The sequence below is a fragment of the Zonotrichia leucophrys genome, chromosome 13, assembly GCF_028769735.1.
Source record: "Zonotrichia leucophrys gambelii isolate GWCS_2022_RI chromosome 13, RI_Zleu_2.0, whole genome shotgun sequence".
NCBI classification, from domain to species: Eukaryota; Metazoa; Chordata; class Aves; order Passeriformes; family Passerellidae; genus Zonotrichia; species Zonotrichia leucophrys.
The window spans coordinates 9,554,271-9,697,844 of record NC_088183.1 but is presented as its reverse complement, the minus strand read 5'-3'; the positions used below and the strand labels follow the sequence as shown (position 1 = coordinate 9,697,844).

General features: G+C 45.2%; 3 protein-coding genes and 1 long non-coding RNA gene across 9 annotated transcripts in view; 1 reads left to right on the top strand and 3 right to left on the bottom strand.

Annotated features, from left to right (window-relative positions):
* Positions 1–42,671: 42,671 nt before the first annotated feature.
* Positions 42,672–113,404, top strand: TCF7 (transcription factor 7). 6 transcript variants are annotated; one of them, XM_064725004.1, is made up of 12 exons: positions 42,674–43,166; positions 43,272–43,338; positions 43,721–43,830; positions 92,961–93,093; positions 96,128–96,218; positions 100,617–100,703; positions 102,568–102,678; positions 102,896–103,058; positions 103,374–103,481; positions 105,593–105,641; positions 107,168–107,240; positions 109,840–113,404. In XM_064725004.1, the coding sequence occupies exons 1-12, from the start codon at positions 42,975–42,977 to the stop codon at positions 110,129–110,131; spliced, it is 1,476 nt and encodes a 491-aa protein (XP_064581074.1). In that variant the 5' UTR covers positions 42,674–42,974; the 3' UTR covers positions 110,132–113,404. The 6 variants fall into 6 exon arrangements, with proteins under 6 accessions (XP_064581078.1, XP_064581079.1, XP_064581074.1 ...); XM_064725005.1 differs by having other exon boundaries at positions 42,675–43,166; positions 43,724–43,830; XM_064725008.1 differs by lacking the exon at positions 107,168–107,240 and having other exon boundaries at positions 42,672–43,166; positions 109,840–110,068.
* A 1,581-nt stretch (positions 113,405–114,985) lies between these two features.
* Positions 114,986–124,145, bottom strand: SKP1 (S-phase kinase associated protein 1). The gene is made up of 6 exons (XM_064725012.1): positions 124,010–124,145; positions 121,351–121,447; positions 119,078–119,151; positions 117,813–117,956; positions 117,012–117,152; positions 114,986–116,245 (listed from the first exon to the last, which is right to left on the bottom strand). Exons 2-6 carry the CDS (start codon positions 121,445–121,447, stop codon positions 116,210–116,212), a joined length of 492 nt encoding a protein of 163 aa, XP_064581082.1. The 5' UTR covers positions 124,010–124,145; the 3' UTR covers positions 114,986–116,209.
* Positions 124,146–126,633: 2,488 nt separating this feature from the next.
* On the bottom strand, positions 126,634–129,664 carry LOC135453709 (uncharacterized). Its single transcript, XR_010441927.1, has 3 exons — positions 129,481–129,664; positions 129,007–129,172; positions 126,634–128,857 (listed from the first exon to the last, which is right to left on the bottom strand). It is a non-coding gene; the product is annotated as an uncharacterized LOC135453709 (long non-coding RNA).
* A 3,804-nt stretch (positions 129,665–133,468) lies between these two features.
* PPP2CA (protein phosphatase 2 catalytic subunit alpha) overlaps positions 133,469–143,574 on the bottom strand; it is a 16,017-nt gene continuing 5,911 nt past the window's right edge. Inside the window, exons 2-7 of the mRNA XM_064725011.1 lie at positions 138,237–138,446; positions 137,586–137,759; positions 137,316–137,405; positions 136,850–137,011; positions 136,022–136,140; positions 133,469–135,331 (exon numbers count right to left, since the gene is read on the bottom strand). Coding sequence (XP_064581081.1) covers positions 135,259–135,331; positions 136,022–136,140; positions 136,850–137,011; positions 137,316–137,405; positions 137,586–137,759; positions 138,237–138,446 — 828 coding nt within the window. The 3' untranslated portion in view covers positions 133,469–135,258. The remainder of the gene's footprint in view (positions 135,332–136,021; positions 136,141–136,849; positions 137,012–137,315; positions 137,406–137,585; positions 137,760–138,236; positions 138,447–143,574) is intronic.

Genomic DNA, 143,574 nt, shown 5'->3' with positions numbered 1-143,574 from the left:
GAGACCAAAAGACCACTCATGTATGGAGCCACCTGGAAACAAAGGCAGCAGAGAACTTGAGACAGAAAAGGAAATTGCTCTCCCCGTGTTCCCGTCATGGGACATTGGCAGGGAAGGCAGGGGGTTCCCTGCTATGATACAGCCTTTGTGTTCCCCCTTTGTGCCAGCTGTGGCTGAGAGCCAACATGCATCCCAAACCATGGGATTCTCTGGATCCACCCCCTTTTCTCACTGCTCTGCTTCTGCGCAGCAGAAAGATGACCTTGACACATCTTTGATTGCTGGAGGTGGCACCCAACCTTGTCCACTGTCACAGACAGCACCAGTGGCTTTAAAACCTGATGGGAAAGTATCATTAGTACTAATTTACTGGTGGTTAATTGAGGTCAAGGCTGCACCATCCCTCTCGGGGTGGGAAAGAGCTGCTGTCCCCCCTTTGGCAGCCAAGCTCAGGGCCAAACAAACACCTCATGGAGGCAACCAGAGATCTGGGGAAAATACCTCCAGTGTCTGAAGATTAAAGGCAGGGTGTCAGCAAGAGCAAGCAGGTGCTCTCAGCATGTGCAGCTCCTGTCCTGGTTCCCCAGCCAGAGCTGAGCTCTCAGCCCCAGAGCCCCACGTGCCTCAGGTGTCAGGTGGGGACAGCAATGGGAGGGACACACAGCCCATTCCTGCCACAGTGCAGTAACAGAACTGCATAAAAACAAACTGCCTGTGGTTAGTGCAATGGAAAATATGCAAGAACGTTCTTTTCCCCAGTGCACACTTGCCCTGAGCTCAGCTGGTGCAGAGCTCCTTCTGTGCCCCACGCCTTTGGGTGCCAGCACTCCCCATCATCCATTTGTGTGCATCTCCATCAACAATGAGATTTCATTACTTTTATTCCAACCATTAATCCACATTGCCTACATCATGGTACACTCCAACACTCCCTTCAGGACCACCTTGATGCTGAGCAGATGTGAGAGAATCCTTGTCCCCATATCAGTGAGGGCAGACATCTCTGTTTGGAGAATACTGTTTTCCATCGTGGCCCAAGGTCACCCACAACAACAAGAGGGGTTCAATGTTAGAACCAGCACCACCAAAATGACAATTACTTTTCCAGACTTATGAAAAACAAAAATCATTTAAATATTGCATCATATAAGCAACCTGATTCTCGAGCACAGGCTCTTTTATTCCTTCCCAAACCAGATGTGCAGTGGAAGATGACAAAGCAAAGAGACCACCAAATAAATGTTTTCTACAGACACAGTTTATCTAGCCTTCATTGAAATAATCTGCTGCATCCCAACAGTGAATGCTGCAAATTGACAATGATTTCCATGTTTCCCCGACTTTCTGGCATGCATATGGAAGTGTGTTGCTATAAAACATAGGCAAGAATTTCAGACTAATTAAAGGGATTTTATCTGGTTAAAATCATATCTTTCTTTTTTCTTTTTTAACAGACATCTCCTAGCCTGTGTGTTCTAAATAGCATCTTAGATTATTAAAGTTTTACAAAGCTAATTTACATCATGCTGTTTATTTTTGCATGTCTCCCTGTATAGTCTAGTCAGCCCTACCTTTCTTCCCCAGAACTAAAAAGTGCAAATCAATGGCATTTTCAGACTCTCTCGCCCGAAAGCAGGAGACAGGATGGATCAGTGGTTAGGGCACTAGACAGAAATACAACTCCCTGCTGCCAGCATCCCGTGGGATCCCGGGCAAGGCGCTCACCCGTTCTTTGTCTCTCTTCCCCATCTGTAAAACACCATTTTCCTAACTCACAGGGCTGTCCCAAAGCGCACAGCATTTCTTTTGAGTGAGGTAATGAGGTGCAGACATAGCTCGTAGCCACCTCTGTGCCTGCCACCACTGTTTATCAAAAAAAAAAAAAAAAAAAAGCTACAAAAGGACTGAAGGGAGCTGCCTGGTGTAATTGTAGGCAGGAATGAAGCTGTAGGTGAAACATCTGGCTTTGAAGAAAGGAGATACATGAAAGTGTGCAAGGGCGCTTCAGTCCCCGGGGTGGAATGTAAATACAGCTTTCCCAGCAAACACTCTGCTCCGAAATTGGAGTAACTTCATTCAGGTATAAATACTGTGCTTTAAATAGCACGGCACTGCCTTATCTGCTTATCTCGGCTATTAAGGAACCCTTTGTTTTCAGCAGTTTGCCACTGGCCTGAGTGATGAGCGTGTGACTCCTGTGGTGGTATTACCCAGAACAGGATTCTGCAGAGCAGCAGGGATGCTTGTTTTTCCCTGCTGAAATCCTCACACATTGCAGACTGCCTGCAATGTGTGCCAGGTGACTGGAGTAGAGGAAGGGAGGACCTTCTTGTTCCCCACTACATGCCAGCCTGACATCTTAGAGGTTATTTACGGCCTTGAAGACATGAAGCACCTTCCCAAAAGTCCCAAGTCATCCCTTAAAAAGGGTATCCTAAGGCAGCTGACCCAGCACAGGGCAGGCTGTGGTTTCTCACAGGGGTCTCTCCCTGCCCTGTTGCCTAGTGTAAAGCAGGCAGGTACCAGAGCATCACAGGCAAGTCCCGATCCCTCTCTCTGAGCTCTATTGGAGACTTAGGTGTCCCCAGGAAATCAATATTGTTACCTAATATAATCTAAGAAATCAAGCAAAAGTTCTGGAGCAGAATCTGTAAAACACTTTAGTTCAACCCATTGTTCCCTCTGTCTTATGTACTGTAAAATACAATAGGAAGAGACATAAAAGGATATTGATGCAGAGTTTCCCATTTCAAACAGATAAAAAAATCCAACCCAGAGTCCAAAAGAATTTCCATCTAACAGCTGATATAAACACGTCTGTGGCACCAGGTTAGCTCCTTCTCTGACAAAGGCAGCATCAGGCCGGGCTGGCCCTGCTGCAATTCAGGCCAGACTAAAGGGGAAGGGAGCAGAACTAACATTCACATCAGACCCCACAGGACTCATCTGGGAGAGAACCACCCAGGTAGGCAGGCAGGCTGGGCCCAGGCAACTCCAGCACGCAATGGCCCTGCTGAAAACATGAAATATAGTAACAGATTTTACAATGACTGAATTCCCAGAACTCGGCTGTGCTGGTAGGAGCCTAGTTTACTGGCACATTGCAGGGAGTCAGAAGCTGCTCTTTGGGGCATGATGTTGCATTCTCCACAGGCCCATTCAATCAGTTTCAAACCCTACATAAATACCAATGAACATGTTCACCAGAACTGCAGTGGATGCTGAGTTACACAAGCTCCTAATGCATGTGCTAATTTCTAGCAATGTGAACCATTTGTTTTCTAACTTTACAAAGTGATCAGATCTCCTGTTTGTAACAGAACTCTTCAAAAAGAACCAATTTTATCTGCTTTCTCCTGTATACATAGATTAGTAGCAATGATCTATCGGTCAATTGCCGGTAAAATAAAAATGTGCACCACTGTACGCACACTGGTAACAGCAATACCTACAATTACTGGGTAAAGCCCACTTTGCCCTGGAAGATTAGTTGGTTGTAATTACATATATTTACCCAATTTCAGCTCATCATACCCCTGCCTGTGCAGGGATCAGCAGCACTTTCATGGAGAGCCCTCTGGCCATGGTGATGCACATGGAGCATTGAGCTGCCTTTGGGGAATGTGAGCAGCAAGAGCTGATCCATTCCATCAGTCACTCTGGTGACACTGGATGGCTCTCAGGATCAGCCCCTCTCTGGCCACCCTGGGCAGGGGAAGCCCAGCCAGGCACATCTGCAGATCCACATTCATCACCAGCACCCCCTGAGCCAGGATCAGCCGCAGGGACCACGGGCAGTGAGTGCAGATCCCATGGACAATGCAGGGCCCAACCAAGTGGGCACGTCACGATATTTTTCAAAGCAGAAGGCAAATAATTAAAAGCTGGTAAATGTTCTAATACTCATTTCTGATAAGAGCTGCTAATTTGAACTGTGAGTAGTCATTTATTCAGCAGGATGTTTGCTACAGTATGACCTCAGCCATGTAACATATGCCCATGTTTCTTCTCTGAATCAGCTTCCAAGCAGCCCATGCCTGGAATATTATTATTTCTCACTGAGGCTTCATGAAATATTAAGAATTAGAAAGAAAATTAGGAAGCAAATATTTCTTTTACTGAGCACAAATGATTAATTTCTTCTTGCCACTGGTTTACAAGTATTTAAGGCAGAGATGGATGGACAGAGCAGGGGGTGACAGCTTTTCCAGGCCTGCAGCTGCTCAGTGGGAACACACAGACAACCAATGCAGAGCTGTACAAATATCAAAACAGTGCCATTTTTGATTGCAGATTTTATATAAAGTGCTTTGGCTCCTGTAACAGCTACTGGAAAAATACATGGAATCAAATTCAATCGCCTGGGCAGAAATCCTACTGGAATTATAGAAATAAAAAGATAAAGATAAAACATTGCAAATTACTGAAATGGTCTGTATGATTTCAAGGGTGGCATGTGCTTCCCAAAGGCTGTTTTGCCTTTTAACCTGGTATTCCTCAGGGCAGCTCAGGGGTAGCCACTGCCACACATGCCTCTGCCATGGCTCAGCACTGAGAAATTCTATGACACCTCTTTGCCTTTTCCTTTGGGATTCTATACCCATCATTCCAGCATGTGTCACTCACAGTGAGTATTACTACTAGTCATAGTGTTACCCAGCTGTTTGCTTTGGGAGTTTTATAAAAAGGGGAAAAAAAATAAGAGAACAATCATATTTATTTTTATGGACACTTTTCATTTATAAGACTTTTCCAGATGTTCAGCTCCTTGATGATGCAAGCCACAAAATCATGTTTTATCGTGACATAAATACAAAGCAAGATGAAAGTCATGGAAATGCCTGTGTGCTCTTTCCTTAACACAGCTGTATTTGAATTGGGGTTTTTTTGCATCTGTCAAGCATAAATCAAATGTGGGTAAACGATCCTCAGAAGTCATCCATTCCTTCACAGAATCAGTGTTTTCTGTCACAAATATTAGTTTTTGTCAAGAATTGTTCTCCACTATGGACTTCCACTTCCCACATTCACAGAGAGGTTAAGTTAAATGTTATTAAAGCATTTCCAAGCCTGGACTGGAAAGTTCTGAAAGTTGGTGAAAGTTGCTACATTTATTGATCTGCATTATGAAGCATTAAGTAATAAGTACTGTGTAAGGGGGAATACATCACATCTGTATTTCCTAATTTCTATTCCCAGCAGTCCCAAAATATTAATGAGTTGCTGTGGCCAAATCCCTGATTTGGGCATGAGGTTTAATCATTAGTTTAGATAATTAATCATTAGAAACTTCCTAATCAGCGAATACAAAAAATTATTCCGTTTAAACTTTTCTTTAGAGCCCTGGCGAGCAGGATATCATATAAATGACAAACAGGCTGAAGTGATAAAAAGTGTTACTGTGTAAGCACAAAATGCAGCGGTCCCAGGAGAAAGAGCAGCCAGTTTTTCTGACGTTTCCCAAGCAGAGCAGTGCTCGCAGCGAGCCCTGGGCTGTGCAGTACCTATATCCTGTATGAATGAATCCCTTTTTTGTGTGGTTGCTCAAAGCCAATGTGTCCGTTTCTACAGAAGCACCCACAGGATCACCGAAAACCACATATTCAGTTCTTGTTAATGTCAGCAATGACGTACCAGAGCACATACTTGTTTGTCCTGTAGAAATTGAGGACTTCCACCGCTCGAGCGTGAGCCTGCTGCCGAACGCCTGTTCAAATAGAAAGAAAAAAAAAGAAGAAAAAAAAGTTGTTGACATGAGAGGAAAAACCAGGTTTCCTGTTTGAACTCTGACAGGTACTGGAAGATATGAGTAACATCAAATCTTGGTCTGCTCTAAAGGCAGTCTGTGGTCAGGGGGTTCTCACATTTGTTTGTGTGGAACAGCTTTGAATTGTTTGCAGATACCGCGCAGAAGAAACTCAGAGATCCTTATCAGGGTACAGGGCCTGTTATGAAATGTGTGCGTTTGTGAGTAGGTTACAGGAGATCAAAACGGCTCCAGATGAGATGCCTCACATGCTGTAAATGTGGTAGATGCTCCCGAGATACCTCCAAAAATACCACGTCGCAGTGTTGTCGAGTACAGGCAGTGGCCACCCTTCTTTCCATTTGTCACTGTGAGGCAGGCAAATGGAGTTTGGGGGATTTTTTTTCCAGATCATTCTTTAGTTTTTTGTGTGTGCATGTCTGTCTGACTGTTGAAATTAAAAACTTTCCCTGGTTATGATTTTCACTAACAGAACTACTCAAATGGTTTCTGAAGGGGAAACGTGCAGCAAGGACAGACAGGGGAGATTGTGTGTGAGTGGTACAGAATATTTTCCAGCAGAAAGGAAGGTGAATAGACGTGGATGGGGATGGAGGCAGAGCTCTTGGTGAGCCAACAGGACAGGACTGGACCACAGCACACAGCCCAGCTCTGAGAGAAGCTGGTGAGAATTGTACCATTTGCAAGAGATTTCCCAAACAGCCTTGTCAAAACAATAAGTCAAAACTGCAGCCAAAGCCCCATCTCCTTCACAGCACAGCCAAAGCTTCATCACATGACAAAACTCAACCCCTAAACATTCCTATTTCTTCACACTTTTGGGCAAAGTCTAACCAGCTGACCAGACTCTTTGCCAGCAGCTCAGCCATCCCTGGAGCTTGTCCTCCATCCCAGGACTGGAGGGCAATGAAACATTGAATCAAGGAACAGAACAATTCTGCAGAACAGCTCCAGGTGTGAAGAGCTCAAAGGGCCCTGCTTGGTCCCATCCTTGTGACAAGCAGCTCTCCAAGTCAGCATTCATATCTGTGCTCAAACACCTGCAATGCCTTCTCCTTTTGACCCCCCAACACCACAGTACGGTGCCTTTATATACAAAAAACTAAGCCTCAATTTCCCCCCGCACTCTAAAGTAAAACACCTCTTTCAAAACCTCTAATTAAAGGCCTCCCAGAGCCCTGCTAAGCCCAGGTCTATTAGAGAACACATCTCATTCACAGCTCCATGTCAGCTTAAGGAGTATTTTAGAGCTGCTTCAGCTCATTCTGTTGAGGCAAAGCTCTCCTCAAAACTGTGAATCACAAATTGATGGCACCAGAGCTCTTGTAGCCCGAACTGAGCCCACACAGGAGCTCCCAACAAAACCAGAGGTGGTTCTGCATACACCCCTGAGGAGGGGAACAGGGTTCTCCAGGAGGAACACCCTCCTGGGAGAACATGAACACCTTCATCCCTCACCAGGAAACCACCGCATCCCTTCCAACCCAAACCATTCAGCAATTCTAGGATTTATTCCCATTTCATTTTTTCCAGCTCACTTGTGTGAGATGCTTCTACTGCAGTCAATGCCCACAGAGAGCAGGCTTTCACTTTGCAGGCTGTAATACACATGGCAGTGAATTGAAAATTAAAACATTGAATCAAGGAACAGAACAATTCTGCAGAACAACTCCAGCCAGTTGTGGCTCAATAATGGGATTTATCTGGGCTAGCCACAAATCCACTTAGCTAGCAAAAGCCTTTCTTGAGCTAGTTGCACTAACTTCTAATAAGCTTGAAGCAGAAAAAAAGCTACAAATTCCTTACAAGCCTGATGCAGGGCTCAAACCCTCAGAGTACATAAGTGGAGGATCAGAAACTCAGTAAATAATTATCCACTTAAAATACTGATACTGTGTTTGTCTCCATTTCCCAGCTAGAACCCTGTCAGATAAACTGATGATTTTCTACACTAATTTTTGTAAACTTAGCAGAGTAGGAGTTTTTCCCCATGATCCTGAATGGATTTTGCCAGCTGGGTTTTGAGTGCTGGTTCTGGCACAGAGGATACAAATGCAATATTAGCAGAATGTTCCCAATGGTCTCACACTGAAATTCCCCTGGTTAACTTAATACCTGCATTTACAGCTTTCATGAACCACAGCTGTAAATCCTCCTGACAACAAATCATTGACCATTTACTACTTATTTGATGATATCAGGATTTAGCCATTAATTATTTTGTAGTAATTCATACCAGTGTCATTACAAATGGACTTATATAATTAAAAGTACATAAGATGAAACCTAACTCTATCAAGAATAGGAAAAAGCCTGTAGAGTCCTTACTAGAAATAACTTGAATTAATTCAGTATTACATGGTGGCAGTGAAAAATATTAAAAAATGGAAACCCTGGTAGTTTATCTACAGCACTTCAGCATTATTAAATTACAGGAGTGAAGAGTTTGTCTTAAATACTAATCCATGGCAATTTTTTAATAACTTTTGAAGTAAAACTCTTTGAAATAACACATTACAGGTCTTTGTTCCTTTGAGGCTCCAAGTACTGATGTGAATTATTACTTTCAAAGCGCTGTTCCCATCTACTCAGTCTTGTTTTATCAAATAATAAGGCCCAGTGTGCTCATAATCTTTGTATCTTTTGAATATTAATAGTAAATCAGGAAGATAATCAAATTTACCCAATAGGTAATCTTAATTCAGTTGTTAAACATAATTTCTGTTCATTACATTCTTTTAGTATCATTTTGATAAAGAATTTTCCCTTTTTAACTCGTCATGTTTAAATGCTACTATCAGGCATTTTCTTATTTGAATAAAATAATTACAAAATTCCTCTTCATCTTACTTCAATTTCTTCTTTTCAACATTTCCTTTTATTTTGGATTTTGAGAGAGCCAATAAGGTGCAAAAAGAACTCTGTATACTCTGAGTTTTATTTCTTAAATCCAGACTTTCCTGGTAACAAACACACAATAGTCCTGCTCTGAAAATCCCCCTGTATCACTGAAATTCCAGCTCTCAACTGCCACGTGTACCTCCAGCCCTGAATTAATTAATTCATCACCAATATTATCTGATTTTATGTTATCAAATACAACATGCAGAGGCTGAGAAATGAAATCATTTGTTGGTTTATTAAAAATGAAAGAAAAATTTAAAAACGTATTTTTAACAAAGGAGCTCATTTTCAAAGTGCCAAAATCTTTTTGTCTTTTTCATTTTTTTTTAAATTCTATACTTTCAGAATATCTAACCACAAGCATTTGAGCAAACTAGAGAAAAGAAACTGTTGGTAATGTTCTGCACGTTTCAAAAGGCAGCAGGATATACACACAGTTTATGTTTCTATCTATAGAGAGCTGCAGGCAAACATACAGTGGAACAAAGATAGACATCAAGATACATTTGTACCTGCTGCTTGTGTGCCTGCATGGAGATAGATTCTTAATGAGATAAGTAAACAATGGAAACTTTTAAAATTCATAGTTTGAGTGTGCTCAGCTCTGTATTTCTCTCTTACCTCTTCAGTAATATTTTTTTTAATGTGCTTTCCATGAATTACAGCCAATCCCAAAGAATCCAGCAAGGATTCTGCTGGGAGTGCAGCTGTGGGCTCTGGGCCTGGCTTTGACCTGCACCAAACATATAAAAGTGAAATAATTGTCTTTAATTCAAAGATTTCTTTGTGTTCAAGCAGAAAAACGACCTCAGAACCCCTGAATGAAGCAGTTGCAACGTGGAAGATCCTGAGCAGAATTCAGTGGTACAATTCCCATCTCACTGCTTGTCCCCATGGCTTTGCCTGCCCAGAGCACAGGTGGGGTTTGTGCAGCACCCAGAGCCTGGCTGGACCTGCAGGGATGCCCCTCTGACCCAGCCAATGCTTTATTTCTAGATTAGAAGACACTGAGCACATGTATGGGGGGAAAAAGAGACTCCATCATCAGCTAGTGGGAATGAGTGAAGCCCTGGGGGTTCAGCAGGACTGTGATAACTCACAAACTCACACAGGATTCAGCTCAGCCACAGGAACTGATCCAGAAGCTGATGAGATCCACGTGCTCGTTCCCCAGCACTGCTGGAAGAGCCATTCAAGTGTCCACAGAAATCAACTGCTGCTAGCAAACAGAAAAGCAATTTGCTCCTTTTTTTATTAAGCTTTCTTTTCCCTTTTACTGGCAAGAAAGCAAAGGATATTAAAAAAATATATATTTAAGAGACCATGCATTATTTTCTAATAGCTATGACGTGTTTCAAAGCCCCGTCCCTGGCAATCCTGTGTTAAATATTCATCCCAATACTTAAACAGTTCCAAAGAGGATATACATTTCTTTGCAATCAAACTTCAAAAATTAAGTGAAATAACCAAACCCAGATGATGACTGACTAACTTTGCTTTCTTACAGAAATCCAGTGCCCTCAAGAATATTCTCCTCATGGTTAATAGAGTTCAGTTGTAAACTGATGGTTTCTTTCTTGGTCTTGGTAAAAAACAATTTAAAAATACAACTTTGATAGTAAAAATTGTCTGTAAAACCAAAATGTGAAACAGAAATTAAATAGTAGGCTGAAAGCTTTCCTAAATTTATCATTTCATTCTCCAGTAAACCTCCCTCCAGTGCCCAAAAACAAGACGAGCTGTGTAGCAGTAGGTTTGGGCAAGAAAAATAAAAGGGTGTTCTTGGAGAACACCAAAAAAGAGCATATGAACTGAAATACTGCAAAATCATTAATGTAGCATAAGTTAAAAAAAAGAAATTACCCTTCCTGGAGCCTTCCTGGGGGTTTAAAGCAGTACACTGGAACACCAGTATTTGTTGGATATCTAAAATAGCCTCTGAGTGTAGGAGAAAATCTAACACAAGTAGAAAGGTCAGATCCTTCAATATAACACATAGTTCTGTTTCATCTTGCACAAAATCCAAATTTTGAGTGTTTGTTAAGAATGAAAGTTGGCACTCAGACGAGGCCAAGGTACCAGCGTGGTACCTTCCATTTCATATTATTCTTCAAACTTCACAGCAGCTATAAAAGCTACACAGATTTTGTGGCAATCCCTCACTTTATTTTATTCCAAGGTACAGGGACAATAGAAAGGAAGAAAGAGAAAAATAAAGCCACAATTAATTTGAAAAAACTTTGCTCTTAAAAGAAAAAGGTTACTCTCAGGTTATAAATGCCATTTTTCAGTTGATGAATTTCTCATTCCTAGTAAATGTTTCTGTGATTTTTTTTTTCACTTTCAAGGTCTGGGTTGTGTAAATGTTTTATTTTTGGCCACAACAGAGGCTGCAAATAACACCTTGGTGTGTTCCTGGGGCTCCTTTTGATGCCATTTCAGGATTCTCTATAGTAACACGTTTTGTGAATTTTACCAGCAACACTGGGAAATCACCATGGGATTTATTACCAGATTTCCACACTAACTCTTCAGTAGCTGGAAATCCAGGCTAAGAGCAGTAATTTTGTCCCTTCCATAAAATACAAGCCTGTAAGTGCCAGGACAAAGCTTCCACTTCCCCAAACAAAACAAAAGGCATAAATTAACAAGAGCCATCCGCAAAATGGGATACTGCAATCCTCCCCTAAGTCCTTTGTGAGTGTCAGGATGATTCCAGCTTTCTGGACCACCCTCATGCTCCAGGGTCCTACAACTTCACTTTTTTTCCTTTCTGATCACAATCCCTCTCCCAGACACATTTCTTTCTTGGGATATCTGGAGTTATTTGACTTTCTGCTCTCAATCCCAGTTCTCACCTGGCCACAGCCACTGAGCCGAGCACCCAAACCCAGATCATGCCTTACCCAAAAATTGCAATGTACAGCACAAGATTTCCCAGACAGAAATGTGCACATGTATATGTGCATTAGCAAAAAAACTACTCTGAATGCAAACTTTCCTGAACCCTTTGATGACAGCAATAGAAAGTGGGGCTGCAAGTGCTGGAGCGACGCTGCTCGCTTGCATTTCTCATTATTGTAACGAGCAGTCTACAGGCTCTGCAAACCCAGCAGCAGACACAGACACTTATTCTCCTGCAATTGCTACCTGCTGCTGATAAAACCTTACTGCACAGACAAATTCTGCCCTCAGACTTTATGTAAACACACGAACACTTGCAGGCTCACAAAAGGCACCAACAGCACCACTTTCAGTAGTGATTAGAAGGACAAGGCAAAAGGCAGAGCAATTATCTGTCTGGGGAAAATGCTGCATTCAACCATCCTCATCACACAGCACCTTTAATTGAATGGCAGCGAAATGTGCAAGTAAAGAGGACAATGGGAAGGAATCTGCATGGCACTGGGTCCCACGGACACCCTGAGCCTGCAACTCCATCATCCCCACTGCCCACGGAGCTGCTGCACTGAAAACAATGATCAGATTTCACTGTGGAAACCATGATGTGCTCTGTACACAGACAGGAGAAAGTAAATTCTCAAAACAGAAACCCAAAGAGGGTACAGGATAGCACACACCACCCGGAGTTTCAGAAAGCCAGAAGTTTGGTTTAGTTTTTGTAAATTTGTTGTATTTCTGTTTTTGTTTTATTCTGTTCCACCTCCTCTTTCTCTCTTTCAAGTCCTGTGTTACCATAATTATTCAACTCAAAAGGGCTTTCTCTAAACATTTCCAAGCAACCCGTGGAAGGCTGTACTTCCAGAGCTCTAGAAGTTGCTACAGAAATGTATTTTCCTCTCCTATCATAACAACCTTTCTTCTTCAACAGTACAGCTTTTCCTTCTGTGCCCCTCTTTCACAGCCCTCCACATGGCCACGTGCTCCCAGTCAGAGAGTTTCCATTGACTTCACCAAGCTTTGGTTCACACTTTCTGTTTGAAAGGTTTCTGCCCCTTCTTATCTTCAGATCCCTTCACCGCAGTGTTTCCTACCCACACAGAAACTGCTTGGTACAAGCTGGAAATCTTGTGGGGCTGTGGCTCTCAGGCTGCTCCCAGGCCCCAAAGAAGGTAAAGTTTTAGCCCTCAGGGGGAGTCAGTGACTCCTGATCTGGACTGTCTATAAAAAAAATCAGTTATAAAATAAGCCTCAGATTTGGGCATATTTAGACAAAACTGTTGGAGGTACTTGGCTGTGATGGTGTTCACAGGGGTTTTCAGACTGGGGAAGAGAAGAGGATCTGACTCCATGTTTCAGAAGGCTTGATTTATTATTTTATGATATATATTACATTAAAACTATACTAAAAGAATAGAAGAAAAGGTTTCATCAGAAGGCTGGCTAAGAATAGAATGGCAAAGAATGATAACAAAGGTTTGTGGCTTGGCTCTCTGTCCGAGCCAGCTGGGCTGTGATTGGCCATTAATTACAAACATCTAAGATGGGCTAATAAAAATCCACCTGTTGCATTCCACAGCAGCAGATAATCAATGTTTACATTTTGTTCCTGAGGCCTCTCAGCTTCTCAGGAGGAAAAATCCTAAAGAAAGGATTTTCCATAAAAGATGTCTGCGACACTCAGCCACTTTTGCCCTATAAAATCTGAGTAATTCTTCAGCATGGGTGTCAAAGTGGCTCCCCCCGCTGCCCAGAACCTGGGTATCCAGCATGGCTAGAGAGCCAATCAACACCTCATTATCATATTGGTTCATCAAAGATCTTCAGGAAACTCAATTTCCAGATAATGTGGATGTGGAAGCCTTTGCAAACACACCAGAGAACAAAAGGAAGAGCAAGATGATCTTTAGAACAGAAGTACAAATCAATGAAGTCCAATATGGACAGATATAAATGAAATGAATAAGCACAAATACACCTCTGCAGATATACCCTGTGAAAGGGTAACACCTAAAAGGAGTCAATAATTGTGATGTTAAAAAAAAAAATGAATATACAGCATTTCCTATGGGATACACAACAAAATGCAACAGCTGTGTTCTGTGTCATTGTGGTCCCAGCTGTGCCACCACCAAGGTATTTTGGGGATTCAGCTTCAAGAAAGATTTGGAACAGTTGGAGAGAGTCCAAGAATACAAAAGCCAAAGAGAAAAATTATCAGACAACCCAAATATATGGCCCATGAGAGAGGACTAAGGAAATTGAGGTTGCTCAATGAATGGGGCTCCAGCAAGGGAATGACATGAACACAGTCTCTAAAAGACTTCCAAGCAAGAAAATATTTTACTGGGCGTGTCCACAGAAAATTCAGTGAGGAGGATGGACTTAGACTCTGGCAAGAAAGATTCAGGTTAGACATCAAGAAAACCCTTTGAATGAGAGGAAAGCACTGGAATCAGCTGACTGGAGAGGCTGTGGAGCTCCCACATGGGAAGTAATTTAGAGCAGATTAAAGAGTTTTTCACCTGAATGATGAAGGCAGTTTTTCCTGTAGTGGTTCAGGGGATTGGCCAAAAGACGTGAGGAGTCCTTCCCCTGCTTATTAAACAGCTAACCATGGTTAGATTCTCCAGGCACATCAAAGTGAACACCAAACCAAGCACAAAGCAACTTCAGATCCATGGATGTTGCAATGATACAATTTTCTAGACTTTTTTAAACCCTCAACAACAGTCAGTGGCAAACCTTGCCCAGAAAGTCCACAGAGGTGATGCAATCTCACTCTGCTGAGAGAGATCTGTGGTGGGAACAGGGAAGAATTCACCTTGATTGCTTTTCACTTCCAGTTCATGAGTTCTCTAGGAACAGGCTTGGCTTGTGAGGAGGATGGAGCAGTTTTCCACAGCAGGATCTGCATGGCACACTTGGGCTCATATTTTCTTTTGCGGTCTTTGTCTAACAACAACAACAACAAAGGCATTGGCACAGCTCTCAGGTCTTAAATCATCCTGCTCCCATTCCCACTTCTGGCTGTCCCTTACAACCTTCTGAGCTCCTCAACCAATATAATATCTGAGTATTGACAGGGACATTAAGTGTTTTTCCCTAGTAGAGGTCATTTCTGAGATCAGCCTTTCCAAGCACTAGGAGACAGGAAGAAATTAAGTAGCAGAAAAATCAGTAACAATAATTGTCAACCAAACTGCAGAACTGGACATTCCCTGAGCAAAACAACTGCTGTCCCAGTAGCTCCTATCCTTCCTTCCCTTATTCTCAGAACTGGCCAAGGCCAAGCTAAACATCCAACAGAACATCATGCACTTCAAGCAGAGGCAGGACATTGTAATCATAAACCCTGAGCCAAATCCACACGTTATGCTGATGATTTATCCCAAAGGAAGGTGTGGCCACCCATTCCAGCCACGGTCTGAGTTATTGTTCTCACACACTATGTGCATGAGGCTCACTGGGGTTATCCTCCCTAAACTGGGAGGGTACTTGCTTACACAATTATTTCATGTAGTCTTATTGTTCAAGCTTTTTCTGTTGTTCTTGTAAAGATTAACTTCTTTAAAAGATGATCAGTCAACAAAACACTCAAATATAGTTCTCTTGGGGTCTATTTCAAGCAATTAAATACTTGGTGGTCATTATATTTCATTACTAGTACTTAGTGTTTTAGAAGTTGGGGTTTGTTCTATGTATACACATAATTTATCATAAAAAAACTCCTAAACATATATTTCTCCAAACTTAGTCGCCCGTTGCAGAATGAAATCTGAATGTTGTATCAAAGAGGTTAAGGTAAAGTCAAGTCTTAAAATATCCTTACCCAAAACTAACTCCACTTGCAGACTGTAACTGCTTATTTTCTAGATAGATATAAAAGTCTTTAGAACAGCAACACAGGCTCATATGTCACACCCAGTCAGAAATCACAAAGTCACAGAATGGTTTGCATTGGAAGGGACCTCAAAGCCCATCTCATGGCAAACCCCTGCCACAGGCAGGGACACCTTCCGCTGTCCCAGGCTGGTCCAAGCCCCATCCAGCCTGGCCTTGGACACTTCCAGGGATGGGGCAGCCACAGCTTCTCTGGGGAACCTGTGCCAGGGCCTCACCCCTCTCACAGGGAAGAATTTCTTCCTAAGATCCAATCTACATTTACTGCATTTCATTTGAAGCCATCCTCCCTTTTGCTGTCACCACGTGTCACTGTAAGAAGTCCCTCCCCAGCACTGAATTCCATCCCGTTACTGTCACAAGAAATTCCATGGCAGCAGGAATCCCAGAGCACAGGAGATGGACACTGCGAGCACAGATTCTGGTCTTCTGCACTCAGCAGATAATATTGACAGAGAATAAATAGTTTATAATAGATTTAAAAAACAAGTTAGATAACTTACAACTGTGTCTCAGTGACCATTCCTGCTTTTAAAAAAAGCCAGGCAGGGAAAGATCTCAGACATTAGAGAAGTCCTCAGAAAAGGATTTTCAAGTCATCAGAAACAACTGTCCTCTTCCCCCATCAGTCATGCTTCCCATCAATTCTTTATTCTGAGCAGATATTTCACTGCAAGAAGCATTTGATGTGCCATACTCCTGCTCCTAAGACAAGGAACTCTGGTAGTGAAGCTTCCCTTGGCTAAGAGAGTGGGATCAGCCAAGTCTGTGCACCCAAAACACGAGCTCCATTGTGTGGATTTGGGAAGGGGAGAGAGTGATGGCAGAATGAGCCATTCAGAACCCATCATAAAATAATATTTATAAATGGGAAGCTGTTCAGAGCAGGGCTAGGAAAGTAATGAAGAGCCTGAGGGAACAGGTGGTAGAGGGAAGATTAGAGGAATTGCATATGTATGTCTTTGACCAAAGAAATGGTCCAGAAGCATCTGACAGGTACCTGCTTCACATGGAGGGGGGAAGCAGGTGGGGTGGGATAGGATGGATATCTGGGAGCAATTACAGGAAACTTAATAAAGAGAAATTTAGACTCAACATGAGGAAAGAAAATCAAAGGAGAAAATTAGAATATTAAGTACTTTGAGGGTAAAGGGGTAATTTGCAGAAACTTCTTCACTAGAGAATTCAAAAGCCAGCACAATAAAGCAAATATTCAGCAAGCAGAATCATTCTTTGTGAAGAAGGGAAATTGTCTTGGTGACCCACTAATGCTTTGCCAGCTGCGAGATCCAGTGCTCTACTTATCCCTGACCACATCATGGGATGCAATGAGGTAAAAATCAACACCCTCATTTTTAGGAGAGTTTTTTCTTGGTATCTCTGTTTGATGCAGCTCCACAGACCTGGGATTTTGTCGTGCTCCACACCATGGCCACCAGGGCCAGCAGGAGCCAAGCACAAAGGTGTCAGCCTGAATGGCAATCAGAGCAGGGAGAGCTGCCAGGAGCTGCCCTTGCCCTGGAAGGGTGAAACTCCAGAGCAGGGCTTGCCATGGGGTTGTTCTCCTTGTTCCAGAGTTTACATCTATGACACAAACACCATGGTCTCACCCCAACATTTATTTCAATAAACACCGGGAGAGCTTCCAAAGGCTGTTGGAGGCAGTTATGAAAACTAACCATTGAGCCATTATATAAATGATCTTCCAGGCATTCATTATTATGGTTAGTGCTGGAAAATAACAAGACTTTGAGGGGCTTCCACAATAGTAGAGTCTTGTTTGTGATCCCAGAGGCTCTATTCAAGCACATCAGAACTAGTCTAAGCTCTGACTGAACTGTGAGACACTGTGGGGTTAAAACCATTATTGCATCAAGATTAAATACATCTGTTATGAAAAACTCCTCTGCTTTGCATACATGATTCAATAAAGACTCTTAGAAGGATAATTGTTTTGCCCAGGTTATTAACTGGAGTTTTCTTACTCTTTTTTTATTACTCCTCAGAATAATTCTTAAGGTAAGCAGCTCCTAATTGTGCAAGTATTGCGTTAAGTGGAATGCTCTATCCTGAGCGTCCATGCCCGGATATTATGTTCTATTACCAAAAGTCATCCTTGCATTAGGAAATTAATTTTATATTTCAATAAACTAAAGCTGACAGTCCATCTATGAAAAACATTTTAAAAAAAACCCTAGAAATTGTGTTCTGAGTATCAGAGATTATGGTAAAGTGTGAATTAGGTTTGTACAAGACCTGAACTCGTTGAAAGCAGCATCAGAATAAACAGGAATAAGAGTTTTATCCCAGGCTAGTGGTGACTCTGAGCAGCCGCTGGAGCCCGTGCTGGGGGCAGGACAATCCCCAGGTGCTGGGGGAAGGACAATCCCCCCGCACAACCCGCGGGGCCCGGCCGGGAGCGGCGCCGGGAGCGCACCGAGCAGCGCCCGCCCGCGGCCGCCAGGGGGCGCTGCCGGGAGCGGCCCGGAACCGCGGGAGCGAACGCGAGAGGGAGGGAGGGAGAGGGATGGGAACACCGGGAATGATGGAAATAAACACCGGGAATGATGGAAATGAACACCGGGAATGAAGGATGGAAATAGCGGGAATTATGGGAATACCGAGAACTGGGACTATCGGGAATGATGGAAACACCGGGAATTGGGAATACCGGGAATGATGGAAACAACGGGAATGATGGAAACAGCAGGAACGATGGAAACAAACACTGGGAACTGGGAACACTGGGAATGATAGAAACACTGGGAGCGTTGAGAACACCGGGAATTATGGAAGCACCGGGAATCGGGAACAAACACCGGGAATAAGGGAAACACTGGGAATGATGGAAACACAAGGAATTGGGAACAAACACTGGGAATGATGGAATCACCTGGAATTGGGAACAACAGGAATGATGGAAACAAACAACAAGAAGGATGGCAACACCGGGAATGATGGGAACACCGGGGATGATAGGAACACCAGGATCAGCACCCTGTCCAGAGAAACTGCGGCTGCCCCATCCCTGGAGGTGCTCAAGCACAGTCTGGACGGGGTTTAGACCAGCCTGGTGTGCTGGAAGGTGTTCCTGCCTGCAGGGGCCTGGGATGAGATGGGCTTTAAGATCCCTTCCAATAAAAATCATTCCATGATTTTAACCGAGCTTGGACCAGAGCCCTTGAAAGCCACAAGTTGTTTTTCCTTAAAGGCTTGATCCAGGAGAATTATTGGAATATATTTACCAGAACAGGTAGTGGCAGTGTTCCTCTCCTGTCCAAAGAAGAATTCAGAGTTAGGACATGGTTTGGGGCTCCAGGAGCATAGGGCCATACCTCTCCCCAGGTTCAGGATTCCAGGAGCATAGGGCCACATAAAGCCCCCTCCGTAAGCAGCATCCTGGCTCCCAAGCAGCAGGCTGTGGGCAACAAAAGGCTGTGCCTAAATCCTGCTCCTGATGCTTTTACCTTGTATGGAACATTTCCAAACAGATTGGACTGGAAAAGAGGAACAAGTGTAGGATAAGACTCTTTCTTATTCCTGTTTATTCATCTTGGAGCTTTAGAGAAAGAACATCTCTCCCAAGGGACAATAGTTGAAAAGTGATTTAACCTCTGAACTATTCCAGCACCCTTCCCTGTGCTCAGGGAAAACTGCCATTTTGCAAAAAGCCTGATCTGTCACAAGTGCTGTTGGAGGAGTCCTACAAGTCTCAGCCCTTCCACAGAGGCAGAACTTTGCCTACTCTGCAAATCCAGCCGGGGCAGAGGAGTTAAAGAGCAGCCCCAGTGTCGCAACACTCCCGTCCTTGCTCAACTGCCACCCAACCTTAGAGACTCCTGAGCCTGCTGATGCTTCTCTTGTCAAACTTAGCCTGTCCCAGAACCTGAACTGCACAAATGTCCTGCAGGGCTCTCGAGAGTCCCATTTCTAACTAACTCTCCAGGGTCACTGGTTGAGCAGCCATAAGGTATAGGAGAGATAACTGGAGAAGCCACGCTGGAAGCTCAGAGTGGCCACTAGTCAGCATTGCAGCCTCTGACAGAAAACACATTGTTTCTGCTATGTGGACAAACGGGTTGGACTAATTACCACACATAATCATTATTATTTATGCTCTACAGACATCAGAGTTTTGTCTTTAAATGAATTTATAGAGGGGGGAAAAAAGATCATGAAGCTGAATAATCCCTATAATTATATGCTTAAAAATCCTGAATGGAAGAAATTAAGGGACACAAAGGAAGACATAAACTAATTATTCCTTGTTTTGCAGCTAACGTATTTCTATGGTAACCACTATGGTCTTCGAAGAAATGAAATTATTTTAAGTCACTCCATTGGAAAAGTCACCCAGTAAAACCGCAAAACAAAAATCTCTCAAATAAATCTAAAGATGAAGGAAGAAAGCATGTATTTTCCTAGCTGTGGATTATTAGAGCTATGAAACTGTAGTTTTATTAAAACCCCTAAATAGGCTCTCTCTCACATGCTATGTGGGAGCTTGGTGGGTATGAACATGGGCTCACAGGCACATATGAATGTGTGGGTACAGAAGAGAGAATTTCACCTCTTCTATACCCCATGTGTCAGTGTGGCCAAGTGAACAGAGCACAAGAATGTATGGGTTTTAATAGTTGCATTTTGTGCTTCTTTTTCTTATTACACTGAAAGCTTTGCCCTAATCCTTATAGAACCTCAGTTTCCTCTACATCCTCTTGCTAAGTATTTAAATAAATGTGGAGCATCCCAATTCTGCCTCTCCCATATGTGAAAATGTACATTAGGTAAGCAAAAAAGGCATATGATTTTTGTAGACCCACAACACGTGAAAAGCAGTGTAGTATTTAATAAAGACCAAGTTTACACATCTTTTTTCTCTTGAAATACAGCAAATTAATCAAAAACATGCACTTAAAACCTAAACCAGCCTGTCACCAGCTTAATATTATTTAAGTTTAGCTCAGGGGGTGCATTGCCAGAGGAATAATTCAATCAGAATGGCCCACAAAGCAGGCAGCTCTGGCTCTGTGGGAGGTTCAGTTCTTCAGGCTGTGCAAAGCTTGTAGCCAAGAAAGTTCATGCACACATGCCTCACTCTTCTTTTGACCACACCACCAAAACCAGTGGCTTCCCCTATCACATCTGTGGCCATGCTGGCAGCTGCAGATAAAGGAGTTAAGTGAGCAGGCTCATGTGAAGGGATCCTCAGGGTTCAGTTGGGAGGAAAGTCCCTGCAGTTGTAGCTGAGGAGCAGGGCTCAGAGCTTTTTCACAGAAGTCAGAATTCTCTTCCTCCCTTTCAGCTCTGCTTGGCACTTTTACTGTCACCTTCTCAGATGTCTGCCTGCCTGCAGTGCTGTGACCAAAACAGGAACTTTACTGCAGAAAACCCAGCTGAGTGCTCTGCATGGTCTGCCTCTCTCTGCTTGGATGAACTGCCACAAATGGAAGAAACACCAGGAAACTTCAGTGTCTCAGGCACTAAAAGGCTGCACAGTTCCCCTTTGTGTTACCTGTTACAGAACAGCCACCATCAGCTTTACCATTTCTCTGGGATAGTTCTTTGCCACGGCTTTGCAAGGATATAAAGACGTGGCACACATCCAGGCACAGTCCAACAAGATTCATCCCTGCCTTTGGTTAACATGAGATTATTACTGTTCTTAATAATAGCAATAACAGTTCCTATTAAAACATCCTGCTGGCTCTGGAGAACAGGTTTCTGTTTTCCTCAGGTTCTAATTTTAGAAGCTTCTGGGGACTATGTAAACATGTGAGCTGGAAACAAGCAAAGGAACCATATAGATTATTTGCTGAAAGTTTGGGGTGGGTGGTCAGATCCGAGTACCCTGCTGTACTGAAGTCACTGCCCTGGGCTGCCACAGAAGAGTGCAGCACAGGGGTGTTGTGGGTCTGGCTGAAAAGAGCAGATTTCCCTTCTGCTTCATTGGGAAAGGCAAATCTGGGACAGATAAAGATGTACTGAAAGCCACCAGCACTGGGCAAACACTGTCAGGCAAGGAAAGGCAACGAGGGTGAGCAGAGAACCTCTGTCTAGAACCTCATCTGCTCCCGTTTGATGCAAAGCTCCTCAGCTCTCTCTGCCAAGCTGGTTGTGGCCCTGCTCTGCATCTGCTCTGCCAAATCTTTGTGCCCACTGCTATGTTTAGGAAAAAAAAAATTGTAGTGGTAAAATGTTCGTTTTGCATTTGTAGTAACAGCTTTCTTCAAAAGATAAAACAGCTTTTCACATGCTAAAGTGGATCTCTAAAGTCAAGCTTGTTCACACCTCATTCTTCTTTTTCATTAATCCAGAGGAAAGAAAAAACCTACATGATAATTTGCATCACACTTCTAACAGACAGAAGATCTGAAATATCTTCACAAGTTAGGTTTTTGGATTTTGATTCTACAAAGCACTTAAGCAGGAGCTTAATTCACTGCAGGTAAGTAGTATGTGGCTCCAGAGGGACTATGTATCTGATTAAAGAATAAATGTAATTGTCTCTCCAGATCAATGCCATCATTTACTCCTCAATGAGTATCAGATAGATCTTTATTGTCTCTTCAACAAATTCATGCAGTGCAAAGCACTAAGGGATGCAACTTAGGAAACTAAACACACATTGCTGGAAATCTATACCCAGATATACATTAACATTGCTGTGTAAGTATTTAATTTCTATTAAATTTCCTAGTCAAATAAAATCCTTGCCCTTTTTTTTCTCAGAACTGTATACAAAGAGCTCATAAAAGCAAGCCTCAGCTTGTCCAACAACGTCTTGACAAATTTCAGACACACAAAAAAATCCTATACCAAAAAACTGAAACCTAAACAAACAAACAAAACCAAGCAAAGAAAACCCACTCACTTATCAGGTCAGACCCTACAACAGGGACAAATTTTCAAGACCAAGGAGAATTACTTAAGGCATTTAAAAGAATACAAGAGTTTTGTAAGCCAGCTATAGCACACAAAAATAGATATTGGGGTTGCTTTTGTTGATAGTTGTAGCTTTGAACACGTGTTCCTTTATCTGCACTTCAGGGACCCTTATTCACTCAGCTCTGAAAGTTAACACATCCATCAGAGGAGTGATTTAATGGCCTTCACAGCCAACAGTGACCCTGCAGGAAGAATAAATGAGTATGTGTTGTTAGCTGAAGGCGAAGGCATGTTTTGCACACATGATGTCACTCTTGCAACTCAGGAAGAACTAATTGCTTGGCTTGTTGTAAAGTCTCCTACTCGTTGGGTTCCCTTGCAAATTATAGTCGTCTGGAGAGCTGCAGCATGTCATCAGCACACAACAATGTTGTCTGAAGCGTAATTAATATCTGTCTTTCTTTTCAAGTTCCTTATTTACCCTCTTTCCCCCATGACAAATATGTTAATGACCTCTCCAAAACCCACAAGTTGTCATTTTCAAAGAGCCCCCGTCTTTCTGCCTTGAGCTGAGCACTTTAGATTAAATCACGGTGAGCCTGTTCTTGCCCCCATTAAAGCTATTGAGGGTTTTGTCAGTGACTTCAGTGTAAGCAAACTCTCACAGTCTGTAATGGCAGTGGGACCACAGACCTATTTTGCTTTGCACCTTCAGCTAGAGGAAAAAAAACAACCCACATACCAAACAAACAATAGGCAGGGATTGCCTTGGCATTTCACAGGATTTGGGGTTTGAATCAAGAGTCCAGAGCAACATAAGGAGCATCAGACCATCCAGCCTCATGGTCTGAGAAGTTTTTGTTGGGTTACAGGGTCTTAGAAGGCCACTGGTTTTGCCTTTGGCTTAGATTTTGGGAATGGATTTTACATTTTTGAGGTTATTTTCAGCAATATTGACTGCTTACCTGGTTCTCTGTACTTGTCTGCAAAGGGCAAAATACTGCCCAGAGCTTAATACAGTTGCATGTGAAAATAAGCATATAGAAGATTTATTCAGTGACAGCAATAAACGTTTTGGTAGCCGAGACCATTATTGGGGAACATTTTGACACCAGCTCATGAAGTGCTGGTCACACTCATAAGGAGCTTGGATAATTCTGAATGTGTGTCCACTTTTTGGTGAGTGGCTTTACAAATGAGTCAGGTTTACAAATAATAAATGCATTTACACTAAAACCAGAAACAGGATCTTCTATATTCAATTGCCCACATCTGTATTCTACTTTCCTTTTCATTAAAAAAAAATCCCCTGATTAAATCATCTACCATACAGCAGAAAACTCCATACAACACAAAAAAAGTCCTATTTCCGCTACTACTTAGCTGTTAATTTCAGATGTGAATAAAGCATTTCCCTTTCCAAGAGTTAAGCACATGGCAAATCCCCATGCTGCATTTATCAAGTTTTTGCATGTTTCTATCCCACCCAAGTTAGCAAGGTAGAACTTCTGGAATTCTTACTGTATTACTGATATGAATGTACTTGCAGGTAGGAACTGCAAGATACATGATAAATTTAATCTTCTTTTGCACATAGAGCTGAAAGATAGAGCCTCAGACCCCCTTTTTCTATTGCAAAACACATGCTATAATCAGGTTTAAGCTGAAGTGCCCCTCTTCTATTGATCCAGAGCTTTGCAGATCTCTGAGGACCATGACTGGAAGCAGATTTTAATCTCTGATTCCAGCTCTGCCCCAGTGGTGAAGCATTTGAGGATGAGCACTGTCCCCAAGGGACACTGCAAGGTCTGTGCACTGCTGTGGTCTCAGCTAAGGAGGGGCAAGTTTTACCTTGACTGGAGCACCTTTGCCCAGTCAGGAGCATTATTCCATGCTATGAGGTTGCCAGTGAGAACACCAAGGTCACTATTTCAGGAGGGATTTGAAACCCCAGACTATCCTGTAAGCATAAAATACAGAGAGCCCACATCTCCCCCAGTGCTGCAGGCTGTGGTACAGAGCCTCAGCCCTGCTAAGCAGGGAAGGAAGCCCAAGGTCTGTGAGCACTGAAGTACAATATTCTAAAAGTCACCTATCATTTACACCTGAAAAAAGTATTTTCTGTTGCATTAAACATTGCTGAATGACAGGCAAAATCCGTTTCAGCAGAATGCTTCTTTTTAATGACCTATATTGATTCTCATTCCATCATGGTTTAATGTGTTTCTTCAGCATTATGTAAAAACCCTCCTACATTCATCATTTAATAACGATAACCCCCACTGCATTTAAAAGCATGCATAAGTTTATAAAGTCTGCCAGACAAGCCCAGTGGATTTTAATGATCTTCTCTCCTAGCAATAAATGGAGAGCTCATAGAATAGGGGCTGTGATTCAGGATTCTTGGGTTCTGGTCTTCATTTTGCAATACTCTTGCTGCCAAACTATGCTTGACACCTCTGTGCCTCAGCTTGCCTGGTTCATAAATGGCCCAGCAACACCTGTCACACGCTGTTAAAAGGTTGAGTTAATTGCTGCTCATAAATCATATTGAGAGCCCTGGAAAAGAGAAATATATATATATGCAAAGCAGGAGTGATGTTGTAATAGAATTGCATTGCTTTCAGATACACTGTTTAAAATTAAATTCTTGGAGATTCATACCTCTAGTATCGCTTCACTACCCATTAGCATTAAAGGTTGCTTCCAGAACATTCAAAACCTGCCTACAATGTTTGTGCAATTCAAGACAACATTACTGTGACACTCACGGAGGAAGACACTGAAATAGGAACAATTTTCCCTATCCATCTCCTACTGGAGTGGAGTGAGTTTTGCATTCGTTCCAAGGGCCATGGGAACCAAATCTATTCACCATTTCTAATCAGCCTGCAAAAGCAACACTGCCACTTTACAAGACACAAATCCTGCATTTAATAGCTCTGTCACAAACAAATGCTTCCACTCCCTCCTCTTAACAAGCACACTGGGTGGCTGAAGGACTTAAAATTAGGCACCTTCACTTTGGGAAGTGTTTTGAGATCTGCCAAGTACAAAGCAGACTGTTAACATTACCACTCTCACTTTGATTTGTTTTTTCCCCCTCTCCATTCATTACTTGCTATCAGCTCCAGCTGCTCTGTGGACAAGAAGCAGATCAGGGGGTTAGGAAGGAGTGCTGTGGCTTTCAGGGTGTCATCCACAGAAATGGAGTTTGCAACAGCAGAAACAGGATAAAGCTATGAAATTTGGATTAGATGAGAAAATTGCTATTTAGACTTCAATGATTTTCAAGGCATCAGTTTTACTTCTCCCCACTAGAAAGACAAGGGAACATTACAAACTTTCAATCCATGCCCAGAATACTGCAGAACCCAGCAAAGCTGTCTTTTCTTGGGCTTTTGGCTCAATTTCAGCTCTGAGATAGAGCCAAAGCAGATAATTTCTGTGCCTTTTCCACGTTGCAGTGAAGTGGCACAAAAAGCAATAAAGATTCAGGGATGGAGGTGCCTGCAGCAATATGACTCCATTCCTACACATCTCTCCCACTGCTCCCGTGGGTTGGACACTCCCTGTGCTCCAGGCCATGTACCTGACCACAAGTGGACCTTTGGAGGAGAGAGCCCTTGAATCCCTGCTGAGCTGTTCCATCCTGCTATGATTTCCAACCACAGCACCACGACAAAATCCCAGACAATGAGACTCATCCTTCAGCCCTGCCCGGGGTATCTCCAGCTCCATTCCCAGAGCAGCCGTCCCACAGCTCGTGTCCAACAGGCACATGACAGATTAGTCTGCTCTTTAACCCTTTCAAACTGAACTATTTCTGGTTCTCTCACTGGGTGTGTGATCAGGGAAACCTGAGGTTTGCTGTGGTGCCCCTGCCCATAGCTGGGGTTTGGATCAAATCAATCTTTAATGGTCCCTTCCCACCCAAACCATTCTGTGATTCAATGGGGTTTTTTCCCTTGTGTCACCCTGGTTTTTTAAGATTTTCTAAACCTTCTGATGTTGAAATTCTTGTAGTGAACTTTCTCACACACTTTCTGTAAATAACTCATTGTTTTGCATTCCTTTATGGAAGAAGAGAAAGTTGATAGACTGTTGGTTTGACCAGTGTCATTGGAGAAATGTCACTGGCACCCTTCAGTCCACTATCATTTTGAAAAACTGTAAATGTTAGAGTCAGAAAATAAACTTCCCTTTGTTCCTTCACCTTGAGAACAGTAGTGTGTGTTTGTGTTTTTTCGTGTCCCATAGTGACACCCTTGTAACACCTTACATTTCAGAAAATTATGTGAAGGCTTCTTAACATTGAATATCTTAACATCTTAGTAGCCACTTAGCACCAAATGAACAAATCCAGCTACAAGAATTCGTTATAATTATTTCATGCTTGAAATCAAAAGGAGAAGCAGTTACCTGGATTACTCAAATCTGAAGCAACCAGATTTTACAAGAAGGGGCCTGGATGCTGAATAGAGCCATCAGTGGGCTGGAGAATGTAAACAGGGAGACAGGTAACATAAATAATCCATGGCTGGAGGATTCAGCCCCCATTTGGGGGCAGAACACCGAAACTATAATTGCTCTTGCCACTGATGAATGAAAACAATTACTCATTTTATTTAAGCAGTTGTTAGTTCTGCCAACACAAGTTTATGAAAGTCATTAGTCAGACTGCTCATAAAAGGAAATAATAGAGAGGTTTGATTTTTAAGAAATCATGAGATTATAAAAGAGCCCCAAAATGGATAAAGATGTTCAGGCATTCTCTCTCTATCTCCTTCAGACAACAAAGACCTTTTATCCCAGCTTTTCCGTGGAGTAATGAAAAACAGAGTTTTTACTATGATTTTTTTAGTGAGATAGAGAGCAAGCCAGGTCTTGGGGCTGGAGGAACAAGGACTCTACAGCTTCTCACGTGGATGGGGATAAAACTTGGGATGCTGGAGCAGTGCAGGGGTGAGCAGAGGCTGCTGGGAGCCAAGCTCAGCCCCTGCCAGGGCATGGTCACACAGAGATCCAATGGCTGGATGTAGGAGGGGGCCAACCTGAGCACAGCAGGGGCAGGAAGAGGGAAAGGCTGGCTCAGCTCATCCTGCAGCAGGATGGAGGGGCAGAGATGTCCTCTGCCAGCACTGCAGGCACAGGTGGCTCCTTGGCCAGGGCCAGGTGCTTGGGGAGCACCCACAGTCCTGCCAACCCCAAAGCATCAAAACCTGACAGAAACATTTGATTCTGTGCATTTAACATGTTCAGGCCCTGGCAGGAGGCTCCTCAGCCACCAAGACAAACGCTGCCTGCAAAGAGCAAACAGATATTTTATGTCCCAAACACTCAGTGCCTCAGGGGAAGAGGGGCAGGAGTGCAGGAGAATGGGATAGGACTTTGCATTCCCACTGCCTCCCCACTGAGAGAGGTTTGTGGCATCAGGAGTGAAGCTGGGTGGAAATTCTGTGCTTTCCAGTAGCTTAAAACAAATGGATTTGTAAGATTTTCTCCTTTTCTGGGGATCTGCAAGGAGATCCCAGGTTTGCCTCACATCAGAAGCACATTCAGGAGATCAGACAGAGCTACAGCAGGAACAGCAGTTGGAGAAGAGCACTTGCTCCTGGCTCTTACTTCTACTTGTCTTACTTCTACTTGTCTTACTTCTAGAGAAAGCCATAAATGTACCAATATTTTAGAATGCTGAAATACCACTGACAGAAAGATGAGAAACAAAGCACATAACCAGGTTCTGGTGAAAGCTGGAAGGGGCCCCATCCCAAACCTTTTCTGGATTCAGATATGCACTGTTTAGCCATAAGAAAAGAAAACTTTTATAGCAGATATTTCCATTGTAATGAGTTGCTCTTGATGTGGTCTCTAGAAGGTCCAGTGTATGTGACCTATCATCAATATTGTCTGGATGCTACAGCCGCTGTTCTTTTCACCTCTGTATTTAATATTAGATAGTTATCATGCTCATATTTTCTTAAAGAATATGGCACATTGCTAAAAAATGCACCAAGACAGAACAGTGCTGACATCCACAGCAAGACCTTCTCAGAACACAGAAATCTTTTTGCTCCTTGTAAGCAGGGGAGCAGCACACCAAGAGCTGAGGCACACGGTGCTCACAGCTCCTTTGGCTACCTGGGACGTGCACACCCCAAGCGAAAACAGCCAAAGCTCCTACAAACCTCTGTCTTGCCTTACAACACTTCTTTCTATGAAAATTGCCACAGTGCACAGTCACTCTCTAGACAAGAAAGCACCAAATTCCTGCTGCTTTACAGCCATAAGGAGAGTCACCAGCCCAGACTGAGTCCAGAGGAGCAGCTAAACAGAGGCAGAGCAAAATGACACAGCACTAACAGCTGTGAGCATATGAGCTCACTATAGCAGATACAAGTTCCAGTGTGGCAGATGCCAGGCACAAAGTGGACTGGTTTGTTTTGAAGATCACAAATTTTACTGGTAAACCTATATATGTCAATAATCTGGAAAAAAATGGCCTCTGGAAGGGGAGAATTTAGCTCAAGTTAAATTCTTGCTCAAGTTCACAGTTTGAATTTTATTGTACTTCAAATTCTACTTCATATGAACAAAAATACCTTGTACAGAACCCAGGAAGGTTCACACTGAGCTCAGGAAATCCTGTGGCATTAGAAATGGATAAGTTAAACTTTTCCTTGCTTTACAGTGGTGTGATCCAATATCAGTATTGAAAGAGAGGCTAAGAAATTTTTATTTTCTCTCTAACTTTGTACAAGCAATATCTAAGCTTCATTTTTCTAATATGTGAAATGAAAACCCTTCACTGTACAGTAGCTAAAGAGCAGCGGGTATGAAGAACTTCGTGGATGTGCAATCAAGGAAAAAACCCCCGACTTAGGTTGAAGCCTCATGCACCACCTAGGTACATGGAGAAATTTGTGTAGTTCATTTGTAAAAGTGGCAAAAAGTGGGATCCAGTTGTTCATTCTGCAATTAAAATTGCTGCTGAGGAAGAGGCATTTCTCCAAAGCCAAACATGCATAGAGTTTGCAGTCAGCATAATATGAGGTGTTCCAGATCTCCTTGACCCCCATTCTGTTTGTGCTTCAAACCCTCATAGCCTAGATATTTTTAATGCTTTCTAAGCAAAAGTTCCAGTTAAACAGAGATTAATAGCATGAAAAGTTTAATATTTTTAATGATCATATAGAGAAGCCTTTTACAAAGTCTAAACAAGGCTAATTAACGAGTAAATGCAACTCAAGATTCTTTGCTTCAGCTAGGCCATCTCAGATATCACAAAAAATGCCTTTAAGAAAGATGCTTCATATCATTTCACCATTTCTAAGTGGTGGGTACTGCTCAAAGTCACTCCATAAGTTATTTCCCCAGCTGGATTTCCATATGTCATATGCTCAGAAACAGAAAGGAGCGTTTCTGCCATCCTTCTGTTTGAGTAAATCCCTGTGAATCTCTTTTGTCTGCTTGGATTGCCAGGAAGAAGTACTGAATCTCCTCAGCAGTGTTTTAATTGGCTCTGTGAGAACATGCTCTCATCACTCCCCTTCACTCTCTGATGTATCTTTCCAAAATCATAATGCCTATTTCTCTAATTACTTTATTTGGCAGCCTGAAAATAAGGGTAATTACAGTGTTCTCTATTAGCTTGTAAGGAGGACAGAAGACTAGATGATGTGGAGGAAGGAAAAATCAAACCAGTAGGTCCTGGTTATACTCAAACAGGAATTTCCAGAGGAAATGTGTGGTTGTCCATGAAGAACTTTGAGAGCAATTTGCCTTTAAACCAATACCCAACCAATACAAGAAGACAGAGGCTCAGTGACAATGCCACATTCCCAAATGAGATGCTGAACAAATGTCTTTACCACATGTGGTCATTAGAGATTTGATGTCAAGATGAAAGGTGTTAACCTTGGAAGCCTGGCCAGTCTCCAGCACAGATAATTACATTCTGCCTCCCTGAGCAGCTCTCTGCAGAGCTCCAGCTGGACACTTCAGCCCTTGGACCGTTACAGCCTTGCTGTGAGTGCCTCCAGAAAAGGGCTGTGCAACCCAACAATATTCTGTGTCAGCAGCTTGTGTTCTGGAGATGCAAACCTTAGGGTGGCAGCAAATCATGGCATTGGGTTACTGTGCATCCCTGCAGCCCTTTTACACCCTAGCAGCCCCAGGAATGCCATGAAACCTACAATGCACACATGGCTTTTGTGGGACAGACCTCCTGGAAAGGAAAAAATATTGTACCTTCACTCACAGTGCCCTGCTTTGGAAGAAGCTCATAGAGACAGGTGAGGGCTGCTGTTCTGCTGGGATTGTTCAGGTTTGCACGGTGTCACTATTTCACATGGAATCAGAGGCTGGCTGTGGATGCTGCCAGCACGTGAAGAGCTGTGGCACCGAGGCTGCTCTGCCAGCAGAGCATTTTCAGCTCCAGACACAGGTACACGGGAGGATTCCCCAGAGGCAGAGCTGCATGGCTGGAGAGAGGCTCCCACCCTGTCCCTGGGCACACTCCCAGCCCTGTGCTGCTGCTCTTCCAGGCAGGATGGGCATGGACAGCCACCCCCACATTTTATAATAAATTTCCTTTGCCAGGCCATGCCTGGGGATGGGAGCTGTGCTGCACCCCAGTGGGTTTGTGGTGGAAGCAGGGCAGTACTGAACTGCAGCCCCTGATACCATTATCTGCTTTCAGAGGGCAAGGAGAAAGCAGCTCTGAGGGTATTTTGCATGAGCTTCCCAAGTGTTGATGAGATTGTTATTACCATATGCATCTTTTCCTTACAAAAGGGAATTATATTTTAGCTCAAGCAGAAAGGATTCCTGAGAGTCCCATACTGAAAAATATAGGCTATATGCAAAAACACCAGTGCAGAGACTCACTGAAATCTGTCACAGGCTGATTTAAATGCAAGTGACTTCAAGGACTGCACTCAAATGTATCACAGGAAATTGTTGTAAAAGGAAAATTATTGACCATCCTACAAATGCAGGAGTAGATAGAAATAAATCCTTATTTATGCAAAAACCCCTAAGCCTATCTGATCTCATATTGATGGCCATTCTATCTTAGATTCATTTTGTAAGACCTTTAATAAAACTGCGCAATAACCAGAGCTAGGGATGACAGCCCATGTTAAGTTTCTGACACTGCAAAGAACAACGTGGATCATATTCAGAAATTTTCCCAGTGCTCAACATGCCACTTATCAAATTCCCTTCAAGCATTCATCACACCCATGCAAATAATTTATTCTTCCCCACAGAAGCTTTGTGTTTGATCACAATGACAACTTACTGCTTCTGCTCTGCATCACATACATTATGGAGCTTCACAGCCCAGAGCAGGAGCTAAATCACATCGAGCAAACCTATAGAGGTGACCATCCATTCCTGCAGTCCTTGCACACAACTGCATCTCATGAACTCACAAAGACTCAGTTGTGTCAACAAGGTCTGCAGAGCCAAGACCAGGCTTTTGAAAAATGAGTTGTTAATCCTGAAAAGGATTAACACATTAGGAGATAAGCAAATGCCTAGCTCAAGATTATTGTTACAGTCGAGGCACTTTGATTATAAACTACATTTTTATCATTTAGGAGTCACCTGTCCTGCAAATAAACATGCACTAATAATTTGTCTATGAAATCCCTGGGAAACCAGAAACAGGTTTTAGAATCTGCTGATCAGGGTAAGTAGTCTGTCAGAATAGCTTTAGCAAATAAAAGAAATGCAAAATACCGAAACATACCTAGAGGACAGAGTCTCCTGGCTGAGTGGGGCTGTAGGCTGAGACCCAAAGAGCTGGTAATTTGGGATAGAATAGCTTTTACAAATCAATCCGTGCAGAAAGCCAACATCACACGAGTTATGCATTTACCAGGCAGTGTTTGACAGCAAGAAAAAAGCTACAGCACAGAAAATTTCTGTGTATTTTAAGCCTCCATCCCAAACTGACTCCTCATACAATTCATCTGCAGGCTGTAATTTACTAAATCCATCTGTTGTTCCTACAGCTTGCTTTCTGGAAATTCTGCATTTCAAGGGTCTGCTTGTTAGAGAAGGTCAAAGAGTAAAGCAGGCCCTTTCATTTTAAGTGACTTGAAAGAAAAGGAAAGGAAATTTATATTTAGAAATAGTAATGATTAACTAGGGGAAATATATTAGAGTATTAAAATAAACGACATAGAATGGCTCTTACTTCCAATTAGGCTGACTTTACTTCAAGAAAAAATATTTATATACAAATATAAAAAGCTGGGGAATGCTAACCTATACTAAGATGAAAGCATCTCATAACATAATTCATGTTTAGCCATTAAAATGGGGGATCACATTTTTACATACTTTTTCTTCTTGTCCTTCTAAAGTCTCTGCTTCTGTGCTTTCTTCTCTAATCATCAAAACTTTTCACAGCTTCTCTTTGTTAGCAAACTGCCTATGGCAACTGCACACCTTCCACATCTCCATAGCCTTCAGAAAGGCACCATCTGATGCTGCTGCAGCATTCTGGATCAGGACAGATTCACCACTGAATTAACAAAATAAAATCACATACAGATTAAAACTGAAGGTCTCAAGAGCTAAAGTCTGGACCAGGGTCCACCAAAATATACTCTGTATTCCTGACTGTATTCAGACCCACTTATTGGACTATATAAAGAGCAGCAAAGGCATTTAAATAAACCAGAGCAGAGCTGTGGGTATCTCCTGAGCACACCCCACAGACAGTGCAGTGCTGGTGGTGCAGTTCAGAGCCATGCACGACAGCTCCAGTCACCCCAAGAGCCCCAGGGAGTGTCCAGCCCCTGTGGACAGCACTCAAGCTTTGTTAAACCACTGAGCTAACTCACCACTGGTGCTCAGCCATCGTCAGAGGGAAGGGAGGGAGCCCTGAGACCCCTCCTAAAATACTGTGCAGCTGATGCTGTAGGTGCCATCAGGTGTAACCTGATGAGTTCAAAGTGCAGCTCCACCTGCCCTTATGGGCTGTGGTGAGCACCATGGTCACAGCCTTAGATGGGGCAATGACTAACACCATACAAAGTGGATTCTGGGAAAAACACAATTCATACAGCTGGATTTCAACCAGGGGGCTAAAATCACCCTCTGTATGAGCACAAAAGTCTCCCAGAACCCTTACAGGCATGAGTAGCAGGCTGTCAGTCCAAAACACATCCCAAGCTTGGGTGCACTAACGTCACGAGAGAACACTGGTTCAATCCTGACTCAGAAAAACCCATGTCACCTACTGAGTCACCTAAACCACCCCTTGCAGCATGGATTTCCTTGGAGTCCTCTTTGTCAGCCCTGCGTAGAACCTGACCCTGTTTTGCGTATAAGGGTTTAACAAGATGGGAGTCAAAAGCCATCTGATGCAATGAGCTGCAGTTTGTTTTCTCAGGGGCTCTCCCTCCTTCCAACAGCAGCCCTACCAAAAGGCCTTTGTCTAAGGAGTAGAATAAGGAGCATAACACACAGTGTTTGCATTTACTCATGGAAGAGCTACACCAGCAGTTCCTCTCAAGCCTCTGAAGTCAGCTCCAGTACAGTTACTTGGCCTGAGTTCATCTAAACTAAATGGGCTGACTTGGTTCAAATGTGTTGCACAACCAAATGATAAAATTTGGGGGGAGGGAGGGAATGGCTGGTGATGACACATGTATTTAACACTGCATGTCTCCTCTTTCCAGATTAGGAGGAGCTGGCAAGCTCCAGTCTGTACACATGCCAGCAGCGGATGTCGGCACATATACAACACTTTTCAGAACAACATACTGTTGAAACATGCAGTTCAACTCCAAGGTACCCCTTCTGTTCAGTTAGCCCAAAAAACAGCTATTAGAATTGTATTGCTTAATATGGTAGGATTTGTAGCACAGCTTTTAATGCTGCTTTAATCTGGTCTCTTTATAGCCACTTTGGAAGCGCTCACAAGTTGGTAGGAGCAGCCCTGCTGTGCTTTGCTCAAGCTCCTCCACATCCATTGGAGCTGGGGGAAGTGACAAACCTGTTGGCAGGAGGGAAATATCAAGGATAGAGGGGGTGTCATAAGTGATACAGGAATATAATCCTCTCTTCTGCTTTCACATGTCCTCACCTTCCTTTCATTTTTCAGTCTGAAGTACAGAAAAGCACAATGATGACAAGCTCACCCTGGTTCACAGTCAGTGTGCCTTGAGAAAGTCACCAAATAAAGATCTGAAAGAAATGTCTGCAAAATAAACAAAAATATATTCCAAGTTAGAAATGTAGTGTTCTGCCTACAGTAACAGAAAACTCTGCCTTGATGATTTCAGATTTTAAAATAAAGGATTCTGTTCTTTCCTACTTTTTCTTTCAATAATTTTGGTGTGAACATTTAAAAATTCAGCATCCCCCTAATCCCCTATTCTTTTTCCTGCTTCATTTGCCCCTTCATCTCTCCAATAATTTTAATTTTTGTCACAAACAATCATAAAAAAAACCAGGGCAGTAAAACCTCATCTTTTGGTGTGGGTCTGCAGTGATGCTGGGTGTATCAGAAGCGACCAATACACCCCAAGTCACATGGGTCAATTTCAGACTTTGGAATAATTTTCCTTCAGTTTCTGATCTGGCCACTATATCCCACCACCATTATCCTGACAATTTCCCTTTATTCTCACTTCCTAGCAGCTGCTTCCATTTCACTCTCCCTTTCTTTCTGCATGGCTCTGGCCCTGGGGAGGAGTTGATCAGGCTGCAAAGGCTCAGGGAGGGTTTCCTGCCTGGGACTCAAATGGGTGCAAGGCAGGAGCTGCCAGAGCCCCCAGCCCTGCTCTGCAGAGGTTTGATGTGCTAATGTGGGGTCACAGAGAGAGCTGCAGCCAAACCTTTCCCCTCTTCCTCAGGAGCACCAGCCCCTGCAGGGACCTCATCCTGAAGCAGCCTCTGGTTTGGGTCTTGTTCCTTTTACTGCTCTCTCAAGCAACCAGAGAGAGAGTTTTCCATTCAGATGTCCCAGGTCACCACAACTAAACCAGGTTACCAAATAAAACTAAAACCAGTTTCACTGTCTGCCACTCACCTCAGCAGTTCACTGCTGCCATCCAGCCCTATTGTCACCTTCTGATCTACCTAACCTAGATTTTACCAAATAATTCCTAAAATTTCAAAATGAATCACAGAATCATTAAGGTTGGAAAATGCTTCCAAGATCATCGAGAACAACTTTCAGCTGAATGCTGCCATGCACACTCAATCATATTCCAAAGTGTCACATTAACTTGGTTTTTAAACAGGAGGTGCCAGGAATGGTGGCTCCACCACTTCCCTCCACTGACTCTTTAAACACCAGAGTTTCCTTTAGAAATGAGCTCATTCAGACAAAAGCAAGCTGGGGAGAGCCTGTGTGGGAAATTACGCTGCCCTCTCTGATGGAACACCTTTGGTGGGAGATCCACAAGGGAAGGAGCAGTTGGAAGATGGGTCTGGATCATCACCTCTTAACCAGGCTCAGCTGCAGCCTGGACAGCACGTCTGAGCAGAGCCTGAGCTAAAAGGACAATATTTGGATTTCCCCTGTACTTTGTCCCAGCCAGTGTTCAAACAGGAATCCCAGGACAAAGTGTACTTTATGTGAATTGTAGCAAATGCACAGGAAGAGGCTACTTCCAATGGATTGTAAGGTTTGCTTAAAATGTAAAGAACACTTTAAGAGAAAAAAGCAGCCCTGTACCTTGGTTTGGTAAAAAATCAAGTTTTATGGACCCAAAAAATTAACATACTTTTCCCTATAGTTTACGTAAAAATTGTTGTGGAAGAAATTAGTGTGATTCTGCAAATCCATCCTCATGGATCCTTTTAATTTAGAGGCATGAGTCATTGGAGCAGGGACTCCTTGGATGAATGTGTGACCACAGGATGCAGCCCTGGAAAAGTGTTTTTGTAAACAAATAAACATGTTCCTTCCTGTTTGAAACTCAGATCTTTCAGCATTGGGCAAGTGCCTGAGAACCTGACAGTGAGAGTAACAAGAAATATTAAATGCAATGCCAGTTGCTTGGTCCAGTTCCAACAGCAAGAGGTGAACAAAACACGCTGAGTGAAAAATAGATTAGTCTTTTAAAATCCTTTAATAATCTGAAGTGTTATGGGTGTCAGGAGCAAAGAAAAGACTTGTTAAGTGAAAATTGCCTGAAGAGATGGTCTTATAACTTGACAAAATCAGAACAGGGGGTAAAAAACCAAAAATTGGTAAAGTTGATGGTTACTTGTGCCATGTTGTGCCATACAAAGATCACAGGCTCCAAAATGGATTTCACACTATGGCTTTTGACATCTGCTGAAGTCTTTTGAGAGATTATCCTCTTTTCCTGGAGAAAGCAGGATGCTGGCCCCAGTCAGAGTCTGCACTACCTTTGCTGCTTGATCCCAAAGGGGAAAAATGGAGTCTTCAGTCCTAGCAGCTAGAAGCATTTCCAGAAAAGCTTGTAGATATTCAAAAGCAACCTAAATATTGCAGTGTCAGGGAGTCAATTTTCTGTTGGTAGTTTAAAAGCAAACTTCTGTCAGGGAATCCTTTAAGTACATTTAGATCAATGCATGAAGTCAAATAAACACTTAAAATCCCTCAAGATTAAGAGTGAATCCAGTCAGGAAATGGCTGAGCCACTGCATGACCCTTTTTTCTGTCACAGACCAACCAACCTGGAGGATGCTGCAGCCCAAATCCTGTGGTACCTGGGCACAGAGCAGCCAAGGAGAGGAGAGCAGAGCCCTGTCCCTGCCCCGGCCAGGTCGGGATGTTTCAGCTGCAAACGATAGATCTATTTTATGTATTAGAGCTTGTCTAGACTAAGGAAATGTTCCTGCTATGACTATGCTGAGGTAATTACACCAGTGTAAACCCCTTTGGGCAAAACAGAGCTTTCAGTGGCCTGATTTAGGCTGGTCACTTGCCAGGATTAGTTCAGCTGGTACCAGCCTGTCCTCCAGGAGCTCCTGCTCCCAGCTGGAATCCTGCACACAAGTTTTCATCCGCCTCATCTGAAACCTTGGCGCTGCCAATCTATCAGGCAAGCCATCCTTGTGGGATGGTTGTGCTCATGTTTTTCTCCAAAAGGATGGTAAATATTTAGAAGGGTCTTCTGCTAGTGGAGAACTGATTAATACAAAAATTAATACCAAAAAAAAAAAAAACCCAAAAAAACAAAAAATCCCAAGCAAACAAAAAAAAAACCCTGAAATAAATCTGGGTTTAAATTAAAGCATATTTGGATTGGTATATGCATTTCAGGGAAGCATGTTTGCTGCAAATAGAATGAAATAGGAAAGCTGATGTAGGAAAAAATATCCCCTAAATAAAATAAAGCCAGGGATGGCCCTTTTAAAGCACAGAAGGTGGAACCCTGGTCTAGGAGAAGTCAGAGACAACATTTACATTGACTTTAAAGGAGAGGCTTCACTTACTCCACGGTGTAAAACCACACAGCGCTGCTGTGCAAAGCATGGTACAAAATACATGTGCTGAGTTTCACACACAGCATTCAGGGAACATGTTGATAAATGCAAGATGAGGAACAGGCAGACCAACAGACAGACTTGGTTATATTTTAATCTGGTTTACTGTTACCTGCAGGTGTTACAGTTAAAATGTTCTAAAAAGTTACTATATACCCTTAATTCTAAACAGTTACTGGAAGGACAGCTAGAAACTCTCATAGTAAAGCAAACATGCTCCTTTAAAAGTTTCCTTATTAAAAAAAAAATTAAAAAGGAGGGGGGAAAGCATGTCTGAAGCACAAAGATGACATCAGAAAAGTTCCTCAATTCACAGATGGCTGCACCTTTCAAAAAAAATTAAAACAGGAACCCTAGATTGATTTAATCACCCATACAAGCGAAAAAACGTAATGAAGATATTTAGTGCCAAATTGGTTTCTTGGGACCTTTTCCATGTAAATAATACAAATCAAACCTTGAAGTTCAGTGCAGATATGATCTGACAAGTAAGCCAGGCTTTTTGTTTTCCTTTGATCCAGCTCCAGAAATATTTTATCCAAGGTAAAGTTGGTTTTAAGTGTTTTCCATTTCAGTTTTTAATTTTGGATATTCATCATATAGGAAACTTGCTAATAATGCTTCAAACACCAGTCAGGCTGCACTGACTCAAAGCACCAAACCTAAAGATTTTCTTGTATTTGCTCATAAGAGGGGGAATATCAAGAACTCCCAATGTGCCATGGGATCAATTTCCATTGCTTGGTTACTTTTAAGGGTACAGGAAACATGGACAACCCCTGCTGAATATTTCCAAATGTCAAGACAAGCCAACTACAGTATTTTTTGTACTGTTCCACTTCCCCTAGGTGTGTTGGGGAATAATACTTATGAAGATAATAAGATGGACAGGCTTTTGCTTTCTAATGATTCCCCCGATTCCCCACATATTGCCATTCCCTCAAGATGCCATCTGGGAGCAACACTGCCTTCTCTTGGAAGAAAATTTTCATGTGTTAGAGTTTTTTGTTTGGTTTTTTGTTTGGTTTCTTTGGGGAGGGGGGAAGGTTGGTTGGGCTTTTTTGTTTTTTTTTTTTTTCATTTGTTTGGTTGTTAGGGTTTTTTGAGGTTTTGGTTTTTTGGGTGTTTTTTGTTTGGTTGGTTGTTGTTGTTGTTGCTTTGGGATTTTTGTATTTTACTTCTCCGATTCTGTTAAAAATAAAAATTTAAAATAATCTTTTTTCTATTCCGTTTCAAACCAAGACGTAGATTCTGCAGCCCAGAAATATATATATAAACCTGAACTTGTTCACAGTTTTCAGTGCTGTGTGCCTAAATACAGATTTAGGCACCTTGCTGTAGGCATGCAGTTTTCAAAAATTCAGCTCTTGTCAATAATGTAAAATCCTGTGGATTCTCTTCCTTCCACAAATTGGTATGTAGTATATTTAGAATTAACAGGGCCCGTTTTCTCTTTTGACTCAAGTATGTGGTGTAAGGTTAATGAAAATAAGATGGATATTTTATTTTGGGTCTTACATATAATATTATTAAATGTGCCCACCAGAAATGTAGGATAAAATATTTGCTCTGCTTGAAGATTATGTGATATTTGTATTCTAAGCCTCACCACAGTGGGTTTCTTTAAATAGAAGCTATACTTTACTCCTAAATTGCTTAAGGCAAAGGAAGCAGAGATGATGTTTTTATGAATGTTTAAATGCAAATGGAACTGAGAGTGAATGCTATGCTAGCTAACATCAAAGGCTCACCAAAGTCTCTGCATTAATGAGGCTCTTTGTTTCCTGGATCACAGATTACAACAGGTTTCCAACTCATTGCCAAGGCTTTATCTCCATTTGGGAGGGCTGTAAATCTCAGACGATTTTTTTCACATGCAAAACAAGAGGATCATCTGAAAGAAGAAGGAAAAAAAATCTTAAAGTAGCAAATATTTCATTCAAATGATTATTCCTCAAAGTGGCTGCATCTTATTTTATTTTTGGGATGTTTAAAAGAATGGAAATTTGCCAACGGAGTTTCCTATGGGGCAGTTTATTCATTTGGAGGAGAAAACTAAGCAGGAAAAAAGCAAACGGCATCCTTCCCATTTTCTTCAGCCCGGCATCAACTGTGCCCCAAAATCAGAACAATAATTCTATGTCATGCAAAATCAGCAATTAGCAGAAAGACAGATTTTGCTCCATTTAAATATATTCAAGTACTTTTCAAAGTGGCTCCAACTAGTTCTTCTCCTCCCCAAAAAATAATGAGATTATATCCCTAGTAATAATACCCTAATTAACAAGAGAAATAGGGACCAAGATTTTTAGCTTCCTATTCAAGGGCTGAATGTGACAATATGTTGTATATTGGGTCATAAAAAACAATTTACATGGCGTCATTACAGTCTGTAGCAAAGTCTCCAGGACCCAGGGCTATCTTGTGCAATCTTAATTAAGGAAAATAAATATCGGTGTGTTGTTTTAAGCTACTGGAGACATGCACAGGACCTGTCGTGTGTGATCAGAAGAGATGGGGAGTTTCCTTTTCCATGGGAACTGCTTAAAAATCCCTCCGACGCCGACACACAAGTGTCTAGTGCCTTCGAAATGGGCTGCGAAGATGGTAATTTCTTGTTTCCTGACCCTCGGGGCCAGGCAGGAAAACTAATAATTTTCTGCCACCCCACGTCACGTCTGTGCCGCGAAGGGGCCGAGGGCGCGGTGGCGGCAGCGCCGCCCGTGCGGGGCGTGCACGGAGGGTGGCCAGGGACACGCGTGTGGCACGGGTGTGTCAGCACACAGCTGGCAAGGGGCAGTGTGTGTGTGTGTGTGTGTGTGGGTGGGTACACTCATGTGCTGTGTGTGCCTGAGCCCAGGTATCCGTGCCCTGTTGTGTCAGTGTGTGTGTGAGTACACACGTGTGTGTGTGTGTGAGGGTACACACATGTGCTGTGTGTAACTGTGCTCAGGTATCCGTGCCCTGATGTGTGTCTGTATGTGTGTGTGTGTGTGTACACACATGTGCTGTGTGTGCCTGAGCTCAGATATCCGTGTCTGATGTGTCTGTGTCTGTCTGTGAGTACACACACACACGTGTCTGTGTGTGTCTGTGTGTGTCTGTGTGTGTCTGTGTGTGTCTGTGTGTGTCTGTGTGTGTGTGTGTGAGGGTACACACATGTGCTGTGTGTAACTGTGCTCAGGTATCCGTGCCCTGATGTGTGTCTGTATGTGTGTGTGTGTGTGTGTGTGTGTGTGTGTGTGTGTACACACGTGTGCTGTGTGTAACTGTGCTCAGGCATCCATGCCCTGATGTGTCTGTGTGTGTGTGTTCACATCTGTCTGTGCACAGACACAAGTGCTGGTGTTGCAGTGTGTGTTTGTACACACATCCCAACAAGTTTCAGTGCACACTTACACGTTCTGAGGCGTGTCTGTGTACACACATACATGTCCTGATGCCCTGCTGTGTACATGTGTGTCTGTTCATGCATGTCTGTGCACATATACACACCCTGATATCCTGCTGTGTACACATATGTGTCTGTTCATGCATGTCCCTCTGTGCACACACACAGGTGTTGATGTGTTCTCATGCGAGCTGTGTGCACACACGTGCACTGATGTGTCAGCAGTACCATGTCTGGCCTTCAGACCTCTACGTTTATCATGTGCTGCTGATCAGTGCTTGTAGATTCATAAATGCATGTGAGTGTGCAGATGTGTTTGTGTGTACAGATGCCTGTGTGTGCCAGATGTGTAGCTGTGTGTGCTGATGTGTGCAGTTACATGTTCTTTTTCATGTTACATGTTCTTTAGTGCTGGTGTATCTGGGGCTGTGTGTGGATCCCTCTGCCATGTGCTGCTGTGTGAGTGCTCGTGTGTGCCAGATGCGCAGCTGAGCGTGCTGTGTGTGTGCACAGGTGTGTGTGCAGCTGTACACACACCCCTGTAGGGACCTGTGTGGGCCGTGCAGACCCCAACACGTGCTGATGTGTGCACAAACGTAAGTGTGGATGTGTATGAGGTGTGTGCCTGCAGCTCTGTGTGTGAGGTAGCACTGACTGGTGCAGGTGCGTGTTCAGCCGTGGGCATGCAGGAGTGGCTGAACCACTGTGAGTGTGCCACGGTGAGTGTGCAGATGTGCGTGTGCAGGGATGTGGATGGGCACAGACGTGCACGGGCCGTGTGTGTGTGTGTTCAGATGTGCATTGTGCACACAGGTAGGCACAGGTGCGTGTGCAGATGTGCGGGCAGAGGTGCGTGTGTGTTACAGACGTGCACACACACACACCCGGGGCTGCACCAAGTCCCCGGTGCTGCCCACCCCGCACCCCCACAGCCCCCTCCGGGCCGGGAGGGGATCACCCCACCTCAGCGCAGTGCCGGGCTGGCTGCGCCTTTAACGCAGAGACTTGGCATGGCAGCGTGTTGTGTGCCAGCGAGCGTGCCCGTGTGTGTCCCCGTGTGCCCGCCCGCGTGTGCGCGCCTCTCTCTGTGTGTCTGTGTGTCTGTGTGTCCGTGTGTCCCTGTGTGCGCCCGCCCCCGGCCCCGCCCAGCGCTGCCAATCACCCGGCGGCCGCTTTGATGTCGCAGCGCTCGCCCGCCGCGCCGCCGCGCTCGCAGTCGGACCGGGCGCTCCGTGCTCCGCCAGCCGCCGGCGCCCGCTGCTCCAGCCAAACTTGCCGGGGCTCGGAGGGCGGGGGGGCGGCGGCGGCTCGGGGGGGCCCGTGGAGCCCGGCATCCCGCGACGCCTGCCCGCCCGCAGCCTGCCGAGCCCCCCGCGGGCCGCCCGAGCGGGGAGGGAACAGGGGGGAGGAAAGAAAAGAGTGACGAGGGAAAAGCAATTCTAGTTTTGTTTTGTTTTGTTTTTTTAAGGAGAGGTTTAAAGGGAATTTGGAAAGGGGGACCAAAATTAAAGGGGAAAAAAAACTTTAAAAGTTAAAGGAAAGGAGGAGAAAACTTTAAAGAGAAAAATTGAAGAGGGAGCTAGTTTTTATTTTTAATTTTTTTTTTAAGAGGAGGAAAAAAAATAATTGAGGGAGAGAAAAAAAAAATACTAATTGCGAAGGGCTTGATCCGGGAGAACAATACTCGCCGGGAAAGTTGCTGCGCGGCGGGGAGGGAGCGGCGGGAGGAAAATGCCGCAGCTGGGCAGCGGCGGCGGGGACGACCTGGGCGCCACGGACGAGATGCTGGCCTTCAAGGACGAGGGCGAGCAGGAGGAGAAGATCCCCGAGAACGCCTTCACCGAGCGCGACCTGGCCGACCTCAAGTCCTCGCTGGTGAACGAGTCGGAAGGCAGCGGCAGCCCGGCCGCGGCCGATGCCGAGGTGAGCCGGGCCGGAGCGGCCCCGCACGGCGGCCCCGCGCCCCCCGCCCCGCGCGGCCCCCGCCCCACGCCCCCGCGCTGCCCCCTCTCTCTCCTCCCCGTGCAGGCCCTCCGGCGAGTGCAGGATCCGCAGAGGGTGTACCAGGAGAAGCTCCCGGACCACATGGATGATGGTTAGTCACGGCAACCTCCGCGTGTTTCTCTGTGTCCCCCTCTCCCCATTCCCGGTTCCTGCTGGTTTTCCCCAGTGTGCCCCGTTTGGTGCTTGGTCCCCGGTTCCTCAGCCCATCGCCCTGACACCCCTGGGAGTGAGGGATGCTAGCCTGGTCAGCCCAGCCCCCAGGGGGAAAGGTACTCCTGACAGCACTGAGGCTCCCCAGTGTCCCCACTGTGGGAGTCTGCATCCATGGGGAACCCTGGCACTCCCCATCACCTTCTCTCAGGAATATAGGACAAAAAGATGCCCACAACATGCTGTAACCTCCTTGGGGACCCCTGACAGGTGGAGGAGTCACCTGTCATAAGACAAATTTTAACAGGGAACGTTGATTTCAGCAGGTATGAAACATCAGGACCCAGGGATGTATAAAGGATCTGCCTATTCTGGTTACCCTTTCCTGATGCTCTCAGATCCGTATCTGCCCAATGGATCTATGTCACCTCTGGTGAGTTCCTCCTCTCTGTATGGAGAAGTCTTGTGGCCTCTTTCACTGCTGAAGTATGTTGCAGGTATTGTGCAGGCGCCTACACATGCTTTTTGCCTGACAGATTGGAGCCCAGTTTCTGAACTGGCTGGACACTGTTCTGTCCAGGCCAAAAGGAAAAGCAGTGGGAATGGGGAGAGATGCTCGGCAGGAAGCGCCTGCTTCGCTCTGAGTTTGCTGGAGGAGCTGCTTTTCCAGTCTCCTCATCCTCTAGATTTGGCTTTACTCTTCCAGCAGTCAACTCCTAATATCTCATGGAAGAGTGTCCATTCCTTTTTCTGGGTCGTGGGCTTTGGAGGGAGCAGCTCCTGGTCTTTGTGGTTGTGTTCAGGGATATGTCCCGCAGTGAGCTTGTGTGTTAGGGCTCTGTTGTGGATGATGGCCCAGAAAATGGATCTTGTGCTTCTAAAATGGCAATAGAGGTTTGCAGGAAAAGGCTTTGTGCTGCTGGAGGACTATTCCCATCTTTCTCCTGGAAAGTTTTTCCTTCTCAGTTTAAATCAGCTTTAGTAATTCTGTATGTTCTCATGTTTCTAAGTTCTGCCATCTGAATGATTAAACTAAAGTCTTCTTTACAAAGGCTGTCTTTTTCTGCCACCATCTCGATCAGAACTTGAGAAAATAATGTCCTGACATTGCAGCTGACAGTCAGTGCTGGTGTCACTCCTGGGAGCCAGCACTGCTGTGTTTCTTTCAGACATTGTTCCCCATTAGCCGTCAGAAAGTGAGGACAGAACGTAATCTGGTTTATTTCAGTTTGAGGTTTTAACCTTTAAAGGGATAAAGTTTAAAAGAGTATGTAAACATGTCCTTAATTCTGGTCATTTGCTCACAAGAGGGGTAAGATGTCAAACTGGTGTTGTGGAAAATGGATGGATTGTGGAGTATCAAACTTAGAATTATTTGTGGAAATTGGTGCCGTACCCTCACGCCTGACCCAGCTGGCCTGGGTAGCAGGAGACAGGTCCCTGCATGAGCCTGCCTGGACCCCACACAGCTTTTCCTAGGAGATTCACTTTTCCTGGCTGCAGACTGCTGGAACTTTGCTGAATTTTGCACAGCTCAAGGATCTATCCCTAAATTTTTAAGTCTTCCTTCAGTTTACAGCAAGAAAAGATGTGTTTGCAGGGCAGGGCACGCTTATGTTGTTGTAACCCAAATAAGCATTTCTTCTGGTGCTTCCCACTTTATCCAGGTACCAGGTGTCCCCCTCATTCCCCAAAATATTAAGCTCTTCTCTTCCTGATAAACTTTAAATGTTTTTAAATTTGTCTTATGTAAACACACTTAATTTGCTCTCTGAGATAGAATTTGGGTAAGTCCAGAGTTCCATCAGTCCAGCATCTTTTTGCTATGGTGGGATATTTCTTTTAATCTTAAACTCTTCCTAGATGGGTAGCAAAGTGCAATAGCCTATTTATCAGCAGCTAGGCTATAGAGTAGCTTGTGGTTTAGGAATCACCTTTTCCCTTGATAACAGAATAAAATCCGAGCGGTTGCTGTCAGAGCCGCCGACAGGAGCAAATGAACTGGAAGGGGAGAAGATACAAGTAGCAGAGAAGGAATGATCCCATCCCCTTGAGGGCCATCAAAATCATCCAGTGCCTCAAACACCTTCCTTTAGGCCAGTTTGGATCCTGCCATGGTTTATGAAGAGCTGATTTGATGTTTTCAGTTAAGAACCTGGCAGATGGGAAGATTTCTTCTTCATGAAGAAGGCTGGTCTTGCGTTTTTTCAACTTACTTCAATAACTATTTCAATATATTACTCTGGGCAATTTTGTCTTACATTTCTATTGACTGGGCAAAGATTATCATGGTAAATTATGGATTGCTCTCATATAGATTTATTGCTGCTGTGTACATTATATAAAGTGTGGGCTATAATCTGGTGGCTGCTTCCAATAATCGAGGAGGTCAGATCTGTGACCGAAGATTGCAGATACTTAACCATCCATAAAAGTGTGTTTAATTAACACTTTAGCACGAGTCAGGGAGGAGGGTTGTATGAGTGAATAGGATTAGGTATCACAATCATGCATGCACTTGATAGTGGAGATTGTATTTTGGTTAATGAGGCTTCCTGGAAACAGTTGTTTGCAAGTAGGATTAATTTTAGAATCTTAAAAAAAAAATCAATTAAAAAATTAAACCAGGAGTACTTTGGCAAACTGTCAGGGCTTTACACTGAAAACAGTAATTTACCTGATTGAAAACAGAGTCTAACTCCCTGAAATATACAGAGCAGCTGGCTCTGAGGCTGGGCTGAACCCCTGCCCTGCAACGCTCTGTAAAACCACATTTTTCTCGGTGGGCTCCCCACGAGCCCTGTGGGGGAGCTGTGAGTGGCTCTGGACTGGCTCCAGCGCCTGCCTGGCTGGGTGTGTTGCTACCAGCACTAGCGGGGTGCTGCTCTCCTCTCTCCTGTTTTCTCTCTGATTTTGTCAGCAGCACCACTTTTGCTTTGTTTCCCTCTAGGTGTTTGTTGCCACTAACTGTTACGCTGCTCACCCGAGCATCCTGCCCAGGTCCCCACATCTCCCAGCCAAAATTGCCTCTTTTTACCAAAACACACTCAGCCACGTTATTGACATGCTCTGAAGATGCTGGGGAGCTGCCCTCAGCTCGGCTGATGGAGGGCCAGCAGCACAGGGGTGGCAGGAGCTGCCCGCAGCAGGGTGGCCCTCCTGAGCTGAAGGTGGCACATGCCAGTGTGGGATGATTCAGCTGGAGAGCTGCTGGTTTGGGCAGGCACAGCTTTCCTGGACCGGCAGTGGAGCTGTTGCTGGGGGCGTGGGCAGGGTGAAGGTGCTTTGGAGCTGAGGACAAGGCAGAGGGCTGAGCGCAGGGTCCCTTGTTCGGGGAGCTGCCGGGCTGGGGAGGGCACACACAGTCCAGGGTGTTTAAGAGCATCTTGGCACAGCCTGTGTGTGCATCTGAAATCCTCTGCAAGGCCCCAGGAGAGCCATCTCTCACCTGGCTCTCAGGTGTTGTGTGTGTGGTCGTTCAAGGCTCCACTTCATCCCATCTTGTGCAAGGTCCTGCTTTTCCAGAGTGAAATATAGAATACTTACGGGTTAAAAAATCTACAAAAAACTTCCAAAGAATATGAACAAGCTGAGGAACTGTTTTTCTAAATTAAATATAAAATCATAAAACTATATCCTTTTTTAAATAGTACAAATGACTTTAAATCAAATTAAGGTACATCCTTAGTAAGAACAGCAGCCTTTTAGGTGGTTACAAACATTAGAGGTCAGACATGGTCAAACATGTTAACACTTTGATCAGATTAAAATATTTTTCTTGCTACAGTTGTATAATTGAGTTTAGACCTGAGGGGGTTTTCTGAACATTGTTATATCTTGTACTATGTGGTAGTTAAATGGTAAAAGGAGCTCTTGTAAGTTCCTTTAAGTTCTTTTCGTAAATAGGTTTATAAAATAGGGGAATGAGCCATGCTGCCCTGTATATAGGGCACGAGGTCTCCCTGCTCCCATTGATGGGAGAGATTTCAGGGGAGCTCCTCACATTTTCTGTGTACTTCAGATGTGTGTGGTGAGTGTGTGAGGAGTGTAAAGGCAGGATGAATATATTCTGTATGTAAAGCTGAGGCACTGGACTTTCTGTCTGTGTGAGAAACAGAAGGTCAAGAGCATATTTTTCTTTGGAAAACAGACACTACCTCATTTTCTTAATTACTAAGTTGTCAAACCAGAGCTTACAAGGGAGTAGAAGAGTGGGGGTACCTCCTCAAGCCCTGCACAGCTGAAGTCCCCAAATAAGACAGCAGAGCTCACAATAATGTGGCTTTTCAGAGCCTGGTCCCTGTGGTCTGCTGGGCTCCTTGGGCTTGTTCAGAGGGTATGAAATGTCCCCTTGGGCAGGGCAAGATCAAAGTGCAGTTACTGCTGGCCTGGGGCCACAGGGCCCAAATGTCTAACACGAGGTCAGAAAAGCATGGAGCTGCAGTCTGGGGCTGCTCTTCACTGGACAGAAGCTGAGCAGCAGCAGCTGAGGCTCAGGACACGGCTGCTTCTGCTGCATCCCCTCCCCAGGGCTGCTCCATCCCTCTGCAGGGGGACACTGTGGCCCCCACAGCAGCTGGCGGAAGGAAATCTGCAGCTCAGCTGTTCCTCTGCCTCTCTGTCCTGACTTGCACTGTCAGGGCAATAGTTTAGTGTTGCTTTTTCCTGTGTTGGGTTCTGATCTTGATGAAACCAGTGGGAAAGCTCCCCGGAGTCTCCGTGCGATGGGGGTTTGTCGCTGGGAGAGGGCGGCTGCATCCCCCTCCAGATGTGGTGTGTGGAGGGAGGGAGGCAGGCAGCTGGGAGCCAACAGGAGCTCTGTGTGTTCCCAGCAGTGCCTGCTGCTCTAGGAGAGCAGCATCCCAGCCAGGCTCCCTGGCAGCAGGGCTCACACCTCTCCAGGAGGGTTCCCTGTCCCCGGGAATTGTTACATTCCCGGCACACAGAGTTAGGAGTGCAGTGCTGCTGATGGACCTCCTGGCAGACAGACAGATGAATGATTTGTTCCCTCCTGACCAAAGCAAATCCACTTCTTTCAGCTCTTCTACCTAGCTTGAAATAAGACAATATTGAAAATAATGTTTTGTGTTAAAGCACAGTTTTGGATACGTGGATGTACCAAGGCACAGGGCTTACGAGGTCATTTATTGCATGTCTGATTCAGTCTTGGTTTCCCCCAAGGAAAATTCTTGTGTTAATTTCTGAGTTCATATCACACCCTCAATTTTGAAGCAGAACTTCCCTTTGAAATAAATTAGAGAGTTCTGCTTAAGAAGCAGCGACATGATACAGCACTGGATGTGTGTGGTCTAATAAACCTTATTTTTAAAATTGTTTGGAATGAAAAAAAGAGAAAGCAAAATGTCACAGGGAAACAAAAGCAAGTTTTATGTAAATCTGTGCATGTGAATAAGTGTGCACGTGATCCAGACAGTTCAACAATATCTGGTCTCCCACTGGGATTCCTTCACAGGCTACCCTGGAACTGACTTCCCAGGCATGGGATGCTTTGTTGGCAGGGAGTTGCTATGAGATATGTATGGTAAATTCCTGCAAATTTCTAACCATTGCTGTGTGTGAAATTTTATGGGCTTGCCTGGTTGAGAATCTGAGGAGAAAAGCAAAAACTTAACATCAACTCAAGTTCCCGAAGCTCATCCATGTTAATGATTAGTGGTTTTGAAATTTTAGCTGTGAAGAACAAAGTGATTTGGGTTTGAGTGGCACATGGCATGTCCGAGATGAAAAGTGCAGAGCTGGTCTGGTACCCAAAGCTGTAACTGGGAGAAGGGGGAGCAGGAGGAGCTCTGCAATGTGCTCACCCATGTGTTGCCTCACAGCTTGTGGTCCCTCTCATGCCATGACTCCATTGGCACCATTAAATTCCTGCACTGGGGTAAAACCCTGGCTGATCCATGCAGTGGGGTGTGCTGGCATTGGCTCTGCCAGGTCCCCAGGCCAGTAGCACAGCGTGTGTTCCTGTGACTAAACAGCCCTTGCTGGCTCGAGGGGTGACTCCCCTGCCCATTGTCAGAGATCTTCTGCACAGGGCCAGATCCTAATCACAGGCTGAACCCTCCCTATCTGCAGCTGATCTGCAAGGGAAGCAGGATTTTGGGATATGGGCTGGTGTGAGCTGCACACCTAAGATGGCAATCTGGTGTGGACTGTGTCTGTGTCTGTGTGTACATGGTGTGGTGGCTACGGGCAGAGCAGAGCCTCCTGCTGAGAAACATCAACACTCCTGAGGAAGCATTTACAGCGTGCCATTAACTTCACATCTGCAGTTCTTTATCTGCCTTTTGGCCATGATTCATCAAGACCAAATTTAGTCTTTGTTTCCTATGGCTTGGCCTTTGAGCCCCCTTGCCAGTTCACCACAGAGCAGGTGAGGAAGGACCTGAGCACTTGTGAACATCGTTCCTCTCTCAGGGAGGCTGTGCTGGGCAGAGAGGGTTTGGGTGAGCCATAGTCAGACACGTGCTGCTCTTCACTTACTGAAATCTCCTGCACCATGTGTAAGCCACAATTTCCTCAACAAATCCTCAAGGATTGTCTTCCCCTGTCTGTTCCATTGATTTGAACTGAGACTAGGTGCCAAAACTCTTTTTGAAGGCATGGCCACTGTGGAAGCTTCTCTTTATCCCACCCCTCTGATGCTTTGGCCACAGCTGCTGCAGCTGCCTTTCCTGTTTGCCACTCATTTCATACAAACATGAAATGGTTTGAGTTGGAATGGACTTTAGGGATGATCACATTCCAAGCCCCCGCCATGGGCAGGGATACCAGCCACTGTTCCAGGTTGCTCAGGGTCCTTGGTTTTCCATGCCTTTGCCATTCCACGTCACTGCTCAGGGAGCCAGGAGAGGGCTTATGTCAGCATCTCTGCCAGCCTGATGTACACATGCTCTTACCTCATCATTTACCAGGGGTGGGTGGAGGGCACAGCAGTAGGAGAGTAGGTACAAGTTGCTTCCTGAACTCTTTGCAGAGCCACTGCAGCAGGGAAAGCTTCTCAGCCTGATCAAACCCCAGGCTGGTGCCAAGCAGGGATGTGTGACTCCCCCCTCTAGGCTCTTTCATTGCTGTACTTTGAATCTCTCTATAAAAAAAAAAAAGGCTATAACAAGATACTTGCTCATTAGTCTCTGTGTCTGGAGGATGAAACAAAGGTTTGGTAGGCAAACAGGTGACTCAGAGGGTTGGATACAGGATACAGAGCTGTTCACTTCCTAGTTTCCAGTTTTAATCCAGCTGAATCAGTAAAGACCAGGTGCCTGTTCTGTTTGCTGGCGTGTCCAGTGGTCTGTCTGAGAGGGCACAGCTCTGTCCAGGCCCCAGGCAATGTGTGTGTTTCATAGGGTGAATGTCCAGAGAACCTGCAAAGTCTGGACCAAGCCCTCTGTGAACATCATCCAAGGTCTTGTTCTCACCATAAGACTGCCAGTTCAGCACATGCTGGTGGCTCACAAACCCACTGCCTGTTTCATAGAGAAAGGGTTTGCAGCACCATGTGCCTCTAAGCCTTGGTTACAGTAGGATTTTCTTGGTGGGTTATCTTGGACAAGGAGCTCTTGCCTTTACACCTCCTTACAGAGCAACTTAGCACTGCTCTGTCACTGGTTTTTGTCTTTGAATCTTTATAATTTAGGATCATAAAGTCATTAGTGCTGGAGAAACCCTCTAAGATCATTGAGTCCAGTCTTTAACCCAGCACTGACAAGGCTACCACTAAAGCATGTCCCCAAGTACCACATCTACACATCTTCTAAATCTCTTCAGGCACAGTGGCTCCACAACTTCCCAGAACAGCCTATGCCAGGGCTTTTCAGCTTCTGCAGTGAAGAAATTTTCCCTGCATTCCAATCTGAACGTCCCCCTGGTGCAACTTGAGGCCATTGCCTCGTCCTGTTGCCTCTTACTTGGGAGGAAAGACTGAAGCCCCTCCACAGCTGGCTGTACCCTCCTTTCAGGTAGTTTTATACAGCAAGGAGCTCCCCCCTGAGCACCCTTTTCTCCAGGCTGAGCCCCCCCATGTCCCTCAGCTGTTCCTCATCAGGTTTGTGCTCCAGGCCCTTCATCTGCTCCATTGCCTTTCTCTGGACATGCTGCTTATGACCATTCCCAGTGAAGAACTCTTCCACCACCACCCCTCTGTGCAGTGCTTCATAGAGAAAGTAGGACGCTTGGTCAGTAAAAGGGTTAGCAGAACCTGATAAAATCAGCTGTCCCCACCCAGAGTATCCTGCTGGCTGGAGGTGCTGGGCAGGAGGTCACCAGAGTGGCTTTAAACCACTGCTCCTCTCCCGTTCACCACCTCTGTGCTAAACACAGCTCAGCTGCCACGAGAGGAATCTGCTTCATTGTGTTTCACGGGGTCCCAAAATTAGTATTTTGTGAAAGAAAACAATAAACTCAACAATGCTGTGGTAAGTTTTTGAAACCAAAGTAAAACTGGATACTAGAATCTAGAGCACTTTTCCCCTCTGGTTATAACAACTTTGCATTTGATTAAATGATAGGCAAAAAAAAAAGTCTCAACAGTATCTCCTTTGTTCCGTTGAAAAATCTGGAACTGTAATACACAAAGTACACGTCTGCCTTGAGGAGCTACATAGTAATCACAGACTGACCAAAATAAGACTTCTTTTTGTTTTTTTTAAAGTGATTCAGCTTGTCTGCTCTAAGTTGTATTTATTTTCTGCTGTAGTTTTGCTCTGAGGAGTAGTGTACATGAGCATAAACTGAGGTGCTGCTCTGATGGGACCCACACTAAAGTAAAATGCGAAATTCCAAGGTTATAATGTGTGTTTGGCTGGGTGCAAGGGGACTGTGATTATAAAGGCACTTGGGAAAAGACTTTTTGAGTCACCAGGAAGACGCTCTTTGCAGCAAAATGCTCAGAAAGGATCAGAAATGAGGAATTTTTATTCTGATGTTGAGGATATGGCACTGCAGAGATTGCATTCATGTTTAGGAAATAAACCATTGTAAGATCTACCACATGAAAATTTGTTGTTCTTAGCATGGAGAGGCTGATGAGGTGATTCTCCTTACGTGCTGCTGCCCTGGAATTGGTGGTGTGGGAGTCAGGATAGTGAGGAGGAGTTGCTGCCTTTAGATTCTAAGTGGGAGACATAGCACAACCCCTGACACCACCAAACCCCAGGTTAAAAATTGGCCTTTGAGCTCTGGCTTCTTGCTATAACTTATGGACTGGCACTGTCAGATTTGGAATCTCACCATCCAAAAAAATATATGGATTTAGAAATACAAGTGATTTTTTGCAAGATTGCATCATGCTGTGCTGAGTATTCCTTGGAGTGCTTAGATAAATTAAATAAATAGATACATTAAGTATGCATAATAACCCAAAATTGAAACCAGAAGTAATAACATAAAATAAGAAATAAAATTTTAGAAAAATTAAATAAACGTCCAGACCTTTTTGTTTGACTTTCTCTGATACAAAGCAATTTCTCCAGGACTGTACACCATATGAAACATATTATAAATGCTCTTGTAAAATCCACATCATTATACCACATGAAAGGCTAGGTCCTAAAAATAGCCATTTCGAGAGGATGCAGGCTAGTAGCAATTTCGGTGATCATGAAATAGTTGTGTTGACATCTCTATGCGTGTACACCCACAGAAAGCTTTGACTTTTGAATATTAGCTACATTTGTGCTTTATGGAATTTTACATCTCATCCCATGGATAGTCCTTTACCCAGCAGCATTCATTTCTGATCTTATTCCCATTTTTCTAACCCTGATTTTATTGAGAAAATGGGTACATCATTACTCTTTTCTTTTCTTTTTAGATTTTATGTGAAACTCTTTCCTTGCTATCAGTTTGACAGTGGTTGGCAATATCAGTTTTATTTCCCTGTCTCCCAGAAGGGAAATATATGTTTTCTTTCCTTCAACAGACACACACATCCTTGGTATTTTGGGGAACTAACTGTTAAAATGTAAACCTAGAGCATTAGATAATAACACAAGAAGCTGCCACATCTATACAGCCTTTGTATCTGGTGCACTCAAAAGAAAGTAAATGAAATCTGCAGTAATTACACAGTAATGTATCCACAACAAAAAATTTCTTCCTTGTCCCAGTGATCAGAACTTGGCTTTTGTTCTGGAATATGAAAGGCTGCAGCCTCCTGCCTTCGGTGTGCTCGCAGCAAAGCCCTGGCTGGGATCAGCTGCCGTAGCTCTGGGACAGACAACAGAGTCCTGCCAGCTGATATCGCTCGAGATCTTTTTGAAGAGCTCATCAGATTTGGTTTTATTGCTGTTGTGTTTCGGTTTGAGCTTGTTATTTGTTTGAAAGCATTACTATAGGGATCGTTTTCTGAAAAACATCGGAATCTTCAGCCTGATCTCTTGTTTGCATTTTTCTTTTATAAGAAATATGACGGTGCTGGGGATGCACACCTTCACTTGAGGGTTCCTAAAGTCTGTGGTTTAAGCCTGTCCTGGATTTTAAGTGTGTGGCCCTTCTAAAACCACTTGGAAACAGTCTATATCCTCAAAATAAATTTGCTTCTGGAACTGGAGCAGAATCTGTGGAGATGGCAAGTGAAATAACAGGGTGTTGAAGAAAATGACATTGCTTCTGAAGTAGTTGGCATGAAAATCATGAAGTCTGAAGTTTCATTCAAATCAGATGTAGCTCTGGTTGTTGTGGGGCAGGACAAGAATTTGCCCAGCAATGCAGCTCCAAGGGATTTACAGGGAGGTGTGCAGTTGTTCCAGGTTGTTTTAACTGCAGGGCAGCTCTTGTCCCTTGTCCTGGGTGGGGGTCCTGTTCCAAGGCTTGCCAGTTTTTACCTTGGTCAGTTGATTTCTTGCAGGCTGTTGACAATTCTGAAGAATCAAATGCTGTGAAATTACATTAAGGAAGTGGGTTTGTTGTTGCTAATTTAGCTCCCTAGAACAGCTGGACTAGGGGACATGGCAACACCTTGACAAGACAATAGTTTTATAGTGTAAATGACTTAATTTCTATCTGAAATCATCAGTAATTGAAGGATCTCTTCCCAACTGAGGGCTGAGAAATTTTGGCTCCTTTTGGCATCCTGCTATTTACAATGCAACAGACAGCGGTGTTTAGAAAAAGCAAAAAAGTTTTAATGCTTCTGGCTTGAAGCTGGTGTCATGCTTAAGCCCTTTTCTCTTTTCCATAATTAATTGGGTGTCTGAAAATGCGATTATATCTGGCAACGTCAGTTTTTTACTGTTTTGGTGAGCTCAGGTTTTTCTGCTAGGAGCAGAATTCAGGTAAAGGCACCAAATGTTCCTGGCTGGGACTTCTGACAGTGTTTGAATGCAAGTACAGAAAATTTAATTTCTTGACTCAAGAGTACAGAAAATTACCTGATATGTTAGTGCCAATTGTTTGGCTATTGATATTTACTGGAACTAGTATATAACTACATGCATGTAGTTACATACATGCAAAATAGAATGTTTTCAAATTGCAATACGCTGTTTGTACAGATCTAGCACATGGATCTTCTTATAAATGCATAGTGATGGATGAGGCAGGCTGCAGTGAATCCCTGAAAGATCAGCTCCCATATCCAAAAGCATCACTCTTCATCCAAATTTCCTGCTGAAAGCAGTGGTGAATGCCTGGCTGTGCGGTGGGCGCGTTGCTGTTTCCGTGGGCAGGAGCTGCTCGTTTGATATGGGAGCCGAGTGATCCTCTTACCAGAGAGCACCAGGTGCTGTGGCAGACGGTGTAAATAGCCAAATAAACAGACATGAGTAGCACCAGTTGTTTATGTGTTAACACAGGATGTTCTCAAAATCAGGTAAGAAGTGAGGCATGTTACCAAGTTTTATAGCAGAGGAACCGGATAGTCTTGTAACTGCCGTGCACGGCCATGGCAGAGGAAGCAGGGTTTTATCCCAAGCTCCCAGTCCCACAGGAGCTTGTTTTTCTGTGACTCAGTTTCCCCCAGGAGTATTAGGAGCTTTATCATTTCATGTGCAAGCGATGCTTGGAGAGCACGGCAATGTCGATACTGAAACAAAATATAAAATCTCACACAGGCTGCTGCAAGAGGGGATGTTTCAGAAGTGATCAGAGAAGAGCTAGCCTCAAAGAGTAAGCTGTGCTGCTTATTAGATCACTTACTTCAATATATTAAACAAATTGCAATTTCATAGTCTTTTAGGAGGTTGCAGGTGGCCCTAAGACCACAACTCCTTCAAGGCATGAGGCATCTTGCTTTAAAAACAAATGACCTTCTCAGGCTACATGATAATTTCACAGAGTGGCATTAGCTGGATTGCAACAATGATGGCATGGTCCAACACATTGTCTGAAATACACATGACACACAAATCCTCATTATTAAACCAGGAACAAATGTGATTTATTTACCCACTTGTAATATGGTGATGAGAACAACCTCCAGGATCACACAGCGTAGCTTTTGGACACATGTACCAAACCTCTGAATGCATAATTCAAATTCTTTGTCATGAAGAATCAGTCTATTTATCTTGGAACCTTTTTTACTTAAACAGTAATCTCTAGGAAATCATTTAACAGTAGTTTGCTGCCAGTTTGTCAGTTAATGGCTTGAGGCAAAATCTGAAGCAGATGAAAACTTTTCCAGCGATGCTGCTGTCACACGGGGTGCAGAAAGGTTTATAGCAGAAAGCAAGAGAGGAGGCGGACAGATGAGTTCAGTCCAGCTTTTACAATCATGAGGAAACTCAGCACAACAGGGCAAAGACAGCTTTTGCAAGCACATCATGTGTAGAATGTGAATGCCATCAATTGCACCCATGACAGCTTCTAAGCTGAAATTTTCCTTACTGGATGCTCCAGGTGTGAGTGTGGGGAGGCCAAAACCACGTGTGTTTGTGGTGGCTAGGGCTCTGTCTCGCTTCTTTGCATCCCAGGCATTTCTGCATCTCTGTATCCTGGGTATCTCTGTGTCTCTGCATCCTGAATATGTGTCCTGGACGTCTTTGCATTCTGGGCATCTCTGCATCTCACCACCCTGGGCATCTGCATCTCTGCATCCCGGTATCTCCACATCCTTAGGCATCCCCCCATCCCAGGTGCGGAGGCAGCCAGGCAGGAGAGCCGGGGCACAGCCCCCCCTGCTCAGCTGGGGTGCTGCAGGGTGTCTGCCAGGGCAGCAGAGTCCTCCAGCTCTCAGATGTTATCTCTTCTCTCTAAAAGTCTAGCAGCGAGTTTCAGTTAGGTAATGAGTTATCTGATTTCCCTTTAATCTGGGCAGCATCACTCCAGCGCGATAACCTCGAATCGCTGTTTATCTCACGCTCAGTGCTGCAGGAGGAAAATTGGCAAGAATAGGGGAAAATTCACTGGAAAAGGAGCTCAGAAAAGTTGCCCTGGTCTGCACCAAATTCCTCCTTTTTGCAGCAGGTGCGGGTGAGAAATAACTGCCCCGAGTCGAAATTCTCCCAAGAGGCCGCAAAATCCAGCTGAAGTCGATGCCACTTCCCTGCAGCATTATCTCCCACTCAGTGCTGTCTGCCCACAGAGGATGGTAGGGTGTAGGAACTGGCAGGGGATTAATGGCAGCCTGGTTCATAAAAAACTCCGCTGCCAGAAGGACGTGGGACCCAGACAGAAGTAAAGAGGGGCTGGTTCTCTCTGCAGATGCCCCCAAGTGCTATTTGTCTGAGAGCAGATTTTCCCACAGATCTTTGGCCTTCATATTATTTGAAGAACCCCCTCTGCAGCTGCAATCCTTCCCTCCCCCGAGGGAAAAACAGGGTGGTAACTTTGTGAACTGAATGGTGTGGAGGTTTAGGAGTACTGCCATGGGAGGGGAAGATTTGGCTCATTAGCGTGGAACATTGTGTTGCCAGGAACAGAGTTTTGGGGCAGAACTAATAACATGGAAGCAGATGCAGTCAGCTTTTATTAAACTGGTTTGTAGATGACTTTAAATAGGCAACAGTTGTATCTGGGGCTTTCCTTGTAAGAGGCAGAATGGCAGACCCCAGCAGAAGCAGAATCTGGCTTAGATGCTGGATAAAAAGCACACAGGAGCTAACCTAATTTCTCAATGTTAGGAAATATTTCTCCCAAGTATATATTTTTAAAGAAAAAAAAAGGCACAACTGAAGACTTTGTGAATGTGTTATAATTTTTGAACTTTTAGAGCCCGCACGTCTCACTTTGAGGAAGGAGCAAGCAGCTGTAGAACCGCAGCGTTCATAGTCTGAGGGACCCAGCTGATCTCACCTCTGCTTTTTCCTGATACACCATCTCCTCTAGGCCATGGACTCCCAAGTTGCACTCAGTTACCCCATCTGAACATACATTAACTGCTTGACAGTGGCAGGCATGGATAAATTAATTTCCAAGCACTTCTCCCTTGAACCACCCTTTCCGTAGCACCAATTAACTCCACAGCGCTAATCAGCATCAGCGATGGTCGGGTGCCATTTCCTGACACATGGCATTCCACGGCCACCAGTAACCATGGGCTGAACTCACTCTGTAATTGCCTTACCCAAGTACTCAGGTTGAAATGTCCGTCAGCCAAATACAAAGTGCCCATCCCAGCCAGCTCCCAGATCTGAGAGAGACCCGTGTTGTGTCTGAGGAGTCACCACAAAGACCACCCATCCTCGGGCAGAGCCACCAATGACAATTGCTGTGTGTCCTCTCAGTGTCCTCCTGATCCTTCCCCACCTCTCTGCAGCCCGGACTCACTGCCTGGCTTTCATGGGGGTGTTGGCAATGGTCGGTGCCCATCAGTGCAGCCAACCCTACAGATCTCTGCAGAGGGGCCTGTTGGAGTTCTGACATCTCCATAGATGTCTGTCAGCTCCTCCTATGCCAACTTTAGCCACCATTTCATGGAGCAAAGAGAACCTTCCAGAAATCCTTGCCCTGCTCCATGCACCCAAGAGCAGCCTAGCACACCCACCATGTCTTCCTCGCTGTGCTCCGCGCAGCCTCGTCATCCATCCCAGTGTGGTTGAATAAAACAAGAATCCATTTGGGTGCTGTACTCCATCCTGCCTTGGTTGTGCAATAATTTTTTTTCTCAGGCAGTTCCTAATCTAGAGATTTTCTGGGATCTGTGCATGGCATTAAGGGAAGTCTCCTCATCACCTCAGGTTCTGTCTTTCGGTACCAAGTGTTTAAGACATAATTCCAGGCGTCCAGGGCTTGCTTTCTCTTTGTGTCTCCTTTGCTGTTGCTTTCATTTGCTAACATGTTGAACTTCAAAGTCTATTCTTTCTCATTCCTAATTTTTATGGAAAAAATGGTCTGAACCCCATTTGCATTTCCTCCCTGAGGATACTGGCAATCCTTAATCCTATATATTAAAGAATCTCAGTTTTCCCAGCAGCCCTTTATTCTGGGACTACTCTTCCACTCTGTTTTCTCCTTGAAATGCTCTCCTGTGGTTCAAAATTGCTCTTCACGGTGCCCCTGACCACTGTCACTTGCTGTTATGAGCTATTTGCACGGATGTTTGATCACTTTTTAAGCCCTTTTCCCTTCCCATCCTGTCCCTTGCAGGTAATTTGTGAAGGTTTCATGCCCATGGCAGTAGATGTCTGTTTGCTCTCAGAGGTTGCAGCATGGGCCGTGTGCTCTGCAACTGGCAATATCCAGGACCTGCTGGAATAACTATTTAAAAAGCCAAGAGATAGCAGGATGAAAGTAAATGGGGCACTATTTTATTCAGGCTGATTTTAATTTCACACTGATGGTCTCCATATTTCGGTTGAGTCCCAGTGACCAACGGCATTTACCTGCTCGAGAGGCAATTGCCATCTGTGCTTCCTGTGCTGGGATGCAGGAGGGGACAGGGACCCTCTGTCTCTCAGTCCCTTGTCCTTCTTCCTGCTTCCAGACAGGACCACAGCAATTCCCTGTGTTCCCCAGCTGCTGGGAGCTGTGGGAAGTAGGTAGAGCACCGACTGCGCTGGCCGTGCAGATCCAGGGATTTAGATCACGCAAACCCAGTGTTCTCTGCTACAAGCCATTCTCAGCGATGTGCTCGGTAATTAACATGTTCATAAACACTTTGTAATCTTGTGATCATGGCTTGCAGATTAGCTCTTTTGCCAGCTTTGCGATTTCTTTGCCAGTTTTAGTTTTAATTGCAAATCCATTACTGCCAGCTCCCTTGCATATTGTAGCAATAGGCAAATTAAAACACTTGGACACAGTTGGGCGGGTTTCAGTTAAGAAATTAATTGTTACTGCCAACCAGTGCTTTTTAATGTGAGGGTGGCATTTGAGTTTGTTTTTGAGGGCATAATCTCCAAGACTTTCTTTTTTCCCTTCTCCTCCCCCCTCCCCAGACTGCGTTGCCCTGTCGAGCAGCTCCCCAGATGGCATGAAGCAAATGCCTGCCTCTTTGATCTCCTAGTCAAGAAATTTGGAAGTCGTTCTGAATTTATGAGAATCCTGTCTGAAATAAATCTGTCTGTGCACAGGGCCACACTAAGGCAACCTGGAGCTGCAGGCAGGGCTCACCTGAACCTCCCGGGGAAGCACAGGATTACATCCCACAGGAGCATCGTGTGATGCTGTAGCGATAAAGAGAAACTTCATGCATATTGTTGAACATGAAAAAGTCTAGACAATCTACAATTTACCAGTCGGGGTAATTGGCTAAAGGCTTAATCCACCCTGATAATCCAGTAATGGTATTGTTGGCAGGACATTGATGTAAATATCACTCAGCAGTGCTGGCAGCCGCTGTCTCCTGTGATTGCTGCCATTCCCAATTCCTTTTCCACAGTTGTTAAGGCTGATTTTCAGAGTTCTGCAAACTTCTTGTCTTTTACAAAAACTGTCTGGGCTCTGTGGTTATTTTTCACTCCCTTGGTTGAATAAGTAACATTTTTCACCAGGCTAGAATTTTCACAGACACATTCCTCAACATCTTTGTTCCTTGATGTTCTTTTTTCCCTCGTGTATTTCTCCCATGTCTATCTCCAGCCTCCTGCTGTCACACTGTTTGCCATTGCCCTTCAACACAAACAACATCTGGTCCTGCAGTGGACCTGTGCCAACACTGCAAGCCACCTACCACCTGTGTGTCACCACCAAACCTGGTGGCATTCACTGGGACTTTGGTGGCATCACTCTGCACAAGCCCTGACATGCCACCAGCGTGGCTGGGGCTGCAGGCACTGGTGGGGCACTGTGGAGGTCATTGAGCAGGGTTCTAGAAATCCCTATTTTGCAGGGGTGTTTTTAATGCATTTCTGTGTGCCCCACGGGGACAAAGAAGGGGATTGTACCACCACAGATGCAGGGAAGGATGGACAGACTAGTCCAGCCTCCAAACATGAGTGTTCCACCACTGCAGTGCTTGTCCCCACATGCTGCCTCCCATGGCCTGTTGATGTGTTAGAGCATGGCTGGGCTTAAATCTTGGTTTAATTGTGCATGAAGCCAGTGTCTAAAAACGCCTGTCCCATTCTTGTTACTTTGTTCTCTTTAGCTCATTCCCTCCATTTGCCCTGGTAAACATGGTTGTTTTCAGCTGCCTTTATAGCTGAAGCCTGCACAGTACCAAGCACAAATGGAACCTGCCTGATTGGAGTCAGAATCCCAGAATGACGGTATGGTTTGGGTCAGAAAGGACCTTAAAGACCTTCTCATTCCATCCTCCTGGCCATGGGGAGGGTTGGCACCCAAGAGATGAAGTTGCTCAGGGCCCCATCCAACTGCTCTGTACAACTCCTTTGCCTTCAGAGAGATTGGGGTTGTGTTATGGGCTGGAGCTCAGCAGAGGATTCCCTGATGATCGAAGCAGAACCACCCCAGGAATTCCTTATCTGCAGCAATGTTGACTTCATGCTGCCAGCTGAAGTATTAAAAACCCTATATATAATAATATATACACTTATTTTCATCACTGACCCAGCTGAGATGGCTGTGAATCCTTGACACCATTCTTAAGGAGGCCTGTAATGGTTTTTTGAACATTACTTTTTTTTTTTTCTGCTCAGAAAACAATAGAAGCAGCACAGTTCCGCTGCAAACAAAACCTGAACATGCTCTAACTTACATGTGAAATATCAAAGAGTCCTTATTCAGTACACATCACCGCCCTTCCGTTTCACAGCAAACACCTTGTCACAGCCCAGAGACCTTGGGAAAACTATATATAGTGTATTGGGGCGAATGTCACCCTGGTAATTATCCCATAGCTCTGGCTCCACAATGTTGTGGCTAACAAATCCAACTTTAATTGTTGGTGATCTCTATCGGAGCAGACATCGGGTTTGAGTTCACTCGGTACGGAGTCAGGAGGAATAAACACAAACCTACAGTAAGATCAAAGCAGCAGAGAGGTGCACATGTGCTAATAATAATAGCTTATGAAAGCTCATATTTTCCTTCAACAACATCCTGTCATTTATGTATCAGCTTTGAAAAGGGTAAAAAAAAAAAATTCAGTGTAATTTACTTCGGCAAAAAAATAGATAAGGCAGATATTTGATTGCAGCGGCTCGTGTGTGGTTTGCTGTGAGGATTGTAAATTCATCGCGTCCTCCAGTGCATGTGTGAGGGGAAGGTGCAGAGGCTGAGCTGGCTGTGACCAAAGCACCATCATTATCTGATTTTTACATACAGCTGGTGACAATGTGATGCAGAAGGGAGGATGAGGTAAACAGTCTCAAAGCCGGGTAACCGCATCCACACCTGGTGCACCTCGATAAAATGTCTGTAAACAGTCTGGATGGAGTGAGGTTACAGCGGGGCTGAGGACAGCTAACGGCTCCAGGAGATGCAGGGACAGGTACACCGAGGTTTGGGGATGGTGTTTTGGTTGGGGTGGAATTGCCCAGGGGATTAAAATGGGGATTTTGCCCTTTCATGGCCGTAGGCAGCTTTGCAGGTCGGCTTTCCCGGCAGTGTGTGGGACAAGCAGAGTGTGGCAGGGTGACTGTACCCAGAGGCTCTCACTGAGCGGGGTCAGGCAGCCGTGATTTCACCTCCACACAGAGTGACCCACTTGGGAAGGTCAGCCCTCAAAACTGGGCACTCCGCTGACCATTTCCTCTGTCCTCTTACATCAAATTTGTGCTTATCAGCTTTTTTAATCTAGCACAGTGGCTTATGCTTCCGTCGAGGGTTTGTCTTGCCTGGCACTGAGGTGCCTGGTGAGCCTGTGGGGGCTGGGGCCCAGGGAGCTGCAGAAGCAGAGCTGTGGTGGGTGATGTGAAGGGTGATGAAGGGTGCTGTGCCTGTTGGGAAGGAGTCCTAGGGTGTTGTGAGTCTGTCTTTCACATTGCACGCTGTGGTTGTTGACGCTCGGTTATGCCTGTAGTTCTCTCTGCAAGCAGGAAAGGGTTTGGGGTTTCGGTGAGGGGAGGAAGGCTGACAGTAGAAGGTGACAAAATGTCCCACTGAGTACCCAAGATGGGCTGGCTGAGGAAAGAGAAAGTTGTTTAGAAAGAGAACCAAGGAGAAGAGCACAAACCGGAGCAGGTACAGGGACAGTCACACTTCCTTCTGTTTCTGCACAGGCTCTGTGAGCAGAGGGTGACAATGGCCATGGGGTGACAGTAGCAGAGGGCAGTCCTTGCACTGGGAAGGTGTTTTTCAAGGCTGTAAAGCTGAGCCAGAGTCTGCAGCAGCTGACTCGCAGCAAACAGGGACTCGTTAAGAAACTGGAACAAATAATAATGATCCATATGTTTAATGCAGCTGAAAGGCGAACTTCAAAGATTCTGTTATCCTAAAAAAGCCCAAGTATAGAGGGGAATGTACTTGATCACGGCTTGGAAGTTTTGATGGTAGCGTTGTAAGTAGGTCAGCAAACGGTAATATTTAAATTAACTCCTCTTTCTGGCAACTAGATGGGAATGTAGGTCTGGAAATGGGTAAATGTAGATTCCCTTCCCAGCTCTGCCACTTTGACAAGTCACTTCATCTCCTCATGCCTAAGGGAAAAATACACCTTTGGGCTCTGCCCAGTAATCATCAGCCAAATGCTTCCCCACCTATCTATAGGGCTTTAGAATATGTGATTGAAAAGTGCAAAGTGTTATTAACATTGAATTAATGTCTGCCATTACAATATGTAATGGAGTATTTCTGCACACACCCCATTTCCTCCTGCTCGAATGTTTTGTCAGACAAGTCCAAGTGTTTACCAGCTTTATAGCTGGCCTAAAAAGAGCCAGCCAGAGCTGGAGCTGCTGGTCCCTGGTGGAGCTGCTGGGCTTGTTTGATGGCAGGAGAGCTGGGGTGCACAAAGTGGCAGCAGAGCTGTCAGCACACAGCCATGGTCCCCGTTTGTGGCAGCAGGGTTGGGGTGGCCGGGGTGCCCCCTCAGCAGCCAGCCCATGGCTGCAGACACCTCTCCTGTGACACCTGCGCACTGTGGCACTGCACCAGGAGGCCAGGCTCCCCTTGCCATGGGGTGCATGGTGGGGTGCAAATGCACACTTCCTGCCAGGGATGGAGAGGGCCAGGCTGGTCTGAAAATGGGGAATGTGCTACTGGAGCACCTCAGTTCTCTTTTCTAGGAGCTGAGAGCTGCAGCCCTCCCACAGCCTGCACCTCCTCAACTGATGGCAGCATTTGCATTTACTTGGGCAGCGCTGATTGCTTTAATTTCTGCCTCCTCTAAATATATTGATTTTCTCTGTGCAAATAACAGCTGCATGTTTATTGACCCACAGCTGTATTTAAGGATTCCCACCCCTGGAAATGTTCGAGATCATGTTGGATGGGGCTTGAAGGAATCTTGTCTTGTGGAAGGTGTCCCTGCCCATGTCAGGAGGGTTTGAGCAAGAGTTTTTAAGGTCCCTCCCGACCCAAACCATTCTATGATTCTATGATAGCAACCCAGATCTTTCAGAGCATCATTACTCCTTTTTGGTCATCTTCTCATCCCATCAGACAGACCTTCCCTGCCTGCCTTGGGTTTGCCCACCACTGTGCACAACCCTGCCTTCTTTCTCATCATCATGCCCTGCACAAACATTTCCCTTCTTTTCTAAAATATAGCAGCACATGGTGTGGGTTACTGTCTAGACTGCATCACTTGAACCAAATGTATTCACTAATATGATATATTACTAGAGCTCTCTAAAAGTAACAAACAAAGTACATTTCTTTGTTCACTCTTTAATTGTTAGTTCATTAGCTCGCTTGCTGATTCATAAAATATGAAAAGCTCCAATAGGGTATCTAGTCACTAGTGCAAATTAGCTAGTTTCTAATGTACATAAATAAATTATAACCCTGCATTTACAATTTGCCTTTGCTATAAGGGCTGTGCAGAAATGCTTTATCTCTGCACACAAAATGACAAGTAAAGGCAGAAGCTGGGAGTGCTGTATCCTACACTTGCAGAACACGCTAGCAGCAAAAATTATCTCTTTGCTGGTGGGTAATTTGTTTTCTTTAGCTCTGAAGGTGGAATATGACAATGTTGGGTAGCTGCCTTTGTAGCTAGGGCTGGATGTTCAGCTGGTGAGTTGGCAGGGCCATGCTCTGTGTGCTGTCAGCAGCTGGGAAAGCCCTGAAGCTTTTGTTTTCCTGGGGCTCTGCGTTTTCCTCTGGTTTGTCTGATCCACTGTTGTGCTCTCTCTCCAGCAGCAGTTCTTCCTACTTTTTGGCTATTCTTGTTGCTTATGAACTATTCCCAAAAAGCAGCCATGTCCTCAGATTCCTAGGAAACTTCCATGTATTGTGTACCCATGTGCAAGACTCCCAGAGGGTGTAAGATCATCTTAGGGAGGTTTTTTCTATGGATTGTTGTGATAGGGAGTGTAATTCTTGAATAAAGATCAGAGATAGAATTCTTCACTCCTTTCATGACCATGATCAGTGTGCTTATGACTAAATGAATCATTCTCAAAAAGTTGTGTAGGTTTCTAGATAAAATTCTGCAGGCAGCTGTTTAATACCTGCATATTACATTGGTTTAATCCCTTCTCAGTTCTGTAATTCTCTTAAATAAGGAGTGCAGGCTATCAGAGTCCAAAAGAGAGAGTACCAAAGTCACAGGATCACAGAATGGTTTGGGCTGGAAGGGACCTTAAAGCACATCTCACTCTAACCTCCTGCCATGGCAGGGACACCTTCCTCCAGACCAGGCTGCTCCAAACCCCATCCAACCCATCCAAACTTCCAGGGAAGGGGCATCCACAGCATCCCTGGGCAGCCTGTACCAGTGCCAAACAGCACAGCAAACTTATTAATTATTAAAAACTCGTGTCTCATCTGATTTGTATGGATACCAAGGATTTATGGCCATAAATGCTTTGTTTTGCTAAATTCATGGTTACTGCCTCTTCCATGGGCAGCGTTCCCAAAGCCTTTGCTGGGTGTTAGGCTTGGACCTGCAGATGCTCACGTAGGGAAATGATTTCACATATATGGATGGTCTTGTCAAAACCAGCCTAACAATTGGTGCATAAAATTATTTGTATATATTTGTATTTGCAAGTGTTGGATTTATACATGCAAGATCAAGGACTTAATTTGTAAATTTTTTTGTTTTGCTACATGAAAGCTTTGCTGACTGCGTACCCAGAGGTCTCTGCTGCATAAATCCTTTTGAATTTCAATAAAAAGCTCTTGTATGCCTTTCTTGAGCAGACCTAGGTACTTAAAAATTTTCAAATTGATTATAAACTGAAGGATATTTCATTAGGTCATCTCACTGTAGGATGCCACATTTCCAATGATGTGTCACCAGCAATCAAGGCCCAAAAATGTCTGGTTTTGACAGAAAGAAATACACATTTTTTTTCTCAGCCTCTTTGAATGGCATTGATTAAACAGAGATTAGGATGATGTGGGGTTTGTATCTTCAGTTATTTTACCTCAGTACTATACCATTGCTTTAACTGACTTCACCACAAAGCCTCTCAAACTTCCTTTTCTTTGCTAAATTAGCTTGTGAATTCTCGGCTTCCTAACATGCTCAACACCTCCACCTCTGACAGATGTGGAAAAAGCCTTTTATCATTACACATCCAAAACGTTCCCAGGCAGTGACCCTGGTGCACTCCATTGCTGTGACAGGACACGGTTTTCCAGACATTGCAGACTGGCCCTTGGGAGGAGACCTCGTCCACAGACAGAGTGGTGAAAGCTAAATCCCAGTCCCAAAGACATTTTAGGACCTTTGTGGTATCAAAAGGGAGCATTTTTCTTGCATGTTTTGAATTTGAGAATCCTAAGGCATGATTCATGTGGTCTGGGAGCTGGCAGGGCTTGCAGTGCAGATGCACCAGGAGCCTGGAATCTGCTCTGCTCTGAGTGTGGGCAGTTAGGTTGTCACACCAAGTGAAATCTTGCTTTGGAAAGTTGGGGGCACCTTTGTCCCCCAGTTTGACTCCATCTGCATTTCACATTAAGTTTTCTTGCTTGATCACTCATGGATTTCTGTCATTTGGTCAGTATTGAGCTTCAACAGTAAAAGCAAATTAGTTCTGCTTAATCAACTCCCAAATCTATAATCTCTAGGTCATGAAGGAAATGGTGAAATCTCATGGAACTGGTGAAATCTCATGGAACTGGTAAAATCTCACATCCTGCTGTTGGAGCTAATCAGGCTGCTGCAAAGGCCTGCAAGCAGCTCTTGACAGCATCATTCAGAAAGTCTTGCATCTTCATCTTATTCTGCTTTAATTTCTTCATTTACTTGTTAGAATCACTGGCTGCACTTGGCTTCCTGCATTTTAGTTGTGCCATGTGTATAATGCTACCCATGTCTCTTTGCAGATGACCAGATTAGGTGAAGGAAAATGAGTTATGCTTATTTCTGTGTGTTAGGTGTTTTTTCATGAGCACTGCCCTATGCAAAACAAGCAATATAATTCTTTAATGTTTTCTTTAATCCTCACTCTAATCCAGTCTCCCTAGTTCCACCTGAGTTCCATGTGAACGAAGTTTTCTTCAGCATACATTTTTTTCTTCATTGTTGAAGAAAAAGTTTCTTGCTAAGGAGGTGGACAGTTCTAGATCAGTGTATCCTGTTTTTGGTCGTTCACTGTACATTTTTTGAATCCAGGCCAGCCATAGTGATGAGGATCTCAGCCCCAGCAACAAGCTTCTGTTAGGATTACAGAGCCCACACTTCCAGGGACAATGGCACTTGAAAAGGCTTTGCAAGGGCATCACAGCAGGGTGCTGTCATTGCCAACTCCACACTTTTTAATCTGTGCCACTTGGGCACATGAGGAGTTCTGGCCCAGTGCCAGGCTTCCATTGGGGTACAGTTTGGGGTTGGGGTTGAGAGAGTCCAAGAGCCAACAGCTCCAGGAACAGTGGGGCTGGAAAAGGCCTGCCAAGGAGATCACAGCAGGACCACATTGCTGCTGCCACATCCTTCTGATCTGGAAAACCCATAAAATTGGTTTGGATGAGGGTTAGGGTTGGAGTTGAGAGTCCCAAGAGCCAACAGCTTCAGGAACAGTGGGACTGGAAAAGGCTGCCAAGGTGGTTGCAGCAGGGCCACAACATTGCTGCTGCTGCATCTTCTGACCTGGACCAGCCATGGTGATGGGGACCTCACCCCAGGACATCTGCCATCAGGGTAGAGGTAGGGCTGAAAGAGGGAAATAGCCTCGAGCTCCTTGGACATTTGGCCTGGAAAACTCATGCCAGGAGGAATCACAGGCACAGGAATCAAAGGCACAGCATTGCTGCCTCTACACCTTTGAGATTAGGGCCATGCACGGGGCTGGGCATCTCAGCTGCAGCCCTAAGCTTGCTGAAAGTTTGGTGTGAAAAAAAAAGAAAATTGTGAATGGAAGTGAAAACAATTAAATAGAATAAAATGAAACGGAGTGCAGTGAAATGAGCCAAAACTTAATGAAATGATTTTCATTGAAATCTTGAGATTTCGTTTCCTTTCATTGAATAAAGAATTTTTATTTCATGAAAAGTCATGAAAGGAGAAATTGAGGAATTAAGTGAAATGAAAAGTCAGGAAAGGAAATACAGTGAAATGTATTTTCTGTCAGTTCAATTCTCTACTCTTCCCTTGGTGTTAGGGGCAATGGTGGGGCTGAGATTCTCTGAGATTTCTCTGGCCAATTCTGGCCATCAGAATTTGACTCTGAAGGCCACCACACAATTCCTTGAAGAAGAAAACTTCCATGCTCTGCTGGTCCTGTCTGATTTCAGGACAACAAATGTAAGGCAAAATATTTTACTGCAGATACCAAGAGTTTTAAAGTCATGAAACAAGCTTGCATTTAAAAGGAAGAGTTGCTAAATTCAACACATATAATTGATGTATAATTTGAAGTAATAGCTTTGCAGGAGTGTCTGCATAGAATCTGACCTATATATTCCTTAGAATTGGTGACCATGTGGAGGAAGGAGAGAACTTGACCCAGCTTGACATTCAGATCCCAGAGAAAGGTTGCATGACTAATACTGAAAAAACAGCCATATAATTTCAGTCTTGGAATTGCATCATGAACTCACAGGCTGACAACCATGGAACCCAATATGGGCATTTTCCGGAGTCACTTCCTCATGCTCATCCACCTGAATTAAGACAAAAGAGTTAATTACTTTCTTTTGGAAAGCAGCTCTCCTCTTAAGCACTTTGCCATGTTAAGAGCACCCCTTTTGCAGCTGAGGAGGATTTCAGATGTTCTCACACTTGCCAGGTGGTGGTGATCCAGCCTTTTCAAAATGCCTCTACATAAAATTATCCCAATCCCACAAACCACTCAGTATTATTTCATTGATGTTCTGCTGGCAAAGAGGCCTCTAAGGCTTTAGAGACTTGAATGGAGGCAGGTGCCTTTTTTATCCTCCAGCCTTCCCAGAAAATCTAGTGATGCTGTGGGATTTCCCCAGTCCTCAAAGGAATTCCCTCCTTGGGGGAAGGTAGAGGTTAGAGGGACAGTGTGGGTGTTTGAATCTTCCTGGGGCAGAGGACTGTATCTCCACTGCATCTTTCTCTGTGCCACCTGGGTGCTGAGTCCTCATTCCCTGGGAGCATCTCTGGGCCTCTCTGTCCTCTCCATTTTCCCCTTTTTTGCTCACTGACAGCAGACAGATCACACATGGAGGGAGGAGGTGCAGCAGTACAGTGAGTGCTGTACAGTGAGAACAGGGAATTAATCCAGAGACCCCTGGGTGCCAAACCCCCAAGGGAGCCCATGAGGTTGGTGCCTCAGGACACAGCAGCATCCTTGGGTACCACTCTGGGGCTCCATTATTCCCACAGCACCTCCACAATTGCCCTGCCTTGTAACTCAGCAAATTCTTGATCAGCTTTAAGGAAAAGGCTGTTCTGTGTCAACTGTGTCAATCTCTGTTTCACATGTGTGGAAATGTCCTCACTCCCATTTGCAGCACAAATGGCTGTTGGGTTCATCACTGCAGCTGTAGCATGGAGGGTGCTATTTAGGGTGACTCACTGGGGTGCACTGCTCTGCCCCTTGGGGCATTTGGTTGGGACATAACACATTCTGGGAACACTGGATCAGGAGAGAACAGAAAAGCAGCAAAGGGTTGCTACTCTGATACGTTTTTTAAAATTCAGCTCCTTAAATGATGAACAGAGCACGCCAAGAGCTGCTGGGTGTTGATCTCTACTTTCCTGCCCCCTTAGCAGGCTCACAGAGATTTGGATTTTCCCTTGCAACAAGGATGGGTGGAATGAGCTGAAAAGGAGGGAGTCAGCTCTGCTGCCTGATGGAGGAGCACGGGTGGTGTCCTCAGGTGCTGGGGCCCCCAGCAGTAGTGGAGATCCAGAGAGCTCTGGATGCCCAGAGAGAGGGAGGGGAGAAGCTTGAGCTGCTGTAATCACAGGTAGGAGTGGAAATGTCTGGAACTGATCCATCAGTGAGCAGTGGGCCACTCCTTGGAAAGGCTGGGAATGATTTCTGTCCCCTCACAGCAAATGTGTCCTGATCTGGGCTTGGACAGTACTTTCTTTTTCAGTCTGGCTAATATACTCAGGACACATTTAGAAAGAAATTTATATAAAAATCTCTCTTCATGTTTCATTTCCAAGCTACCACACATGGATTTACTTGTGAATAATGGATGAGTCAGCAGGGTATAATGCTCATTACTCAGTGAGTACGCAGGGAGGTACTTGGAGCAGTGGCAGGGGCTGGGTGAATCCCAAATTCATCCTGTCCCTGGATGCTGGGCATTGTTGCCTGGAGCTGCCACACTGCTGATGCTGCAGAAGCTGGGACAAGGAATTCAGCTCATTTTCTACTAATTTTTTTATTTCATTTCTGTTGAGGTAAACTAAGCCTGTGACATGTCATGGAGTACAAGCCAATGATGAAGTCTAATTTCTGCATCTTCTGCCTTCCCCTACTGTTTGTGGAAGGGAGGTAACAAGTGACATTGGACAGCCACAAACTTTTAAATGAGGATTACATTGCCTACAAAGAATGCAGGCAGGCAAGATTTGGTGGTGCAACTTTCCAAAGAAAAGCCTGTCAGCCAGTGCTAATGAGAGTATCTGGTCATTCACAACTGGATTAATCTTCTTTTCCCCCAGTGAAATGCTTCTGTTTAAGGCACCTGCTAAAAAGGGAGCCATACAATGAAGAGTCTTGGTGGTAAAAAGTGGTTTTTAGAGCCCTGGGTTTGCTTCCCATTTTTCAGGTAATGTATAGAGCAAAGAAAACATGGGAAACCAGGAAAAGAAATAAGGAATTAGGATCTGGACAGCCTGAAATACCCAGCCTGCAGAATCTCGTGCTGCTGGTTGCATGGAAAAGAAGTGACAATTGAAGCAAAGAGACTGAATTTAGGAACAGAGCAGAATAAATTAATGTGGGGTTCTGGGGGATGATTATCCCTGCTCCCATGCCTGAGAACACCTGGGCTTGTCCGGTATCACAGGGAGGCACAGAGGGAGGGTGGTGAAGGATGAGCTTCTCCTTCTGCTCAGAATACAGTTTAGACCAACCCTAGCCAGACCAGAAAGACAACATGGCATGGAAATCAAAACACAGGCTCCTATTTCTCTAATGGTGTACACAGGATACAGTGGGGCCAGCATGAGGTTTTTTTTGTTTGTGGTCAAGAACTTTCTTTTTTCTAACGTCAGACACTTGGGGCTGAGGGTTTCCAATGAAACAGGATTCAGTTCATGCAGAAGTTGCATGTTGGCAAATACAGTGCTGTGAGTTTAAACCCTGTGTGGTTTACCATGGAAAATACAGACATGGTGTTTTTCACCTGAACTTGGCTACACACAGACCAGAGACAGAGGAGACTGTGTAGCTGAAGCAGTGAAGAATTTCAGATGTGAAACCAAAATTAACTTCCTCGTTGTGCACACAAATACAGATAGACACACAGACCTGCCCAGGCTGCTGTAGGGTGATGTGCTGGTGCCATTTTGGCTTGCAGAGCAGTCAGGTTGCAGTGAGCAGCTGTGTGTGTGTCAGCAGAGGCTGAGCAGAGCTCCAGCCCCCTGAGCCATGGAAGGAAGATTATTGCTGGGAAGGACGCTGTGCTGGGAGGGAGTCAGCCCTCATGGACGTGACCTCAGCAATATTCCATGCATACCTGGACACATGTTCAGCATCTGTTTGGCCCTCAGGATGCAGGCACTGGCACAGGCTGTCCAGAGAAGCTGTGGCTGCCTCATCCCTGGAAGTGTTCAAGGCCAGGTTGGATGGGGCTTGGAGTAACCTGGTGTAGGGGAAGGTGTCCCCTAGACTGGTCAAGGACTGGTTGATCTGTAAGGTGCCTTCCAACCCAAATCTTTCTAGAATTCTACAAATCTTTGTAAGCATGTTCAGGTCTTTCTTTTATTTGTAACTGCATTAAAATCTTCCTTGCTTTTGCTCATACAAGACCTATGTGTTTCAGCATCTCTTATGGATAACACATCCTCCAGCTTGGAGGTGGCAGGGCATGGCCCTTCACTGGAGCTGAGCAAGACAGGAAGGATTACTTGTGCACAGAACTCATTGAGGCTGGCCCTGCTCTGCTTCCAAGCAGGCTGAGGATTAAGATGCAAGTAGCAACACCCAAAAATACAAAGAGGCTTGGGAGTCCTTTCATGCCTTGTTTCTTGGCAGCACAGTTACAGCTGTTGCCTGTTTTCCAGTGACTCGTGCCTGTGAAAGGAAAGCCAGGATGTAAATCTTCATGGGTTTATTTGTTTGCTGCCCAGTAAGTCAGGGGGAAAAGTATGGTACACACACATTTATAATGCATCATCTGAAATGGATCATTTCCACCTTTGGACTGGGGTAAAAAAGAGACCTCCCACTACAGATCAATGCTAAGGACCCTTGTATGTGTTTATCATCATGAATTAATGGGGTGGGTGAGGGAACTCCCTCCCACATCCCTAATTCCTTTTACTTTTGATTTCTCCTGCAGTGTTGAAGGTGCACAGTCTGTAACACAAAACATGTGGGTTTCACAGGTCAGTTAGCCTGCCCTGGAGGAAACAGATTTTGGGTGTAGTTTCTCATTCTCATTTACTCCTCGTATTCTTCATTAGCACTAAGGCCCAGAATGAACTGGCTGCAGAACACCAGCTGGAAAGGGAAAGCCAGGATTGATCATCTTTCCCATGGTGACAATTTTGTGAGGATTTGGCTTAAATGTACAATTTAGCAAAAAAGTGAGATCTGGTTTTTGAGTTGGAGCAGGATATGTGTTAATAGTGAAGGTTTGGGCTGGTAGAGACCAAAAGCTGGAAGTGAGCCTGGGAACAAGGACAGAGCAATGACCTGCATGGGGGTTAGGGCTGTTGGGAGACACTGGAGAGGAAGGGAAAATTTTAGGACTAAGATTTGGCTGAGAAAAGCTCTGAGACAGTGTAGCTGCTCATGGACTATGATCTGGACATGATTACCACGTACCAACTGAGCTTCACCTACTGCCTTGAGCCTTGGCCATCTTGGCTGTGTTTGGAAGCGTGGCCCAGGGGCACTCAGCAGTTCTCACGTTGTTTTAGTGATGCCTGTAGTACAATCTCAGTGGTTTCTCCTGGTTCAAGCCCTAACCCTACATTCAATATCAGCCCAGCCCTAGAAACCTCTCCCAGTTCCCAGACTAAATGAAATGGCTGCAGATGTGGCAGCAGAGCCCACCATATAATCTGTTGGATTCAAACTCTAACCCTGACCTCAACCTCAACCTATTCACTGCTCCAGTGACTCCTGGTGACCCCAGATTTCACAGGAGTCACAGATTCACTCACCATGAGCTTTCCATTTTGGTGCTGTATCCCCCAAATCCCTTTATTATCCTAGCCCATCAGTGTCTTTTGGACCTTCCAAAGTCACACAGCCTGCACCAGTTCCAAAAAAAATTATCTCCAAGAGCTCCCTCTTCTCTCCCCATACTTTGCTCATCTCCCTCCACTGAATCTTCTCATGACCCAAATTTGTCTGTACTTCCTGACCTAACTTATGATCCTAACACCTACTTCAGCCTCAGTGCCATTGTTCTCCCTTGCCTAATACTAATCCTAACCAAAACTCTCACCCAAGTCATAAAGATGGAGGCTATATACAACCTACCTTAGATCCAGGTGGACCTGCTAGGTTTTTTAGGTAGAAACTACACTGAGATCCAGAGTCCCATCAGCTGGGAATGGGGTTGGGGCCGAAGTTAATATTGTTCCCCAAATGAACTTAAGGATTTAGTTTAGGCTCATGTTTCACAGGAGCCATGAGCTAGGAAAAAATGGGAAAGTAATGGCACTTTCATTGTCATATCTCCAGTCCCGAGTGCTGGTTTCACAAGTGAGTGGGTCAGGAGTGTCCTGTCCCAGATTTCCCTGCTGGTTCTCACAGGGGTAAAACAAACACAGGTACTGTAGGTGCATGGTCTGACAAAAGTCTTCCTTGGAAAAAACAGACTTCAAGGAAGAGTATCTGATGTCATCACTGAGAGATGACTGGGCTGGAACAGTTTCTTCAGTTCACCTGTAAATAAAATGTTAAATAAAATGTTTGACATTTTATTTAACATTAGCTCCTTTCACAGTGGTGCAAGGATCTATTTCTAAGGAAATTCTTCTGAATTCCAGAAGAGATCAAGATACTTTGTCTGAGAAGGGACTGTATCCAATAATAACTCTCAAGTTCACAAATAAGTCTTTGATCTCTTCTGTTTCATGACTCCACATTGCTTTTGAAAGACAGCTGAAACTTCAACCCCCACAGTAAAATTCAGCTTTTTTTTTGTTTTATCTTGTTTACAACAAACACAGGCAGGTGGCAGGTCCCTGTGGTGTGATGAGTGTGAGGGAATGACCTTCCCTTCATTGCAGCTCAGTGACAAATGGGAGAAAGAGAGGAATAGAATAGAATAGAATAGAATAGAATAGAATAGAATAGAATAGAATAGAATAGAATAGAATAGAATAGAATAGAATAGAATAGAATAGAATAGAATAGAATAGACATTTCAGTTGGGAGGAGTATTGACAGCTACTCCTGTTTTACATATAACAGGAGGCCTTGGGATTTATGTGATCAACAGTTCAAAAGCTTTCAGAAGAGAAGTTCCAGGCTGTTTGCATGCTTGCTCACACTGAATGCAAAGCAACTTGAGGCCAAAGTCCATCCCAAATGCATCCCCCTGTGTTGCAGACCACCCCTGCCAAAGCTGTATGAGGATGAGCTGCTCCATTGCAGCCCCGTGCTGAGTGACAGTCACCCGGTGGCACGGGGACAGCTGGCCATCTGTGCACCTCTCCAGGGAGGAGCACACAGCTGTGAGCACATCTTTTCTCATTTGATGCATCACATGTGAAAGGAGGAGGCTGGAATTCCAAGCTGGCCCCACTGTGCCTGTGGCCACAGGGGAGCAAAGCCGCATATCCCAAAGTTAGTTCAGTGAAGCAGTCACAGGTTTTTCTGTTGATTTCCATTCAGACTTCCAAAGGTACTTTTTCTTTTCTCTGTGTTTTATAAAGTGCTGCATACACCTACTTTCAGCTATAAATAAGAAATAATCGTGTGCATTTAACACTTATTAAAATTCTTTTTAAATTTATATGCAAACGAGGAGCAGCCACAGGCTGCTGGCAGGTTGCCGATAAAGCCCTTTGTTCTGCAAGGATTCTACACCACTGATGAGGCAGATAAATTTGTCTTCAGTGCCATAGTCTTGTCTTTGCTCTGAATCTTTTTTATAACTACTGGAAGGTGTAGGTTGAGAAATGCTGGTTTGATTAGCTGGGCTTGTGGTTGGTCCCTTTTCATGCCAAAATCATTTAAGTGTTCCAGACATGGCATACACCCATGGAATCTACAAATATATCTCTCCCCAGTGCGTCATAATTCCTGGGGTAGTAAGTGATGAATCATCAGGATCTAATGTGAAGATAAGCTAATTAGCATTAATCAGAGCTCCTGCCCGAGGTGGGAAAATGCTAGGTGAGCAGTCTGTTAGCTGCCATCTGACTTATTTAATTATTTTATTTTCATTTCTTTCAATTTTACAAATCAGACTCTTCAAAGCTTTTAAGCTCATAGACTGGTACTCTTTGGTGACATGAAAAATTTAGCAGCCTTTTCATGTCCCTCAGTCTCCATCCTGCCCTGATCTCACCCATCATTTCACTTTTTGCATTGCCTGGAAGCCCTCAGACTATGGCTGGGTTGTGCTGTGGCATGGGATGGCTGCTGGGCTTGGAGGTTTCTCCCTGCAAGGAATCTGCCTCTAGCCCCCTCCTGCTAAAATCATTAAGAGACTATCTCCAGAATTTAAATTAACTCTCACCTTGTTTCAATATGACAGAATAGAGATCCCATCAGGTGTAAGTGGTGATGAGAAGTAGTTCCCTTATGTAAAGTAGTTGTGGTATCAGGCTATGCTCTCTTCTTTCTACTCAGGGCAATAACTTCTTCTTTGAAATTTTTAAAATTATTTTGCAGCATTTCTCTTCTAGTAATGTACCTTCTAAGAAAAAATCCCAAGCAGCAGAGATGACTGTAAATGCTTCCCAATGTGCCCTTACCCTGGCTGGGGCAGGGCTGTTGTAATCAGAGTTCAAGTCTATGGTGCAGGAGCACAAGGAATTCAGTCTCAGCAGAAAGATGAGTGCTGGCACATTTGTTTATGGATTGTTTATGGCAAATTCTTTTACCTATTGGCATCTGTAGCATGCCTCTGGATTTTGAAATGCATTGGCTTTGGTGGTGAGTCTCCTCACACCTCAGGTTTGGTAGTAGGAATCCCATTACAAAGGGAACTAGAATTCTGAATTATCCATTAGCATAAAGATAAATAGCTTTCAAGGAGACTCATGAGGAATTATTTTAAAGATGCTTATTATTTTAAAGGGCACCCAATGAGCAGCATGGCACCTCAGGGCACCTGGGACTGTCCTGCAGCCCTGATAGCCCACAGTCCATCATGGTCACAGAACACAAAATGGTTTGGGTAGCAAGGGATCTTAAAAATCATCTCATTTCAGCTCTCCTGCCACAGGTAAAAGCACCTTCCACTAGAGCAGCTTGCTCCAAGCCCCATCCCACCTGGCATTGGCATGATGTGGCACTGCCTCTCCTCCATGGAACAGCTTGTGGGCTCCATGGGAGACAGCATCCAGCAGTGGCAGCCCTGCTGGGATGTGGGGAATGTGTGCCAGCCCACCCCCAGGGCAAGGAAAAGGGAAATATTTGCCAGTTTGTGGGTTCAGAGTCCTGCAGTACTCCAGTCGTGTGGTCCTTTGCTGCAGTGGCCAATGCCTTGTTTTGCCACCCAGACAGAACTGAGGTTATCTTCTTTCCTTGAAACTGCTGGAGATCTGCCATGGGAAATGCCTTTCTTTGATCTGGATTTTGCCATGATCCTGTAACTTATAATTACACAAACTCTTCCATTCCAGTGAAACCCGCCTCTTCCTTCTATACCCTTGGCACATGGGATTTTTGGAGAAACCACTGAGACTTGCAGAGCAGCTCCATGGGCTGCTGGGGTGGGCTTTACCTCTTGAGTTTGCTCAGATGTAGCAGAATTACTCCTTTTCACCTAAGTACTGTTCCATAGCTCTGTACTGAGTTGGAGGAAAAAATTCCAAAAGTGCAGGAGCACATAGCTGCTTCTTTTATTATGGTGAATAAAGTCACCTAGGCCAGCTGAGAAGGTTTGTAGCCACCAGCAGATGTCATTGCAGCCAGCACAGCATGGTACCTGTCAGGTGAGAACAGAGGCACTGCAGGTATTCAAATAATACCCAGTGGAGAATGAAAATAAGAAAATAAATCATGTAATTGCTGATTGCTAGGTAGCTCATTCTTAGATCTCTGGTAGCTCATTTGTAGTAGATAGATGTGAGGAATTAAATCCCACACTACAATTTGTTTTCTGCTGAATAATTAAGATTTATTAGTCCCAAGCACAAATTATAGTAATTTAAAATACTAATACTTTTTTTTTTTAATGGAACATGCATGTGGATTTTGTTTAGTGGGAGTAGTTGGGTCCTGATAACCTAACGAGCCTGAGGATTAATGAGGAGGGCTGGTGAGGGGCTGATCCACCCCATGCTCCAGTGCTGCCTCCCATGCTGGGCTCTCTGAGGAGAGGTTGAAACTCGGTGAGCTTTGAGGTCCTTTCCCACCCAAACCATCCCAAGATCCTTTGATTTTGTGATTCCTTGGTGCAGGAAAGCCTTGGCATGCATGTCTGGGCACGTGTTTGCCTGGATATTTGTGTGTGTGCTCGTATTTATGTCCTTGCTAACCTAAGTTTTTAATGCTCACAGATTTCTGTGCTAGTGGCTACAGGGTGGCAGACAATACTCCTCTTGAAATCAGTGGCAAACTTTGCTGTCATAAAGACAAAATAATGAAAAATTTTCATTAGCCTCTGTATCTTGAGTAATTTCCCCACTCCCCTTCTTTCTCTGGGGTCAGCCAGCAAACAGGTAGAGAAAATGCCTGAACTGCCTGTAAGACCTTGGTCAGTCGCTGGTAGTTATTATTATGCCCTTGCATCAAATCTATAGAAATATTTTATGTAAAATTTACTGTTACAAGCAATATTTACTGTGTGCTTGGTGAAGACCACAAGCAGAACTGAGTCTGCTGAGTTCCATCTTTTTCAGATTCAGGAGATAACAATTCTCTACCCTAAAATACACTTCACAGTTAAGAAATGCAATTTCTGTTAAACTGCTGATCCAAATATAGCCTTGTACATATAAAAGACAGTCAAGCCAAGGCAGATGGATGTGATGATAAGAGAGATGGACTAAAGGCAGGGTTTTATGGCTGGTCTCCTTGCAACACAATGAACAAGTATTTATCTTGTGGGAAGCTCTGGCTCTTCCTACTTCTACAGTCTGTGGGAAACTCTGGCTCTTCTACAGTCACTGATGAGGCTGCACCTCAGATTCTGTTTTGTGTTGAGTTTTGGGCTCCTCACTCCAAGACAGACATTGAAATGCTGGAGAGTTTGCAGAAAAGGGCAGTGGAGTGGGGAAGGGTCCAGAGCACAAGTCTGATGAGGAGAGGGGCTAGGGGACTGATCCTGGGCAAAAGGAGGCACCTTCTTGCATTCTACAACTCCCTGACAAGAGGGTGGAGCCAGGTAGGGATCCATCTCTTCTGCCAATAAACAAGGGATAGGACAAGAGGAAGCAGCCTCAAGTTGTGGAAGGTAAAGTTATATTTAATATTGGGAAAAAATATCCACCAAAATGCTTGTCAAGCCCTGGAAGAGGCTGCCCAAGGCACTCAGGGTGGAGCTACCATCCCTGGAGGGATTTAACATGTAAATGTAGCACTTGGGGACATGGTTTAGTGGTGGCCTTGGCAGTACTGGGTTAATATTTGGACTCGATGATCTTAGGAGGCTTTTCCAGCCTAAACGATTCTGTGATTCAAGACCCGAATGAACACCTGCCAGCGCTGGAGATAATGTTGTGTTCTTGGCCTTAGATGAGATAAATCAGTGGGGAAACTTCATTGACTTTGGCACAGGCTGTATCTTACTTTCAGTTCCATGAATCTAAATTGTTAATCTTTTGCTAAAAGTGTTTGGAGGTGCCCCAAACACTTCAGCTGGGGACACACAGAGTCACCTGTTCTGAGATGGTGTTTCCTTATGAATCCCATCAGCTGGGTCTCAGCTCATGCCTGAGGATTTATTTCTTCAGAAAGTCTCAAGTTGCTTTATGTCCTGAAATATAGGAGAAAGCCAGCCAGAGAATTAAAGGGAAGATGCATGTGTTTTAAGAAGAAATTTCTTTATCTGTGAAGCACCTCACTTAAAACTGAGAGTTATAAAAAAGTGTAATTCTCTGTAATCCATAGGATTTTTACCTTTTGATTTCTAAGGAGCTTAGATAATGGCCAGAAGATAGATGGGCTTATTTTTTAATTGCAAACTTCACTGGGAAGAATGTAAATCCTAACCCAATGGCAATAGTGTTTTAATTGTTTTTTTTCAGCAAATGTACAATCCATGAGTAATGAAAAGAACTTTTACTATAAAAAATGCAATACTAATGTAGGATTTAATCATGTGACAGTGTCCTGAAGAGGGACTCTTTTGCCTGAGTATCATTGTCCTGGTGGCAAAAAAAGTTTTTTATTCCCAGATTCTTTCAAAAGCAGATATGGGACACATGGACTTCCTGCTCAAGCTCTAAATAATACCTAAGCTTAAAAATGTCACTATGGGCATGTGGAGATTGTATGCATACCAGTGTGGTAGATGGTTTGGGTTTTTTTAGTATAATCAATGTTCTCTGTAGTCTCTGTTCCATCGTTCAGCAAATACAGCTGTCAGTTACTGTAATAGATCAGAGACCGTGACAAGTTTAAAAAAAAAAAAATCTTTGTTACAAAATGACCTGCAGTTAAATAGCTGATCTCTGGTGCTGGTTGAGTTAGTCAATTCTCTGGTTGGGAAAAAATCTATGCCAGAAGCTTCATGTTATCATCCGTTCTTCCTTCTTGAAATTTTTTTCTTCTTTTCATCTAGATGGGTGCAAATACTGGGGCAGTTGTGGATCTGTTTGCATTTCATGGAAGCAGTTGGCATTTTAGTGGCACTGTGGTGGCATCACGGGGGGCTGCTGGTGCAGGCAGACCTGGCACCTATGACGTACTGGGATGTGCTGGGACAGAGCAGCTGCTTGCATATCAGCCACCCTGGTCCCTGCCTCCCGTGGGACTGACTCCATACACACCCTTCTGTTTGCTCAGTTCTGCTTTGTTTAACTTTTCTGGAAAACCTTTTCCATGGAGCGCCGTGTCGCGGCTGACCTCGGGGCAGGGCGAGCTCCCAGGGCAGGCTGTGTTGGAAAACAAGTCTGACCTCAGCCAGCAGAGTTGGTACTTTAACATTTCTGCCCTTCTCCACCTCTGTGCAAGGGTGATAGCTTACTCTGGGGTGATGGGAGCAGACACTTCCCTGGGGCTGCTCTCCCCAGCCAGGGTCTGGCCACCAGGACCCTCTCTGCGGTCAGCCAGGGGGACAGCCCAGCAGATTTCTCTTGCAAATGTCACCAGAGATGAGAATCAAAGAAAGGTTTGGGATGAATATGGCTTATATCTGGGTCTTCTGCCTCCTGGGAAGGTGAGTGCATCCACCAGGACTCTGTCATGCACTGAAACTTCTCCCAGCAAAACTGTGGTGAAGTTTGGTGCAGCCTATGAAGAGTTGTGGATTTTCTGAGAAAAGTAAATAATGTGGCTTAAAATTCCGGGCCCAGTGCAGTCCTGGAGCAGGTGATAAGCTCCCCAGGAAGAACTGCATCATTAGAACCCTACCAAGCCCTCACAGGTTTGCTCCTGTTGCTGCTTGTATTCCCATGAACCCCAAACTCAAAGCAAAACCAAGCTGAAAGAGAAAAGTTTCATCAATTATTTTTCTCATCAAAACCATATTAAATTTTGACTTCTTATTTTTTTGGTGTGAAGTCTTTCATCAGTCCTGCCTTGTGAAAGGATGATTAGCCAGTGTTAAAATGGAATCCAAGACTGGGAACATTTTGGGTGGTCTCTAGTTCTGAAGTGACAATTTTTCCCATCTGACCTAACCAGATTTTCCCTGGGCCATTGCTGACAGTCACTTTCATAACACCATAGCCAATAACTGGTGGGAACACTTGGTAAAAATATGTTGAGAAGCCAGCCTAGCCATAGCAGGATTCATTTATGATTTTAGCATAAAAAACAAAGTTTGCTGCATTTATTAATAGGCCAAGTCATAATCTCCCATTATGGCACCTCCTACTGTATTTGGCTGTAGCTGGAAAATGAGACTTTCATCCAGGCCCTGAAGTTTGGAAACCAGCTCTCTCCAAGCTGCTTTCCATACTGAGACACAAAGATGAAAATAATCTCATGACCATCCACTCCTGTAGTAAAATCTTGTGCAATTAAATCTATGAATCTCAATACCTGAAAAACAGGATTTGATGACACATGACAAGAGCTGAGTTAAAATATGTATGACTTAGTACCAGCACAGTGGGTAATCTTTATCATCACGAGTGTGGAGGAGATGAAATCAAGGCATGGGGTGGGGATGCACAGCACCAGAGTTACCTCATATATTCCCATCCCGGACCTGAACTTCAGTTCTGAAGATGAGCCCCAGAAGTATTTCTGAATAGACAATTTTTTTATTTTAATGGGAAAAGATCTGTAAGGACACTTTGTATGGAGTCAGGTGTTCCTGTGGTGCTTAGTGCATCACATCTCTCCTGGTTTGCTAAATCATTTCCTGGCTTGTTGTGAGCAATTAGGAGATTGAGGCAGCAAAGCTGTATGTTCCCCTTCAGTCTGAGTCCAGCTCACAGGGTCAGACCTCTCCATCCTAAATTTCATCCAGGAGCCTCTTCCCCGTGCTGCTAAGGCTACCAGGATTAGCTGTCGAGCATTTAAACTGCTCCTTGTTTTACATCTCATAGGAGGTAACATTTAAGGAACTTCTAGAAGTCAAGTGGCAGGACAAGATTAATTAGGATTCCTTTCTAATCCTAATTACAATGATATTTGCTTCCCACGATAGGAGTTGTTCATTATCATATGTATAAGTTTGTTTCTTTAGTCTGTCTGCTTCCCTCTCCCTGACAAAAAAAAAAAGGTTAAATAATATTTAATATGTTTTTGCAGTCATTAAAAAAAATCAACTCTTTTTAATCTGGTAAAAACATCAGATGGGCAGAGGAGAAACCCATTCAATTCCCTATTAATTTCCCTTGCTCTCTAATTATATGCAAATCCACCAAGCCCAGGTTTTAATTCAGCTGCTCGCATTAAGAGATCAGAGGAAGATTCAAAATGGGAGAGCAGAGTTTGACGTGTCATCGGGGGCTCGTACGAATTTGACTGGAAGATAAATTCCACATTTTAATTAAAATGTTTATTCCGCTCTGCACAATAATGCTTGCTTGCTTTCAGAGGAAAAAAAGGGTATTAAGCATTAAAGGAACTAATTCCTCCTATCGAGAAAATTAGGATTTCTCCCAGGCAGACACAGGGTATCATCCAGGATTAGCGGCTGTAGCATTCTTTGTAAACATGTCACCCTTGAAAGTGAGCAACAAGGAAAGCTGCTATCGCCTCGCTGCTGCAGGGTGTCCACAGAGCATCCCTTTGGCTCCAGAGGGGGATTATCTTCCCTCCATGGCCCCCACAGAGCCATTTATCTGAAAACTGGGAGCTAAATGTGAGTCAGATTAGGATAATGTGGGGGTGGCAGCGGGCAGCTCGCCTCTCTCCGTGCCAGCGTCACCGGCGGGGTTTGGGGTCCCTGTGGGGAGGGATGGTTGGCAGCACCACTGCTGGGGAGGGACTGGCATCCATCCCCACACTGGGCTGGAGTGATGCTCTAGAGGGACAGACCCTGGGGAAGGCTCAGAGCAGCCATGGTTCATTCCTTCCTGGCCATCCATGTTGGAAATGAGCTTGACATTTATATAAATTTGAAGGGTAGAGAAATGTGCACTCAAAGAGGATGATAATCTTGCATATCGTCATCCCTGGTTGTTTTGACTTGTCTGTTACTGGATTGTGGCATGGGCTTGGACACGGCCACATTTGACATGGTAAAACACCTTCCCTTGGTGTCATCTCACACAGTGAATGTGTGGCCTTGGCCATCTGAGACCATAGGAGAAAGCTCCCTCTGGACAAGTCAGCAGCATTACAGTACTATTTTAATTTTTATTTTTTATTCCTGTCGTTACTGTTATTTTTTCACAGCATTGTCAGCAAATTGGGGATTTCAGATGATGTGAGAAACTTGGGTCTGTTTCTTTCAGCCAGTGATGTTGTCAGATAGTGAGATCTCCCCTGAAGATGAGCTGTGAGACTAGTAGATTTAAAAAATGAGGAGAGGGAGAGGGAGAGGGAGAGGAAAAAGGTGAAAAGAAAATAGGGACTCTAGTGCTTGCCAGGAGGAGCTGACAACTGTCCCTTCCCAAGCCTATAGACAAGGAGCAAATGTCCTGTGGTATTTGTGTGACAGGGATGGCACCAACAGTCTAGTGTCACCCATGGTGGCCTTGCATCCTGGCACTGCTGTGATGTGGAGGAGCAGGTTTCACCCCTCTGATGTTTGGTTAATCGAAACATCTTAAATCACATCACTGTTTTTGAGGGGTTGTGTTTTGTAAACTCCCCCACACACTTTCAAGTACATGGGCTGGTTTTGTATTTGTTATAAATGGAAAGGAAAAACACAGCCAGCAGCCAGGACCCCTCTCCTCACGCCCAGGGATTCTCTAAGCAAACATTTGCCTCCAGAAAACTGCACAACACTGGCACCTGGAGGGTTCTTGTTGCTGGCAGATGGCCCCAGAAATCTTGCAGGTTTTTCCATCTGCTGCTGCAAGCACATCCCTGGAGAGGAGGAATCTTAGAATCACAGAATGGTTTGGGCTGGAAGGGATCTTAAAGGCCATCTCATTCCACCTCCACTGCCATGGGCAGGGGCACCACCCACTAGACCAGGTTGCTTCAAGCCCCATCCAACCTGGCCTGGAACATTTCTGGGGCGTGGGGCAGCCACAATTTCTCTGGGATACTGGTGCCAGTGCCTCACCACCCTCAGAGAGAATAATTTCTTCCCAATATCTAGGGATGTGAAAGCCAGATGCCAAAGCCTGCTCAGTTTAGATCCAGCACAAACTGGGGCTGGGGTTTGCAAACAACTTTTCAAAGCAGGAGAAAATCCTTGAAACGAGCACCAGCAGGGATCACAACACGGCTCTCACAGTGCAGACCATCAGTGTTTCACCAAACCTTTGCACCCTGAGGTTTGGCTGGCCCTGGTGCTGCCAGGCAGTGGAGAGTGACTCCCCTGCTCCTTTGGGAAATGTCTCAAGCCTGCCCACAGGGCAAGCCTTGCCTCTGTGACACATTTTTGTTTTGCTTTCCTCCCTTGCCCTCTTGGACATTCTCCTCATTAATTCTGGGTACTGGACCAGCTACTTGCCTTTCAGAAGTGGAGTGAAATAAAGGAGGTCAGATACTATCAGCCTCCACAGGTCAAATGGGAGCCTTTGCATTCACAGCCTCAAGCATTACCGGTAACTCCAGGGTTTGCAAGTTCTGATTCAAATTCTCAGAACCACAGGGCATGATGGGGACAGAAATTTTTAATTTTTTTTTTCTGTGTAGCCCAGAACACCAGAGAGCCAATAACCAGGGATGGATGTTTCAGAACAAGCTGGGGGTTGATGCAGCCCCAGAATGAAATTGCCCTGGTTTTTTTGGGCAATTTTTGGGCAGTAGCAGGGGTTTGGTGTTGCAGTACAGCCTCTGGGTTATATTGCCCCAGCATTTTGGTTTCATGAAGCCAAATGGCACCTCTGCCTTTTGTGTCTGTGGCACACTGGGACTGGAGGGGTGTTGCTGTTCCCTCCTGAGCAGATGCTTTGAACATCACAGCAGGAGCATTTCCCAAGCAAGGCAAGAATTGCATGGGGACATTTTCTGCAGGTTTGAGGAGGCATCTGAAGTGGGGTGGCTGTTCTGCTGAGTGAAACTGTAAACATTGTGTAGTGATGTCTAAATTTCTTTTTTTTGAGGCTTCCAACTCTCTGGTATGTGGTGTAGCTGCCTCCACACTTGCCCTCTGTCACCCTAAGAGAGCAACCTCTGAGAGGGACTTTTCATCTTTATTTTTCCATGCCTTTTTTAATTTTTAAATTTTCAGGAAGAACCACCTACATCTTTCTCTTAGAAGATAAATACTTGAGAAGTGAAACAGCTCTTCCTGTGCCCGTAAATGGTGAAAAACTCAGCTTATTTCCCCTGCAGAGTTTGACTGAAAAATAATAACCATTATTGCTTAAAACCAGAAACCAGCAGCAACACTGAGAAATTTTGGAAGGTTTTTAAGTTCTTTCCCTGTATTTCCCCCATTGCTGTAAGTGTTCAGGGGCAGGTTGGATGGGGCCCTGAGCAGCATGGGCTAGTGGGTGGTGTCTATTTGCCTGTGGCAGGCAGTTGTAACTGTTTTATCTTTAAGGTCCCTTCCAAGCCAAACTGTTCTGTGATTCTGTGATTTGTCCCCAACGTGTCTGAAACTTGGTCACCCGTCTGAGAGCTGGGACACAGGAGGTGTGAAATGCCAGGGAAGTTGTTCTCTGATGCACATCCCACTCACAAGGGAATCAGGATCAAGGGAGATGAGTTTGGCCACTGAGGCAAGCACATCCCCCGGAATGTGCAAAGAAGATCAGGGCTACCCAGGTGCCTCATCAGCATTTACAAAGCAGAGCTGGATTTTAAAGAACCTGAAAGAAATCAGGGAGAAAGGGAATAATTGAGAGAATTAATGCTCCCTCAACCACAAAATGTATAGTGCAGGGGTAAAAACCAGACTGAGGGCAATGTTTGGATAAAAACCTGAGCCAAGACAGCATTTGCCTGTATGTGTGATATGTCTCTTAAACCAATCAGTCCTTGTTGCAATTCATATGCAGAGTTGATACAAGAATTAATAACTGGAAATTATTCCTTTCTTCTCCATCCGACTGCTGCTCATAAGCATGTCAGGGCCAGCCAGAGGTGGGGTGCACAGGGCAGTGGGACTCTTCTGGTCTTGGGGATGGGGTCTGTGGAGGAACCCTTGGTTGTGCTGAGGATAAGAACCAGATTTATCTCTCTGTGCCACAGCCAAACTGATTGACCTGGGCAGTGGCCAGGAAGATGTTGCTGCTGCTGCTGCTGCAGCCAAAATGTGTCTCTGCTGGAGGGGTGCAGGGCTGGGTGAGGGCAGTGCCTGAGCATGGGTGACTTTAACTTTCCCTGTTTCCTCTGTGGCAGCGGGCTGGGGCGCTGGGACTGCAGCAAAAGTGAGAAAAGAGAAAAAAGTGTGCTGAGCTGAGAAATGAGTCAGTGCTGCCTTTGCCTGCAGGCTGTGAGGGCTCCGGGCCCGGCGCGTGCAGCCAGCGCCACAAAGGGCCTGCAGTGGGTCCTGAGGGGATCTCTGTTCACAGCCAGTGCCACAAACAGCCTGCAGTGGATCCTGGGGGGGATATTCTATCACAGCCAGTGCCACAAACAGCCTCCAGTGGGTCCTGAGGGGATCTCTGATCACAGCCAGCGCCACAAACAGCCTGCAGTGGGTCCTGAGGGGATCTCTGATCACAGCCAGCACCACCAACAGCCTCCAGTGGGTCCTGAGGGGGTTCTCTGATCACAGGCAGTGCCACAAATGGCTTGCAGTGGGTGCTGGGGGGGGATTTCATCACAGCATCTCCTGCTGTAGCACCACGGGGAAATGAGGGGCCAAGGTGTCTGCTGACAGTCTGGGGCCCTGAGCTGGGACGTGTTACCAGAACTTAGAGTGTGCAGAGCTGGCTTTGGGTCATGGGCTCTGGTGGGTCCCCAGTGCCCCAAGTGACAACCTTCCCCTGGAAGCCCTCCTGGCATCTGGTGCTGTGGGATGTGCCTAATAATGTCCTTAATCATCAGTCACAGGGTGGTTTGGGTTGGAAGGAACCTTAGAGATCATCCAGTTCTAACCCACCTGCCATGGGCAGAGACACCTTCTGCTGGACCAGGCTGCCCAGGGCCTCATCCAAGCTGGACTCATGTCCCTGATATATCCCTGATGATTTGCTAATTTGGATTGATTGGAGGATAAAGAGCAAAAGGCACAGTGCCCCTGGTCACAGGTAGCTTCCCCAGCAGCAATGCATGCTTGGTGCAGCCTGCCTGACCTTATACCTCTTTCTGTGGCACGATGACTAATTTTGCAGCGAAGAGGAATTAATTCCTCATTGAATCAGCAGCAGCAAACTTTGGTAGGTTTTGTTTTTCACAGCCAGCACATCGACTCATCTCACTCTCTCTGAGAAGTGATGTCAAAGCAAACACAGATGGGGCAACTCGGGGCTGGACTGCAGCCTGCAGCTCCTGTGCTGCACCCAGGCACCCACGCAGGGCAAGGGAGCACAGGGACCTGCTCAGAGCTCAGCCTGACATCTGAGCTGAGAACAGCCTTGGGGGATGCTCCCAGCAGCCAGACACGGAGCTCAGCCAGTGATACAGGGCTCTGGGACTGCCAAACCACCCCTCTGCCATGGTGGTGATGGCCACCAGCATGGCACAGCTGCCAGCCCCATCTCCCTTCCCTTGGCCAGGCCCTTTGCTAGACACAGGCCACTTCTGGGCTGGCCCACAGCTCTTCATTTCTCTGTCTTTGGGGCTGGCAACGTGGGAAAATTTGAAAGTGATGTGAGTAATTTCACTTGACTGCGGCTCGGCTCCCCAGCAAGGCTGGAAACCACAGTGCTCACCCTGGCCACCAGCTCCTGCTGCTCCTGCTGCTCCTGCTGCTGCTGCTCCCTGCAGCCTGCTCCAGCCTTCCTCAGCACAGCCAGGGTCATGGATCCACCAGCTCCTGCTGCTCCTGCTGCTCCTGCTGCTCCTGCTCCTTGCAGCCTGCTCCAGCCTTCCTCAGCACAGCCAGGGTCATGGATCCACCAGCTCCTGCTGCTCTTGCTGCTCCTGCTCCCTGCAGCCTGCTCCAGCTTCTCCTCAGGGTCATGGATGGGGCCACCAGCTCCAAGGGTCACAGAGGGGACCTTCCTCTCCCTGCAGGCTCCTGTGCACCCATGGATGGACAGTGGCTCCCCCAGTGCAGGGTTTTCCAGCAGTTTGAGCTCTTGGGATGTTGGCTGATGTTCTGGGAGCTGTGGTTTGTGCAAGGCAGGCAGCACTCCTGTATCCTCCATGGGGAGCACAGCACTTCCTGAAGTCACTTCCCCAAAGGAAATTTTACAGTATGAAATTTAACATTTTTCACTATTGGAAGGGGCAGTAGAGTTGAACTGCTTTATTTTAGTTCTGAATTGTCTTCTACTAGAAAATTACTTAAAGTCATTCCCATCCATAAAAGCAGCAGTGGAGCCCAGCACTGGTGGGATGTTGGGATCCTCAGCAGCCCCCAGGCAGTGTGGTGTGACCACCTCTGCTTTTAACAGCTGTGTTCAGTTGTAGCAAGGAATACTTCTCACAGGTTACAAAACATCCTCTTTTTTTTTTCATTTGCTTCTTTTCCTAAACTGATCCAAGCAAAAAAAAAGAAAAAAAAATCTTTTTTTTTTCCTACAATATTTTCAGAGTTTAAAAGTCAAAGAGTTTTATCAGCCATGGAAATTTTCTAGTTTGATCATTTCACTCAAATTTTGACTTTTGGCCTTCTATGCTACATTTTTTTAAGGTTAGCTTTAAAGTTTAACAGAAAAATTCTCCATCAAACCAGCAAAGTAAAACTACTCATTTTTAGCATGTCATGACTAAATAGATAAGTCTTTAAAACATTAATTAAAATACTTGCTAACACAAGGTGCTTTCCAGAAAATGTTTGATTATAATCTCATACCATTCTCTAGTGAAAACCCCACATTTTGATTAAAATCATTCATAGTTCTGATCAACTTGTATAACCCCACTGCTTTGTGTGGCCAGAGCATGTGTGATGGAGATTGGGAGCAAAGGCAAAGGATGCTGAGCCTGATCAGGCCCCTTGGAGCCCAAATACACTGAAACCCCAGTGGTGAGGGTGATCCTTCTATGCAATATCCACTGGGTTTGCATGTGCTCAGAGGACAGACAGATTTCTGTCTGGCCTTGAGATCCCATCACAATCACCCACCCAGGCTTGACTGGGGAGATCTAATTTTGCCTTGCCAACAGTTAATCTTTCTTAGTAATTAATGCTACTGTCTTTTCTCTTTGCTCCTCCAATTACCTCTGGTTATTAAAGTCACATCTTGGCTTCAAGGAGGGATCTTCTTCCCTCGTAGCATTGGGTTTTTCAGTCATTTTCAGGGAGGTTGGTGGGATGGTTGGTCCTGGGAGAGGGATGCACTGCAGCATCAGTGCCTGGCCCAGCACACAGGGCAGGAGGGGGCAGTGCTCACATGGGAGCTGAGCATTCAGCAGAGCTGCAATTTAGCAAATCTGAGAGAGGGGGAAAAGCCCTTCAGGCTTGCAAACCCCATCCTGCTGCTCCATCCCTTCTGGAAATGCCATTCTGCAGTTGCTGTAAATGTGTCTCCTCATTTCTGCACAAGGCCATGGCTGCACAGATCATTCCCCAACCTGTCCTCAAGGGGCTGTGCTGGAAGAGGTGAGGCAAAGCTGTCCCTGGAGCCCCTTCAGGTCCCCCCGTGGCTGCTGAAGGACAGGAGGTGACACATTGGTGTTGGGGCCATGATGTTTGGCACCAGCAGCGTTATTTTTGGTGGTTGGGTAGCGAGCAGCTCTGTCACTGCAGCTCTGGGCTGTGTTGAAACCCGAGACAAAATGAGATGCTTTACCAAACCACAGCACAGTCCCTGTGATGTCCTCAGCAGCAGCACCCACTGTCCTCCCAAGGGGACCTTCTGAGGGAGCACCAAACCACTGCCCCGTGTCACTTCAGTCCTCCTTGGACAAAACATTTGCATCAGGGCAACTTTATGGCATGAAACATTGTCTGTTGCTAAGTCCTGGCTTTGAAAAGCCTCTTCAAGGTTCATGTGCTGCAGCTGATTTGCAGGAACACAATCTAGACCTTGCAAAAAATGGGGAATTGATCCTGTTTCTCTGGCATGTGGATTTCTGTAAGCCAGGTATGGTTTCACAGTGCAGCTGGGGGAGACCAGGAGCTGCAGTCCTGGCCATGGGCCACAACCATTGGCAGCTGCAGCCTTTGAACCAGGATCAACATGGAGTTTTTCTCTATTTCTCCATATTTTTGTGCAGCATTTCCTTCTTCCCTTAATTTTGGGACATGGGTTCCTGTAACAAACTCCCTAATGGAGGAAGTGGGTAGGGGGATAAATAGCCCCTTGCAGAAATTTTTGTCTCCTTGCTGGCCATCCTTCCCCACCAGATCTTTATGGCTTTAGAGAGTAGAGTAGTTTTTGAGTGAGGCAGGGGGAAATGTAGAAGGGTCATGGGGAATGCAGCTCTTCTTACTGATGCAGCATGTTGTTTGCCATCTGAACTGATGGAAAAACTGAATAATTGAGCTGCAAGTCATGTTGTACCACCAGGTTACCCCTGGACTGTTGAATCTCAGAATGGTTTGAGTTGGAAGGGACCTTAAAAATCAAACCTTCCAATCCCTTGTCTCCTGCCATTGTTCACAGTCATCAGTCAGCCAGGCTGGCCGCTGAATGGTGCTGTGCTTTGGATCAGGCATGAGGCAAATGGGAAAGAAAGATCTGCCCTACTTTGAGCAGAAGAAATGCTTGAGTTGAGGTTTTCAAAACTGCTCAACATTGAGATTGTTCTGCTCCAGTGTCATGTTAGAATGTACACGTAGAAGTGCATATCCCTCATTTAGGCTTTGTGGCTCTTAAATAAGCTAAACCATAGCTAATTTTAGAAATATCACTGAAAAGCTCTTCTTCATCTCATTTCATGGCTGAGAATAGAAAGAGCTCAGAGCTCCAAACATGTGTTTAACTAAGCAGGAACCAGCCCACTGCTGCTCTTGATGGGAAAACCACATAAGCCATGGCCCTGCTGCAGGACAGGAATGTGCCACACCAGTTTGTGCTGGGAAGGGGGATTACATTCCCAGTACCCCACTGAATGCAGCAAATCTACACCTGTTAAGCACCAGGAATTAGGGTTTTCATTCATTCTCAAATGCAAACCTGCATGCCTCTTGGTTTTTATTTGCATGAGCAAACCTTTGTGGGAAAGGCAGATGTAAAGCAGCGTCTCCATCGGTCTGTTTGCTTTTCCGCTTCCTGGGTTTCCTCCTCAGAGCAGGGATGCAAAACACAGGACTTGCCCAGGGTTCTCAATGCACTTGGAGCAGCCAGGAAGGGTCTGGGACAGGTTTATCAGAGCCACTGTCTTTGTCTGTGCCTCCCTCACCAAAGCCAGCCAGAGCTTTGTGCTCATTCTGCCTGAGCAAAATCATTACCAAAGTGGAAGACACCAGTGAGTTGAGTCCAGGGACCCTCCATGACTTGTCAAAAGTCACACAGCAAATCATCTGTAGACATCCCAATGAGACTGCTGAAAACTGGCTGGCCAGCTCCTAGCCCCTGGAGAGCTGTCTGTCCTGCTCCGTTCCCAAACTGACCCTGTTCTGGAGTGCTGTTAGTCCTGGTTTCTTTTGTGGATTTATCTACCTAACATTCCACCACCAGGATGAAGTCAGTTTGGATTTAAAGGCAGCCATGGGCGAAACTGGGCATGTAGGAAACAGCACGAGACGCTCGAGGCGAGGAGGCTGCGTCGAAGGCAGAGTGTGTGTAGAAGGCAGAGTGTGTGTGTGTCTGTGTGTCTGTGTGTGCTCCTTGCTGCTGTGCAGCTCTTCCAAGCTTCCCCTCTCTCTTCTCCAACACATAGGAGGACTTCCTGTTGTGTTCACCAAAAAGGGCATTTTCCAAGGTGTTGGGCTCTGACAGCGTGCTGCACGTAACGAGCGCAGCTACAAGAGGAGACAGATTTTTATTTGCTTACTTTTCCTGGATTTTTTGCATCTCCAGCATTACCTCAGCTCCCTCTGGTCCTTATCCAGCACTGGAGCTCAGTCCAACCGGGATTTCAGCCCAAGGGCTAACTGGTGACCATGTCCTGTTTTCAAAGACATTACCCTCAGTGTTTAATGGTGGCCTTGGCAGTGCTAGGTTAGTGGCTCTATAAAGTCTTTTCCAGCCTAAATGATTCTGTGATCCTGTGTCTGTCCTTGCATGGCTGCCCTGATTAAGAAAGCCCAAACATGACTTCCACAGTGAATGTGAAGGATTCACTGTGAAAGTTCAGATTTAGACTCTGTTGTAGTCCAGGACAGAGAACAAGAGCTTTGCATTGGGTAACTTGTAGCATTCATCCTGGAGTAAAAGGTACTGGCAATGAATGGAAAAAAAAGTTCTGAACTCTGAAAACTTCAAGCTGGTTTGATCTGTTTTCCACTTATCCAAGAAATCATCTCCAGCTGTTTTCCCTGCTCAGTTTATGGATTAGGTTTTGGCGGTTTTTTGCAGGATACTGCAGTGTTTGTTTAGTAATTTGCTTAGTGTTTGTGTAGTGTTTTTAGCTATTCCCAGCCTTGCTGGCAACAGCAGGACTGCAGAGGGCACTGGCTGTCCCTGCTGGTGGATCCTGATGGTTTCTGAGTCCTGTCCGTGGTTGTGTCTTGCAGTCCAACAAAGTTCCCGTGGTGCAGCCGTCGCACGGAGTGCACCCGCTCACCCCGCTCATCCCCTACAGCAACGAGCACTTCAGCCACGGCTCCCACTCCCCCCACCTGCCTGCTGACATCAACCAGAAACAAGGTAAGGCCACCACTGGGACCTCTCTGCTGGGAGGGCGGCTCAGCTGGAGACCACTGAGGCTGGCACCCTCCTGCTCCCAAATCTATGAGAAAAATCAGCACCTTTGGTCAGCTTAGCAGGAGGAGATTATTTTTAGTTTATTGGCAATGCTTTGTGATCTGGCCATGAGCAGTTTGATACCAAAAGTGCCAGCCCTGCTGATGGAGTGTGCTCAGTTCTCTGTGCAAGCTGTCCTGCACCTTGAGACCACACCAGAGCCTGCACGATAATGCACAAGAGTCAACCAGAAAATGGAAAGTAATCTTTCCTTTGACTCATACCCAAACTGCTGTCAGGTTGTCATTTTGAGAAAATAAATGCTTGAAACAGGAAATATTTTGACTAAATGGGATTGGTGTCTGATAGTTGACTGGACTGTGACATGTGTGTCCCCGTAGCCACATGTTATGTGGTTGTCACCTGGTTTGGCTTTTTGTGTTCCTGTGTGAGCCCAGGCTGTGTCAATTGGCTCATGAGGCTACAGAGGAAAGTACAGTATGTTGAGGTTAAACCTTCTAAAATAAACTGTAAATACAAGTATGTGTTGAGGAATTCACCCCAGTCCATCATTCCATCATTCTTCATGGGTTCCTGGCAAACTGAGTGTAAAATCAAACTTTCCTCAACCTTACCTTAGTGCAGAACATCTGTTCAGATTACCCAGTTTTTTACACAAACCTGGGCTTGATTTCATGGGAAAGCAAAAAAAATCTGACAGTTTTGTGTCAAACTGCATTCAGGAAGGAGCAGTGTCTGTCAGAACCCATACGCCAGTGCCAAAACAGAGGCACAAAACTAACTGTTGTGATGTGGGCAAAGGCCTCCATCCAGGAGTGATCCCAACAGTCCCAGAGGCATCAGCTTCACCAAGTTAACATCACTGATAAAACAATGGGTTATTGAGGATGCTCTTGGCAGGAGGACCCACTGAATAATCCCTGGTCTGAACCTAGAGGTCACATTCTGGACTCATCAGGGCTGCTGATGGTGGGGTTTAGGTCTGGAGGTCACATTCTGGACTCATCAGGGATGCTGATGGTAGGATTTAGGTCTGGTGTAAGGGATACCCAGGCACATCCTGGTTGTCTTCCAGGCAGCACACTGCTTGTCAGCCATCAGAGCATAATAAACTCAGCAGAAAAATAGAAAGAGTTAACAAAATGAACCTACTGAAAGCTCAGGTAATGAGTTGAGTCTGACGGAAAGGGTGCAGGAAGGCAGCCCAGCACAGCTTCCCCCTTGCTGCCTTTGCTGCACCTGGCAGAGCTCTGCCCCTCCCAGAGCTGCCTCCTGGACTCACTGGCAGCCTGGGAAACCTTAAGTGGTACAAGAGCTGCTCGCCCAAGGGCAGAGCTGGTTGTACCCCTCTGTGGAGGCTACAGCTGGCACTGGAGCAGTCCCTGAGCATTCAGCTCTGCTGTGGGTCAGTCATTCCTGGACACTGTCCTTGGGCTGCCCACCTGGCCCTCAGTGCAGGCACTGTCCACATTCCCATTAGTCCTGCGCTTCTACAGACACAGGGAGTCTGTTTGTCCCACAGACCCACCTTGTGCAATTCAAGGAAAGGTTCAGCCCACAATGCTCAGCTGGGTCTTGCCTTTGTGGTGCAGCTGTGATCACACATGCCCCATGCCTGCACTGCTGGGTGAGGGTTTTCTCCTGTGTTCATCCTGGATGTGCCCCATCTGTGTTTTCATCACTGAAACAGCTCCCACTACCACCCAGTGTAAGCGCTTGAGAGGCACTCTCATACTCATTCTCCCAGCATCCCTTTAAAGTTTCTCACAGTAGCCCAAGGACACACAGACCAGGAAATACAAGCAGGAATTCTGAGTCAGTGGCTGGTGGCCCAACCACTGGGCCAGCAAGAATAACTTGTGCTCTGACTTATGCAACTCCTGTTGTTGGGGGTGCAGATCTGAGGATGTTCCATCAGCTGCCTTGGGCAGGCCTGCTTTTGTTTGACCCTCCATTGGCCACTGAGTCCCACTTGAAGGAAATCTTGTACTAGGTTAAAGATTCCTGTCAGGTCAGTTATGTATTTATTTTAGCTGACTCCTAATAAAATGCAGTTGGTATCATTCCTAATTAATAAGGGATCATTCAAACACCTAGGAGAAAAATCCAGTTGCAGCTGCTTGCTGCTCATCACCAATTTAGTCCGTGCGTTTATCATCCGGGATGGCCACTGGATAATCCCTGTTCCCAGTTTTTGTCTGAGGCTCAATAGCAGCCATCACTGCCCTGGGATGCTGTCAGAACTCAGCACCCCTCCAGTTCCCAGTCCAGGGGTCAGCTGGGGGCTGGCTTTGCCAGCAGCACCGTGGTTGTCTGAGTCCCACCCACAGCCCCAGGCAGCACAGGATGTTTTCCAGCCCAGCTAGGAAGGGAGCAGTGCTGCAGCCCTGTCCCCTGGCCATGCTGCTGTGCCAGAGGCTTTGAAGATCACACAGGGATTCCCCATGCAAAGGGTGAATTCCCAGCTGGCACCATACCCACCTCCATAGCTCCTTGGCACCCACAGAGCTGCAGAACAATTGTTTTGAACTCAAATTGCTTAAAATTAAGTTGGAAATGATGCCTGCTGGAACATCCCCGCTGCTCATGGGGGGTCCTGCAGATGACTGATGGAAAGGGAGCACAGGAATGGCTTTGACCATCCACTGAGCACCTGAGTGGGCTCTCTGGGAAAGGCAGAGGGATGCCTGGAGTCAGCCAAATCCTTACCAAAGCTCCTTGGCCTCAGGGTGGCATGGAGCAGATGTGATGCTTGTGCAAGAGCAAGATGTCTCCGCCACCCCCCTTATGTCTGTGATTTTGCAGCATTGTGGGTGACCCACCACATCCCCACAGAGGGAACACCACCCTGCAGATGGTTATTTCATGTGGCCGTCCACAAGTGCCCAGAGATGGGGCAGCCAGGGGGCTAGGAGCGAGCTGGGTCACCCAGGGAGTGCAGTGCCACGTTCAACTCCTCTCCTTCTCCTTCTTGCAGGAGTGCACCGTCCTTCGCAGACCTCAGACATCCCTGGTTTCTACCCCCTGCCCCCCGGAGGAGTGGGGCAGATCACGCCGTCGATGGGATGGTGAGTGAGGGACAGCTCGCTGAGCCAGCCCACCTCTGCTGCTGCTCCCTGTGACCTCCACGGGGCCTCCCCCAGCTTCTGCCCTCCTGTGTGCTGTGTGAAGAGGGAGGAGAATCCAGCCCTGTCTGTCCTGGAGGTGGGAGCAGACCTGTGGAGAGGCTGAAGGTTTCATCCTGGCTGAGGCATCCCTGGAGAGGGGTTACAAGCTGCCCAGTCCAAAACTGCCTCCTGCTTTACATCTGTCTGTGTGGATTAGGGAACCCAGAGAGAGCTTCCTACCCACCCCTCCTGATCACAGCAGAAGTCTGTTTTTTGAGTAGGAGGTAATTTTCTCCCTCACTGGACTTTTCTGCACAAACAGTGCTTTCCCTGAGCACACCACCAGTACGGAGCAATCCCGTGGGATGCTCCATCTGCCAGGCCCTGGTGTTTCTTGGGTTCTGACACACTGGGAAAAAGCACATCATGGCAGAGACCTGCCAGGAAGCAACCCTGGTAACCCACAGCCTGGCCAGCTGGTAACCACTGCCCTAGCAGACATGGGAAAGGAGACACCATGAGCTGGAGCACTCCCAAAATGTACCCCCTGCACGGGCCAGCCCTGCAGAGCATCCTGCAAAGCACAGCCTGCTCATAAACCTGCCCTGGGGACACAAGTTAAAAATACACCAGTGTGTTCTCTGTGGTCATTGCCAGTGGCTTTTGTCCCCATGACCATGAGCACACTGAGAGAGCGGGTCTGGCAGGTGCTGCCATGTGGGCATCATCACTCCTCAGGTTAACATTTAATCCCTGATGATGATGTAGGGACATGGCAGAGGCTGGCAGGGAGACTGGTGGCTGCAGGTGGCAATTCAGGGTTGCTGGGATGAGGAGAGGGTGCAGGGACAGTGGCCAGATTCCCCCAGTGCCAGTGGATAAAACTCTGGCAAAGCCCAGCAGAGAGCTTCAGGTACAAGAACCTATTGCAGAGTGGGAAAGGGGAAGCTTCTTAAAGCACAAAGTAAAATGTTAGCTTTTGCTTTGTTTTGTTTATGAATTTCATGTTCCAGATATTTAACCACAAGGAAACAGAGAATGAGGCCTTTGCTACAGAGTCTGGCTTCAAAGAGATTACATTTTGCCTTCTGTGCTAAATCTGCTACTCTTGGGTGATGATTTAACTTCTCATATGATGTGATTCATCCTCAGGAAAAACAAGGACTAGGGTGAATCTGGTGTAACATGATAGAAACAGTGGGAGTGAATGGAAAGGAGCCTGTTTGTCAAATGGAAGGTCCATTCTGGGTTAGGATGGTGCTGTTCAGACAGCCCTGGGCTCATGAAGGGAGAGCAGTCTGGTGTCTGGTTTTTTATGGAGATTTTGTGGGGCAATTGGGGGTAGAGAGAGCTTTCATGGCTGAGAGCTGCTCCAGCATCTGTGGGGTTTGGCATCCTCCTGCAGCCTCATCAGATGGCTTCATTCATTAATGGCTTCATTAATAGGGCAGATATGGTAAAGCAGCAACGGGCCTGACATGCAGAGAGCAGCACCTTGAGGCATGTGTGTCTAACAGAGTTTCGCTCGTTCTTTTCCTTGCCTGGAATGTGTGGAAGAGCCCCAGCCCTACCTGTGGAGTGCCCAGTGCTCAGCTGAGACTCAGCACTGCCGTGGGTGGGTGCAGGAGCACTGAAGCCTGGCATGCTCATGGCAGCATCCATGGGCTGTGTGCCAGGGATGGGTGTGCTGGGGATGGTCATGCCAGGGATGCACCCCAGAGAAGCTGTAGCTGCCCCATCCCTGGAAGTGTTCAGACCAGGCTGGATGGGATCTTGAGCAACCTGGGCTAGAGGAAGGTGTCCCTGTCCATGACAGGGCATTGGAGCTGGATGATCTTTAAGGTTCCTCCCAACCCAAACCATTCCAGGATTCTGTGGTTGTGCTGGTGCCACTAGGGAGCTGCCAGGCCAGGGCAGCCACACATGGGAAGCAACTTTTCCTCCACAAGCTGGCAGGCAGGAGCTGGGCACAAACTGGTTTTGTTCTCACCGAGCGCTTCAGGAGGAGGAGCTGCAATCACTCTCTCTGTAATTAAGCTGGGATGACAGTCAGATAAAAGCTTCCAAGAGTCCAGTCAAGTGAGTTTTGCTTATGGGAGCCTGGCAGTAAACATCAGCCAGGAACCTGCAAATCGTGTCACTCACCTGTGCCCAGGGCCGAGCTCAGTGGTGCCAGGGCAGCCTCTCCTCCAGCATCCCACAGCCCTTTCCTGAGCCACACTCCCTTCACCAGCTGATCCTCTGCAAACAGGCTGAGAGAGCTGGGGTTGTTCAGCCTGGAGAAATTTCCAGGGAGGCCTCAGAGCTCCTTCCCTTACCTAAAAGTAGCTTAAAAAAAGAGGGAGAGGCACTTTTTATATGGGCAGATAGGACAAGGGAGAACAGTTTTGAAATAAAAGAGGAAAGTTAGATCAGATGTTGGGAAGGTTTTTGCCCAGAGACATTGCAGCTACCCCATCCCTGAAGGTGTTCATGGTCAGGTTGGACAGGGCTTAGAGCAGCTGGATCTAGTGAAAGGTGTCCCTGCCCTTGTCAGGAGCTTGGAATGGGATGAGCTTTAAGATCCCTTCCAACCCAGACCAGTAATTCCATGGTATGGGCTGCAGTTGTGCACTCCCAACCATCAGGGACTGATTTTGCAGTTGCTTTAATTTTCATGTCAGAGGGACTTTGGATGAAGCTGCGAGTGCCTGACTCCATTCCCATCCCAATACCCCGGCCCCTGGAGTAACCCAGGTCTCTCCTGGATGAGCTCCAAGTGTTTTCTCGGCCCTGGGGCAGCCGCCTCCACCTTCAAAGGCTGTTTGGGTTTCCCGGTGAGCGGCTGTTTGTTGGTGTGTTTATACCCCCGACATCTGAGGGGTCGGAGAGGGCTCCTGCCTGCCAGGGTGTAAACAGCCCTGGCTGCCTTTCCTGCAGACACATCCCACAGATTTCAGTCCAGCCAGGAGGATTTCAGACAGCAGCAGGAGCAGGAGCCTCCTTCCTGCCCAGCACAGCTCAGGGGTCTGATGCTGCCCCGCTGTCATTATTCCTCTTCAGGGCAGAAACTTCTCTTTAGCCCTGAAAAATCCCAGGCATCCAGGAGCTTGGGTCCTTCAAGTTCACCACACTTAATGATAATGGACTTTTTGTGGATTTTTTTCATCATTAGAGCTGAAAATAAGTGGTTCTGGGTTTGGGTACAGCTCTGTGCAGCCTGGCCAGAGAAGCACAAGTACCAGCACAGTTGTGAGCACCCCATTGTGCCCATCCCTGGAAGTGTTCAAGGCTAGGTGGGATGGGGCTTGGAGCAGCCTGGTCTAGTGGGAGATGTCCCTGCTTATGGCAGGGTGGGTTGGAATGAGCTTTAAGGTCCCTTCCAACCTAAACCATTCTGTAATTCTATGATCTCCATGTGCAGTTTCAGGCTAGAAGCATCTTTTGGCAGGTTTGCAGAACAATCCAAGTTATTTTTGAGCTATTCCATATGAAAATGTGGGGGTTCCCTTGCTGGGAACAACAAGGAACTTCCTGCATAGTTATTTTACTATCTCAAAAATAATTTCCAGCTGCAGGTCTGATACATGTCTGGTCCCCAGTATGAAACAGCTTTCAAAAAGAATGCAGGACTGAGATTTTGGCTTCTTTAAAACTGATGGGTGTCCTTAAAAGGGTGTGCTGAGGAAATCAGAGCATTCCTGAAGCACAAAGGCAGGGTAGCTACCTTCTCTCCAGGCTCCAGGAGTCTCCTGTGCTTGGGGCATCACAGCATCACAGAGTAGATGAAGTTGGAAGTGACCACAGTGGGTGACCTGGTCCAACCTCCCTGCTCAAGCAGAGTTGTTCCAGAGCACATGGCACAGGATTGCATTCAGACAATCCTGGGTTATCTCCAGTGAGGGAGGCTCCACACCCTTTCTGGATAGCCAGTGCTTGGTCACTGCACAGTAAAGAAGTTTTCCATATATTTATCCTCCTGGTGCAGCTTCTTGTGCACCACACAAAGAATCTGAGCAGGCTTTAATTATTTTTTTTTTTTGGTCACACTGTGCTCTTTTGAGCAACTTCTCCTGCACAATAGCAACATCTCCCGATTTTTCAGCATGCCTCTGCACTTTGCATTGTTACCAGGTAAACTCAGAGCTGCAGCATTAGTCAGGGGCAGAGGGGTTCAGAACTGGATCCCACCTTTGTAGGAAGTCCCAGGTTCTCTCAAAATAACACCCAAAGCCCACACTGACCCTCAAGGCTAAGGGACACTGAGTGTCCATCCACCCAGCCAGGAGCATCAGTGCTCTGAACCCGTTAGCAAAGGGTATCTGTAGGAAACACCCCGTGGCTGTGGATGCTTTATAGACTCTTTCTTCCTGATCCCAGGCAGAGCCAGTCTGTCTATCCGCTCCCGTCATGTGGATTTAGGCAGCCGTACTCGTCAGCGCTTTCTGCTGGGGCTTCTTTCTCCAGGTGAGTATCAGCTGTGGCAGACAGGGCAGCTCAGCTGGTCGTGCAGCTTGCAGTTTGTGCAGCAGGAGCTTGCAGCAGACCACAGCCACCCAGGGACAGCCACACTCCCTCCCAGGGCAGCCACAGGGACAGAAGGCGCTTTTAGGCAGTGTCTGGTCCAAGGGGTGCTCAGGGGAGTATTGAGGATGAAGGATGCACAATGGTTGGGTTTTACATAGCAGAGCTCTAAAGAGAGACAAAAACTCCAGCCTTCAGCTCAGCACTGGGAAATGGGGTGGAATCCATTGCTCAGGACATTGCTCCGTGTCACTAACCCTGAATGTGTCCCTGCTGCCACCAGCGCTTTGCTCTGCAGAGATGGATCTGGTTTACTTGGTCTTAGCTTTAAAAGCAGGACAGGAGGGGGCAGTGATTTGCTGCCCTCCCATCAGAACAAGTCATTTCTGTGAGATACAAACACAGCTTCTGCCTTTGGGTGAGCAAAATGCATCCCCTGTGGATGGGAATCACTGAGCCCAGCTCTTCCAGGCGTGCTGCTGGGCAAAGCCCTCCTGGTCCCATAGGTTCACCAGGGCCAGTTTCTGTTTACACCAGCTTCTGCTTCTGCTTCATGTTGTCCTGAAGGGCTGTTAGTGGAGATTTCCCACAGGAAAACCATGCAAACCCTTGCTCAGGCGAGCCCTTAGCCACACAGAAACCTGGATCCATGTAACCCTCAATCCATACAACACTTGATCCATGCAACCCTTAGCCTTGCAGAAGAGGGGAGGGAGTGTGCCAGCCCTCCTTTCTCATGAGGTATGACCCATGCACAGCTTCAGAAGTGAAGGCAAGAGGAGCTAACGGTTCCGTGGGGAGCCCCAGCAGCCTCCCTGAGCTCCTGCCTGCAGGATTTTGGGGTGGATTTTGCAGCACTGCTGCTGCAGCCGAGAAAAGTACACCTGGCCAGATAAGGATCAGACTGTGCTGGTGGATTAAATTAAATAGCTTTTCTTTTCGTGCCAGCATATCTAATGAACAGTTCATCTCCCATGGGCAATTCTGCCATCTCAAGCTGCAGTCATAAAGTGGCAAGCTTGGCAAAGCTGACTTTGCTGGCTTTATCCTCCAGAACTTGGGAGAGAGCTAATGAAGCCTGAGAGCTAATGAGACCTCTCATGATCTCAGCCCATGTTGTGGAGAGCATTGCTCAGGCAAGGTGCACCTCCTAGAGTTGCAGTTGGGTTCATGTTCAGACTTAATCTATTTCTGTTAAAAGAAAGGTGTGGGGTGGTCCTAATCTCTCCCATCCAAACCCAAACTCCCAAAGGAGTTTGTTGTTCCTTTCTGCAGTGCTAATGAGATAGTGCAACAATAGGGACCTGAGCGGCTGAAACTGCTGGGTGAAAGCACCCTTGATCTCGGCCAGGCTGGCTCCTGCTGCAGGCGGCTTCCCTCGCTGTGGCACTGGATCCTTTCCATCCATGTGCCCACAGCTTGACCAGCCATGCCAGAAGGGTGACCCAGGGGTGGTGGGCAGTGCCTGCCCCCCTCCAGCCTGGCAGCACTGTGTGCTTTCCATGTTCTCGCTTTCCGTCTGCTTCGCCACGTCAGAGCGCGCTCCGAGGGACAATGTGGCTGCCTGAGGGATGCCCTGGCACTCTGAGGGATGCCCTGGCTCCTGGCACTCCCAGGGATGCCCTGGCACTCTGAGGGATGCCCTGGCTACCTGATGCTCCAAGGGGTGCCCTGGCTGCCCAGCACCCCGAGGGATGCCCTGGCTGCCCGGCCCCTGCCATGTCTCAGCCCGGCACAGCCCTCCTGGCACAGCTCACCCCCTCTCTGTTGCAGCCCCCTGGCACAGCTCACCTGCTCTCTGTTGCAGGTTCACTCACCCTCTGATGCTGGGCTCTGGCATGCACACCACCGGCATCCCGCACCCCGCCATCGTGCCCCACTCCGGCAAGCAAGAGATGGAGCACTACGACAGAAACATGTGAGTAGGAAGTGCTGGCTCAGCAGCAGCAGCTCCTCAGCACCCATTCCATCTGTCACTCTCAGTTCTCACACAGGGGGAGGATGGATGGACACTGAGCTGTGCATCTGAGGAGCAAATCTCAGCCCCCCCCCACACCTGCTCATGCTGTTGGGTTGTTTGGGGTCGAGTCTTCTGCTGGCTCTGATGCTGAAACCCCCTCTTTTGTCCCACCAAGGAAACCTCAGCCAGAACCAAAGAGAGAGAAGGAAGCCAAGAAGCCCACTATTAAGAAGCCCCTGAATGCTTTCATGTTGTATATGAAAGAAATGCGGGCGAAAGTCATCGCCGAGTGCACCCTGAAAGAGAGTGCTGCCATCAACCAGATCTTGGGCAGGAGGGTAAGAGCTCACGGGGCCACTGTCATCACCTGGTGCCACATCCCTGTCCCTTACAGCTGCTGTTAAGTACATAACAAGCATCTGCTCTTATTCCACAGACACAGGGGCTGGGTATGCCCTGAGGTGGGGTGGTAGTGGTGGGCAGGGCTGGCAGGGGACAGCAGGGCCGAGCTGGCAGGGGGCAGCAGGGCTGGGCTGGCAGGGGGCAGAGGAACTGGGCTGGCAGGGGACAGCGGGGCAGGGCTGGCAGGGGACAGAGGAACTGGGCTGGCAGGGGACAGCAGGGCCATGTTTCAGTGCTATTTGTCCCTGCAGTGGCACGCGCTGTCCCGGGAGGAACAGGCCAAGTACTACGAACTGGCTCGCAAGGAACGGCAGCTCCACATGCAGCTCTACCCCGGCTGGTCTGCCAGAGACAACTATGTGAGTGCCCCCTGAGTGCCCCCTTCCTGGAAATGTCATTCCTGGCAGCATAAGAGCCATAGAAATTCACATTTCAGGAGTATTTTGAACACCTTATTGCCTGTCTAAAGGATGAATGATGCAGCCCCCAGCAACCATAAGCATTTATTTTCCTATTGTCCAAGCAAATACAAATAGAAAGGAAGAGAAGGTTTTAAGTGCTGTGGATGTATCTTTGGAAATGTAGTTTTTTGGAGGCAAACAGCTCTGTGCATCTTGGACAGCAGCTGATGTATCTGTGAGTGTGGTGAGGCCCTGGCACAGGTTGCCTAGAGAAGCTGTGGCTGCCCCATCCCTGGAAGTGTTCAAGCTGGACAGGAATTGGAGCAACCTGGGGTAGTGGAAAGTCTCCCTGCTCATGTCAGGGGGTTGAAGCAGGTTGTCTTTGAGGGCCCTTTCAACCCAAATAATTCTATGATTCTGTGATTTAAAATAGTGGCTCTTTTTGTAGGGGACCTTTTCTTGTGACTTTCACAGCTGTTTTGATATTACATGCCTAACAAGCTCATCAGTGAACTGAAGCAAAGCACACATAAATCTTCAGATGTCTGTCCATCCACACATCTCCATCATTTCCCTCAGACACTTTCTTACCCCTGGGAACTGCACAGTGAGTGCCCGTCCTTCCCACACTCACTCCAGCCCTCCTTCCAGAATAACAGAACTCCACCAAGGTCAAGAAAACACCTGAAAACAGACCCAAACCACCCCAAACTCCCCCCAGAAACAGAGGGCAGAGGTGATGGGAATCCCCCAGCCCACATTTTGATGGACACACATCTGGAGAGCATCAGCATTGTTGAGAGCATGGCACCATCTTCCTCCAAGGCCAAGCACATCCTCCATGGAAATCCCAGTCCTGTATCATCTTCATCTGGTTCCTTGGGGAACCAGGGCTGGTTCCTTTCTCCAGAAGATAGATGGTGGACTCCAAAAGTGCACATTGGTGCTCCCAGCACTGTGAACCAGCTGGTTTGGGTGTTGTGCTTGTTGGAAGAGATGCTTCCCTCTCTGAAGTTGAGCAGGGATGAGGAGGAGGAGGAATGTAGGTCACTGGTGCAGCACGTGATGCAGAAATCAGGCAGGAAATACAGCTGCTCCCCCTCTGAAGGAGAAGCTCACCACAGCTCAGAGCTTTCCACCTTCACTCAAACCACAAGAAGTCATTTAAAAAGTCACAGGTCAAAGGCAGCCCTGGGAGCTGCCTGTGCCACACAGCCAGATTTGCTTCCGTGCTGCTGTGCCCTCATTAATCAGCTCTCTAGGGGCAAGGGGAGGTGCTGCATCTTGTGAATCAGAGAGGCAGTTTGGGGATAAAATAGGACTTTTTTATTACTGAAAAAAGAATGAAGGATGGGTCCAGAACTACAAAAGTACTGAAATAGATTAGTATTATTTAAAAATAAATTTCTGAGGATTTCCTAAAACTTTATTTCCCATTTGGAACCAGGGAATATCAAGAACCAGGGTGCTGTAGTTTCAGTTTGGGTATAAGGCACCACATTAAAGCATGTTTTGGAAATAGGGAAGGTTCTAAAATGGACAAGTGCTTTTTAGAAACAAAAGGAACAGGAATAAGAATATGACAGGAGCATCAGCCATTGATCATACTCTCTCCATTGCATGCAGTAAATCTCATTTAATTCTGTTGATCTCACTCAAAGTGCTGAGCCAAACTGCCCGTGATGCTGGATCTGGGGGTATTGGAAATGAAGGTTAATCCCTGAGAAAAGGCACAAGCCCAGAAGGAATTTGTGCTGTGCAGAAGCCATAGCAAGTGCCCAAAAACACTTTGGGTTTGGGTTTCACTTTGAGAGTTCCTCCTGAGTTTCTTCTTAGGAATGTTGGAATGGAATGAGGGAAAAGGAAGGGACACCCTCATGGATAAACCTCAGTAGTCCCTTTGCAGCCTTTTCCAGCTCATCTGCTCCTGGAATGGGCTGAACCAGCAGCACCATGGCTCTTACCTGGGAGGCAGCAACCATCCCCAGCACCCAGTCCAGCCCAAAAACCCTGCACAGCACCCTTGGTTTTCTGGAGCACAGGTAACAGCCTTTCCTTTGATTTCCTAGGGGAAGAAGAAGAGACGAACACGGGAAAAGCAGCAAGATTCCAGCTCAGGTAAGTGCCTGCAGCCTGGCAGCTGTTCCTGCTCAGATGGGAGAATCCAAAGCAGTTGTTGTGTTTTACCATGTTTTCTTTTATTCTCTGGAGCTTAACTAGAGAAGTACACACTCATTATTTTTTTAAGCCATGCTAAATTAACATTTCTGTGAGTTTTTAATAGACATGTTTGATTAAGAACATGGGTAGCATGTGAAAACTGAAAAGACTGGATTTTGGCAAATGCATAATAATTTCATATAAACTATCACTAAACTTTATTGAAAACATCCAAGGTGAATGTCCCCATCAGAGCTACAGATGATATTAACTAAAGAAAACTCCTTTCAAATACATCCATATTGTGTGTGGGATGAAATGTAGTGGCAGGACTGAAGATCATTCATGGGACTACTCCAACTTTGGTTGTCATTTCAAAGTAATGTAGAGTTGAAGCAAAGTCATACTAAACCCCACCTCCCTGTACCACCCTGCCATTGGAAAAGGCCCTATTGACAGATTTCAGCTGGTCACAGGCCCATTCCCATCATCCAAGGCTATTCATATGCTGATTGCTAAAGTATTTCTGCCATAGCAGGAATAAATATTATCTGTACCAATAAATATTAGTTTAAAAGGGAGTCACTATCAAGAGATGTGTCCCAGTAATACCTTCAGTTTAATTAACACTGTTGATCTCATTCAGTGCCGAGTTTGATAAGAAGAATACCAGGTTTTAGGCCTTTATGTAGAGTGCATTGTATATTTTTATATATCCATAGATATGTCTTGTCTTTGTGATACAAAAATTATAATTTCACCTGTTACAGATGGAAAACCAACTACTGGTTGTACACAAGGAGACTTTCATTGATGGTGGTTAAAGAGAGAGGCTGAATCCAGCACAGAAATGTGCTGTTCATCTCATTCATAACACCAGAGAAAAACACGATGTGCCTGAAAGCAAACAGGGCTTCACCCTAATGAGTCCTGTAATTATACAGCACAACAGCAGCGTTTTAGGGCAGGCCGTGGAGAGCAGGTTTTCCATTAAAACTGGAAGGGGTGTGATGGGGGCAGAGTGGAATAGCTGGGCCAGGTGTCCGTGGTGCTAACTCTGCTTTCAGCCTGCTTCTGCAACGTTTCCTCCTCTTCTCTCGGTGCGCAGCCCGGTGGTGTCTGCTGGAAGGGCAGGGAGCCGGCAAGGATGCAGATACAGGAGCCAGGCATTGCCTCGGGATTTGGCAGCTTTTCCAGACTTAAGAAATTGGAAGAGCTGTGAATTTCCCCGTAATTGCCCACGCTTCTCAAAGCTGTTTCCCAAACCACCTCCAGCTGCCAGCAGTGATCACTGATATTTACCTAACGATCACTTTCTTCCAGGTGGTGCCAGCGCCATTCTGTAGCAGAAAATAATGGGATTGTAGTGTGTTAGTCATGTGTCACAGTGGCTAAAATGATGTTGCCTCTTTTCTTCCTCGTGCTCCTCCTCCTCTTTGTGCCTCTGCCTTGCCCATTCTCGCCGCGCATGCTTCTGTGTTCAGATCCTGCCTCTCCTAAGAAATGCAGAGCTCGCTTTGGCCTCAACCAACAAACGGACTGGTGCGGCCCGTGCAGGTGTGTATGGCATCTCCTCCTCGCTGCTGGGTGTTCCTGGGACAGGGGTTCAGCTCCAGGTGTCCCCCTGCAGCCCTCCAGGTGTCCTGCAGCCATCCCAGCACCAGCAGAGGCTACTCTGTCCCGGCAGGGATGAGCTGTGCTCTGGGCATCCTCAGTTTTCTGAGCTGCAGGGACAGGCTGTACTCTGGGGTTTTTATCCCTCCAGGGGCAGTGTTGGTTTAGTGCCGTACATATTCCTCAGCTGATAGACTTCCCTGGTCTTAAAATTTATTTCCAGGATGGAGACCTCTGTGACCCTTACATGAGGCTTTTTTTCCTGCATTAGTGCTTTCCAGTTGCATTAGTGGCACCCTAGGGCCAGCAAGTGAGGGTTTAATGGGGTTTTTTCCTATTTATACTAGGTTAACCATGTATTTCCAGATCCATCTCTTCCTGAGCCTTAAATTTTGCAGTACATGCCGTGGGTGGGTGGGACAGCCTCAAGCAGCAAAACAGAGCAGTGCTGTGCTCCTCGGGCTCCCAGAGATGGATCTGGTCAAGAAATAGTAAAGTTCACATCAACCAAGTGCTGCTGGGCTCAGAGGGGCTGCAAAAGCAGGCAGGCAAAGACAGCTCCTGGGAGCTCCTGGATCTAGGTGCCAGAGCAGAGAGAGACTCCAGCTTAGACATCTGCAATTTGCAGTTTTGCACCAATGCATGAGGAAAAAGGTGGAAGTAAAGTACTGGTTGATGTGTTCACTTCATCTTGAAGTGACTAAAATCATTTAGTTGCCCCATACCTTGCTGCACCCCAAGCTCCAGTCCCTGTGGCTGTCCCCTCCTGCACCTCAGCGTGCCACAACAGCAGAGCTCCCTTTTTGCACTTCCCTGGGATGTGTCATCAAGCACCATTTTTAGTCGATTAAGAATCCGGGCAGAGCTCCCTTAGTGTCTCATTAACACGTGAATGCCAGAGGGGGCTGCTGGAGTGCCCTGTGCCCCCTGCAGCTGTGCTGCCAGGCTGAGTGCCCCACTCTGCCACGGACACTCCTTCCCCCTTCCCTCTGCCTCCATTCCAGCTCTGAGCTCAGCTTCTCCTCTGCACGGCTTCCTGATTAACACAGCCTGCTGGAGTGCCTGGGCACCTTGGCATGCTCTTCTGTGTGCCCCTGTAACCCAGCCCTGGCCAGCCAGAGCTGCTCTGCAATTCTGTACTAACTGTGCTGCTGCCACTCGGGGCTCCCGCCCAACGGGCCCTGCTCACCTGTGCACAACAACCTCCCCAGGAGGATCTCCCCTCCATGGGAGAGGTTAACTGGCTAAGACTGGGTGTTCCTGTTCACACTCCTCCCCCACAGCCTGGACAAACACTCCAGGGTGCTGTAGTTTCCAAAGTGAGAAGGATAAGTTCCCCTGAAGAGAGAGGGATAACACCCACCTCTGTAACACCCACCTCAGCATAACCCATGGACTGGGCCATTATCAGCAGTCTGTAGTATCACGTTTTTTTCCCCCTGTAACTTTAAATCCAATGAATCAATGGACACATTCCTGTAATCTTAAACACTGAAACTCTATCCTGCAGCTGCTCCCAAGATGTCTCTGGGAAACACAGCTCATCCTCAGCTTGTCTCTGGGGAATTACTGCCCATGGAAAATACCCTGGAGTTAAATAATTCGTGTTCCCTATTGCATTAATTGGGTCAGCAGGGCTAACATGGCACTGACAGCAGTAACAGCACTGCTCTTGTTCACTTCCAATGCAAGTCATGTTTGATACTGGACTAGTTAATGCTCATCCTCACAGTCTGGTTTTTCATTAGGCAGATCAAAGACAGCTGTGTGCCCACATTAGCAAGTTCTCCATTGGATCCATTTTCCTCAGCTGAGACAGTGAGGCAGGAGCTGGCTGGGAGATGTTCTTTCACCTGTTCTAGCTGTAAAGGCTCCAGCAGAGGAATTGTCCCTTCGGTACTGTTAAGGTGACATCTTGAGAGCTCTTTTGTTTGAGGATCTATTCTGAGGTGCTCAAGGACCCAAGGCAGATGACATGAGGGATTTGTCACATGGAGAGAAGGAAAACCAGCTCAACAAACAGTGAAGACAAGATAGTGTGAGGAACTGAATCTGGACAACCAGGGGTAGTTAAAACAGTCTGGATGTACAAGGTGACACCTGGAACTCAGGATAAATACTGAACAGAATTGCCACAGGATGTGAAGGAATCATGGCCAAACCCAGCTACAGCAAGAATGATGTGTGACTTGTATTTTTGATACCCTCAAATGATAACATACAAACATGTGGGGAACCTGAGTGTTTCTTCCAGGAGGGATTTTTTCTTTTTTTTCTTCCTTTTTTTTTCTTTTTTTTGTGTGTTTTCATTTTTATCACGACATTTTGTTGTCTATTCCTGTTTCAATTCATACCTTCCTCCTCCTCCTCCTCTCCCTTGGCGGCCGAGCCCCTCCCCGCGGGCGCCGCTCCCGGCCCGCTGGCGCCGCCTGGCGGTGTCCCCGCAGCGCTGCAGCGCCGCCCCGGCCCCGCGCGGAGCAGGGGGCGGCGGGGCTGCCGGGACCCTCCCGTTACTCACACAGACCTCTCTCTGCTGTTCCAGGAGGAAAAAGAAGTGCATTCGGTACCTACAAGGAGAAGGACGCTGTGCCAGCCCAGTTTCTTCCGATGGAAGTGCTATAGACTCCCCTCCATCCCCACCGGACGCACTCCGATGCATCCCCTCCGCCTTCCCGTCCGAGCAGCTCGCAGCCCCCGCCGACCCCGCGCACCGCGACCAGCCCGACCCCTGCCCCGTGTCCGCGCACCTCCCGCCCGCCTCCGGCCCCTCCAGACCCGGCGCCCGGCGCTCCTCGGCGCCCCCCGCCTACAGCCGCGCCTCCTCGGGGACATAGTCCCTGCCTGCCCCCGGACGAGGACCAGAGGCACAGCCAAATCCCCATCTCACTGTAAAACATGCAAAGTTTGGCCACAGGATGACTTAAGGATGATGGAAAACTCATTTGGTTGGGGTTATTTTGGAGGGGAGGGATGATAAAGATAGAAAAGCAATTAAAAAAAAAAAAAGGTAAAAAATAAGTACTTGCCAAAAGTTAAAGTGCTGATGAGTAAACAAGCCTTTTGTCCCTGCCCTGTGATGCTTTTTTTTTGTTTGGGGGTTTGTTTTGGTTTCTTTTTTACTGTATTATCTCCAAGCGTGGCAGAGAGCAGAGCCACATCCCCAGCTTGCTGCTGTAGGTGGTAGGTGCTGTCAGTCTAACCCGGGCTTCCACTCCCTGCCCTCCGAGCTGCTTCAAAGTGTAGTCACTCACAGATCTCCCATAGCCCTTACACCAAGGAGCTGGAAAAGCTGGAATAGGAGAATTTTTTTAAAAGCCCAGATGTCTGAAAAGGAAACTAAGCGATACCAGTGTTCTGATCTGACAGGGTGAAACAGAAATTAAATATTTAAAGCAATGAGGTGAATTTTTTGAACTTCTTGTTTGAGAACAGGAAGATGTTTGCAGGTAACAGGTCCCATTCCATGGTTGTACAGCAAGGCAGAGGAAAAGGGAGCACCAGCCAGGCAAAGGAGCATGGACTGGCTGCTGGAAGGGCTGCTGGTTGCTCAGGACACTGGGCAGGTGCAGCATCTGTCCTCTGCAGATGTCAGAGGGATGGTCAGAAATCCCACCAGACAGACTGGCCACAGCCTCACAAATCAGTCTGTTGCTTTTGTAGGCTCTGATCGAGCTCTGCAGCTGCACAGCAGTGAGCAGGGCAGGGCATGTGGGAGCCAGCAGCCCCACTGGCCCAGGGCACAGACCCACACTGGCCCAGCAGGTCCCTCAGGGGGAGGTGTGAGCTCTCCTGGCAGCACAGCAGCACTCACTGCCCTGCTCTGTAGGCATCTGTCTGTACATACCCTCGGTGACATAAGAACCCTCTTTGTCATGATTCAGTGTAGAACTTTTTAAAAAACCTTATTCTAGCTTTTTCTAAAAGATTCTCCCTCCACCCCAATGATGATGCCAAATGTTCATGTATTCTCTTCAGCTTTAAAATGTTTATCAGTTTCTGGTACTGTATTTATATTTTGAGTTTGATAAACAAAAAACACTGTGGATGGATTATGATCTCCATGAACTGATATAAATCCCAAATAATTCCAAGTTCTGGATTTGCTTCAGGTTTACAGTCTTCTCACAGACCACAGTCTAGTCCAGTGCAGACTTTTTTTCCTGTTTGAAAAAAATCTATTCCAGACTGCTGAAGAGAAAAATGACACCACACAGAGGTAGAGGGGGCACTATTTTTTTCCTACTTGATAGATGGGTTTTGGAGTACTGAATACAAATTATGTAGTAATATTATTGTAGAACTGCAAGAAATTTAAGATGACCTTTATAATGTACAAACTATTTTTATATTTTTTCTTAATGCAAAAACACAAACCATAATTTTTTACATTGGATTAAACATAACTTTTTAACCAACTTTATGCCTCAAAGATTTAAAAATTAAAAAAAAAAAAAAAGCCAAACCTAACTAGTCTGTAGAGCAGCTTTGGCTTTAGTCCCTTTATTTAGATGGTTTTGCTTCTAGTAGTGTAGATTTTTTATTTTTGGTTTTAGTTTTGAAGATTTAAACCTGTTTCTTTGTTCCTCTCCTGTTTAAATGTAACTTCAGAAGCACTGACAGAAAGCTATGTGCACAAACCTGACAAGTTTGCAAAGAGTCATTTTGAAGTTTGAATCATTTTAACCCTTGGAGAAGTAGCATTACCTGATCCAATGCGAACTGTACACTTTTGTACTGACTGCACTCAGAGGGTTAATTACATAGCACTAGATCAATATGCAATCTGCTCATTTTAAATTATTTTAGCAAGCTTAGCCAACAGCATGTTCTGGTGCTGAACAGAGGAACTCAGTAGACTTGCCAGACCTGATATGATCTCTTTAATCATATGATTTTCAAACAAAAGAAACAGCTTTAAAAATGGTTGTGTCTCAGCTCATCATTTGTCACTCTGAGACCCTCTGCTGTAAGGTGCTCTAAGTGTCACCTCCTGGAAACACCAGAGATGACAGAGCAGCCACCACAGCCTGGTGTGCCCCATCCTGGGTGTAAGGCTGGTGCAACTCAACACCCAACTGCTACTGCATGGTTGGATGACAGATGGAACTTAGCAGCAAAGCAAAGGCAGGTAGAAAAGGCAGATGTGTCTAAATAACACCAGAGGAAATTTCAGGGCAAGTCCTGATCAGTATTAAACTGGCCGAGGCACCCCCAGGACCTCCACCCGCCTATTTCAAGGCTCCTCTGGCCCCTCCATGGGGTGGAGTCCCTGCCTGGACCAGCAAAAGGCTCTCCTGCATTACAGCCTCCTCTCACCACTGAAATCCCACTGATTCCTGCCAAAGCTCCTCAGTGACAGCGAACACCCCCTCTCCAGGAGCCCCTGCCTGTGCCCCCGTGGCACAGCAGCATTTCCAGAGCCCCAGAGCTGGAGCAGTCACACTCAGCACTGTGTGCTCTGCTCTACACATACAGGCCAGAGCTCACCCCGGGCTTCCACTGCTGCAGGATAAACTCACAACACCCACCTGTGATAAACTGCACCCAGTTTATACTGGGGAAACTGAGAAAATGTCATTATTTCTATTCCAAAACACAGAAAAGATACTGTTTGGCCACTCCTTTCCAAGACAAAACAGCATGACTGACTTCTGTTCCATGGCCCCATGGCTGATAACCAATGCCAAAACAAAGTTATTCATACCAAAAAGGGTGTCTTTCAAACTGCCATATGAAGTGTTGCTATTTTGTGTTAATACTCTTTTTTAATAAAAGGAAGACTTTGCCCTGAAGTTTTTATCTCAACAAGAAATTTTTTTTAGTTCTTTTACAGCAGTTTTAACTCTTCTTGAAATACGTATTTGAATTCCTGGAATCAGTCTGAATGTAGAAGTCATGGAAGTACCACTTCATTAAATCAAGTAAAACCACTGTATGTATGTAGCAGGGATAAATGTTTTGCAGCTGTACCTTCATTTGTCCAATGACTATCCATCATTTGTTGTAATTTTTTTACTTCACTGAGTTTGTATTTTTTGGCTTTTATGTTCAAAGTATGTTTATAGCTTTATAAATAAAGTAATTGCCAGACTGGCTGTTCAAAAGAGGCCACTGGAAGTTATAATGCTATCAAGCTCTCAAGTAACTATTTCTTAGCATTCAAGAGGATTCCTGCTTGCTTTTGTTTTTTCCCTTCAGCATTTGTATGTTTGAATAGTTTTTAGAATAACTGCCAATAACCTTCAATGGGTAAGACTGAAATACTGAGCCAAGGGTCCAAAGAAAATACTTTTTTCCTACAATTCCTACTGACACCCAGCCTTGCTTCTCCCTACCCCCACAGTCAATCCCTTGAAAAGCCTGATCCCTGATCATGCACTGACTTAAAAAAAAAAAAAATAGGAAAAAAAAAAGCAGCTTTAATACAAGTTAAACAGCAACAGAAAGTTTAGCAGTGGGAATCAGTCTCAGAGCACACAGCCAGTGCCCGTTAGAGCAGCAAGGAGCAGGTTCAGCTGAAGCACAGAACACAGGCAGCAGCCACAGGACAGCCCAAACCCTCAGCACCTCCCCAGTGTCCTTCTCTACAGCTCAGCACTACTATTACTGGAGTGGGTAAGACAACAGAGATTCACAAAACCAGGCTTTTCCTGCTGACATCCCTGCCAGGCAGCTACAGAACCTGAATGTGGCTGAAGTCTGAGTCACTACTGCAGGGGAATGTCAATTAGAGCAAGTAAGTTTATGCAATCCTGACTACCAAGGCCAGTGAGAGAATTACAGATCTGACAGAGCACACAGAGCAGCCCTCCTGCACCTCCACACAGGTGCCTCAGTGCCAAGAGCCACGTGTCACAACCTGGGGCTCCAGCACAGGCTCCAGCCCTGCACACCTGCCCAGCACAGCTCAGCCTTGGGCCAGCTGCTCTCACAGGTACCAGCTTTAATCCCAGGTGTGGTTATGTGGTTATGCAGGCACAGCACAGCTGGAGCAGTGCAATGAGGAAGATAAACTGTCTTTGTCCCTCCCTCACCCTGAAGCAGCATGAGGCATCCTGCAAGGCTGACAAACATTGACAATGGGCTTGTGACAAGCACCCAAAGGCATTTACACAGGCTGCTGCCACCAAGCACAATTACACCAGGCTTCTGAATGTTAACTACAAACAGCCACAGAAAGGACATTTTCCATCACATTTTCCTCTAGTAGCACTTCTAAACTGAGGTGCATTGTTTGCAATGCAGGCTGCTGGAAAGGCTTCAGCATGTCCAAGTGCAGCAGTGCAGTATTTGATGCCCACTGACAATGTCATACACCCAATATAATGCACAGCAACACAAAGGCAGGCCCCACAACCTCCTGAGAAACCAGATGTGAGGAGCAGTTCTACCCAAAGCATGGGTTTCAATGCTGCTTTAGAGCAAATTCTGAATGCTTTCATAATGGTTACATCCAAACTGTAGGCAATCTTGGCAAGCCATCAAAAAATCTCTCTGGATATTTATCCATAGCCCAACTTCATCTCAAAGTTGCTCACTGTGTCTGGCTGGTACCCTGCATTAGTCCCTTACAAACCTGACATCTGTTTTGTTTCAATTAACCACTGCCTCAGTGCTATTATTTCTACACTCAGTAACAAATGACAGTAAAACTGTCTAGTTCCAAATAACTAGAACCATTTGCAAACCAAAGTTTAAAAGCCCTTTATTAATTCAGAAGTGAAACACCAATATTTCAAGTGAGATAAGTATGTTTATTAAGGTTCATTCTACTCTAAGGTTTATACAGAGAATGGAATGCAATACAAGCTAAGAGCACACCTCAAAGATCTACCACACAACCATCCCCTACTCCCTATAAGGGAACTGTAAAAAAAAAAAAAAAAATCAGAAAACCAGTTACTGTTCAACTAGTTGCAAGTGGCTTTGTCCAAAGAAGTTAAGCTTGATATTGCATTAGCTTTGTATGCAATAATTAAGTCTCTACAAGCTGAAGTATCACATACAGAGGCAAAAGATTTCCTGTGGACACAGGAAACCATGTTTCCAAGAGCTACATCACAAGGGTCTTTAAAACTGCCTAAAAACCAGCCACTAATGGCATGCACAGGTCAATAATATTAACTTTGGTAATGTCAGTCATTTTTGGTCAAATCTGGATTCCACTTTAAACAGTAATATGTATAAAAACACACCCATCCTGTGCACAAAGCAACACACTTTATTTGCTATCACCTAGAGGCAGGTCTTCAAGACATGGCTGAAGTATTCAAATTTAACTGTCAGGAGCTTGTTTAGTTCTAAATCACATTTTCACTAGTCTATAAGGCAAGACTAAAAGGACAAGAAAGTGGTCAAATATTTAATTTTTTTTTAAATGCAGGACAAGAACCATCTTGAAAATTATATAGCTTTAAGTAACACTTAACTTTTTCCACAATGCTTTTGTAAGAAATCCAGTAACTTTTTTATATTATCTAGTTCCCCAAGAGAGATTCTAGTTTTTCTTTCTGAAGTTATCAATACCCTGTAAATACATGTGTTTTGCTCTTCTTGAGGAAGAAGTTATAGATGTTTTTATTTACAACAGAGTCAATCCTTAGCACTATATCTGGACTTCAACAGTTTAAAAGTGTAATGAAAATGACAACCTTAAGTGCTACTTCCCATACAGAATCCACACTTAGTTCAGTTTTATTCATTGCAAAGTAAAAAGACATCCAATTACACTAGTAAAAACTCAGAGATCTAGATCTGTACTCAAAAAAACACTACACATGCAAAGGGAACAACATCCTGCTAACACAACTTCATTTGCTGCTGCATTTGTCTAATATTAACAATTATGAACAGGGCAGTGCAACTAGTATTTGGAACAATCCTTACAGTGTTCGAGTGTCAGGCACAAAACTTCACTTCTCTTCACACCACTGGTTCTCTTTACGTACCTGCAAGAGCAGTTAACTGTCAGTATGTGGCAGTGACATTCTAAGCCTTTGGCTGTGAATACCCACAAGCATTCAGGATTATTTACTGCACAGAGACAAACTTGAAGCAGCTTTAGTTTTTCACACAGATTTTGCAATTATAAAATCCGTCTTCCAAACTGGCCTGTTTATCAGTGTAAGCCTGGTTTTTCATGCCTAGGTTTGATCAAATCTGAAATTTTCCAACCAAGTAAAGCAAATGGACTACCTGAAGTCTAAGCTATTTATAACATAGCATTGAAAAATACCCTCAAAAATCTACAACTCACTGCCCTGTACTGAAACCAGGCATCATGTTCTGCTTTCTCCCCAACTCTGCCATTTTGCAGTTGGTTTGCTGGTCATGTTTTAAGATCAATGAGTTTGTTACTTAGAGAAGCCAAACTTACCTCTCCAGCCACATGCAGCAATACACCTTCAGCATTCCCATGATAGCCCCAAACCAACAAACTAAGACTGCCACACACAATCCTACCTGCTTTCTTATTAAACATGCTGGAGTTAGAAAAATCAGTATATCTTGTTTTGACCTTTACAGGTAATGGGCTGCAAGCATGGTAGACACCAAAATGTCTTCTGCTAGCAGCACCCCAATTATGAGGAGTTGATGCATTAGTTTACATTGATTGATAACAAGTTTGCTGCATCACAAATTGAGTTATGAAGCAGCACACAGTAATTCAGCACCAACAGCCATCTAAATTATAATTTAACCCAGACCAAGTACCTGTGCTTCTTCCTCTTCAGTGAAGTCATTCTTAATATTGAATGTCTTGCGAATTTCTTCTGGAGTTTTACCCTTGATCATGTTTGCCACTGTCTTGCACGTGACATCCAGCAGACCTTTGATGTCCAAATAATTTGCAGCCTGTGAAAGAGTTTTCAGATTTAAAGCCTCCATATCAATATTCTGTGTCATTAGATGCACTACAGAAGTTTACACCGAAATTTTAGAATACTGTGTGCAAACAGATCATCCCCACTTTGAGAAGCTTCTAGCTAAAACCTTCAGGACAGTACCTAAAACTTGCTTGCCAAATAGAAGGTAGTCATTTGTACCATGAAAAACACTCCTCCTGCTCCACCCTTAACAAATAGCATTCACAAGTCTGCAAACATCCAAGATCTTCAGTGTTGCAGTACTGTTAACCAGCCAAGACAGGTAATGTTGGCTCACAGCTCCATACACAGTACAAATTTAACAGTCAAAGTCAGATTTTCAGTTTCATGCAGATCTCCAGAACTCTGTAACTAGCAATAAGCCCTCAACTTGGGCTTGAGAGCAACAAGAAAAAACAGTGCTATTTAGTAAAGTATTTTGATTGATGAGCAAGTATAGCATATATACTAACATTAGGCTAAAAGCACTCCAACATCCTCACCAATTTCAGCCAATACTCACCAGAACCACCTGCCCTCCCCACATCCCCCCTTTCCAATGAAGAAGTAACTCAAGAAGCATAAAGGCTTTATTTCTCAGGTGCATAACTTCACAGGCACAGGCTTTGCCCTTCTTGAGGACACTCACCAGGATAAGTTCAAAAAGTGTTCCTTGGTCTACTTTCAGAAACTCTTGATCCCACACAGGGATGTCATCTGTTCTCTTCTCTTTGTTCTCATCATCCTCAGGAGGAGGTGGATCATCCTTGTGATGGGTGCACCACTGAATCACCTAATTATGGTTTTGATATTAAAGTTTTATCCAAGTGATTCTTCCATGAAACCCCAACTATAACTTAACTTCATTTTGGAATAAATTAGAACAATAGATCCCCAATCCCAGAATACAACAGCTTTCAGAAATCCCAAATGATTTAGTAGCATGTAAATTAATTAATCTTAAAAGCCAGCAGCTGGTGCTATGAAGTTATAGGTCCCTGTGCTAACATATATGGGCTGTACAAAGAAAACTTAATCCTCATTTTGCTGTATTTAATGTGTTTGCAGAAACATACTTTGTATTAAGCAGACACTGCACAGGGAAAGAGAGCAGAGTGGTAACAGCTACCAGCAGGTCACATTCACCCCAGTACAAAGTTCAGCCAGCAAGTTTGCCATTAGTGTTAGTTTGGGGTTTGTTTTGTTGGGTTTTTTTTAGTTTGGGAACATGCAATCTCATGACCCAGACATAGAAAAGAAGCAGGGATCTACTGCAAGCAAACTCCTGTTCCATTTCACCAACCCAAGAGACTTCACAAATTTAAGTTATTTATGTGTCTGTTCACTGGGAAACAATTCCTAACCCACTATTTACCCCAAAACAGGCACAGTGGTCTGGTGCTTACTTCGGCACTATTTGAAAGCATAAAGAATCTTGGACACCACACAACTACAACTTTCTCCCTTAACCCAATGACCATGGTCTGTTAATGAATTTAACACCACCAAGGGCACACAGTGTCCCTTAAGCACTGTCAGTGTCAGTCACTCTCACCACTGCCTGTCCCTTAATCCTTTCTCCAAACATTTGCATCTCATGAACAGCCACCTCAATTCACAGAATCCAATTAAAGCCAGTGCTTTAACACCATGAAATGCCAGTGTGCAGAGATGCCCAGCACCACTTCCTCAGGAAGCCTGTCTGCCTTACAGCTGCTGTTCCAGGTCACCCCTGCACACACTCTGCCATCACCCACCTGCCTCAGCCCACACACCCACGTTCATGCACCTTGATTTGGTTAAGTTTGTAGTACATAAAAAATATTTTCTAACTAGTAGTTCATAATACCCAACTCCAAGATGAATTTTACATTTCTTTACTGCCAGGGAGCACAACAGCTTTCACCATCTTACCTTTTTTAAGATGGCTGCATTAACATTTGGAAGAGGGACTGGGTCATCATCACCTTCATCATCCATTCCCAAATCTAAAATGGAAAAGACAACTGAGCAATTGGCAGACAAAAGCATTTACTGAACGGGGATGCTTCATCAGTTCTTCACTATTTTGACAACACTGAGGTTGAAGACTGGTAACAAAGGACCTCTAAACTGTGAGGTAATGAGCCTTTGGAAGGCTGTGTGGAGCTATGGCTGTACCAAGCAGAGGTTAAGTGGCTGATAAGGCTGCCTCACCAAATGACAGTATCTACACACCATCAGCTAAGCTGTCACTTGCTAACTCAGTGCTCTGAATCTGAACTCAGATGCTGAACAATCTGAAACATTTGTGTATTTTTACCACTTACACAGTTTCAACACACAAGTTCTAACTTGAGGGCTCCCATTCCATTAATGATTAAATAAGAATTCAATCTACTGTGGTAAACAGACACAGCATCTTGTCCTCTGCATGAGCAGGAAATACTGTAGCCACACCAGTGCTGCTCCCAGGCTCTGAATCACTCATATTGATCCTGTACCAGCTGAAGAAGTCCACATGGTAAGACAGCAGCACAAATCCTTCCATCAAAAAAAAAGCATTTATAAAGCATGTTTCCAACACTCCTTGTTTTAAAAGTTTAAAAATCTCCAGAGAGATTTGGATTTGTCCCCTTGATATGACCAAGGAATCAATGTAAAAAGAAGGAGAAAAAGATAATTAAAGTTTCAGCTTGATACACAGAACAAACACCACATTAGCCATCTTTGATTAAAGAATGTGCTTTTTTTATTACCCAAATGCTAACAGTTGGATGACACCCTAGCTGTCAAAGACATCTTGGAATGAGTTATGTAACTGACTAACAATGCAGACCTTCACTCATTACATGCACAGATGAGCCAATTCTACATCACCAAGGAACCAAATTTTCAAGAACATACGACCATCATCACGCCTCAAATCTGTACGTGATAAATTCATGTACTTCTGTATTTAGACAAGTCTGCTACTGCTGCTATCAGTGGGATGCTAATTAACATTGCTTTTCTGTTTGAAATTACTCCACAGATTCAGAACTGAAACACTGCCATTAAAAGATACTGAAATAATTCAAGCAATATCTGAACTTCAGTCAACTCTGACTTGTCACCATCACCTCTGAACCAGCAATTTTATCTGTTAGCAGAAAATTGATATTTCAATGGTGGTCCCACGGTGCTCAGTAAAACCCAAACTTTCAGCTCCTCCTCTCTCAGCTGCAGCACCCAATACACAAAACATTACCTGATGCTCAGCCAGCTGCACTGAAAATGCCTTTCACCTGTGCTAGCAGACTGGTTCTCTCCCAGGTTAGAAAGGGGCAAGTTTATGGTGCCCAGCTTACACACTTCCCATGAATAACTTCCCTCTATCTCCAACACTGGCACAACTCCTGTAGGAGAAAACTGAGAATTGTGCACCCTAATGCATTCCATTTCCTGTTTGTGCTGCCAGCCATGTTCAACAGCATCTTATTAACAGAATAGAAGCATTCAATGCCTGACATTCAATCTTATTTTTACTGTTCTCATAAGGTGTTACAACCAAACATTTACATGCAAGAGCATAATATTAACTACATGTACAGAAATAATTGTTCCTAACTTAATTCATGAATACATCCAAAAACTAGGAAAAGGCACCAGTAAACAATGAGGATCTGCACTGGAGGGATCAGACAGTTTGCTCTGTATCCCAGCCATCTGGCACATTTCCCCTCCCCCGCCACGAGTTCTTTTGTTTCAAATTTATGTCAGCAGGAGATCAGACCTAAGTATTTATCCCAAATAATTTACCAGCATTCACAACTCACAATACAGGTTTAACTTCAGCTCTTTATTGCATTGATTTAGTATCTCCCACTCCATACAAGTGATATTTACCTTCTAAGACTGGTTTGTGCAATTAAATAAACTGAAGTTTTAAATATTATTAATGTTCTGTTTGCTTAACTCTCACAAAACTGAAGCAGACTGTAGGCAAGGCAGTGGGCTACTTGTATTTTACTCCGCCCTACAAGTGCTCTTAACCAGGGCTTTTTCCAAGAGCACATCCACCCTGAACAGTTTCAGCTACAGCAGAGTTCCAGCTGTTCAGGCAGGAGACAGAAGCTGCTCCATAGGCCTGGGAATCCTTTTTCAGCACAGCACCAGCTTGTCTCAGTTCCTGTGCAAGAGGCTTCCTCAGGGTCTCACACTCTTACCTTCCAGCATGGTCTTTATAGTCACAGACTGCTTTGCAATTTCCACATCAACTTCAAAGATTTCTCCATCTGAGCTCTGCAGTTTAATTGAAGGCATCTACAAGAGAAGGACAGTTATTTCCACACAATGTTCAGATGTTACATGTTCAGCTGACTCAAAGATGTGCATCACCTTTACTGCTGAAATTGTTTCTTCCCAACAGCAGACAGCCCAGTGCTACTTAAGGTGTATTCAGATTATTCACTCCTTGAATCAACAGCTCTAAATTCATTAATCCTCATGTTCAAGAAACAAGGATTGACTGAAGTCTAACACAAACTCATTTCTTTTTTTAACTTGAAAGCATAAAACACAGAGATTAGTCAATAGTGCTTTTTTTTTCCAGTATCACACAACAGCTATCTTTCTCTTGAACAAAACTTCAACACTTCCAAAACACCACTTGCCTTCAAATCCAAACAAGTGCCACTCACTTCAACTGCTCAAACAATGTCAGATCTCAACAGCAGCTTTCAAATTACAGCCTCTGGAACAGAATCATTACACTGAGGTTGGGAGGAATTCCTCTAGATGGGCCAGTCCAGCCTCCCTTGCTCCAAACAGACTTAAACAGACCAGGTTACTCAGGATCAAAGGCTTTCCTCCAGAAAAGTGTTTGGTTTTCTGAAGAAATTAAAAAGCAATAAACTCCTACAAGGAAGGCCTTCAGCACTCACTACTGCCCTTGCAAAGCAGGAAGCAAGACCAGTACTTTGTTAGCATCTGAGACAACCATGCATTTTAACAAAATTCCTGAAACAAACTGTAGTAAGACCTACAGTAAACAGGCAGCAGGCTTGAAAGATGTCATTAGCAAAAACACCATCAAATTCTACAAAAAAGCATCATTCCAGATATGTAACAACTGAAACCCAGAAGTGAAGCACATGACACAGCACCAGGAGATTACAACCTCTGGCTGACACTACACATGCAGACTGTGGGGTGTCAGTGCACTTGAGCCAGCCCAAGGACAATATAAACACAACTGTCTGGCCACATAAAATTTATAAATTTGTTCTCAACCAGCTAGTAGGATGTGTTGTAAGTTCCTTTACCACACAAAATATTTGTCAGCAGCAAACCATTGCAACAGTTTCCTTTCTTTTTGGTCCTCCAGTTACCTGCTTCAGGATCACTGAAGCATGTGTTTGCACAGCCTGCAACTACTGTGAACAGCTCTGGGAACAAAGAATTTCAATTGCAATTAAACTGCCAACCAAACCAAACTTACCGGCTGCACACACCAGTGCCCCACAGTAGTACCTATCAACAGTTAATTAACTGGACCACTCGAAGCAAACTTGCATTGCCTCTTTCTGAAAGCTCAGGGCTCTGTGTGGCTGAGCCTGACAGCCCCGTGCAAACCCCGGCCAACACGTGTTATTGAGCAGCCCCCACCAGCGCCGAGTCCTCATTGCTTTAATTTCCATTTGGCAGGGAGCAGGCAGTTAATGTTTACACAGCAACGTAACCCTATATGACAGTGCTACTTCTAATTAAGATGGGTGTTCTGGAGGAACACAGTCATGACTATTCCAAAGGTACAAGTGTGTGCATATATATATAAATATATATATATATATATACACACACACAGAGAATCTGGGCTACAGCACAGCTCTGCAGTTTGAATGATGTTTGGGGAAAGTGCTGTAGGCACACATTTTAAATTTAATGCATCTGTTTTTGCAGTGACTGCCTGGGAGCACTCCAGAACAAACCCAGCTCCATCGGCAGCCTCCCCGAGCCTGAGCTTACATAATGCTGCACAGCAGAGCCAGGCAGGGATGCTGCCTCAGCCAGGGGAGCCCCAGCAAGGATATTCCCCTCCTATCAGCCAAACCTGCTTATTTATAACAACACCTTCATTTATTGCTGAGGGTCTGAAACAAGTAGAATGAAGTTAAACTACTGCCTTGTCATTGACAACACATCAGAATTTCATCGATTTTTTTTTTTAACACCACTGAACTCGATTTCCTAGAAAACAAGAAAAAAACAGAACTAATTTTTAGCAAGCTGCAGTACGGCTCCGGCAGGTGACAGTCCCTCGGCAGCAGCACCACTGGGTGACTAAGCAAACCAGTCCTAAAAGCTTTATTTGACAACAGCAACAACAGGCTAGGAGCCGAGCTCAAGCCAAACCTGAATTACAGCAGTAATTTACTCGGCTAAGCCTGAAACGCCGAGCTCAGCCACCTCCAGCCGCGCCTCCCAGCGCCATTCCGGGTGGATGCCCGCCGCTTCCCCCCCGCTCCCGGTAACCAGGAGCCAGGTAACGAACCCGCACCTGAGGCGCGGCCTCACGGGGGCGGGGAGGGGGAGGCACAGCCGCCCAGGGGAGGCTCGGTCTGCTCCGAGGCTTCGCTCACCGCCCCCGCGGGCAGCGCTGCCCACGCCGCCCCCGCGGGAGCTCCATCCCCGCACGGCGCGGGCCCAGCGCAGCCCGGGCGCTCCATCCCCGCACGGCGCAGGAGCGCTCATCTTTCCGCCCGCCCCGGCCCCCGCCATCACCCCACGGCCTGCCGACCCTCCGTCCGCGGCAGAGCCGGGCCCGCCGTGCCCGCACAGCTCCCAGCGCTGCCCCCGCGCCCCCCCGGCCCGCTCGGGCCTCACCGTGAGGCGGCGGCGGCTCCGCGGACGGACCGTGAGGAGGCGGTGGCGGCGCTCGGGCCCGACTGCGGCGGCGCTCTTATAGCGAGCGGGGGAGGGGGAAGGACCCGCCTCCCGCCGCCTCGCAACGCCCGGGCTGCCCGCCGCGAACGCCTGAGCAAAACACCGCACCGCGGCTCCCGAACGGCGAAATCCGGTACTCGCGCTGCCTTCCGTGAGGTGCGGAGCGGGGAGCGGAGCCGAAAGGGGTTCGAGGGGAAGGTGCCGCCGATGGAGGGTTTTTCAGGCAGCGACGGAGCCGCGCCAGAAGCCGCACAATAGAGAGGCCAAGGCCCCTCCCCGCGGGCTGAGGGAGCGGGCCCGGCGGGTCCGGCCCGGCCCTGAGGGCACCGCGGGGATCCCGGGGTGGCGGGGCCGGGGCCGGCTCGGTGCCCTCCAGCGGGCCCGGCTGGCAGGGCCTGTGGGGAAATCGGTCATTCACGGTAACCCGGGCTCGCCCCACAACGCCCACGGTGCTGCTTTCCTTCGGGGGGGAAAGGCGGGGTGATGCTGCCAGTATTTCTGAAACCTTCCCGCAGGTAAACACGGTGAAGTCCCATCGCCAGGTGCTCCAGAGCCGGAAGGCATTTTAGCAGAAAAACAACATTGAAAAACCGGCTAGTTTAAAATAGTTCCAACATCAGAGAGCCTTGCTTCAGTGGAAATACGTGCGGGAGCGTTCATGGAGCCGGGAATGGATTTAGCTCCGAGTGGTGCTCACAGAGCTCAGTGGTGCTCACAGAACACCTGCCCCGGGTGCTGCCAGGAATTCAGGCAGCTCTAGCTCAGCCCTTGAAAGCATCTCCGGACCCCAGCTGTGCAAGGAGCCCCCGGGCCGAGGAGCAGAGCAGAGCTGGGCACCCAAACAGCCCAGGAGAGCTGTTTGGGTGCCCAGCCCAAACCTTTGTGTTAGCACAGCCCCACCTGAGCACTGCCCCCAGCACGGGTGACAGCTGATAGGTCACCTGTGGGTGCTGGAAAGCACCAGGTACAGGGTTTTCAGGGAAATAAAAAGGGTATGTGAAGGGTTTTGCATTGTGAGGAAGGGCAGGGTAAGAGCCCTCATGTCACTGTCACAGCACACACTCCGTGCTCTGCTGCTGAGCCCAGCATTTTGTCAGTTCTCCATGGCAAAATGGCTTTCAAATAGGCAAGGTATTTACACAGTGACAACACAGGATTCTGACAATTTGCTTTACTTCCAATCCTAAACAAAAATGTTTAGGAAGCAAAAAGCATGTTCTCACATCACTCCAATGCAGACACAGCCAGGGTGCCTGTAAGCACACTGATACCTGCAGCAGCACCACACTGCAGCATCATTTACAGCCTCAGGAGGTTCAGAGGAGGTTCAGCTTGGACATCAGCAAGGATTTCTTCCCTGAAAGGGTTGTTAAGCACTGGCATGGTAGTGGAGTCACCATCCATGGAGATGTGCAAGAAACAACTGAACATAGCCCTGAGTGCTCTGCTCTGGTTCACAAGGAGCTGATCAGTCAAGGGTTGGACTTGGCAATCTTGGAGATGTTTTCCAACCTTATGTTGGAAACCAACCAACCATTCCAAACCAATGCTTCTGTGCTTAGTCACAGGTTTCCCATATCTTGGGGTTCCAGAGAGTTCCAGGCTGTGCACCCCACACGTTAGGGAACAAATCCTTATTTTCTAGACACACTGGAAAATATTTTCTAACATGAAGAATTTTCCAAGGACTCAGAATTTCTTAGTTTAGAATCTTGTTTTGCCCAGTTCAGTAGCCAAGCCTGGCCTTGGACACTTCCAGGGATGGGGCAGCCACAGCTTCTCTGGGCACCCTGTGCCAGTATCCATCTCACATAACAAGTGAGACTACAATTAGAAAATATTCAATGTTAAAATGTTAAGTACCTTGTTCTTTGGGCTGTTTCTCTGGAGAGATGGAAGACTCAAATAGATTCTCAGCCAGAAAGGACCTCCTAGAGCTCAGCTGATGGCCTGGGAGTTCTACATCAGAGCATATCACTTAGAAGAGGCCTCTCTGTAAATTCCAAAAAACTGTTGAGGTGACTGCCTGACTTGAGAAGTTTATTCCAGGGGCTTTAGGATGCTGAGCAGCTTGCTAGAGCAGATTTGGATACAACTCAGAGCAATCTGATCTCTCTTTGCAGGTGGATCCAGGTCACCTCTGTGGTCCCTTGCAGCCCAGATTACTGTGTGCCCCCCTGAACTCACCCTAAGAGCTGAGGGAGCAGCCAGGTGATGCTCAGCAGCAGACTTGGACACTAACAGAAGTTCCTCAGAGATCCTGGTGTTGATAACCACATAAGCTCTTTGTTCACCATTGAATGAGACCTAATTTTCATTTTTAATTTATATGTATCTCATATGTAAGAGTGTGAAACCTCCAGACTACCTCTAACATGACTTTTTGATTGTACCACCATCACATTTACCTCTTTCTTCCTCAATCACACCATCTCATACTCCAGTGCTGAAACCACATTCAGTGCACTAAAAACCACTGCCTTTATTTTCCTTAAATTATTATTTTTTATTTATGTTAAAACTCCTTGGTTCAGAGAATCAGACAATAAGAGAAGGTGGCCAGTGAAAAATCTGTCTACAAATCCTAAATCCCCTTTCCCCATGTGGCCAAAGAGCAAGGTTTCTGATTTGGCTGGTGACCAGCAAGCACAAGCTCACAGACTGCAAATCAGGCTCAGCAAAGGGGGGATGGGGTTTGCTCTCAACACAAAACAAATCTAATGGAATCTAGGAACAGGCAGAAAGCTAAATTCCATGCTTAATTATAGTTGTGGATAAATGTAATTCAAAATTATACTGCTGATTACACTTGGTACAGCTCTTTACAGCTTTCCAAAGGAGGAAATTCCATCCTCAGTGAACTTTGAAATCTACTGTTGAATTAGAAGTTTGGGAAAGTTAAAACAGCAAAAACACCCCACACCCCAAAAAGAGGCAGATGGCTGTGCCAGATATGCAATAATCACACACAGCACCTCCCACTGTGCCCTACATATCACACAACCATCCTGGCCAGCCCCTCCCGTTATCTGCTGGGGAAAGCAGCTGCTGCAGCAGCGATAGCCCAGCTCCTGTGGGCCAGTCAGTGGCAGTGGCACAAACCCCAGCCCTGGTTAATCTGCAAGGCAAAAACAAGATTGCTTAAAAAGGAGGTGGCCCAATTTCAATTGTTCTGCACTCAGGTAGTGATTGCACTGCAAGTAATCCTAAAGCTGAGCATTTCTCCCCTGAGTGCAGACAATCACACCAGCACCAGCCACGGGTAAGTTACAATTAAGGGCCTTTGACCACTGAGAACATGGAGGAGGAAGGGAGCAGCTTAACACCAAAGCAAATACCTGAAAAGATTGGAGCAACTGAGCTTGATTTAATGCTTAATCAGATCCAGAAGAGCCCTGACCTACATATTCACAGCATCCCTGGGCTGCAGGCACAGCCAGTTGAGCAGCCATGCAGGGGGAGGGAGTTTAACGTGCTGAACGTGAAGGAGCAGCCTCCTGGACACAGCATCTGCTCCACAGCCTCGTGTTCCCTTCTTGGATGCTTCTTTCAGGCATAAATTAATGTGCTCCCCACTCTTCAGAGTACCTCACATTCCACTTTGACAGAGAAACAGGATTTTTTTAGCTGCTGGTGGTGATTTAGAGACTATGGAGATAACACACTGATTATTTTTCAATACAAATGTGATGTGGCATTGTCAAAAATCTAATGACAATCAGGCTTGAAAGAGCTCAGCTTTGCTCCATCAACAAGTTGGGAAAATCCACAGGAAAAAATCCACAAAACTCATCCTGAGGGAGAGCGAGCCAGGGAGAGCGCCAGGTCTGACCACAGAATCTGAAAAATAACCTAATCTACATGGTAGGGGAGACAGAGACTTGCTGCAAAAATCATCCTTTTTTTTTTCAGGATTACAAAAGATGAGGAGCATTTTTTAAAACAAGCAGCCACATCAAATTTGAAAATAATTGAACTGATTGGTTCAGTGTAAAACCAGAAAACATCAGAATTATTCATGTGAGAGAGATGGTAGAGGGACACTGCTGAGCTCAAAGGCCTGGGCCACTGTTTTTTAAAATAGTCTTGGAACAATGCAGCAGCAGAAGAGGAAAATTCTTGTTCTCAGTACAAGTCTGAAAAAGCTAATTATTGCATTTCCACTTCATCAAAATTTGTATTAAAGCAGCATCCTTGAGACAGTGTCACTTTTCACAGATGTATCCCAGCAATGCAGAATGGTGGGTGGCAGAGCCCAGCACCTGGGTGAGAGTCCAGCCCAGAGAATCCTCAAATGGTTTGGGTTGGCAGGGACCTTAGAGCTGACCCAGTTCCAGCCCTCTGCTGTGGACTAGACCAGGTTGCTCAAGGTCCCATCCAGCCTGGCCCTGAGCACTTCAGGGATGGGGCAGCCACAGCTTCTCTGGGCAGCCTGTGCCAGGGCCCCACCACACTCACAGGCAAGAATTTCTTCCCAACATCCAATCTAGTCCTGCTCTCTCTCATTTAAAGCCATTCCCCCTTGTCCTGTCACTCCAGGCCCCTGTCCCAAGGCCCCCTCCAGTTCTTTTGTAGCCCTTTTAGGCACAGGACTGAGATTTGGCCTCCCAGGTCTGTCCAGAGCCTTCCCTTCTCCAGGTGAGCATCCCCAACTCTCCCAGTCCAGCTGCAGAGCTGAGGGGCTCCAGCCCTCAGAGCATCTCCAGGGCCTCCTCTGGTGTTGCTCCAGCAGCTCCATGTCCTTCTGATATTGGGGATCCCAGACTGACAAAACCCAATAACCAAATCCTGTCAACAGACACCAAGTGAGATTTTTTTATCAGCTTCTATTCCTTCCTCTAACAGCACTCCCATTCCCCTTATATAACAATGAGGATTCGAGATAGTTTAAAAAACTGAAGATGAAGAGGAGGAAGACTGAAAATAGAAATACCTACCTCAAACCTATTTGCAGCACCTGTATCCTAATCTCACCGTCACTCCACCTCCCCATATTTAAACAGTGATTTCTGTACCAGTTCTGCCTTGGCATCCTCTGAAATCATTGGGAGCACTGTGGGGGAGCCAGGCCCGGATCCTCTGGCTGCCGAGGGCAAGGGTAACCTGTAGGGGGATAGAATATAAGAAAATAAAGATGGTGTAGAAAGTAATCTCACCCCTAAGGAGTTGCAGCTGGGCCAATTATCAAAGATTAGGAGCAGGCCTGACTTTAACAGGCCCCAGCTGTGACCAGTGAGACGAAGATGCTATAAATGAGTGGGGTGGCTGGGTGAGAGGGAACTGGAGTTAGTGAAGAAGAAAGAGTCAGTGCTCTGAGAGCTGCCCACGAGAAACGCCAAGAAGGTTTGGAACTTTTGTGACAGGAGACAACAGCATGGAACCCCTGCAATGAGATGACAACAGTCACCCACCTGCAGCCTATTGGAGGCGCTCCATGTCAGCCTGGCCCACGTTAGAGCCGCTCCATGTCAGCCGGGCCCACTGCAGAGCGGCTCCCGGCCCGGGCCGGTCACGGTGCCCGGTGCCGCCGGGCGGGCAGCGCCACGCGGGGGCGCCGGGGCTCGCTCCGAGGGACGGGAACTCGGCGAGCTCAGCCCCGCAGAGGCGCTCCCGGGCATTCCCGGGAAAATGGAAAGGGCAGACTTTCTGTAGGTGGCCTTGAGAACGACCTTCAGTGGTAGCGTATAAAACTGTAAAAATCCTTGATATAAACACAAGGGGAAGGGAACTGGCTTAGCTTTACAGGGCTGCCTGGCACTGGTCTCCAACGCCGGAGCCGTTCAAAGTCCAGAAAGCAGATTCTGGGCTGGTTCTGATGCCACAGATGATAATGAAGCAGCTGCTTTGAGGTTTCAAAGTCCATGGGAATAAATACAGTGTGTTTCAGAAGTCAGCATTTTTAAATGCATTCAAAACATTTCAAAAAGAGATTCCAGGGGAGAAAGGGACAGTCCAATAACATTTTGAGATGGCTGAGCTAAAGCTGGATAAACTCATGACCAGACAATCAGAACCTTTCACCAGCGTTTCTCTCTCTCCCCGGAGGCCGTGGCACCCCCTCCCCTGGGACTGTCCCTGCTCCAGCAGCAGCCGGCTGTGTTCCTCTTCCCCGAGGACAAACACAGCAGTGGAAAAGGAGGAGAGCTGCCTGAAAAGTGGGTCAAGCGTGGAATGAAACACCCACCATAGGATACTCCCAGGCAGGGCTTCTCCAGCCGTGTGCTTATCCCCCCCCCGTTTTCCTTATAAAATAAAGAAGCAGAATAGAGCAGCCATCACTGCCAATTCCTGCACTGATGCCACCATAAAGGTTTTTCACAGCAAGGTTTAGGGTTAGGCTGGCTGTACGGGGATATTTTCTCAAACTCCTGAAAAATAAAGGCATTTGGGAGCCAGGCTAAAGCCTTTCAGCCCAATCGATCATGCAATTATCAATGTAAACAGGACACTCCTCTTTTACAGTTCAACACTTTCAGTTTTAAATGCATAATCTGGAAAACAGTTTATAGATTTATTGAAATTTAAAAAACAAACCAAAAGGACCTAACCTCAAAAAACCCAGATGTATTTGGGGGAATCTACTGAGGAAGATGTATACAGAAGTCAAGACAACCAAAAGCAAAGACTTAGTTTAATTTATACAACCTTGTGCAATGAAATGAGTAGATGCAAAATGGAGTGTTCTACTCAAAATCACTTTCCTGCCAAGTTCTCATGTAGGATGCTCACCCTGATCATGCTGCTCCTCCTCCAATTAGCAGTCCCAAGTACTACTAGCAACTAATGTTTTATACATTATTTATACCAGCAGCAATCATTTTAGTCTCCATCTAAGTTCTGTTCACCAGAGAGTAATTAAGAGATCAGCAGTTCAACTCATCTTAAAGACTGAAGCTTTTAAGCTCCAGCACAGGTTTTAAAAGGCTAAAACTTGCAGCAGTGCTTAATTTAAAACCAAAAGTGTTGTTTCAGCCTTTTTTCCCTGTCCATATGCCAAAGCACTCTGGTCCCTTGCTCAAGAAAGCAGCCTGCCTTTATTGCCATCCAAAAGGACTAAAGCCAAATGAATTAGAGCACCAAAATAACTTTTTGTAAAACCACAGAAGGCTGACTCATGAACTGCTGACTCTGCAGAGCTTTGTTGGTGTGTTCATGGGTACTGAAGGATTTCTATGCAGTCCAGTGTGATTTTTACTAAACCCTTTACCTGTTTCCAACCTTCTCCCAGAAGAACTTGCAGAAAACCAATACTCTGTGTCATGATGCCATAGAACACAGAAGGCACCCAATGCGTTCTACAAGGCTTCAAAAATCACTGCTTGCAGACATTTCACTCCAAAAATCCAAGCTCATACAAACCATGAGTATTACTGCAAAAAATGGAACATGTAAAAAGCCATTTCTAAGGCAAAATTTGCTGTAGCCTACACAGCAACCTTTAAAATACATTAAGAGTTTCCAGGAGTGCTCTGCATCCAGACAAAACAAGCAGCAATTAAAGCAATAAATGAGTGTGGAACAGGTGCATAAAGAGGTACTCAGAGTGGAGGCACATCTTCAACTCACTGAATTTGGAGCAGCATTTAATTTGAAATTCCAAATTATGATCACACTTACATCTTACAACCATTTTTCTTGAATGAGTGTTGAGTACTTATTCTTCAGCCCCCTCCCAAGGTCACAGCTCCTCCAAGAGCAGGAGCTGCACTCCACTATTGCTGAGGAAAAGAATGTGTTTATTGAACTATGAAAAAAGGCCCAAAATAAACCCAGCACTATCATAGCAGTTTGGTTTTGTCTTGTACAGGAGGAAATCCTTTAAGAGTCAGGATAAATTTTTAAATTGTCAGAGCAGAGACTTGTCCCAAGGTCCTTGAAACACAACTGCTTTCTAAAAAGGACTTGGTGCTTCAGTTTACTACTATAAAAATCAAAATAAATCCCATGGAACATGGATTGGTAGGTATTGGCACCTCTCGGCAGATTTTTGTCACTAGAGGAGCTTTGGACAGGAACTGGTCAAAGACAAAGGCAGGTGAAATGTCACAGCTTCCATTGGCAGGGTGTCCCCTCAGCACCTTTTTCACAGAGCAGAATTTGTTCTGTTACAGACACCTGGGGAAGGAGGCAACGCTCTCTGCACTCCCCCACACATCCAGCATCCTGCCAGGGTATCATCAGAAGATCTAAACCAGGTAACATTGCCCAAGCACTTGGGGCAGGGATACTGAATGTGTACAGCAGCATCAGCAGCTAAAACAATCCAGAATGAGCCCCAGGTGAGAGTCACACACGTTCATTACCTTGGACAAAAATCCACCTGCAGCAGCAGCTTGGGCAGCAACAGAGCAGGGACTGGGGCAGCAGCCAGCCCCAAACTCCAGGGATCTGTGAAGGGGGGGGCATAAGTAGAGGAACAAGGGTGGAAATAGGCAGAAGAAAGGTGTAGAAAGAAGGTGAAAGAGGGAAAATCTGGCAAATCGATACACCTCTATATATATAGAACACATATTTTGTCTGGTTTTGATTTAATAGGCCCTTAGTTCAGCACAGGCCTGCAGCAGTTTAGGGTGCTCACTTTGATATGACATGGCCAATGACTTATGTAAAATGGAATTTGGGAAGTTCAAAACCCTCCTCCTTTGTCCATCAATATTGTCCTGGCTCTATTCAAGTTTTGAGAAAGAAGTAAAAAGAGAAAGAACAGCTCATAGAAAGTATCATTTCATTCCCAACTGCCTTCTGATACCCAAACCCCAATGTCAGCCCTCCCCACTAAGGACTGTGTGTGACATTTCCCCTTCAACACTGAATCAGCACAATACAGGAGTTCCAGCTGTGCCTCTAGTTTGTATTGCATGGAATGCAGCAGGCATTGTGGGGATGGGAGGAATTACTAGCGAGCTCCAAAACCTGCTCATTTCTCTGCAGCCACCATAGCCACAGGCTGAAGTAAAGGAAGTTTTCTGCAGGTACCCATCAGCTACCAATAAATCAAACCCCAATTATCTGTATCTTTGTTTCTTCTCTTGCATCTTCCAAACATGAGTTCAGCTGGTTAATGCTCCATCACAGCAACGTATCTTTTCTTCACAATGTGGTTTTTGCACTGGAATCTTCACACAGACCATCACAACATAATTATAGAGGAAAGCACAAAAACTGGAGTGACTCCAACATTGTCCATGGACTTTACTAACCACTTGGATTTGTGTACAGAAACTGAAGCAAGGAAAGGACTGCTCCCTGCCAGAGCAGATGAGTCACACCAATTAAAGCAACAAGGAAAGAAGAAAATAGGGCAAAGTCATTCCTTTTGAAGGAATGGTGTCAATGAAAGCACAAAGTCTCATCTACACAAACACAGAGAAAGACAAGCGACAGGAATGGAACGTGAACTACTCTCAGCAAAGGATTTTTTTAATAGTGATCAAAGCAAAAGCTCCCAATATACTAAAAAAAGCCACTTCAGATGCACTTATTTTTAGCATGCACTTCTTCCTGTAAGAGATCAAACTACAACACTGAGGTCTCCAGGAGCCACTTGGAACCCAACCTACAGGACAAGGCTCAAATTTTGCTGAAGGAAAAGCAATGACTTGAGCCTTTCTGAAAGGGAATGAAGTAATGCTCGATGAAATGCAGCATCTTCTTTGCAAGTTAAAGAATTAAGTGGTCCTCCAGCTTTTCAGAAAATCATGTCTAGGACTAGACCTCCAGGTGAGTTGGACATTTGCAAAACTTCTGTGTGTTCCCTTAGAAACAAGCAGTTTAAAAAACAAGCCTCCATGTTATTACAGAATCTACATTGCGCCCAAGAAACTTAAAGTCTCAAACAATATGAATATTAAGAGACCTTATACTAAGTCAACAGCCAGGTACATGATTTAGATGTACCCAAGAAGTTTCACACACAAGCCTTAAGAAGGCGTAACATTTGAATTTCTGCTTTGAACGAAATCATCAAATATGGGTTCAAACTTTAAGGAAGTTAGTAGAAAGGAAATACTTAAACAGAAGTTAACATAAACCACATACCACTGTTTTTCAGAATGGAAGCCTGGGCAAATACACGTAGCACTAAACTTCAAGTTGTTTCCTTTAATATTTACAAAACTGGTTTTATTCTTAGTTTTTCAGAAAAAATGGTTTAAAGTATTAGCACCTACATTGTAAATGACTCAAACTTAGATTTACACTTGAAATAAAGCCACAACGCAATCAGTTAAGTGAACTTATATTCTTCCATTTCTGAGTATTTCAGTAGAGCACCAAGAGGGAAAGAGCAACATGTGAGTAACCAGCAAGTGAGACACAGACCCAGGCACCTTCCTGGGACAGGATTCAGAAGGTCAGAGTTTTCCAGCACACTCCAAATCACCTCAGTTTTAGTTAGTTATAAGGTGGAAATTTCTATGCAAGTTTATAAAACCCATCCAGCTACATGTTAGTTTATTAAACCACAGTTGACCTGAGATGCAATTAGAATTTTGACATTTTTCCATACTTAGTTCACAAGTTTATTATGAAAAACACTGCAGCTCTGTCCTGCAGTAACATTGTTTTACAGAAAAAAACAGTTCTGTTCAAAGTAATTCACTATCCTTGAACAATTACAAGGGACAATATGGTAGGGCAGAGTGGAAAAGGGAACTGAGTGCAGACCAAAAAAAAAAAAAAAAAAAAAAAATCAATACAATTAAATTAAACAGTATTCCCTGAAAATAAAACAAACAAACAGTTTCAGAACAAATATGAGGCCTTGGTACTTATTTTAAAAATGTTCTTTAAGCTTCAATGATTGTTTGCTGCTACCCTTATCTACAGTCATGCTGAATAAAGCTATAGCTAAATGGAAAGTTAAATGTATTCACGAGGTGTTAATGTCTACATCTTATTATTTGCAGTCTCTCAGAGAAAGCAAAAGTAACTACAAATAGCGCTATGCCAGAAACTGGTTTCTTGACCAACAATGTTGCTTCAGCATGCAATGAACTGGTTCATTCTAAAGTGGTCACAGTTGTTGATGACAAGAGGCTTTGTACTGAATATGGCACGTCTTTTGGTCCATGTGAAAACAAAGTTTGAATGTTAAATATTTTCTGACACTTTGGAGTTACTGTTGCTCTTCCCATTTCCTTTAGGTCAACATATGGTTCATGGCAATACTGTACAGGTCTAAAATCTCTTTACAGGAAGTAGTCTGGGGTGCGACGAGTAACATGCGGTTCGCCTCTGCGCGGCGCCGGGTCAAACTGCAAACTGAGAGCACAGACACAGTGAGAGCTCAGCCTCCACTCAGGTACTGCAGCCAGGAGTTACAGAGCCCTGGTTTAACACAAGTGAGCCACTGCAACTTCTATCAACCAAGCTAAGTCTACTCTTCCACTCCTGTTAGTATGTACTTTTAACCATCGCATTTTAAATTCTTCTTAGCATGAAATTAATTTTAGCTTTAAGACTCAAAGTGGTTGAACATTTGTATCTATCAGAAAGTTAAAGTCTCCAGCTATTATGCACAGTGCTCTTGCCTCATTTACTAGTGAAGTTGCTGCTGCAGTAGATAATTAGAGATCACATTAAAAGACCTGACACCCAACACCTGAAGCATTCAAAGGTGCCAAAAGTCTCCTGCCCAAGACTGACAGGAAGGCATTACCTTAAATGCCATAGACTACTTCTGCTCTCAAACCACATCCCTACACAGTAAGTCATTAAAATCCAGGTAGTTATACAAAGCAAAATTGAGGAGTCTCACTTTAATCTGACAGAGAAGATCTCAACAGCAACTGAGGCTTAACTCCAAGACTTTAAATGTGACTAACCCCATAATTCCACACTCACTCCACCTCCCAAAAGCTTAGAGAGGGGGAAAAAACCCCATACTTGAACATAATTAAATGGGATCCTCAAATCACAGGCAACATAATTCTCATTTTTAAATATACTTACAAGGAGTATTTTAGAGTGTCATCAAGTTCCATAATTGCAGCCTGGTTGCCACAACGGTAACAATAGTTTGGAGCACTGAAAATTGTTACTACATTCCGGTCATGGCACCAGTTGTACCCCTGGAGAGGAAGGAAAAAATAATTCAGACAACCAAGTTAATGTACCTCATGTAACCACCTGACTACACACCAACCTTTCAATGTGCATTGGCATTTGTAGGGTTACTTTAAATAAGCTTAAGGCTGTATCTTTTTTCTCTTCTGGAGAGAAAAAGGGGAAAAAGGAATTTTGGCCTTCATAGTTTGCTTCCTACTAGCAAATATGAGCTAGGTATTTAAAAAAAACTCATCTAGAAATATTTCTCCATTGCATTAGCATTAAATAGTTAAAACAGTAATTCTGAAGTACACAATCCACTCTGAACCTTCAACTGTGATCACCAAAACCAGAGCCCAGACATACATTTAAAAATCTCAACTGCCAGGAACAACTAGAGACCAAGAACAAAAGCACACATCCAATCTAAAAAGAAAAATTACACCTTTTTTCCAAGAGACACATATTTAAAAACCTTTATATCTACACAGAAATCACACCTAGTACCAAAGCTTGGTTTGAGATATTGCTGTAAATTTTCAGGAAAACAAGGCCAAAAAAAGGTTGCTCCACTGTCAAATTCCTTTAGTAGCATGTGAATACTGCCAAGTTTCTGGAATACTCTTAGCTGGATCATCACCTGTCAGAGAAGGATGTGCACATCTGACACACAGAGCGTGGAATAAATGGACCAAGGACACAAAAAGTTTGAACACAGGATGTCCTGCTCACCTCCATTACCAACTGATGAGCTCTTGAAACCAACGTAAGGCCATTAGCATGGTTAAAGGTTTCTGAAATATCCTGTCCAAATGTGTAACCCGCACCTCGAGGAGAAATTCCCCAGCCACCACGATCATCTGGATCTGACCATAGCAAGTCACACATGGGACCCTGCAAGAGATGTACATGATGGTTCAGAGGTGAAGTGCAAAGAACCAAAAGCAAACAAAACCCAAAAATACTTGCACGACCCCTGCACAACTCTTTGACACTTAATATGTTTATTTCTTTAAGCAAGAACATGCCCCTCATTTTTTCTTTAAAAAATCTGGAACAGATTTTTTCTAGAACAGAAGACAACAGGCCCTTTAATATTGTTAAGTTGATTTGAATTTCATTTTCAGCCTGCAAGCTTAACCCCTCAATACATGCTGAATCATCAATCTCACTGGCTTAGACAATTATTTTCCAGTACCTCATGGGGAACTTCCTGCAAACGATCAAGTGCTCTGATGTGATCCAGTGTATCTATAGATGGAGAGAGGCCACCATGTAGACAAAAAATCTGCAAGAGTTAGGAAACATGAAGTTTATCTGCATTAATCAGTGCAGTTAGAACAGTTTTCAATAATTTATTATGAGAAAATCTGCATGAGATTCCCTTAAAGATGAGAACTGACAGAATGCAGTGTTAAGAACTCCTTTTACAACCAAAAACACTCAGTTTGGTCAGAGGTCAACATACCTGGCCATCCACCAAGGCAGTTAGAGGCAGGTAATCAAAAAGGTCTGTGAAGTATTTCCAAACATTTGCATTTCCATATTTCCTTAAACATTCATCATAAAAGCCATAAACTTGTGTGATTTGCCTGCTTTCATGGTTCCCTCGAAGGATTGTGATGCGTTCACGGTAACGGACCTAAACAGAAGAGTTGATTTTAGCACACTATGAGCAACCTTCCCCAGAACACAATTTGCACTCCTCAAGCCCTGCCACACACCAATAAACCATTCTGAAGATTATATAATAACCTTTAAGGGAAAAAAGGACTCATTCATTCCAATCTTCAACTGCCAATTACTTTTGAGATTAATTACAATTTGTATTTATTATTACTAAGGAACTTTGCTATACCTGTGCATTAAGCTGATCTCTCCAAGCAAATTCTTAAAGATTGCTACTTAGGCAAGTAAAAATAAATACTCATTTTAGATGAAGCTCAGCCATGCATCTGAACATTTTTATAATTTTAAGAAGTGACTTAGAAAACAACAAAAGCCAAGAAGTCAGTTTCAGTAGCTAATACAAATGCAGTGAAAAACATAATAGATATTAAGTGTAGTCAGGATAGTAATGATATATTTTATACAAGACTGTAAAGCTGAGAAAAGTTACCTTAAGAGCTACAAGCAATGTGACTGTTTCAACTGAATAATATCCTCTGTCAACATAGTCCCCCATAAACAAATAGTTTGTGTCTGGTGATTTGCCTCCAATTCTGAAAAGTTCCATGAGGTCGTGAAATTGTCCATGGACATCTCCACAGACTGTGACTGGACATCGCACTTCTTGTACGTTGGATTCTTTTGTCAAAATTTCTTTAGCCTGTAAAGCAAAAAAGCACAAACTGTGAGTTTGTCTATGAAGAGCTTTTTATTCAAAGCACACTCTACCACTTCCAACTCTGCTACCTGCTCTCTTTAGGAGCTTTTGTCCCTTCCTTCTCTGAAGCATCTGAGGGAGAAGTTTATCTTTACTTAAATGCCATTAAAACAGCATTTCACTTTATGAAACCTTGTATTAGTGATTAGTAGTTGCATGGTTGCTTTTCCTCCTTGAGGACAGTATCTGAAACAAAACTTCAGACTTTCTACAGAAATGGTTCTGTGAAGCATAGAACAATGAACATCACTACTGGAACTTTAAAAGTTTTTAAGTATTTTGAAAAATGGAAATCTAAAAATCCTGCCAACATCTTACTTCCAACAGCCCAAACTCAGACACAGCCAAAACACTTCAGTACCTTGGCAGTCACCTGTACAAACATCTTCAACCCACCTGCAAAGGCAGGGGCTCCTGCATGAAGCAGAATGAGAACAAACATCCACAGGTACCAGCAATTACAGAGCAGGCCATTACCTGTGCGAGTTCTCTCAACAAGTTTTGTGATTAAACACAGACTAATAACATCAAGCTGTGTCTTCATAAATCAAAACTGGCTAAGATGTTTGTAATCACCATTTTCTCCCAAAAAAACTGTGTATATAAAAGTTGCAGACAAAGGTAATTTGTAAGAAGCAGCACAGGCTAAATATAGCACCAGAAAGGTAATTCTGAAATAATGCAAGACAGTGGTTACAGTTTGTTCTCAGAACAGTCACCAGACACATGCCACAACGATTTGCTAAATCTAGAAGCTATTAGAAATATAAATAGTAACAAGTTTACTAGTTAGCATCTACCAAGACTTCCCTCTTTTTCAACAGTCAATGCTCCTATTCAAAAAGGATCCCTTTTTTACCTCATTAACACAATTACAAGAAAATACATAAAAATTATATTCTATTCCATAACCCAAGTTGTCTACAAGAAAGTGGCTGACACTCCCACCCAAAAGTGGTGTCACTGTCCCACACACCATCCTGGCTGACCACCATGGTCACCACTTCAAACAGAAGCAACACCTAAGTTTAATGATGGAAACTCATGAATTTCAATGTTTCACTGCAAAGAAATGCAAAAATACAGCATGGCAAAGCACCCTGCACAACACAAAGCTTTAGATGTCACTCTGCAGACGTATTTACATAAAAGTCAGTCTCATATGACAGTTTCCACTTGCACTGTGCCCAGTACTAAAGATAGGTCATTCCTGGCTTGTGGTCAATGCTTAAAGTGCAGATGTATTTTAAGATAGCCTGACTTGAGTTAATTTTAATGCAGTGACACTCACCGGATGTTTTGAAGGTGTTTTAACAGCTTTAGCCTCTTCTAATACTCTCCTACATTCAGAAGCATTAGCCAGCTTAGTTCTCCTTTAGACAGAGAACATCAGAGATGCTTACAGCACTTCAATGTGTATATATACATAAAAAACCTACTCTTTAATGAGAATGTTTCTACCACTGGATTTTCTCAGCACACTTGAAGCACTGCACAAAGAATGCAGCATTCATTTTTCATCAAAGGTGTGCAGCATTTGTGTTTGTGCAGAGAACAGCAGAGTTCTCAGCAATGGAGCTGTTGCATCCTCAGTTTCTGAAATATTAAATCACTCAGATACACACATGACCAAACACAGAGAAGTCAGACAGCTACTCTGATGGGAAAAGACTGTTCCAGGTCAATCTGCAGAACAGCAACCTCTGTTTAAATCCTGCAGTGGACAAATGCTGGTGCAGGGATTCCAACATTTCCATGTTTTAAAAGCAGTTTCATGCAACACTGTGTTAGGAACTGTTTAGTTCATTTACAGTCTTCTGTCCCACAGTATTGGAAGTGGCACATACTCAAGTGCTTAAACACTCAGCTCTATAAAAGAGTTTCAGCAAAGCTGAAGGTAGAAAAAATAACATCCTGAAAGCAAGCCACCAACAAGCAGTCTACTATCTCCCAAATAAATTCCTATTAAAAGGTAAAGTAAAAAAAAAGGAATTTTAATATACCATAACACAATACAAACACAAGTTGGTAAGACAACAGTACATTTAACACTACAATTTCACAATATCAAATTGTGATCACTAATGATCACTGATACCACTCCTGCAGGATCTGTGCCCCTGACCTTGCACTGGATCTCACACAGCAGCTCCACCTGGTTCCACTCCCTCTTTTTATTGATTCTTGAAGGTGCTGCTCACTCCCCCTACCCAACTCCCTCTCCAACAAATGGACTTCCCATCAACAGCTCTCCTACACTTCCTCAGGGAGAGGAGCAGCAGAGCTCTTCAGCAGAGGGCAGAAAACTCCCTGATCCAACCATCTGACAGAGAACTAGGAAAGACACACACACATCACAGCCTGAACTTCAAACCCTGGCACCTATTGTCACAAAGGATAATAGTGCAACAGAGCAGGATTTTGACATCAACATTTTGAAATATCCAGGCTTCACTGACTATCATCAGGACAAACAATGAAAAAATTTATAATCAGATTTTCTTGAGAACCTATTAATTCTTTTGTATCTCTGCCTTTTTTCAGTTCTCAACAATTCCTACTGTTAAGACACCCTGAACTTCTCTACACCTCCAATGTTTAATAAATCTTTTTCACATAGTAGAATACCACCACAAGTCAAAACTTCTGTGGTGCAGGATACTTAAGCAAAAACCTGTTATCAACAACCTACCAGATTACAGTTGTAAAACCCTGCCTCTGAATAAATTTAATTATTTTTTCAGCACTATACTCTCAGATTTCAAAATAAAGTGCAAACACATACAGAATAAGACTGCAAAGAACACGTTACTTCAAGTTGATAAATGCTAATTTTACAGCCAATTACCAATGAAGTCAAAGACAAAAACCAGCTGTGAGTTACACGAGAAGAGTGTAAGAAGAACCAAGTGCAATGCTGTCATAAACACTACTGCTGAGGTGGAAAGTCATGTATTTTACTCAGAACAATCTCAAAGTTCAAACAATAAGCAGTAAGTATCAAATACATTTCAGCTTAGTCATAATGACTGGAATGCATCTGACTGGATACTGGCTTACTCAGTCATTTCTCTGTAAAGTGAAAACTTGTACAATCCCAAAACTTAACAAGAATAAAACCAATATTGGTTTAAACACACAAGAAAACAACCAATTTTCACTTTACTATAAAAAGAATAGCACTGCATAAAAACTCAACCTAGTACTTAAGAATTAAACCATTCCTGGCCTGCTGCACATCACGTAAAGGCCCAGCTGAACAGCACCAAGCTGCTTTGGTGGCTCTGTTACAAAGCACATCTCTGCAAGGTGCTGGTCCTAAAACACAAAGATCAGCTTCATTGTTTTAAGGCAGTACAAGATCCAAGTGTATGAACTGCCATGGATAAGAATGTTGAAAAAGATGACAATTAAAGTCACTACCATATGATTTTCAGATCCTCAGTTTATTTAATGAGATGCACAGGTTGTAAGCATGCAGATGTAGCTCTTATTTCCCCTGCTCCCTCCAAATCTTTTTATCCTATATGCCACAAATTAGGGCTCAGAGTCGAGTGCCATAAAAGCCATAATCCACCTATTTTAGTTCCTCAACTCACTCTGTACTGAGGATATGCAAGCTTCCCTCATGAGCAGTGTGCATCATCAACCTTGTCTCACAGAAATAATTTCCAGTGGTCCATTCCTACAAAATCCTCTGAATTAATCTGTACCCAAATTCCTCTGTGTTTCCAGAATATACCAGATATTTCTTCATTACTCTGACCCCTTGTTAGGTCCCTACATTCTAGCATGAGCTCTGACAAGTCAGCCCAATTATCTACCATGAGAAACTCTGGGGCACATAGCAGAAAATAAGACCCAAAGCAAAGAGTAAACATCACTGTATCTGTGTGGAATTGTAAATCAATGCTGGAAGCAGCACTATGAACCAGTCATCAAAAGATTACCACTGCTAACTCAGTCAAGAAAATACAACCATTATTTTGGTTAGACACCACAGCCCCAAAGTCAGGCTGCAGCTGGTATCAGGTCATTCTTGGAGACCAGAGCTCCCACCTGAGCCCACCATGCTGTCCAGTAAAGTGTGTCATGAGAGGCACCCACTGGAACCAAGCAATAGTTGTTTGTAGTTACCATAAAGATATTTTGATGAGATTGAAGATTTCAACCACACCCATAATTTCCTGCCACCAAGGTGCACAGGATGTGACTAAAGGCACAATGATCAGCTAATTGGGATGAACACTGGCTTCAGCTGTTCCAACATCATGACCTGGAAAAGGTTCCAGTTCCAAGCAAAGTCATCCATTACAGTCAGCAATTCTTCCGCAGAGTCAATGCTTTTCAATTTATAGATTTCCCCACTCCTCACAAGGGGAGGGGAGAGAGCAGGTTCAGACAAAAGATGGGCTTATTTTTTAAAGCAAAAGGTGTTTTAATTCACTGACATTTTAAACAAAACTAGATAAATGAAGCCTCCAATAACACCCTTCTGTGAAGGAGGCATGGCAGTCAGATTACACATGACACAAATGGGAAACTGATTTATACAATCCACCAAGGAGTTCAGTGTGAATGTGTAAGTAGGAACAAAATTAAAATACAAAGCTCCCCACTGACATTTAATTATTTAGTATTCCAAAGTAAAACCAGGATTTCCATCCACATAGAAATACTGAGCAGCAAAATACTCTTTTGCCAGGACAGAAGTTGATGCATCTGCTTTCTCTCTGGATTTGTGACTAGAACCTACACCTCAATTTCCAAACTCTTCTGTTCAGTGAGAAGACAGACCAGTTTAAATAGAAGATATCAGCCAACCAAAAGAGCAACCCCAATGCCAGGACTGCTGTAAGATTAAAATAAGACAACCACTTTCCTTTATTGCCTGTAAATTCTAGAAGGCCTACAAGAAAACAAGCAAGCAACAAACTTCTGCCAAATAGCCCTCCCTTCCTTTGTATTACAAAAGGACTGACAGCATTTGAAACCCTGATAGCCCCCTCACCATTTCCATCTGAAAAGTTCAGCAGCACTCTTGCCCTCAGAGGCAAATCTGGAAGAAGGG

Coding starts and splice junctions, on each gene's coding strand:
- TCF7 (XM_064725004.1), top strand. CDS start 42,975: ATGCCGCAGCTGGGCAGCGGCGGCGGGGACGACCTGGGCGCCACGGAC. Junction 43,339..43,720: donor CCCGGACCACATGGATGATG/GTTAGTCACGGC, acceptor CGTTGATTTCAG/CAGGTATGAAACATCAGGAC. Junction 105,642..107,167: donor GCAGCAAGATTCCAGCTCAG/GTAAGTGCCTGC, acceptor TTCTGTGTTCAG/ATCCTGCCTCTCCTAAGAAA.
- SKP1 (XM_064725012.1), bottom strand. CDS start 121,447: ATGCCTTCAATTAAACTGCAGAGCTCAGATGGAGAAATCTTTGAAGTT. Junction 117,957..119,077: donor ATGCAGCCATCTTAAAAAAG/GTAAGATGGTGA, acceptor AACCATAATTAG/GTGATTCAGTGGTGCACCCA. Junction 116,246..117,011: donor CTGAAGAGGAAGAAGCACAG/GTACTTGGTCTG, acceptor CTGCTCTTGCAG/GTACGTAAAGAGAACCAGTG.